The following is a 116,265-nucleotide window of genomic DNA, read 5'->3' as shown; positions in this document are numbered from 1 at the left end:
CAGATGTTTCACAAACACTATTCAACATTTTATTGACCTGCATTAGTGGAAGGGAGAAGGAGGGGGTGAGCATGTTCCTTGACTCACTTTAGCAGGCTATCTAAGAGGCAACATTTACAAGCAATTCCTTGACTGACAGGAAATTTATTAGGTCCGTAACACGGATCTGCTTTGGGAAATCCCAGCTAAAGGCTTGTCTCTTCATGATTAAAAGCTAGGGAAAGTCCTTGATGGACAAATTATTGCGTTCCTCTTTGGTTCAGCTGCCATGTCAACAATCAATTTGTGCCCAGTGCCACCTCCTCTCTCAGATCACCTGAAAACCTGAAAGTAGCAGTAGTAAGGACAATGATGTTTTTAAATGCTGAAAACTTCCCATTATAAAATTTCAGTCTTCTAGACAAGAAATTACTCCAGATGCTGTGGAATTCATGTCTAATAGTACAATAAAGTTCAACATGTCCATGTGAATGTGCAGGTAAGTAGACCAGGCTTTTCAAAAGTTAGAATAGAAGTTTAAAGGAGAATTCTGAAATTCAACTTGGATTGCTCAACAGAGGACTAGATACAAAGTGTTGTTTATTTTATTACCTTGACCACTTATTCTGCTGTCAAGCACCAAAAATGGCACACATCAAACACAAACTGAAGAGCCCAAATTACCAATATTTGTATCACGGGAAATGATGATATTTGTGCTGTGGAAAATGATTGGTTGGGAAGCGGTGAGATGAACATTTATGTCATGGAATAATCAATGGCTAGGACACTTGGGGGACAATATAGGAAAACCCATATTCTTATCAAAGAACTGCAGGTTTCTTCATTCCATCTGCAAGTGCTTCACTGCCTTCTCCCTCTGTGCTGAAGGGTCAGTCCCCTGCAAGTATCTACTTGCACAGAGTTCCCTTAGCTGGAAACTCTGAGTTCTCCTTTACTTATAATTTTACCCCACTTTAATAATCTGGTCTGAAATTTTCAATCTCCCCAAATCCATATTTTACACTGTAATCTTCAGAAATGTTCTGCCCTAAACCAGTTGAATGTATTAATGAGAACAAGGAAATAAGTGTTCATGTTAAAACATCAAGGGGCATTTTCTTTTAAAAATTTTGTCTAATGCCCCAATGCAGGAACTTGAAATTTTCTGGGTAATGTCTTTTCTTCTAGATTTGTGCCTTGTGCTCTTCCCTTGATAATTCACTCAAATTTGGACAAATGTCCAAATTCTGAATAACTGTATTTTGCATATCCATAGCAGAGGCTTTGTAGAACTTCACAGGCGAATCTTTGAAAGCTTCACTCCTACAGAATATGCTTCTGCCTGTGAGGGAATTAAACTTTGCTTTTAGCTGTAGTCCAGGACTGTTTTGAACTAGCATCTGTCAACACTCTGAGCATACAAGTGCACTGGCATTTTCTAAATGAAAGTACTAAAATATTAGGGTTAAGAAAGAAATTGCACTGCAAAATTTGTATTACTACACTACTTGTTAACATGATAACAATATTTGTCCTAAGCAATATTATAATTTTAAAGCTTTGAAGTGACCTAGCACATCATAAAGGTTATAAGATTTAGATAGTTCGATATAAAGATGGGCAATGGCAACACAGCTCTTGGTTCTGCAAACCTCAAAACCAGTGTGAGGGTGCAGAGCTGCCAGATGTCCCTGGAAGCCCCTCCTTGCAGAAGCAGGAGAGTGAGCAGGCACAGCATTTTGCCCACACGTCACATTTTAGGACAGATGCAATAATGCACACCTTGAGCAGTGTCTAATCTTTCCTAAATGTCATCCAATCCATCTACTTCAGACTACTTCTCCCAGAGCACTTTAAAAGAATTTGTACAGTGTCAGTAAAAAGACACACAGAAAATACCACAGATGAGGGCCCAACAGCGTGTAAATTAGATTTTGCTCTTTTGCCTTGTGGTAGAAGACAGTATAAAAAGGCTTCTCAAAAGGTATCCACAAAGGTATCATCTCTGTGTTTTCCTCTCAAGAAAGACTAAGCTGTATGGTTTCATCCAAAACTGTCAAGAGAAGGCAGCAAACTTTGGAAAGAAATACTGTAGGCATCAGCCAAAATTAGAAGTTTCAGAATCGAGTTTTATGCTTGAATTAAGTATAACGCCGTGTCCTCATTTCTGTAATCATACCTGTGTGTTGCCTGTGTGGAAGAGGACCACAATGTATGCCTTTAATTTGTAAGTACCATGAAAAATGCAAACAGATGGAGAGGCTACAATTCAGTCTACCACTGAGCCCCAGCACATACTGGGAGGTTCCTTGTCTTCCCACAGCAGCTGCAGGAATTTGGCTCAGAATTAGAAGCCAAATTTAGGGTTTCAATAGTAAGGCAGAATTGAAAACGTGAACTGGGAAGTCAGTGGGAATGCAGGGAAGAGTGAAAGTCCAAAGAAAGCTGCAAGTTAATGAAGGTTAAGAATGCGATATGCAGCCACAAATACATATGCTTTAAAAAGCATACCACAAATGCTTTATTTTAGGCCACAGTGAGTGGCCTAAATAAATAATCCTGAATCACAGAGCTGCAGCTGGCTCCTATATATGGCTGGCACTCTGGGTAGCACTGAGGATGTGGCTCCTTCTGTCTTGCTTACATCTCATGACTGGCATGACCAGAAAGCTGCCAAACGGAGCCAAACCAGGAGCCTGCATCAGAAATGACCTCACTCCCATCCACACTTGTGGTGCCAGTGTCCCAGGTTGGCTGGAACACTGAGCATTCCGTACAGCGTGGATAAGCCTGAGGAAGCAAGGACATCTCTGGGTGCAGAGCAGCAGGCACAGGGTGGCCACAGAGCCAGCAGCCATGAGGCGGTACAGGGGCTGGACTGAGCACAGATCTCTGCTCTGGATCTGAAACTACTTGAAGCACAATGGTAACCCTGCATCATGTGGGATCACCACATAAACATAGCCTGAGTGAGCTGTGCCAAACACACAGGTTTACAGGTTCTTATTCTGATTGTAGTGTGGTTGCTGTAGCAGTAATTTTCAGACTTACAGAAGTATTGAGAGTAGAGTAGAACTCGAGAGGTACTTAAGTACGTATGTACAATTTTAAGCAACCTGAAACAATAGGACATTGCACTTGGTCCCGTTTCCAAGTGATTTGTGTTTTACAGTTATGCTACTTGTTTATTCATCTTATATAGCATTGTGCAACACTCAGAAACAGACAATCAGAAACAACATTGCCAAGGATTGTTTAAAAAAGAATGGCTTGAATCACTCTACAGACGGTAAACAATTTGTACAAGCTCTATGCTGAAGCAATCCCAGGATAAAACATTGCTCAACTAATCTACCTTGGGATTTTGCAGAATAAAGAGAGAGGAGGAAAAGATCCATGCTCCCAGGTACGGGAAAGAGAGAAATCTAGTGTGGGAGAGCTCTCCATGGAAAGATGCGAAAGGAAGAGGTCAGAAAAGAAAACAGAGCAAGGTCAAGTCCATGAAAAATTCCAGCTGATGCTCCTGAGGATTTATGAGCAGCTTGCCAGTATTCAAAAGCAAAGGCAAGGGCTGCCATGGTTAGAAGTAAAATTAAGAATTGAGTCTTCAATGCCTGATTTAGGTAAGTAATTCTTAACATTTGTAAAAATCTCTTAGGGGTTAAGGAGTTTTGTTGGAAGAGGGAGGACTGTGGCAGACATAAAAACTCTCTCTCAAAGGGCAAATGAAGACTCTCTGTGCAATTCCTCCTCTTCCTTTATCAATTTTTTACCTCCACAACAAGGATGCTTGTCCACATACATAAGCAACTTTATTCAGACTCACAGAGGTACTGACATCCCCCACAAACCCTGCATCTGGCATTCCTATCAAATCAATCAAGATTTTAAGAGATTAGGCCTGAATTCCTCTCCCTTAATCCCAAACCCATTCACTTGTAGCCCTTCAGCTCCTTTTCTTTTCCATATATTGTATCAAGTAGGATTTTCTAGACCTCAGAAATGATTCATTTTATGTGGCATACATCTTCAGTGATTCAGTCTTCAGTGCCTAACAAAACTGACCAACTCAGGAATCTGGGACTTGTTGCAGTAGGATTTGCATCTCAATTAAGTCCCTAGAACTGGGCAAAAAAAGAACATACATTCTCTAAGAGCAATTCTGAACTCCTATGCTTCTACAAACAAAAGAGGTGAAAAGAATAAATACAGAGGTGGGCAGGAGGGCAATTTGTAGAATATAACAGAGACCAAGGGACTAACCAAGGTCACACAGAATCAGAGCATTAAAAATTGGGTGAATGTTCAGTGTACACAGTCAAAAGGATACTCAGGCTGTAATGAATGCAACAGGGAGCCAAAGGTGTAAATAGTACAGAGAGACCAGCTGATACCATCACCACAGAAGAAATTATCTAAAATAGATTTTATTTCTTTCCTAATAGTGGCAGAACTCCTGAAGACCAAAGACAAATGAAATAAGAAATAACTAATGTTTCCTTACAGAAAAAAAAAGTACCAGGATTTATAACTCCTAGGCTCCTGGCTTAAAGTTTGAGTTTGCAAGTCATGATAATGGAAATGTATTCTTTTTACTTCCCACAAGCAGCCAGGAGCAATCCAATTGCAATACAACTACTTTAGCTGCTAAACCAAAGAAAGGGTTTAGGGACTTACTAATGAGAGCTGGAATGCCTGGAGTTTAGGCAACTTTTTACCACAGTCACCAAGAAAAGGGCAAACTTATCTGCTGGCAATGAGAAATTCCCAAAGTATAATATAAATAGGTATATCCAACATATACCTATAATATATAACAGTTAACTGATCCAAGCTCGTCCTTACCACCCAGATCCAGTGCCTGGAACAGGTGTTCCCTTCAGTGGCAAAAGATCAGTATCACCCAGATTTTTTTCTGCAACTTCACCAGAAGATGCCCATGTTTCTTCTTTGACATAACACAGATGAAGGGGGAAGTGGTGACAATTTTCCATAGCTGAGTGGTTATAGCATGTGAAATTTGGGTTCACTCTTCTGATAGTGATGGAGATAGCAGAACACCCTTACCTTAGTCCCATAGGGATGCAGCTGTCTTTGTTCTTTTTTGAAGCTGGGGTATCTGTGCAGGATCCTTCCAGTTCACCCTAGAAGTGGGGCTGGGAAAGGGACGCTCATTTTTTCCAGCACTGCTCAGAAAAAGTGGTTTTGACACCTCTGTTACTTGGCAGTGACAGGAAGATGCTCCAAGCCAACAGACGATCCAAGGCTGATGCTAGTCTGAGCAAGAAGGAGCATCACTGTCTGGAAGGGCCTGGGACAGTGACAGCAAGCAGGATTACACTTTTTAGCAAAGACAGAAGCAGTAGCAGCCTGGCCAGGACCGGACTCACACCCTGAGCTGGGCTGACTCCCAGCATCTAATTTAGCCTAATCCCTAAATGCTACCAAAACATAGTATTTTCTTCTCATGACGTGACTGTAAAGAATCTGAAATAAATGTTGCATTTTCACATTTTTCTTGTTACTGCAAAAGTGACAAGCACAAAGCAAAGGCATTCTGTTTTCTTGGGGAACGATTTCCTCCGTATCTGGGAGTTCTGCAGTGCCGGTTCCCGCGGGGCGCCGGAAAGCCCGGGGGGGCTTGGAGAGCCGTACCCACACGCCTCTCGCCAGCTCTCCCAGTGCGGGCGGAGGCGCCAGATTTAAGAGGAAAAAGGCGCCGCAAGCGGGAGAGAAGCGAGCACAGGGCGGAGGCGAGGCCGGAGGGCACCGGAGCCGGCCGGGGTGCGAGCTGCCCGGCGCTTCCCAGCCTCATTCTCCCCGGAGCTGGTGTCAGGTATTGAGAGGAGGGGTAGGGGCCCGGGGAGGAGATGGCTGGAGGCTTTCCAGCCCCGGCTCACGCAATGCTAACTCCGCACGCAACGGGGAGGCGACAGGCGGAGGAGGGGAAGCTCTTCGGCTGCCTCAGCCCCTAAGATGCAGGCGAGACTTCGCCTCCCGACAGCGAAAGCTGCGAGCCCGCCCGCCACCCCGCTCCCCTCCCGGCACCTCCTCCGCTAAAACTTTTGGCCCCGGCCATAAAAGCATCCGCGGCTCAGCCGCTCCGCTTGGCGAGGGCCCAAGGGCAGCTGGCAAATAACTGCGACCCCTCAAGCCAGGGGACGGGCCAGGCAGCGGCGATTTGCCAGCGGGGCCGTCCGCGTCCCGCCCGCACCGCGCCGCGCACCGCGGACGCCGGCGGGTTTAAAGCCGGGAGTGGCAATGCCAGGCGCCCAGAGGTGGCGGCTCCGGTTCCGGCTGAGCCTGAGAGCAGCGGGCCGTCCCCTCCGCGCCCTCTGAGCCGCTCGCCTTGGGCTAGCCCCGTCCCGTCCTGCAGCCCTGCAGGAGGTGGGAGGGAGGGAGAGGGAAGGGGGGCAGCAGCCCGCTCGCTGGCGGTCCGCGGAGCTGCCCGGGGCAGGTGACTGCCTTGGGGCGAGCTCCGAAGGGTTAAAGAGCTGGAAAGGTGATAACTGCGCTGGGAACGAGCGCAACTGGCATTTGCCTGCGCATGACCTGCCAAGCTCCGGGTGACAGGTACCGGGGCTCCTAATGACTTTCCCAAAAGCTTGGATCTGAACGCTGCCGTCGCCGCTCTCCTCGGAGCCGCAGCTGTCCATTAGAGCTGCCGCCGGCCGCACAGCTCGTCTCCATCCTCCTCAAGGTCTCGGATGGAAGCAGCGCGCAACAGGTCAGTTCTGCCCGCCGCTTATTTCACCCCTTCATCCCCTCGCTGCTTCTGAAAGGCTGGAGCAAATGGTAGGAGCGGGCGGTCCCGGGCACGGGGATGGGAAGCGGGACCAGTCAGCACTCCGCGCAGTGCTCAGACATCCTCCGCAGCCCATCTCGGGGCGGCACACCGCCAGCCTGCCCTGCCGCGACGGGCCCGAAGGTGCGGGAAGGAGGGAAGGGCTCGGGACGGAGAGGGCTCCGTGGTCGCGTGCGGAGGCTTCTCCGGAGCAGCGGGAAATTCCGACACCGGGGCGGGTAACCCGTTTCTCGCAGGGGATTTTTCGCCGGGGGCAGGGATGTGCAGCGCCGGAATTAACCTGTCTCCGGCGCACGGCAATTGCCTGCATCTGCGGAGGCTCGTCAGGAGAGAGCATCCTCCTGCTTCGCTCTGTGACTCTTTCAGCTGTAACCTGTTGGATTTCTCGCTGAGAACTTTCCCTACCGGTGGAGAGAGAGCAGCAGCCCCCCCCGCCAAATACGACTTCGATCTCTTATTAGGAGCCTGCCACTTGATTATCGATTATCCCTTGTTTTTCGCACAGGATTCGGGGGGCTTTAGGCACACGAGGAGCGCACAGCAAGGACTTGCCCAGACTCCGAGCGCTGGGACTGCTGCCGGCGCTCCCCTCCGCCCCGCCAGCGCGCCCCGTCCGGGCTTCCCCCTGCCCGCGGGACCTGAAGGTCCCCCCATGCCGCGGGGACGCTGCCCGCTGACCTTTCCCTTTCCCTTTCAGCATGGCCCTCGAGAGGCTCGGGGAAGCGCTGCACGGCATCCCCCCGTTGCAAAGCTCGCTCCTGCTCATCCTCTGCCTGCTCGCCGCCATCCACCTGGGCAAGCTCCTCCTGCAGCATCAGCAGCGCCGGCGGCAGGGCCAGCGCCGGGCGCCGCCGGGCCCTTTCCCCTGGCCCCTGATCGGCAACGCGGCGCAGCTGGGCAGCGCCCCGCACCTCTCCTTCGCCCGGCTGGCCAGCACCTACGGCGCCGTGTTCCAGCTGCGCCTGGGGCGCTGGCCCGTGGTGGTGCTGAACGGGGAGCGCGCCATCCGCCAGGCCCTCGTCCGCCAGGGGGCCGCCTTCGCCGGCCGCCCGCCCTTCCCGTCCTTCCAGCTCGTGTCGGGCGGGCTGAGCCTGGCCTTCGGCGGATACTCGGAGCTCTGGAAGCTGCACCGGCGGGCGGCGCACGCCACGGTGCGCGCCTTCTCCACGGGCAGCCCCGCCACCCGCCGCCTGCTGGAGCGGCACCTGGTGGGCGAGGCGCGGGCGCTGGTGGCGCTGCTGGTGCGCGGCAGCGCCGGCGGCGCCTTCCTCGACCCCTCGCGCGTCCTGGTGGTGGCCGTGGCCAACGTGATGAGCGCCCTGTGCTTCGGCCGCCGCTACAGCCACGGCGACGGCGAGTTCCTGCGCATCGTGGGGCGCAACGAGCAGTTCGGGCGGGCGGTGGGCGCCGGCAGCCTGGTAGATGCGCTGCCCTGGCTCCAGCGCTTCCCCAGCCCCGTCCGCGCCGCCTACCGCGCCTTCCGCGACCTCAACCGCGACTTCTACGGCTTCGTCCGCGGCAAGTTTCTGCAGCACCAGCGCAGCCTGCGCCCCGGGGCCGCCCCCCGCGACATGATGGACGCCTTCATCCGCCTGCAGCGGGAGCAGCCGCGGCTGCAGCTCGAGCACGTGCCCGCCACCGTCACCGACATCTTCGGCGCCAGCCAGGACACGCTCTCCACCGCCCTGCAGTGGCTCCTCATCTTCCTCATCAGGTACGTGCCGGCGGGGGCGGCGGCACACCGGGGCGCCCCACCGGCCCGGGGTGGGGGGCACATAGGAGCCCGCCCCGGGTGCGAGCGCCCGCCAGCCCCGGGGGAGCCCCGTTTAAACTGCGCCGCACGGGCAAAGGCGCTGCTGGGAGGGCTCCGCGCCCGGAGCAGCCCGCCCGAGCCGGCGCATGGAGCTCCGGTCCTGGGGCAGCCGGGGGCGCGGCCCAGGCAGGGAGCAGCCGTCGGGTCGCGGGTCTGCGAGACCGGGCAGCGCCAGCCCGTGCAGCGCCGATTAACTATCACGGAAGCTGTGGGAAACCTGCCAGAAAGAGATAAGAAAGAATAAAAGAAAAGAAATCCCACCCTACTCAGGCGGTCGGGTTGCGGTGCATAAGGAGAGGCTGGCAGAAAGGCAGCCGAGTAAAACCTGAAAGTAACAGATTTTAGCAGGTCAAGATCAAGGAGATCATAGGAACAGGATAACAACTGCTTAAGCACGATAAAGAGTTCGTGCACCGGTTTACAAACCCGCTATTATGCTGAGCTGCCGGTGTGTGTGCCTTCCTCGCCATTGCGTGACTGGGCAAGGCAGACCCCTTGGGCAGCCGGCCGGAGCGCTGCCCTGGCACCGCCCGTCCGCCGGGAGACTCGGAGAGGGGAGGTGGCTTAAGAGAAGGTGCCAGTACACGGACTCTCTTGCCTATCCCGGCTTTTCCTTTCATCGCCTGCGTAATTTGTAGGCTCATGCAAACCTTAGCTACTCAGTCGCTTCTTGAAAAACAGGCAAATATTTAACACTCCAGCTCAGGGTGTGATGCCCAGGGTTCATGTAACTTCTGGGTTTCTCCTCAGTTCTCATGTTTGCCCTGCACCTGACGTGTGAGTCTGCTGCAGAAGGAAAAAGCAAGGATGCAGGAGCCAAACTTGAATACTTAAAACAAGGCTCCTGGGCAGAATGTGTGCTTTGGGACAAGCAAAAGATGTATTAACATTTTGATCTTCTTCGGTTACTGTGTAGCATTCCAAACTGGCCAGACTTCAAGACAGTCATCTTTAAATACATTATAGAGAAAACATAATTTGATATTCATTAGAAAATGTCTTCTCAAACTAAAAGTGGGATGTTCATAAAACCATTCTGACAATTTAGTAATTGGGATTTTTTTTTCTAGTTTAGAAACCTGCAGGCTTTTAAAGGTATGAAATACATCTAGTGATAACAAACTCCATGCTAACTTTTAAAAGTCACATACTTGAGCTGGAAAATCAAATTCTTGGTCCCATGGAAAATCCAATACTTAAAAGAGACAAGTAATTCTAGGTTTAGAATTAATTTTCAAAATTGGATCAGAATATTCAGTTTCAGCACACTTCAGGCTATTGTTATTTTTTATGTTGGGATTCAATTATGTGGGATAGTAAAGTAAAAACTGAGCAAATCTGAATTACACCAATGCATGGGAAGTTTGTTTTTATATCAAAGTTCTCAACTGAGGTCTACATGTTCCTGCAGTACATTTAAACTCTGCTCAAACTGCATCATTTAGGATAGCAGTGAGATTCTGTGAAAAATATTTACAGCAAGGATTGTTTGTAAGAAAGTCCTTTGAAAGTGTTATGTACGCACACACATCTTGCTTTAAATGACAGGTATCCGAAAGTGCAGGCTAAAATGCAAGAGGAAGTGGATAGGATTGTTGGAAGAGACCGTCTGCCATGTGTTGAAGATCAGCCTCACCTGCCCTACATCATGGCTTTCCTGTATGAATCCATGCGTTTCAGCAGCTTTGTGCCTGTGACTATCCCACATGCCACCACGACCAACACCTTCATCATGGGCTACCTCATTCCCAAGGACACCGTCATCTTTGTCAATCAGTGGTCAGTGAATCATGACCCAGCAAAATGGTCCAACCCCGAGGACTTTGATCCAACAAGATTCCTGGATGAGAATGGGTTCATCAATAAAGATCTTACTAGCAGCGTGATGATTTTCTCATTGGGGAAGCGTCGGTGTATTGGAGAGGAGTTATCCAAGGTGCAGCTCTTCCTCTTTACCTCCATACTGGTGCATCAGTGCAATTTTACTGCCAATCCAAACGAGGACCCTAAAATGGACTTCACCTACGGGCTGACCATTAAGCCTAAGCCGTTCACCTTGAATGTTACCCTTAGAGATACGATGGATTTGCTCGACCAGGCTGTCCAAAGACTGCAAGCAGAGAAAGCAGCCAGTGAAAGTCAGCTGTCAGCAAATGCCTAAGCAATAAGCCCTGTGTCTACAGATAACCTCCCTCTCTCTTTTTAGACTTATATAACTCATAGCTTGTTCTGGTGATATTTTTGGTACATAGCCAATATTACACGTTATAAAAGCAGGAAGCAAAGTTGCACAAGGTATAATTCAGGCATCTTTTTAATTCTAGAAGGAGAGCCAGGGGAACAATATATTAAATGATAAAACATATGCAATTTGAAAGTAAGCCTTTTCTTTTCTAGCTGGTTCACAGAAGTTGTCATTCTAAAGTGCTTTTTATCTACTGACTGGTTGGAGCATCTCCAGGAACTGTCTCTGTAATCCTTTCCATGTCTCCATGCACTATGCCTTAACTCTAAGTTTGCCTTCAGTGACTCCACATTCAGAAGTGAAGTCTCTTATTAAAAAAAGAACAAAAGCAGTTGCTCAGAACACTGCAGCCTGCTTCTGAATTTACTCTGCTGGAAACTGCCATAGGCTCATGGCAGCTCTGATGTTGTGGGATGTATGTGAATGCTTCAATAATAAGTGTTCATACGATTTTTGGTAAAATGGCAATGTAAAGTCTTGCCTTCAGCATTCCAAAATGTTTACATAAATGCCTAAAAAAATAAAAGACTTTCCTGTAAGCATGTTTGAAACTAAAATTTATGTTTTATATGAAAATCAACAGAATGTCCTAATATAGTAACTCTTCACAAAGTTTTGAAAGATCAGAATTTCTATGTCACTAGATGGCAAGGGTGATACAAATCTTATGCTAATCTGTTCATTAGCATGTTCACAAACAAAGCAAGTATTTGAATTAGATTTATAAAGGTATAGCTGAAGTTTGTTTCTTTAGGAAGGAGTTAATATTGTTGTCCCTAAGCATATGGGTAAGTCCAGTAAAATCCACATTGGCCAAGGTAGGTAGAAGTGAGATTGGGGGGATTTATATTAAAACATTAATGCCACAGGCCTCAAGTAAAGCATACAGCAAATAATACCCCTACTCACTCATTCTGTTAGGTTGAGTTAAATAGTACATCTAAAAATCAACTATGTACTTTTAGTAGAATTTGTTTGGAGCAAAGTCTCAGAAGGAAAAGTAGCATTACATGTCCTAAGTACCCATTAACTGAACAAAAAGTACTTTTACAATATTTGTGAGGCAAAGTTCATAAATTTTCTTCAAAAACCACGTATTATTTTAAAGTAAAACACGCATGAAACTTTATGGTGTTGAACCTCCAGCTAATGTTTGTTTCCCAAAGCTGCATATTTCTCTAGAAAGCAAACAGCCCTATGTAAAAGCCTGATATGAAAAGTGTTGGGCACTTCTTTGGAGCTGCAGGTCACCCTCAATTACTTATGAAATCCATCAGACATGAGAGTACCTCACATGACTTGCTGTGCTCAGCTGAGTACCAGATGAAGTATTAGCAGAGCTAGAAAAACAAGGTTACAGTGCCACGCAGTGAAGTAGCTCTGCAGAGACCTGAGTAAGGATTTGCACTGTGACTTCCAATAGGTGGCCAGCCTCAGGCACACTGGCAGCTGGGACACAGCTCCTGCTGACGCTGGGGAGAGCTGCGTTAACAACACTGTCCTGATCTTCAGTACAGGCTTTGCTACTGATTTTAAAAACCTGAATCAAGCCTACAAGCACTGCTCTATAACTCCACACAGTCATAATGTACCTGCTTAAGGTCTCTGACTTCATATGGCATCTATCATCTCTTTTTACAGCTTAAAAAAGCGTTCTGCTACGTACACATGGAGTAAGCTCAGGTGATTTTCTAATTATGTACAAGTTTGTGATATCCCAGAACTTAGCCTATACCTGTGAAAAGCTTTATAAGATACTCAGCATTCTCATATGGAGATCTACATTAGATCAAATGCTAGCAAAACAATTTTTCTTGTACCTTTTAAAGTACTGTTATTAAAAGAAATAAAGTATGTAACCTACATACTATCCTAATGCAAGGATCATCAACTCATATTGTAATAAAAAATGGCTTTTGCAATTTTGTACTCTTCCAAAAGCTTTAACTGTGCATTGGCTACTAGTGCAAAATCCATCCACACTGCTCTTGTCAGTCAGGGGATTACACACTATATAGCTGTTGGTCACATCATGCCTCATGTAACCTGTGAAGTTACTCAAGTTTAGTAGCACCTATTTAGAATGTATGCAGTCATTTAGCAAGCAAAATTCTATGGTAATTTTGAGATGTATCATTGTGTTACCAAAATACTAAATAAAATTATTCTTACACTACCATTGCTTAGTTTATATACAGATTTCTAACATCAAGATAAAGAAAATTATTATTTCTGATTTGGAAAGTATTATTAGTTTAGATATTTGTTCATATACTTTGCAGCTTCTTCCCATTCCTGGATTTTAAGGTTTTTCTTCCATGCTGCTCTTACAGCTTCTCAGGTCTGTGTGCCTTTCATACCTTCCCATCTGTGTTCAACTTCCTAATGCTCCTTGCTAAAAACATTCCCTGCTGCTCGCCTCAGCATTGATCTGAATTCTCCCATGTCTTTTGCTTTCTTCTAATACCAGTTAATCTTTCCTCAGCCTGCACAATCTCCTCTGCTATGTTCTTCCCTCTGGCATTTCATTTTACTTCCACTATTTTCAAGCCCATAGACTGGATTTCCTTTCTCTTTTTCCCTCCTATATATAGTGCTGGCATCTATATACTCCTGACACTGGGGACCAATTTGTGCTCTTTTGGCCTGGGTATATAGTCAGGAGTGCCAGGAATGGAAATCTCAGGGCCAAACAGGCCTTGACGTGTCCTTGCAGAGCAACCTCTCACAAAATGAAGGCAATCCTGTGGTGAAGGGTGGCTGTTACTGCAAATGTAAAACATTTCTTCATGATGAAGCATCTCCCCCATCCCTTGGTCTTCTTTTCCTCAGTCTGCTACACAAGCCTGTGTACTTCAGAGCTCTCTTAGAAATGATCACCTTTTCCCTAATCCCAAGGGAGTGGAACAAGAGCTGGGTGGGACAGGAGGCTGGGCAGACTGATAAGCAGTAGTTTCCTTCTGATTTGAGATACTTTCAGCTGGAGTTTCTCCCTAAACTAAGGGGGCAGGATCTAAGTTCAGGCTGAGTTGGTGAAATCAGGAGCAACTTACAAAGTCCTCCTATGAATAGCTAGGGGCCTGTGGAAAGGTGTAGTGTCCAGAGATGGCCCAGGCAGGGTGTCCATGGCAGGGGCTGGCCAGAGGGACAGCGCTGATGCAGAGCAGGTGTCCCTGGGTAAAAGCCAAGAGTACCTCCCTCACCAGCCTGTGACTGGGTCACCACAGCAATACTTTCTTCATGAAGAAATGCAGGAGGAATCTAGGCAGCTGTATTCAAGACAAGGGTTTGCCTTTAAAAGTCTTCTTGCTCAGGTTGTAATGAATTCAGTGGTTTGGGAAAGCCAAATGTCATCTCATGCGTGCTTTTTCTGTGTGTGGCACCCACACACTCAGCCCATCTCTCAGAATTTTACTAACGTCCTTTATTCAGGTTGAGTTAAGGTATTAAAAATCCAAAACAAACACCAGAAGAAGCAAAAAAGCCCACAGACCCCCAGAATAGGAAGCCTGGACTTAAGCCCACATTTCTTGGAGAGGCAGTAGCTGTCAGACCACCCTGCTACATAAAAGAGAAGGGGAGCGGGTAGGCTGAGCTAGCAGAGTTGATATGGGGTATGTCTACACCAGTCAAGTGCACCATCACGGCCCTTATGAAACCAGAGGAAACTTGCTGGCTTCAGCAGGAGTTGGTTCAGAGCTGCTGAAATCCATACCAAGAATACAGCAACAAGGAAAGGACTCATCAGAGCCTGACCAACAAGCAGTGCTGAAAAGGTGCCTGGGGGCTGTCCAAGATCTGTGCAACAGCTGTTGGTACCAGCACTGTCATGGCACAAGGCAACTAAATGCAACTCCAGTTAGTTTGGCATCAGGCACAGTGGGGTTTTGTGAATTTCAGGGACTGATGCACAGGTCTGTCTGTAGGAAATTGTTTCAGAATATCCAACTAGGGAATCAGAGATCAGGCAATTGGGAACTTACATTTTACCTGAGAAAAGTTGAGGAATTAGCCTTGGAAAGTAAACAGTTAACATTTGCCTTTGCTGCATCTTTAATTTGGTTAAATATTACTCAGATCTTTCATTTGCCCATATAACAAATTCAGCTTGGGATAACACTGAAGGTGGATCTGGCTTTCTTCATGAATTAAGAGAATGGCTGGGTTCTGAATGGTGCTGTTATTTTGGCATACAGTACAACACAGATACAGTGATTCGAGTTTCAACAACTTCTTTGCTGTTTACCACCCTGCATTTTTGCTGACTTTTTTCCATGTTTCAGTCACTTGTACTCAGACCAGGCCAACTCAACTGTCAGGTGAAAACCAGCTCAGGGTTAAGCACAGACAGTCTGGAACATTTAAGACAGCTTTGATTAGTTGATGCTTTGACAGCCTCCCTTTTGGGCTTTTTGCCAACTTTTCAGACAGCTCCATGAACCAAAAAAATTGTTGCTTGGTTAGTGTTGCCCTTCAATATTTAGTGCAGATCTTGCTCCAGCCTGAAAGCAGAGCTGGGGCTACCCAAATCAAAAAAAGAGCCTCTCAAGTTTCTATGCTCTGGGTCTTTGCTGACTGTCTGGGGACAACGATCCATCAGTATCGTTAACTCAGGAGAAACAGGAGGCTCAGGCACTTCAAGTGCACATGGGCAGAGGCAGGGAAGGGATTCACAGGGGACTCATTAACGGGGCATAAATCAACTGCTGAGCTATTTAAGAGTAGTTTGCTGGAGTGGCTGAGAGCTGGCAGAGGAAAAGATATGTCTGGATTGCAGCAAGATTTCAGCTGGGAAGGAAGCGTGCACAGGGTCTCTGATGTCCAGGAAAAGAGAGTTGGTGATTTTACACTGCTTGTAAATACACATACAGGAACAATATGCTAGGATTAGGGTCTTAAGAATCTATATGGTATTAAAGATATTCACATCAGCAGCAGGGAACATCAAACTGAGAGCATAAGGACCAAACCATACCAGGCTGAAGACAGGATGAGTGATTGTTTTTCTGAAAGCTTTGGAAAGAAAGGATGTCCAATAAGTAAGTCCTGACTGCCTGTTAAATAATAGATCTGGGAGGCAGCAAACACGGAGACGAGAGCTGAGGAACTAAACACGAGGAATCAATTGGCTGCAGGATTTGAGAACAAAACAAGTCTACAAGAAAAGGCCATGGATAGTCTGTCATCCTCCTTGCCTTGGCATCCCTGGTACCTGAGAGCAACAGGAGAAAGAGGCAGCCCAGCTGCAATGGTCTGAACACCTTTTGGGGGACTCTTCCTCTTGACCTTCAGACAGAGCAGTAGAAGAAGCCGGCGCTACACCAGAGAAATACTTCTGATCTAGAGGGTCTGTTCAGAGCAATTCAGTGTCATTTATTTGAGCAAGCTGAGCAGGAAGAGTTTGGTATCAGTTGGTTATTATCACGCTATAATTTTATCTTCAGCTGTATCTAGGCTTGCTCAATACCCCCTGAGGAAAGAATGGCATGGATACTGTGGCATGCTCCAGAACTGGGCTTAATCTCTGGTATTATTGCTATGTTTTCAGTGGTGGCTGAGACTAGGCTTTATTTTCAATCTCCCTTCTCCCAACCTGACCTCTGGTAAGAGCATATCATGCAGAAACAGGCTTCTAAACCTCTCATGATAACAAATGGGATTGCACATAATCACATTTTCTCTGCTAAAAATAACAGAACATTCTCCACTTATTTAGACTGTTCTGCTCATCATAATAGAAGTGGACATGTGGAGTGAGACACCTTGCTCCCAGTGCAAAAGCAAGATTGACCAAGCAAGACAAAGTTTGACTTCAAAAAGCAAGTATGGTTTGCAACTGTCTGCACAAGAGTATGCAACAATACCCCATGCTTCTTTTATGCTTTGTATTCTGTGAAGGATTTCCAAACTGCAGTTCAAAAATTTAATTCAACTGTATATCTTATTTTTAATTACACTTTTTCACTCTACAGAGGAAAAGTATAAATTGTGAGACTATTAATCTTGTGTGGTTCAAGAAATTTAGATAATTCAAGTTTCAAAAAGTGCCACCAGAAAGTAAACTTAAACTTCACAATAATTACCCTAATGAAGAAACGAGACTCCTAAATGAACCTTTGTCTTGTTGTAACAAAGCTCATTTTCCTCCCCTGCTGGAACACAGCACTGTGCTTCAACTTGTTCCCAGACGTAACTCTGTTCATCTCTCTGTTTCTGGCAGAAGAGAGGAAGAGCTGTACCTACACTCCAGAACAATATGCCCTGCAGGGAAGTTTTCTGAGCAACCCTCCCCCGTGGCACAGAAACAAAAGAGAGGTGTTTTCCACCAGTTTTCTCAGGATAAGAATTCCTTTTCTCATGTGCCCAACATCCTGCCCAGCCTGCATCTTTCCAGTACGTGAGGAGCACTAGTGCCAGTGAGCTGAGGGCAGATCAACCAGTGGGGCTTTGGTCAGAAACAACACAAAGAGTCTTCAAAAAATCAAACAAGGAAGAATTCCCACAAAGGAGGGAAAGAAAAAACAATCCAGAATAAGTAAATATTTAAATTGAGAAGGTTCTCCGCAGAATTACAAGGTAGATCCTCCAGTGACGCCTACCTGAAGTGAAACACTGTAAAAGAACCTTACTCCTGATGGCATTAAATCTGAGATATTTAGCACTGGTGTGTGCAGACTTACAGCACACTGACAATCTTGTTCGCTGCATTTGAAGGTTAAGGTACTGATTTCCTTGAAGTCATCGGCAGAGACAGAATACAAAACATTTGTCTCATAATGTATTCACCATAAAACACTGTTCAAATATCTTCACGCTTTACTTAAAGCCAGCAAGATTCCTTTCCTATCTCAAGGGATCTCACCCTAATACAATACTTTTCTGCTTGAGTAAATAGCTCTAGCCTGTTCCCAGAGTTAAGTGTATACAGTAGTTTTTATTGAGTATAAAGCCATAAAAGTGCTCAGCAGAACAGAAAGGGAAGTTCCTGGAATAAATAGATGCTCCATTGTCTGAATGACTAAAACAGTGAAAGCAGAAGAGATGCGTGAGGGTTGGATACCAAGATTAACTTTTGCTCTCAAGAGGACAGATCGCTTTTCCTAGGATTTATAAAGAGTCAGTTAATGAAGTGGCTGGACTCCTTTAGCTTTTTTATAGCCCCCAGACTGTGTTGCCGTCAGCCTATAACATTTTCCCTAGCAAAGATCCAGTTAGCACAGCTTCCTGCATCCTTACAGACAAGGTCTTTGTGTAATTACGAACAAGTTCCTCCCTGAGCATTTGTCATCCCTCTCTTTTCTTCAGAAACTTGCCTGAAATACACACATCTCTAGGTGGCAAAAGTCAATTATCTCACTTAACCCAAGCCAAAGATACTGATTTTTATTTTTCTGATAAAGTCACTCTGCCTTCTGGGGAAATCCAGCAACGCTTGATCATATGGTTATAGAAGCAGTTGTTCTTCAGGGTCAATAGCAAAGATTCTTTGTGTTCAGAGGAAAAAGTATTGGGAAAATTGGGACAGTTGAGAAGTGAGAAGGAGAACACACCAAAAGAACAGAAATAATGGGCCAAAGAGAATAGAAAGAAGTATTTTATCCTATAGAGGAGAACGAAAGTGAGGAAAGAGAACGTAAGCAGCTGCTAATGGCAATTTGCTCCATCCCCATGTACAACAGCTCCCCAGGGTACCCTAGGGACCACAGGCTGTGCCTGATATGTTCATGGCACACACACACCTGCAAAGGGCAATTCGTCCCATCTGCCCTTTTACCTCCCCAGGCAAGAGAGCACAGCCAGCCTGCTCATACCTAACACATTCATCTTATTGATGTGCCACGTCCTGCCCTTGACACTCCACACCAAATGCTGGAGAACTGCATTTTCTGTTCTATTCTATTCTGCCCTACTTAGAAACAGAAATGTTAAGCTATGGAACATCATTGGTGGTGCAGTTAGGTTAGAAAAGAAACAATACTCTTATGCCGGTGGGACACATCTCCTTAGGGATCGGGAAATAAGCCACAGTGTTTTAGCTAGGCCATGGTGCACAGTCTAACCCAACTGCCTGATGTCAGAGAATCACAGACTGCCAGAGATGAGAAGGAACCTCTGGAAGTCATCTGATCTGACACCCTGATGAAGCAGGGCCTCCTAGAGCTGGTCTAGTTGTTCTACCTTCATGTTAATAACAACTACCTACAGTGCTTTATTTTTACAGTAAACACATAGCAAGTATGTTCACCACTGGCTCACTTTCATTTCTTCTTAAAGTTAAACCCATATGGGCATCACCCTGGGAATGCGTTGCTGTCCCTATTCCATAGCATCCTTCCCCACTTTTGCTGGATGAGAAAATCCTTCCCTTCACTTTCTTTAGGAGGCATCGCCATCGGCAGGAAGAGGGCAAGGCCATGTAACACAGCACGAGCGCCCATCTCCTGCTGTTTGGAGCTGGATTTTATGTGCATTTGCTCCCTGCTTCAGCACATAATAGAGAGGATCTCCTTGTCTGGAATGAACTGTCAGAGACTCCTCCTGCTGACCTGAGCCAGTAAGTCATTCACGTCTTCCCCAGATGTTTCTGTTTTCTGAACTAACAGGAACCACATGTACTCCTGGCTCTCCCTGAAGATCTGGGCCAGCACAGAGGAGGGAGGAATTCCCCACTTGACTTCAGGAACCAGGCGCCTGCAGAAACAGGGCTGGTCCAGGATGCTTCCGGAGTGAAGGCTCTAACAAAGGACCGCTCCCAAACCACTGGGAAGTGGGCATACAGGTGTGAACAGCTGTTGAAAATGCCCCTCACTTTCAAAAGATTTTAATCCTTTTAAACTTCTAAACAGCACTTCAGTATCTTTGACCCTTGTAGTATCAGTTAAGCACTGAAGGCAGCAAACTTTGACAATAGGTGAAGCAGCCATGCAATTGAAGAAATGGATAATAAACAGTGCCCTGTTTGCTCACTGAGCTTTAGTATAGAAGTCTGTGTTTATTGTAATGGTCATCCTGTAATCAAAGAATGAAACCTTTCTCCTTAGTTTTTAAAAAAACAAATACCTTGTAAAATACTGTTATCTGTTCTCATGTTTCCAAATATCAGTACAACTATAGTCAATGCATAGCATGTCCTCAGTCAAACTTTGTGGTCAGGCTTTAAGAGAGGAAAACCTACAGATCAACACATTTGCAAACACCTAAGTCCCTAAACTGGCCATTACCTTTTACTGACCTTTTTTTTTTTTTTTTTTTTTTTTTTTTTTTTTTTTTTTTTTTTTTTAATTTACTGCATACTGAAAGTTAAATTTTAAAGATAGGAAACAAATTACAATTTATGCCAATGCAAATCTGGGCAGTGGAATTAAGGCCACTGAATACACTTCAAGAGTAACCAGAAATTAGAACTCTACTTTTTCCTTTCCAGTGTTTGATTTGTGGGTTGGAATTTTTTCCTTTGCTCTCTCATTCTTGCATAGATATTGGTCAAAATCTCTTGCAGAATGCATACTTTCCTAGGCTCCAAAACCATTCTATTCAGTTATCAAAAACAGGTATCAAAACTCTACTTCAAATTTTTGGAGTCTTTCTTTTATCCAACACACAAAAACATGTGTTTACAGATGTTCACCAAGCCCAGCATGATTAAACTGTGCCACAGAAGTGGTCTCAAAATTTATTAGGAGGTACATCATGTTTTCAGCTTAAATGCATGTGGTTTATTGCCTTTTAGTTGTGACTGCTAAGTAACAGCACCATTTGAAAAGACAGGCTTCAGGCTGACATATGACTCTAGGGTAAATGAATTTCAGTAGCAGCACATGCTTACACAGTAAGGCTGGAAAGTAGCCCAGTGTTTTTCTAGAATATTTCTTTTCCTTTGTCTAGCTTTGGCCAGACTATATATATTTTTTAATATTGCTTCTTTCAAGGTACTGGCCCTCAACCTGTGCTCGGTAACAGGCTTGGACTCCTGCAGAGGTTCTATGAATTCCTGCACTGAAACTTGAACTCCTAAGTGAGTTTGAGTCCCTTCTTCACAAAGGCACTCAGACATGAGTAAAGAACAAATTAGAGAGAATCACCACATCCCTATGCTGGTTTAAAAAAATAATAAAAAAAAAAAACCAAAAACACAAAAAACAAAACAAAACCAGACCACCCTAATTGTAATTCTCCACTTGTAGTTTTCAACTTTTGACATACAACCCAAGATCCTTTCATACACACTACCAGAGAACTTCTCTGCCAGTAGCCTGCAAGGCATGACAAAGCCACATATTTTGTCTAGGAATACACTAAAACATGGGGTTAAAGTTCATAATTAACTAAAGCTCCATTCAAATTCCTGTGATCTTAATAAATATCAGTAAATTTCAAAGACTGTCAGGTTACTTTCTTCTCCCTCCCAGATGAGCAAAACAGTTTCCTGGAGACAAAAAAGCTTGATTTCTGTCTCCATGCCTCCAAGAATTATTATCATTTTTAATGAAACACATTGAGGGTCCACATTGCTGTCAGCTGCCTGCAACTTGGTTTATTTTTAGCTGGTAATATGGTTAATAAAAACCAGGTACAAACCTCATCCTGCTTTAGAAGCACATCTTGGAAATCGGACAGCTCTGCTAAAGTCATTATAAAACAAGATTTTAAGATACATCTAAAAAGCCATAAACCAAACTGTTCTTAATATGTCATAAAAGAACTGTTTATCTGTGTGCATGCATTGAAACATCTGATGTTGCACTTTCCCATTTATAGGGAAGGGTGACCCTGTCAGAGAGACCACACACCATGTCACATTTAGTACCTGTTAGGAAAATTTCAGCATGATTTTAATTATTTCCAAGCTTGGTAAATCCCCCTCTGTCTCCTTGCTGGAAGGGTTTACATCAATTAAAATGCAGTATCCTGTAAACTGTTTAAATGCCTAGAAAACTTCAATTTGCATCCTAGTTAGCAAATCCTTCTCCTTCTAAGTGTCCAGCTATAGCCTTGGTCACGACAACATAAAATGCAGTTTCACAGGTAGCACAGTACCTAGAATCTATCCAGATGTTCCCGCACTGTTCTCAATACCTGTGATGAATTGTTTGTGCTATCCACAGAGCTATCCTGCACTGACAGAAAAACCAAGAGAGAGGATGGCCCACTTGGCTGCAGTGACACCAGACTCAGCTCCTTCAGCATTTGTGTCTAAAGGGTAAACTCTAGAAGGGCTGGACATGAACCTGGTGTTCTACATCTATGGCTGTGACTCTGTTCAGACATTTGCATATGCAAAACCAAACACATTCATGCATCTTAGGCCACCACCTTCAGGAGGCAGGGCTATCTGGGATCCTGCCCACCCAAACCCCACGGGAGAGCTCAAACAAGGGAAGGCAGGCACAGAGACTACAGAAGAGGGAGCAACACCTCTGCTGGAAATGCTATGGGCACATGGGCCAGGAAGAGAGGCTCATGCTCCACCTTTGGCTCCTAGTCTGGTGCACCTGGACATACAATGAGGTATCACACCCTTGATAATGCAGGACCAAGAAACTGAAACATCTCCCTCATGTTGGGCTACCCACGACATTAGAGCCTACAGGCTCTTTTTTACAGAGCAGAAATACACAGCCAGGTGCAAAGCAATAACCCTGCAGTCACACTGGGGCTTTCAGCTTCAAGAAGCTCAGCATTAGAGGTTCCCACACACACTTAACCCTTGCCGAGGGAAAAACTGTGTTGTGACCAGCAGAAGACATTCTGCTGTTAAAAGCAAAGCTGGGACTGGAGTTCACTGATCTGCCTCTCATATCTTGGTCTGCAAGGCACAGGGGACAGCAAAAGGTGATTACAGGAATATATAAGAAAAAGACTCCTGGTCCCCTTCAAAAGAGACCTCAGCATCTCCTAGCAAAGGGCAATCTTCACCTGCAGCCAGACATCTCCCTGCTCTTCAGTCTGGCCAGCAAGATGAAACCTGAGAGCTTAATCCATGGTAAATTAAAGAACCAGTATGTGTTTGAGTTATTAATAAGAACATTCCAAGGAGTAGCAGAGTTTGTCCATATAAGCTGTCTAGGAGAAAAACCTTAAACATTCTTGCATGTCCTAGTTCACAGCTGGGATGCTCCCCTCTTCTGACAGAACTTGTTCTGGTTGCACAAGCTTTGTTCTTATTTCTTAATTAAAAAAAATAAGAATAATGAGATCACCATACTCTTTTATACACTTTTCCCTTTGCAGAAATAAAAGGCTAGATTTATGCTTTGTTTCATACGTCACTCCTATTTGGAAAAAGACACACATGTCCTATTAAGCAGCCTGATGCTGCAGTAGGACTGGTGTGAACAGATCACACAGAGATTTTTGACACTACAGAGTTCGGTTATTTGAAGTTTCCTTGGTTCCTGATGTTGCAAGTAAGCCAGAGATTTCTGGGAGCAGAGGAAGGGTGTTTGTTACCAAGGAAATTCAACTGCTCCTTACAGTAACAGAAGATGGATTACATTAGCAGGACAAAACTTCTGGTTATGCGTAACCACAATAAATACCAGATGCTTCCAATACATTTCTGCCTCACCTCAGGGTGCAGTTCTCAAGTTTTCAAGACAGTATGCCCTAGAAGTCCTTTAGACACCTAACTCCCATGTAAAAGGAGGACAACAGCCTGCCCATAATCCTCCTGTGAAAGCTTTCATGTATGGAGATAACAATACCACAGCCGAGTTTCATATTGTTGCAGGAGGAAAACAATTTTTTTACATAGCCCTTGCAATAATTAATCACTGAATAAGGAGTTATCCCAGAAAAATGTTACATTGCCAAACATCTTCCATGCAGATGCACGTTAGAATTGTTTCTCCTTTGCATTTCAGGAATGAGTAAATAATGCTGGGGCCAATTCCCAAACACAAGGTGATTTTAGACCACCTCGTTTGGGACCAACCCAGAGTCACCGACAGTTAAATATAATCCCTTAAATTCTACTCCACTGGTAACATCTGACAAAATGCAGCATAGAACAAGCTCAGGGTAGCATTTATACACCGAAGGCAAGGGCAGTCATGGGATTTGGGGGCAGAAAAGTCTCTTCATTCCCAAGAGGCAGATACATCAGTTTCTCCAATGAGGGGCTTCACTGCCAGGTTTAGAGCATGGTCTGAGAACACATCACAGGGTGCAGACACACATGCTGTGTCAAGCCTTTGAACAGGGACGGCTGCAGACCCTGAGGGGAACAACATCATGCTGCACTGTGAGATGCCTTAATTCTTCCTGTTCCTTGCATGGCCTGGGATGCCAAGCAGGCTCATGAATTTCAGTGCACAATCTAGAAACAGAAGAGTGAATGGTAACACCAGCACATCAGTGCAGCCAAGCCCCTCACCAAACCTCTCTCTGGGGCTTCCTGCAACCACAAAATTTATGTGTGCATTTCAAGCCATAGCGCACAGAGCAAGCCCAGCCCTTCCCGGGGGAAAGGGATGGGTGTTAAGGAGGAGATCCTAGGGAAGTGCTTTGCTAATCACACTTTCAGCTCCAGGAAAGTGTTCATGTCCTCAGGCAATGTTTTCAACAAAATTGCATCTGAATGCCAAAAATTAAGGAAATGAAAAATGAGTAAAGAGCAAATTAAAACCCCATAGCATTTAATTGTGGAATCAACAAAACTCTGTGTTCCTGGAACAAGCACTGTGCCCCAGGCACCTCAGCAACTGCTGCCCAGCACTGAGAGAGGCTGAGTGTCCTCAGCACCCCACTGTCCCAGCTGAATGCCAGCTGGGAACACAGAGACTCAAAGCAAAAATCCTGGTACATGTCAGGGTTTCTCCTTCCTTTCCTTTTTAATGTTTGCAGCACTGCCTTGAATGTGACTAATGAGACCAACTGAAACAATGGCTTCTGCAAAGCAGCACGTTGACAGAGAGGAAATCACAGGGCTGGTGTCTCAGTGGCTGCCCACATCACTGTTTCCTCCACTGTGTCCTTGCAGGCTGATCTGCTTATTAGGATAAAACTACTGCCTGCCATGTGATCTCTGTTTCATGGAAGCATGGTCATGGTGCATTTATATGTTTCTTTAAAAATTTAATTGATGGACATGCAAATCAATTTCAAGGAAACATTAAAGCTACTTTCATGAGGGACAAAAATGGGTTAATTAATAAGAAAAAATATAACTCAGAGTTAACACATTCTTTTTGGTATTAATATAATTTTTCTTAAGTTCTTATATATCACTATGATAACATTGTGCTGAAAACTGTTTTCTTTCCTACACCAGAAGACCTGTTGGCTCCTCATATCCCTTAACAAGTTTAGAAACAGCAGCTTTTGCGATGTGAAAAATCTAACAGCAAACTCCATCTGTGCTGAAAGACCAGGAGTCTCCCTAAGGCTGCCCCAATGCCTGCAATATCAAGAATCACTCAACCTGTCTGAATATGAGATACATCCTTCTGAAATCTGTCAATAACAACTGGAAAATCTATATGTCATTGGGAAAAAAAAAGAAAATGTGGACTTGAGCAATTGGGTTGCTTTGTACCCAAGTTTCCACATCACCTGTATTTTATTTTAATTATGTTGAGCAACTAACTGCAATTTCCCACATCCCCGGTGCAAAAAACATACTTCTGTAGTTTTTATAAGATTCTGAAAAAACAGATGCTCCACTCAGTTGCAAAAGCTGATCCTAGAGATGAGAAGGGACCCTATCTGATAAAACAGGTAAGTAATTAAAAATATGATCAAGTAACTCAGTAAACACAGCATTACCTCCCCTCAGTTGTACATCCTGTATGCAGTAAGCATTAAATATTTTGGAGGCTGTACCCAGTAATGAAGATACCAGTGCAGAAACAAAACGCTGAACTAAGATTCCAAATTCCTCTGTTTCCGACTGCCAAGTATCAGAAAAATCAGAATAAAAATCAAAGCCAGCTCCAGAGAGGAGGAGTTATAGAAAATCAACATCATAAACCAGAATTTTTCAAAACCCATGGAAACTGAAGTCCTGGAGATGTACACAGCTCTGCTGCAGACTTAACTTTTATGGATGCTTTCCCTTCTGGCCACAGGGCCCCAACTGTCCCAGGTCAAACCTACTGACAGGCCTGTGGTTCCTGCTGAAAGTTCTGCCCATACGCTTGGCAGAAAAAGCACTTCACAGCCTCTGCAAAGCTGCCTCTAAAGCTCACTGGTTTAAGGTTACGTTTTGACTTCTCCTTACTTGGAATATGACTGAAAATACCACTCATTTTGGCAAGAAAACTGGGAGAGATTCAGTGTAATAAGGGTGAGCAAACCAGTTATTAGCGTCTCAGCAGGAGCCGCTCAGGGATGCACTTGAGTCTCCACATACTTAAGAGCTAAGACAGCTTCAGCCTTGCCTGAAATTTCTCTCCCCTCCCCACTCTCACAGGATTTACTTTACATTTTGGTGAACAAGTACTGAGTTCAGAAAAAAACCAAAGAAAGTCATACCACAGATGGGTATTAAACATTCCTCCTTGAGCATTTCTCTACAAACCATAATCCTTACTTACAAAAAAAAAGCCACCCTCAAAAGACAAAACCCCACCTCAACACATAAAGCTCTCCCCTGATCCTCATCCTCTCCTTCAGCCACAGACTGCCTGGAAGCAGATATGATGTTTTGGGAACCATCATCCAGACAACAGAGAAAGGGTTGATGGATTATGTGTTGATTCCTACTGACTCAGTAACCCCTTCACGGAGTTCTCAAGCTCACAGTTGGAGAAGACAAGGCAAAGGAAGCTAATATATTCATTTACAGCATCTTTTACCTTTTTCTTTACCATCTGCCTGCCCCAAATTCAACATGTAAGACACTCCCATCAGGAACTGACAGCTCTATATAAAGATGAGCCTGCAAGGTTATCATGAAGCATTTTTCCTGCCTTTCCTCTCAGAGGGAAGTCCAACTGTGTGCTGTGGCAATTCCCTTTCATGTTTTAACACTGCATTTAGAAGTTATGATATAAAAGGATGTGCAGGCAGTCTTTCTTAAATTTTCACTTCACACATGGATAGAAATTTCAGAAAGTTCACAAAGTAATCAGGTTGCTTATTGAAACTACAAAACACAGCAAGTTAGATCTACTTTAACTCCTCAAACTTATGGATACATCTATCCACACAAATATTTTTGTATGTATTTACACCCAAACACAAAAGCTGTGGTCTCCACAAAATTTCTGCTCATGCAATTACAATTTGTATTTCAAACCAGACAGGATCCATAGCAATCCTGCCAGAGTAAATCCAGTGCATCTCAGAAATCAGGAGGTTGCAATGCAGGTGAACCCAGTCATCCTGTTTGCCCTCAGGTACCACCATGCGCACACTAAACATTGGCTTCTGTTCTGCTGCTCACGGTTTGACATAAGAAAAGCTCCTTCATTAAAGTTCCTGCTCTAGCCTGAGTTTAAGGATTAAATAACCTCCCAAGCATCTGGGAAAGACACGGCACCCCTCTGCTTTCATTTAAGGCTGCCAGCTACCGAAGGGCGCTCGGCTGGTGGAAGCAGCGTGTGCTCCGCTCGCCGCGCCGCAGGCGAGCCCCGCCCCGGCAGCAGCCGCGCTCACGGCCGGGGCGGGCTGGGGGATCGTAACCCAGTCCTGTGAGCACTCCTGGGAGGGACGGGAGGAACTGCCCGCACTTCAAACGCGTCCCACCCCACAGAGCCGAGCTACGCAAATGGTTTCGCACCGGTGTCCTACCTGTATACGAGCGCACCTTTGGCTGTGACAAGCTTTTACCACAGGAAAGCAGCAGCTCACGGCAACGCATTTGAACTGTCTTTTCTGCCTCGTGTTTTTCCATATAAATTTAAGTTGATGAACATGAACAAACACGTCTTTTGAAGCACGGAAAGTGGAAAATGACCATTTTCACCTCGCTGCCACTTGCCACATGCAGCAGTGCCGCACAGTGAGAGGCAGTGGCAGAGCCCTGCAGCATCCCCGCAGGTCTCAGGGGAGGCCTGAGGGGAGTGAAGGCCCCTCACAGAAGAAGGTCTTGCACGCAGGTACTTAAGGCTCAAGACTTAACATGCCGTCCCACAAGAGTTACCAAATCCTGTCGACCTTCGGTTAGCTCGCCAAGGGACAGCTTCCAGATTCTCTCTTCTAACTCAATGCCGGCCTGTGCCACAGGCAGACACGCAGGCTTGTGGAACACCCACCACGCCAGTACCCACCACTGTATCCCGCACACTCCTGACACAGACACAGACACACAAACACACAGACACACAGACACAGACACACAAACACACAGACACACAGACACACAGACACACAGACACAGCAGGGTGAAGCTGGACACCCCGGAGCACGTACTCACCCCTCCTTCGCCTCCAGGCCAGCCGCCCCCACAGGCTCAGCCGCCATCCTGCAGCCTCCCGCAGCAGCGCAGCTCCCGATGCAGCAGAGCACATCCCGAGGGCGCTGAGCCGCGGATCGCACCCACGGGTGTGCCATTCCCCACTGCCAGCGCCCACCCGAGCCTCACCAGGCTCCTGGCCGCTGCTCAGCCGGGCGTGCTGCCTCTCCCGCCGGGCTGGTGCTGCTCACCAGCCGGGCCACTTGCTCACACACTTCAGTGCCTGCAGACAGAGCTGCACTGGCTTTCCACACGCTCCAAACCAGCCCGGAACCAGCATAAATGCTTCCCAAGGCTTCGTCTTCCCTGACAGCATTTTGAGGGCTGATCAAAAGAGTAAAAGAGGCCTAAAAAGTAAACGCTATTTTACCACTTATTTCTGTGTGTCATCCATGTGTTTTCTTGTGTGTTTTATTTCAAACCACCCTCAATCCTCAGGGATGAAAGAAGCCTTGTCAGCCCCACTTTTTCAGATGGGGAAATAAGCTGTGGGAGGGAGGAAAAATTCTGTGGAGTGCAGTAGGCTAGAGTAATCACAAAACTCCCCCTCTAGAGAAAATAAACTAATGACCTTTAGAGAAGTCATGTATGGTGGACAACTAATTAAAAGTATTGCTCAATGACCATACAGGTCCAGATCCACTAGTTGGGGTTTTTTTCCCCCTTGATCTATTGTTCTGAATTTCTCCCATGGCAGCAGAAAATCCTGCCTTCTCATTTCTGCATCAGCCTGTTCGGACATGTAGGACTGGCTGTAAAAGGCCACGAAAGCAGAGCACCGCTGAACAAGCTGGATCAAGTACTAGGATGTATAGAAGCAAACGTCACACAAGGTCATGCAGGTACGCTTAAAAATCTCATCCTGGCACAAAGCCTGGGACTCACTGATGTCCAGAGGCTGTTGCCATGCTCTCAATGGCACCAAAATGTCACAGGAAAAGTCAAGTGAAACTATTCTTCAGTCAGAAAAACACTTCTAAAACAAAGATGATGTCAAATGATCGAGGGATCACACACACAATTATGGTCTTTTGTGCCAGTCTGCACTGGTAATTCTTGCTCAGGATTCATGGTGAAGGCACCAGGAACACTGTTGTGCTTGAAACTGCCAATATCCCTACACTGGCGGTATCAAAACCAACACACATTCTAGCAGTGCTTTTGTACTAACCCCTTGCTGCACTTACAAGTGTTGCATTAGATGTATTTTGCTGTTCTAATCTGAAAAACATGTATTTTATTACTGTTTTAAGACTTCATATATGATTTTATTGAGCACTATGTAAGCTGGCCTAACATTCTGCAAAACAGTAATCCTTAACCCAGAGCCACAAGTCGGGAGCTTTACAAATGAATTTTCATTTCTTCATAAATTATTCTCTTCCAAGATTAGGAAAACACAAATAAATCGCTGAATCCACTTTGCTGCTTTGCCATGTTTTTCTGAACCCAAGAACATTTCTCTCTGGAGACTGAGATTTCAACAGCCATGTTGGTTACCTTTATCCATGAATCAGAAACCTGAACTTAGTTTGGAAAAAGCACATCCATATTCATGCCCATATCCTTAGCACATGTTTAGGTTACAATATTCCCTGTAAATATTGTGTGGCTCTATTTTTAGCTTATACACGTAGGCAATTCAAACCAGCTCATAATTAATCTTAATAAACAAAACATATGAAGAGTGGACAGACAGTGTTTGCGTGTATGTAACTTGGGTATGTAGCTAAGTAGCTTAACCCCACAGTCACATCATGGGTCAGCAGCACTACCAAGCACAGAGCTCAGATTGTTCATGTTCAAGTTTGCACTGGATCCCACAGATACTTCTAGAGTAACTGGTTGTTTATTTAAATGAGTAAAATATTTCCTAAAAAAAAAAATTATTAATGTTTCACATTCTTAGTTCCAGTGCCTCATTTCCCAGCATCACACATGCATGGGTTACACAAACATAGACAGGGCCAGAAAAGCTTACTTCTTTCTGTATTGTCAAGACAGTTTGATTTGTTTCTTCTCCAAGGAACTTGGAAGCCTGTAAGAAGGAAAAGTGCAGGAAAAAGAGAATCTAACCTTATGTGCAGAAGAAAAAATGAGCAAATAATAATGTTGGCCCTTCAGAGTCACTTCTTCTCGAGTTTGTGCTGGATGAATGGGCAATACAATTTTGTCATATTACCACAAGACTTTCTGATTTGGAGTAGGTGTAATGCAGTCCTGTGCCTGCTGAAAATACCACCACAAGATTAGCCTCCAGATGGTCCAGGAAAATTCCAGAAAACCCACCAATCTTGCTGGAATTCATAATGCCACCCTACAGTTTTAGGTACTTCAAGTAGAATGTGCTAAGTTAGTAATGGCTGAAGATAAGTAGATCCAAATAAGCTATGTTTGTGTTCAACATGACTGGATCTCCGGCAGCCATTTCTTCATTGCATTTCTTTTGTTGCTGCTTCAGTTTCAGTGTTGGTTTTTGCTTTTTGGGGTCTTGTTTGTTCATTTTTAGTTCAGGCTTTTACTACTACAATAACAGAGTTGTAGGCATGGATTTAGGTGAGGAGTTCTTTTTTAATTGGACATAGGACTTGTAACTTTCTTTTCTAGATCATCAGCTACTCACCACTGGTGGACAGCTTTCTACCTGATTGCAGAAGTCAGTGTATTGATATTACTACACAGAAATGTGTATCTCACCTTGACTCTGCAGAAGGAAAGACAGTGCTCTAAACAAAGTAGTATGAGAGCATATCTCTGCTACCATTTCCACACTGTGTCTCTGCCATTGCTACAAAAAATATATCACACGCTTTGTGTGTTGCAGAGGGACAACTGCAAAGGGATTAGAATTCGGTGACAGAAGCCTCAGCTTCACCACAAGAAATAAAACTTACCTCAATCACCACGGACAGCAGAACTAGTAGTTTTAACTTTAATGAAGCACATAAACCCTGGTACCAGGTCAAGGCCCCCTGAGCTCACTTTTTTTCAAGTATGTAATGAGACAAATTACCACAGAGGATTTACAGAGTATGTACTGGAGCAGAGACCAAACGAGAGATGCCACAGTAGAAGAACTGAAGGAGGCTGCAGCCCCAACTGCTCCATGTGGCTTCAAACCTGCAGGGGGTTAACACAATCACAGAATCTAGCTCCTCCACAGAGACAAAACTACGGAAGTGACTGTCTGCTTGTGGATATTTTAAACAAAAAAGAAAACATATGGCCCTCTGGAGCTAGGCTTGCTTTTTCTCCAGCTGGTATGACACAGAGAACAGATAGCCTGGGTCTACAGCTAAATGCAAAAGCTTTATTCCAAGGAGCAATTAGGGAACAAGCTAGGGAACGTGGTTCAATTTTAAAAATTCTCAGATTAGCAAATCAGAAACAAAAAAATTGAGAATGCTCATGTATACTAATTAGTAAAAACTTTTAAAAGCACAAAATATCTTCTCACCTGTGTGACTAATATTTCTGCAAACTACTAAAGACAATTTAGAATGAAATAATTAAGCCCAGCCTTTTCTTTCAAACATGTTAATTTGTAATTCTACACATACACTAGTAATGAGCAAACATTAAAACAGAATAATGGGCTTAATTCAGAAGGCTGAAAAGAAAGATTAGTAATTTCATTTATAAAATCATAAATTTCTTCAAAAAATGTAACCATGTGGATTAAAACCACAGTTATAATAAATAAATAGCCAACGGCAGTCATGATGCACATCTTTAAATTCAAGTCTTGAAAAACGCTGATAAATACTTGAGAGTACAAACTCATTTGGTAGTCTGGGCCCAAACGCTGAGCGAGTGTGTGCAGACACAGCCCACCGACTCTGAACCCCTGCAGGAGTGCCTGTGGCTCACAGGGAGCTGGAGTGTGCACTTCCCAGGGACAGCAAGGCCAGCAGGGATCTTAAGAAGTCATCCAGTCCAACCTCTGCCAGAGGATGAACTGTGCCTTAAACACTGCCAATGTATGAAATCTGATTTAACTTTTACACTAAAACTTAAGTAAGTGATTTTGTAATGTTCTCAGGAAATGTATTGCAGGGCTTTGCAAAGTTACCATCAGGATTATTGTCTCCCACTGCCTAATCCAAAGGTAGGCAATTACCTCTTGTTTTATGAATAGACAATTTGGAGAACAAGGTTTGGGGTTCTTTTTTTACGGTATTCTCTGCAAAAGCTTTTTACAAATGTGAATACTTCTTTAGTCCTTGCTCCTGCAGACTAAACACACCAAAACCTTTCATGTTTTACATGCAAAATAATGTTGTCTAGCACTCTCATCTTTCTTGTCTCTCTCTCCACTGGACTCCTTCCAGCTAGCCCCCAATCTCCCTCAAGTGTGGCGCCTGAAACCAGATACAGTATACCAGCTCAGACCTCATTAGAACTTATGAGGCCTAATTAGAGTTAAAGGTTATTTCATGTGAATTTAATGGGGAATGTTTATTTATTCAGTCTAGTATGAAATTTGCTTTTTCACAAAAACACAACATTATTGACCCATGATTAACTTGCCACTCACTGGAATCTGCATGTCCTTTTCCACAGAATCACAACTAGCCTAGTCTCCTCCAATCTCGTTCTCTTAATTACTTCAATTCAAGACTTTATATTTGCCCTTAATGGAGTAAATCCTACTTATTACTTATCATGTAATTTCAGTAAATAATTAATTAACTTCTTTTTCTAATCTATTCCTCCAATACACTTCAGCTTTTATCACCAATAATTACTTGTAAATGAAGTATCTGTTGCATAATCTAATTTATTTTATAAAGGATATCAATTAGCATAAAATTGTTTTCAGTAAAGGCCTCCTTATTACATCTTCCTAGGTGACAGGGAATTATTATCAACAACCCTAAGTACCAATCACTCTTGTAGATTCTTTTAAACTATGGTTCCTGCATTGGCTATGAAAACATCAAAAGCCGACTTTACCAACCCCTTACCAAAATCTCGATGTGTCGCCCTTCCAGCTTCTCCATTCACAAGTCAATTACTCTGCATGAATCACAACACTCTGTCACAGAAGGAAATGCTAGGATTAATCTTGCATGGTATTTTCCCTTTTCTCTGAAATTATGTATTAAAAAAAGAGCTCTTGAATTGAGAAAGACACATAGAAACTATTTTTCCACAGGATGAACATTAGAAAAAACAAAAATGCATATTTCAATTAGTGAAGATCTCCCTGTCTTTGCCATATAGTGGTCCAAATTGTCTTACACATCATATAGATTAAGGGAACATATAGTTGTCCTTACTCAATTCTTATATGCTCTTTAACAGAAATGTCTACTTCCAGATACACTCCCTGCATCTAGATGAAGATCCTGAATTAGAAGCCAATCACAACTGGCCTCTATTCAGCAGACTCTGGTGTATTCTCTGGATCGCTCCAGTGGTGAATGGAAATTCTTTCCCTATCTGCTACATTTTATTGAAAACACTGCTGAACAACACAGACAGAAGTAGTAGGTCTTTGGCAGTCCATTTTTATGCATAGGTTATGTTATATAGATGACATAAAAGGTTAGTGATGGACACATGCTGGACTAGGTTCTTCAAAGACACTCTGATGAAACCACATTAGGCAACTCCTCAAAGACAGAGAGCCAGACTTCACAAACTTGGTGGAAGTTCTAATACAAATCCATTAAACATTACAGCTGTAATAGATTAATCTAAACCACTTCATTTAATTGGTTTGATCTTTAATATTGTACTTGATGTTACAAACAAATTATAATATTTAATTTATAAAATTTTCACGTCTTTGTAAAACCAACAATAGGTTTAAAGTAAAAAGAGCTTTGTTGCGGCAACAGCTTTGTTTAACTTGAACAAGATTGTAATTTTTTTAAGAATAGAGAAATGTGTAAACATAAATATTCATGATTTTCTTCTGTACACATCTGTGTAAATTAGTTGATATAAATATAATTTACTATAGAAACATTTTTTTTGTTTGTTTATGCTACACACAGTTCTATGCTGGCATCATGTACTAGTTGATTAATCTTTCAAAGAGTGAGATTTATTCCTTTGCATTCTAACCCCCAGTATGTCCATTGCCAGCAGTGGACTTCATGTTCAGAGAATCAGACTCACAGTGTCAGAAATGTAAAATTAAACTTCAGTACAAGATTATAAATAATCAAAAATGAATGTATTATTTTAATACCATAATTGCCAGACACTTAAAGGCCATGATCCAAGCCAAACAAAATCAATGCCTGTTTTTCCATTGACTTAGCTGAAATTCACCCGCAGTTCCCAGTCACTGTAGATTCTCATTTTAGTTTTGCAATTTTATTACAGCATGAAGAGTTAAAAGTACGTAGTATCAGAGCTTCAGTGTAAGAAGTAAAGCCTCTAAGTCTTTCTGGGCCTCTTTATCCTGAAAGAAACAGACAACCATGCATCAACTTAGAGAAGATAAATCCCTTCATTTGCCTAATACGTGCCTATCCACATTTCTTTACTAACAACAGACATAACACACAACTGCAACAGCCACAAAATGTAAAGACTGCATAGTAAGTTAATTTATCAGCGAATACAAAAATAAAGTTTGAAGTGAAAACAAGAGCCAGATGGCAGCCCTCCCTTTACAGCTCTGTTAAAGCACTTAAAATGTTAGCCCACAAATAGCCTTCTCAGCAGACCAGTAAGCCCTTCAGCTTGGGATATAACTTTTATTGGTGTACTTTGCATAAAGCACTGCCTTGCCTTATACCTGACGTAACATTGCATCCTGACCACATGCAGTTTCTCTAAAGGTGTTCTCTGATGTTTGCTAATGATTTATTATGCAACTAAAAAGAAAACATTGGGAAATGTAGTTAATGACATAGGTCAGATTGTGCATACAGCCATACCTACCTGTAATAGGCACCATGGGCTGACTGCACCCTCAGCGTCTTCCGACCGGGCTCTGCCTGTGCTCCTGGGCTCACGGCAGAGTGGGGCCAGTGTGGGAGCAAGAGGCAAATCACCTGCTGTGCTCATGGCCAACACTACATTGTACTCCTAGGGCAGTTTCTTAGGCCAGTGTTTTAAGTGCACAGTTTGCATAGGGCTTTAAACCTAAGCTAGGCCTATGACGGTCACAGGTATCCAGTGACATATGTTTTGGCTATTCCATGAATAATCTGCTTGGAAAGGGCATGTGCATGTAACCACAGTACAAAACCTCCATTATTCTACTTATTTTTAAATGTCCCCTGGATAGAATCTGCTTCCTTTAGCTGCTGCTGCAAAACTTGTAGCTTGCAAAATGCACCTTGGTTTAAAATCACATTTCTAAAATGTCAGCGCCTCATGCCTGCAGGCTTTTAAGGGTCCGAACACCCAACACATGCACCCATGGATATTTAACAGTCCAAGTGAAAAGTGCCTGCACATTACACAGATTCTGTGTAAGTATTTCTAATGACAGGGACCAGTAATGATAATGCCACAGTATATTCCAAAAGAAAATACTGTAGACAGTCAGTGAAGTAATCACTAAATTTCAGGATCCCTTCATTTCCCAATCAACCAAAGAGCTGGAACAAAATACAGAGCATTTTAGAATATATTTTATGGGTGAAGAAATTCCTGCTTCTCTTTATTTTGGTTAGTTGTCTATAATGTCATGGAGGAACAGAGAAGAATATTGAGATGATAGAAACCATATGCCAGACATGTCAAACTACATCATATTATTGGTCTGGATTAAGGCATTAATACATTAGCTGGACACTTCTCTTGGAGTTACTGCCTTACTCCTACTGGCAACAATAGGCTAAACTATCTGCCTAATCATTTATCAGAGGCCTTAAAAGGCACACACTGCAAAGCCAGTAATACTCTTGCCAAAATACTCTAACAGAAGGAAATGTCATATGGCATTAAGCACCCCTTAAACTCCACGTCACTACAGGCTGTCCGGAGCACCACGCCGCTGCTTTCAGCAAAAATTGAAAAACTCAAAATTTTCCCTTAATTCAGGAAAAATACGCTCTTTTCTGTACTGACTGTGGTCAACTTGTGAAAATGACTCTCAACTCCATTTAATGAAAAAAGTAAAAAGCCAGATATTGTCCCATGCTAATAAGAAATGGAAAAGTTTCATTGTATCTGGTTGTACTCTTATGACACTTTCCTAAGCTGAAAAATATTAAAGTGCAGTTTTTCTCATATCTGAATAGCGTTCAACATTTCATGAGTTGATGGGATTCTTTGCTCATTTTGTAGGATACAGCATTTAAAAAATATATCTCTAAACAACTTTAGATAATTGTGTCTCTCTTTAGAAGTAAAGGATTATATTGGGCAATGAGCTTTACAAGTTGCAAAGGTCCAGAAAACATTGGGCAATCTTCCCTGAATCTTCCTCTGGGCTTAGGAAAAAGAACGGAACAAACCCATGATTGTTCTAAGAACTGTCTGGAGAAGAAACTGCAAACGTGCAAAGCGTTCTACCTCTGGCTTGCCAGTTCTAAACAGGACGACATCAGTTAAAGCAGGAATTATTGTTGCAAACTGCTTAACAGGTTGCATTAATTGAGCCAGCAGCTTCCAGTCAATAAGAACTCGTATGGCAAAAGCACTGAAAAAACTCAGTAATGGCATTTAAAACAAAGCTGAGAATGGTCAGTGAAGGGAACTATTATGTCACCTTTGGAGAGAGTCCTTCCGTACCAAGAGATTTGTCATGCTAAAAGGAGAGAGAAGTCACAACTCTGTTCAATGTACTAGTTTCTGATTTTAAGGGTGAAAATTTCATTATTGTCCAAAGCTTGACTGCTAATGCAAAGAAAAAAACATAAATCCTGTCTTGGGCCAGCTCTCTTCCTTGTTGATTTCTGGGTCTGTGGCTTTCTGAAAATGAACAATAAGGTCAGCTTTTTTTTTTCCTCCAGACAGCAGACTCTCTCTTTTGAGGGTGGCAAGCAGAAGAAGAGGTGCAAGTTGTAGGAGGAATGCAATATACTTGCGTCAGTCCCATTTGTTCACCCTGAGGCTTAGTTCAGCACTGGCTGAACACACAGCCATTTTCAACCTTGTCTTTCTACTGTCAAGGCTTACATTTATTAAACACTACTTATATCATTTTCAGAGTTGAATATGAGTTCAAAACGTTCTGCAAACTGCTACACAAAAGGTATTCAAATTACAGGGTCAGGGACTGTATTTCGCCTTATCCCTATTTTGTTGCTTTATTTTTACGTTTCATCATTCACAGCGGATATGCACAGGAAAAAAAGACCTGGGAGGCCAGGGACTGAACAAGGGGTGAAAGGGAGTTGAAAACAAGAGCAAGAAGGAAGAGAGAGCTGGTGGGAAAAAGGGAATGTTGGCTTAACTGGAAGTAGTCTACATTTTGACAGTTCATTTTTGCTGAAAAAAATTTACTGATACATATACATGGGGAGTTACACATATAACTATGCATGTAAAAATTAATTGGTAATTAAAGCCAAGACAGAAAGATAATGATTTTACCGTCCATCTCTGCTAATTATTTCCTTATGCGCTAACACACTCAACCCAGGCACTGCACATGTGTGCACTTGTTGACAAAGTCCCAACTGTCAACAGAGAACGATTCACCCCCATGACCACAACCAAAATGGTTACACCAGCCAATGAAAACAAAATTGTGTGCAACTACTGCCAAATCCCAAGCTGACATGCATCCTGTAGGGTTTCACTGAAGTCAGCAGGGCAGCATGGTATATTAAATAAGCAGGGCTGCAAGGGTGGTCCAAAGCTGTATTCTGATACGCAGTAACAGCAATGAGGTGCTGAGAGACGCTCCTGCTTTTGGGTACAGCTGTATCATTCCCTCCCAGCTCCAGGAGAAATCCTGGACTGTAGCAGGAGAGACTCCCAAACATGCACAAGGGTTGTTAGAGAGCAATAGCTCTTGGGGACAGTATCAATCATACAAAGCCAAATGCTATCCGATCCCTTCTCGGTTTCCTGACAGCCTCTCACAGATGGTGTGACTGCAGTGTGCACTAGCAATTGTATAATTATACAATTATATTGGTTTTCTCCTTCGATATTGCAATACACCAATGCAATCATCCACGTGCCACCTCCTACGTGACTGCTGTATGTCACAAGCTGGGGCATTCTAGTTCTTTCATATTATCACTATCTTCTCTGGGGATTAACCATAACTTCTCAAGGCTTTTAGGATCAAGGCACAGCTTTAAAATATGCAGCTGTCAATAATTACAGATTTTTGGATATTACTTCAAGTAGAGGGAAAAATACCCTTTCACACCCAGAAGAATATGAATAAACAGTTCAGCTCATTCAAGGACTACTGTTGAAAAATTACAAAACAGCAGAATACAATTCAGAATAGTCAGTACTGATGTAAATTTTTAATTGGCTAGTTCTCTTCTGACCTGAAAGACTATATTTCACCTATGATCTGGTTTTCTTTTCCTGTTGTATACAATGTGGAGCTTTTTGTGTTCAAGACATTCTCCCCTTTCTGTCCTGCTGCTGCCTCTCCCATGATGGGACCTACAGCTTTTCTCTCTGCACAGCCCTTGCTGAAACAGCCTGAGCACACTCACACCCATTTACAGCCCCCTCAAAAAGGTGCCTGTCAAGGCTTTCCTTCACCCTGTATATTGCCTCCAAGACAATATACTTCAAAATCCCAGCAGTTTGACTCACCCCAGCTACTCTACAAAATGCAAAATGGGTTTTTGCCAATCTATTTTGTAATCCTGGAGTGTACCACCACCTCCGTGAATACTTTCACTCTGCCCCTGCATCATGAGAATGCCAGTGGAGGAGACACACTGCATACTTTGGGGAACTGGCTGCTCACCAGTCTTGCTGGACTAAAGAACGATGCTGAAGCTGTGTTAGCTTTGACAGGATGTTGAATGAATACTGTGTGATAGTCAGTTTAATAAATATAATAAGCTTGGTATTTATCAGGATAAATTTCATGCTTATGTAGGAAACCGTGACACCAAAAAAATATGTTCATCACTTTTCAGAATCATTTTCAGAGGGAGAGAAGAAATAAGTACACAATGCAAACAAACCTTTTTTTTAAGGACTTCAGAAACATGCAGATAGAAAACTGATCTGATCACTAAGATAGGGAGACATAGACTATTCTTTGAAGTGCAAAATAATGTAAAATATGGGCAGTCTCAAATTATTTTAGCAGCTCTTTAACAAATGTCTCATTTCCCCCTCAAATTTTAGTTTGAAATTTGATTTCTTTATAATAAGTTTTTAAAAAGTGTATTCCCTGAGCTTGAAGCGGTCACATTAATTGTATACAAAGCCACTAATTAAGAAATAGTTTTTTTAGGCACACTCAAAAATATTTTAGCTTTGAGTTGATGGCAGCTATTAGGAATTTCTTGTTCAACTCCACAAACAGTACTACTAGCAGGAAAACAATAGCCTAAAATTCAAAATGAACACAAATCCGAACACTTCCATTATTTTTCAGTTGAAAAACCATTGACTTTTGCTGGCCACTTGGAGGACAGATGCGCAAAAAATCTAAAGCAACAAATATTCTCTGAAAAGAATTACATATTTTAGCTGAAGAGGTGAAAACAAAATATTCTGGTTGATGAGAAAACAATAACACTTTTATAAGATTAGCCCAAATTACACCGTTTCAATTGGTAGGTTTTTTCAAAAACAAGCCATAATTGTAACCTTCACTTTAAAGGCAAGAGTAAATTACATTTTCTCCTCAAAATCTTGCTTAAAAGGACAGATAGAAGCTTCAAACAAGGTTTTTTGGAAAAAGCACAACAAGGTCTGCTCATATGACCAATCCACAGTGGCTGGAGTGGGTATTTCTCAGAAAATCTTGAAAATCCAGATACACAAATGGTCTGTTGGAACAGAAGAGCTGATGGGTGCTGAAGTTTATACTCTGACCTCTCTTCCAACCCTCTGTTACTCCCACTTTTTCACTTAAAGACAATATTAAAAATGAATTTAATAGCCAGGGAGATCAATTATGGCGTAAAAAAAAGTGTACAGAAATTGTATGAGCATGACTTCTCCTCAGCAGCTGCATTCTTGTGTAAACATTCAGCCATTGTTGCTGCCTATTATTACATTTATCACCTCCTCCACATGAGTTGCAGATGTCACCTCATCTTTAAAAAGCCTCTGCTTCCTGCCATTCTACACCTGAAAGAAGTGAATGCCATAATTATGAATCTCTGTAATATCTAAATCTCTGTCCCTTGTTAATATCAATTCTGAATTGCCATCATTTCTAATTACTGGGAAGGATGGAGTGCACAAAATCACCAGAGATTCTTTAAAACATTTTAGCTTTAGGGAAGTTTTTATCTACATTTTACATAAGACTTTCAGTAACTCAGTGCAAATAGATTTCCTTTGCATTTTTCCTGCTTTCCTGTCTTCATCTCTTCTAAGACTACACTTTTTGTAATGCAACTGCTGCTTTACAGATTCATTTTTTAAAAAAATATAATAGAGACTAGAATCTTGAAATTTTAATCTCTTTCTCTGCTAGGCTGTTAACTCCTTTGTGGTGAGCTTACTGGTCCTACAATCACAGAATTCATTGTCATGCTCGTGCTCATCTTCAGACACAAGAAAAAATAATTCTGTGACTATTTTACTTTATAATCCTACATTGAGACTTAAAATTCTATGCGTTCCAGTCTTGAAAACTTTCAACAATATTTATTATAAACAAGAAATTAGGATCTTATTCCCCTTACAAGCAAAGGACCTCGTGTTTAACTATACACACACACACACAAACACACACACACCTGCTCTGTCTTTCTGTATGCAAGACAGACACTCATGATTTCAAAATTAAATTACATTTTTGTTTTCGAATTAAAAAAGCAATTTTCTTCCACCACAATAGTCCACCACATCTGGTTTCAACAGCCCCTCACGTAGTCACACTCAGCAAGGCTTTGAGCACACTACAAAGTACTGAGTCTCAGTAAGGGTAATGCAACATCCACTAGATGAGCAGAGCAGCTGTTAAGCACTTAAAAATAACTCACAGCAGCCCTGAACACTGGGATCTCTTTTACTGAAGGGGCAAAAGTTTCCCAGGACCCTGAGGTTATCCACCTGGGTAGCAACCAGAATAAAACTGGACAATTTAATGTCCCATGCACCTCCAGCAGTGAAGCACCACTCTACACTATTTATGGCCAAGGAAGGACTGTGTGATTCATTGGAGGTTTTTTGTTTACAGAGGATAGAAAAGGGTCTTTTAAGTTGTACTGTAATATCAGCTTTGTTTTTTCAGATGTTATTTGAACCAAATCTCACATATTTCCTTTTAAAATAAAAAAAAAAAAAACCACAGACTGGTAAGTTAGAAATGTGCCAGACTATTTTTAAAAACTCTTATTTTTAAAAATCCTCCTGTAACTCTTAATTTACAGGACTCACTCAATCAGAACTTGCTTCTTTTTTTTTATAATTTCTGTGTATCTTTTTTAAGATTCAGAATAGGTTTGAAACAGGCCATCTGATTTTTTTCCTTTAACAAGAATTAGCTATGTTTGGAAGCCCCTTTACCCCTTGAATTAAAACAAATTCTGTAAATGGTAGAACAGATGTACAGAAGGGATATTTGGATGTGACATAACATTCAAGACAAAAATAATATCGTTCAACTTGAAATATTACATGAAATGAATCCTAGAAAAAGTGTCAAAGAAGTGTCCTGAGTTACAGCAGCTGAGAATTTGACCTCAGGATTAAAATGAGCTATGGGCTACTTTACTGATGCCAAGCACCTCTGGTTCCCAGAAGTCACTGGAAACTGGGGATGCTCAGAAGCAATAAAAAGTAAACCATTGTCTATGATTATTTTTGTGCAGGATGATTTGTATCATGAAATACTATACATTTCCTCAATGTGGCACCTTTCCAACAACTTTGTCTCTCAGTCTGCTCCTGATTTTATGCCTTTATACAAATACATGTTTCTCAATAGAAGCCAACATTTAAAAACAATAAAGGAATTCCCCTGCTTGAAGAAAGAGAAAACTCATATGAGAAACTTGGGAACGATGGGTTTCACATGACTGTGACAAAATACCACATTGCTGACAACCTTGAGATCCTGAGCTGTGACAAACAGAAAGAAATCCTCAGACTGCTAATGACCTGTGTGCCTTTTTCAGAGCATGAACCCCATCTTCTACAGGGCTGCACTCAATTCAGGCACTTTATTAGCATCTGTTTATTACTCTCTCCCCAATGCCTCTTCAGTCTTATTACAGTCTCCTTCCCCTCTTAAACTAATCTCACTAAATATTATTCCTAAATACAGCTCCAAGCCCTGAACCACTTCACTTCCAACACGTTTTCCCAAAAATCAGTAACAGTCTTTCTGTAACACAATAACCAAAACAACATGTAATATTCGAATTCAGATGGGATTTGAGGTAACAGTCAGCAACAGCAGAGTTCATGTTCCAGATCTCCATTTCACAGTAATTTCTTTCAGCGTGCACTTGGATTTTTTTTATCCTGTGCTGAGTGCTTGGTTGGTTTTCATAAAATTGAATTACATACTACTGCCCTAATGCCATATTCTTCTGGACTCTTTTTTTTTTTTACAAATTTAACTCAAAACACATCACAAGTAAACAGGACAAAGGAGACATATCTGTGATATCCACAGAATCAGTCAAAACAAGAGAGGTCAAATCATCTTGTCCTCTTCAGATGGACAAAAAGATTTTTGGGGCCCATTTGATGCTTGCTCTTCTGTTCACAAATCAGTGTAATTCTAATTCTCACCACCACCCTGCTTGCCAGAATACATACACCTATCCCTCAGACTCCTCTTGAATTCCTGCTCTCACCTCAAGGTTCCTTCTCCTTCTGAGGTCTGCTCATACTTCAGAAATGTGATGGGATATTAAACAGAAAATTTATAGCAGCCTTTCCTATTCTGTAACAGGCAAGCTGAAGGCATATTTTAATAGTAAGTAAAGAAAAAAGAGAATGAAATCATTGTTAATGTCATATCAGTATCAATACATATTTAAAGAAACACTGAACTTGAGCAATGATTACTTAATTTATGATTGGTACATAATATAACTGGGGCCAAAACTTAGGCCACCCAGGAGCAGCGGCTGGTGAGGCATGCAGGGGTCTTTCTTCCCAGCAGGAACACTTGACATAAACATGTTAGTGCTCCACACACAGCATTTATTGTCAATCAAGTTACAGAGTTATTTAATGGTCTTTTTCCTTAACTTCAAAGAATTAAGTGGGATGGGGCCAATTCCTCTCAGGAGTCACCTCTCTTTCCCCATACCACATCTGTTGTGCTCAGGGGCGGTCCCTTAGGCTGAAAAAGCTCAGGTTTGAACTTGTCATGCTCTAGGATGGTAAGATGTTTCCAGTCACAGGTCAGTCATGGAACTTGCTTCTACACGGGATCAGACAGAGTGATCCCTCTTGCCATGACTTGGTTTATATTTGAGAAATTAAACAACTTAAAATATCTCGAATATTTGTAGAAATTTTGTGTCCACATACCAAAGATACTCTAGTGGGCCTAAAATACTCTAATGGGCCTCAAGAGGAATCTAGTAATCTCTTAAAACAAACTGTATGCCAGCAGATGTGACTTGAAGAACTGTGCCGCCTTAACTGCCCTGTGGTTGAAGAAAAAGCCAATCTTGAATAACCCATCTGCCTCTGCTGTAGTTAACATACTGCCCTTGTCAAGAATCACAAACCAGAGGCTTTCAGGAGCAGAGACAGAGACTGTAGTACAAAAATCCAGAGTGCTTGCAACTGAGAAAAATATAGGTCTGGGGCAAAATTTCAGCACAGCGAGACTGACACCCTCAACTGCTTATGCTCAAGATGACCTAATGAAGTGGGTTGAATTACAAAGAGCACAATTCAATTTCTGATACAGACAAGTCCCTGACAGTTCCCCAAACAAAGATTTTTTTAAAGCTGTTGATACAGACAACTGTAATGAGCCAACTGAGAGTGGAGGGAAAAGGAATGTTCTGTGTCCAGAGGAAAAACTGAAACATTATGTTGTTACCGGCAGTGCAATAATGGATGCCAAAGACAAGAGAGCAGTCACAAGGGAACAAGTTATCACTCTCAATACCCACCTCATTAGTAACTGAGAGAATTGACAGTGCAGAATCACAGTACTTCAGTGCATTGTTTTTCTGGCCAAGATCTTTATAGCACTGAGAAGAAAAAACATTTTGTTTCCAGTCAGACCACTGTAAGAACACCAGAGTCTACAAATCATTATTTTTAAAAGAACTCGTTACCTTCGCCAAATACACATAATTGCATTTGGAATATCCTGGATGCATTTCTTCTGCCTAAATAATAAAAAACAGGAAAGAAAATAGACATAAAACTTGCATGATGAGATTGATGTGGTCTGTGTAACATTTTTAGTAATGCACTACATTTCCTCAAACATCAGACAGAATCATCCCTGCTCTGTGTAACACAATCTGTTTCGTAGCATTTCAAAAAAACATCAAGAAAACCAGAAAATGCAAAACTCAAACTCTAAACCAGGCACATGAGATGCTGATAGTGAACACATAAAAATGTTCTCTACTGCTTGCTCTCCTCTTTCCCTAAGTGCTCTGTAAAGATCTAGGGTCATTCTGCACAAGATCTATTGGATTCATCCACTTACAGGGTAGGTTTAAAGATACTACTGTCTCTAGATTATTAATATTTATTTCCTCATCAAAGAAATACGAAAGCAACCAACCATTCACACTTTGTGTAATGAGTAAAGAACAGTGTTCATCAATTTTACAATTATTTCTCTTCCACAGCCTCTTATCTTCTAGCTCTGGGTTCACCTTTCTTTTCAAATATTCATCTTCTGAAAAGTTCAGGTAATTAAAAAAGTTCAATAATGTCTTGTTTTTAAAAAACATATCAAGGATATAGAAACTTGTGAGATGATTAAAACCCTTACTAATTATCTACTAATGAAGAAGCATTTTTTAATCAAAAAATAGCTTTGGGGAAGGAAAAATTACATCAGTGAAATTTATAGTAGCTGTAATCCTTGGACCAAAACAATGCTGCTTTCACCACAATTGTGTATAATCAAACAACTGAAAAAGAAACCCAAACTGTTGTCTTTTAGACAGTAATTTGATTTTTGTTGCTGAAGATGACTTAAAACCACAGTCACACTGCAGCCAACCACAAAATGCCCTGAAGCTAAAACAAATGTTTCCAATTATTTCTACCACTTTTGGAATTTGACCTTCAAGATAAAAATCTCTTAAACTGGGAAGATGGTAATGTATTGCACTGTCCGAAATTCAGGAGATCATTCAATCTTTAAATAGACTAAGAACACAGAAAAGAAGCACTTTTGGTAGTGAAGAAAATATGCCTGTCCAATTTCTGTGAAAAACCTTTTCAGAAAGTAATTGTAATGATAGAAGTTTATGCTTCGAATCCAGTCATGTGAAAAACTTGTATGCTTTTGAGCTCCAGAAGCAGAAATGATTCATATGGAAAGCAGTAAAAGATAGATTTTTTATTCATGTGGTGTTTTCTTGTAACTGTGTTCAAATAGAATGCCCAGGAACACGGACCTATATGACAGAGCTTGCCTCTTTATTTCACTACAAAAGCTACTTCATCTCCACAAACAGGAAATGCTTCTACCAAAATTCAATGGAAAAAAATTCCAGATCAGAAAAAAGAGAAGCATCACAATGTCAAAGTTTTCCTTGCCTATGTCAACCCTCTTGCAGAAACAGGCAAATCAGGAACTATCACCATGGTTCATTTGCTTCAACAGCATATGTAACTAATCTATATCGACATCACGTTCAATTCTATAACTATTAACCCTGGCAATTAATTGGAGAATTTCCTGAAACTAAATAAAGAAAAGAAAGGTGCTAACCACTCATGTCCAAACTAATTTTAAAACTGAAAAGAAAAAATATATTTTAATAGAAAGCTCAGCGGTGTTTAGAAGAGCCTTGAATTTATGGCTACTGAACAGTCTGTTGAACAGACATCTTGACAATACTCATATATAACAGCTGGTAAACAGCAACACAGGAAAACCCTTGGCTAGGACTTACCTTAAGGAAATTTTGCAATGCTTCTTCTACTGTTGAAGTTGGTGGAGTCCCAAAGAGAGCAGCAGCAACTTTCTTTTCAAGCCAAGACAACTGAGCTACCTAGAATTAAAAAAAAAAAAAAAAGTCGGATTTCTTTAGAGTTGCTTCTCAGTTTTGCAGTAAATGCTGTCTTTTGTATTGTACTATCTACACAACATGTTTTGGAAAAGCACCTGTAAAGGAATGCTTTATAGTGTCAACTTGACCAGCCCAAAGCAGTCTTTTGGATTTTAGAGTCATATGGCCCAACACCAACATCCTCAGTCTATGATTACTCCCATGTTAATAGCTTAAAGTACATTTTAGATTTCATAGCATCTTGCCTTTTTGTAGAAACAGTGCTTGAAGCCTGTTAAGGTTTTCATGAGATAGACAGCTTTGCATGATAATCTAAGCACTTGACTACTTTCCTACATTATGAAAAGCTGTCGCTGGAGTAAAATTGTGAGGGTTTTTGGAGCTTGTATAACAAGTTCATTTGTTACAGAGAAGCTGGTGACAACCACTGCTAAGAAATAGGTTTCATTTTTAGTTCTTCCAATCTGACAAATACCACTTGCCACTGACCTCTTCTCATTTCAGGAAGATGAGCTGCTATACAAGAAATTTAGGGACCTGTCATCTTGCCACACAAGGCATATGATTTCTTCCCTTACATACACTGACACCTGACAGAAACTGCTTTGGCTACTGCCATAAGGCATTTGGTTACATCACCCAACCCTCATATCTCTAAGAAAGGATGGAGTTGCTAAGAAATGCAATGTGAAAGAAGAGCCTGTTTAAATGGAGGAGTGAAGACACTTTCCTTTGGACACTTCTACCACATCTGTGAAGAAAAATCAGGACTTTTTTCCTTCACATCAGTATTTCAACCACAGCTCTGCTGGTTCCTGTCACAGAGCAGATGAGTCAAAAAATGGTAAAAAACAAGGTTCTGTATCTTTTGGCCTGATCTATGCAGAGGCAACACAGAGAAGAGGCACACAGGCAAAGAAAGGGAGCCTCTCATCAGAGACTTGGAGATGGAAATATGAATCACATAGGGACATCTATTTTTCAGAAGGAGCTGCAATTCAAATAACAGTGTTCAGCCTTGAAGTCGAGTCTCTCCTGCTGCTATAAAAATCCAAAATGGTTTTGCTTGGTTTTAGATTACTCTTGCCTCATCCCCTGGCTTGTCAATATCTGCAGGGCTGTTGCTGCTCCCCCTACCAGCTCCACCTATATCCAGCAATTATCCAGCAGATGTCAGTTAATAATTGTCAAATAAGAGAAGCCACTCTCTCATGACTATCCACAGCTACCAACCAGAATGCTTCTCCTCTGAACAGACATCAAGCTCTATCTACTTCTTGTTGCAAACTGCCCTAAAAATACCATTGCAAGGACTCGAAATACAGGTAAGCACGCAACAGGAAAACACACAGGATCGTGTTTTCTCATCTGGCCCCAATGTCTCCAGCTACACAAGAGCAGCATTGCTTGCAGACAGAAGGCATCCTGGTCAAGTCTTGCCAGCTGCTCAGCAGCATCCCAGTGCCTTATTTGTTACATGTTGTCAGTAAGCACCTCACACAAAAGCACCAAAAATTGTAACCCAGAGAGAAACAATATTACAAAAAGAAAGCTTTTGTTTTCATTCTCTTTCACATACCTCACTCTTGAAGCTTCTTCTAAGAATGTAAAATGTTTTTTACAAAACCTCTCCATCAATCATGGAGTTCTTACCCATTGAAGCAACAAGATGTTGTTGTCCCTGCAGTGCTTTCCCTCTGTGTTACGAACTGCAGCACGCTGCTTAAAACTTCTAATTGTATGTATGTATATAATTTCCTTCCCCATTTCATTTCTCTCACTGTTGTATAATTTCTGAGACATATCCTGCAGGAGTTATTAAAAGAATTTTTGCCAAAGTGCTGTTTTCCTCACATCAATCTACTGTTATCTTGTTCTCTCTTCTTTTGGAAGAGGAAGGGGGTTTCTATATATCCAGGTCCATCATGTCAACAGGGAGGAAAAGAGAAGGTAAAAAAAAAGGGAATGTATTACACTGTTCTCTGCAAGAACGCACAATTCCCTGGAGATACACATTGCACAGATACAATTACCACACTCATGTCTGCTGTTATGCAATAGTGAGGAAACAAAATTGCAGTTTTTCCATGAGGAGTTATAATTAACTATTGAAAACACAAGTTCTTCCTGGCAGTTACTTTATTTTCTTATGAGATTTAATCAGAACTGATTTACTGAGGTTTTAGTCTTTATTTTCTCTGGCTTGGGTGCTGCTTTGTACTACTCAAACTTTTAAAAAGCCCAGACCTAAATGCAGTTGGCCATTTTTATTTTACAAATCCCATCAAGCTAAAACAATGTTTAAAAGTGAAATGCATGTAAGCACATTCACACAAAACCACCCACACTGAAAGGAGGTTGTAAGAGGTTGTTTAATTTCTCTTCTCCCAGGTAACAAGTGATGGGACCAGAGGAAATGGCACCAAGGGGTGGTTCGGATTGGATCTTAGGAAAATTTCCTTTACTGAAGGGTGGTTCAGCACTGGAATAGGCTGTCCATGGAAGTGATACAATCACCTCCCTGAAAGCATTCAAAGACACTGTGGCACTTGGTGTGGCACTTGGTGTGGCACTTGGGGACACGGGTTAGTGGTGAACAGGGCAGTGCTGGGTTAACAGCTGGACTTGATTTTAAGAGGTCTTTTCCAACCTTAATGATTCTATGATTCTATGGCAGTAGTGTGTTTTTTTTCAATATGAACCCTATCCAGCATTATACTTTTTGACTATTCCAGAAGCAGTCTGAGAGTTCTGTGAGTTCTGTGAGTTCTGTGAGAGTTCTGAAAGTTTCAGCAGTCAGACTTACACGCCACTGGCTGCTTTGTTGCAGCAACTCTAGCCCTCCATATATGAAGTGCCTAGTTCACATAAGTTGTCCAGGTTCCTTGCATGGTCAATACAGAGAGGCACTTCCATTAGGCAGATTCTCTTCCCCTACATTAGCCTGGGATGAACACTCCTATCTTTCTTTTCTTTCTTTCCTTCAACTACAAAAGGGGCACAGACCCTGGGGATAGCTAAAGGCAGCTGAGGTGAATCCCATCACAACAGCTTAACTGTGCCCCAGCTGAGTCTGTCTGCACCCCTCTACGACTGAAGTGGGACAAACGTAAAGACCTTATATGTTATTTATGTATTGCATATTGTTATATGCAATACACAAAACTGTGTCCCAGAGCAATAATGATGAACAGGAAATTAGGCCCTTCCCCTAAACACACATAAGCAAAGTCTTTAATTTGAAATAACTTTATTTGAGTAACTCTTACACCATGGTCAGTGAAATGGAAACCTCATTCCTACTATACCAAGTTATTGATCAGTCTGTCTGTGAGCAAGCACAGGGAACAGAACCCCGGGTGCAGCATGCTCTAGTGTGGTGCAGAATTGACTGCTACAGTCAAGGTTACTCCATAGTGCAAACTGTATCTGGACATCCATACAAAATCAAGTATAAAGAGAGGGTAATTGTCATCAGCTACAGCAGAACCGTGATTTCACTTAGTGAGTGTTCCAAGCGTGGTGGAGTGCAGCAGGTCATAAGGCAAACAGCTACTGTTGCAAGTGATAGCTACAACTACAACAAAATTAAGGAATGAAGCTTGGTATTCCCCTACAGATGATTTCCAAATGTTAAGTGAGTTTTGGTTTCTTAGGTCTCCCAAACCCTGATGTCAGTCCTGCCAGAAGCCTGAAAATTCAGAGAAGCGCTGCAAGGAACACTGTTTCCACAGAATATCGGATTTTAGTGTACTGGGTCACTCAAGGAACATCACTCCCCAGCTGCCACACATAAGGGAGAGTGAGTCCCACCCACTCAAGAGCAACAAAGGCCCGAGGAACCATCAGTGAACTCCTGATCTCACCTAGAGCTGAAGGGTAGTGGGTCATGCTGACAGCCTGGCCTTTGCCGAGGAGAGGAGGCCACTCTACAGTATCCCAAAGCAAATAGAGATGCTTGTCTCAACCAACCTCTCCTACAGATCTGTCAACAAACTGTCATCCATTTATTCTCCCAAAATCTCTACTATATCCAGAGAGGGAAGGAAGGCACTCCCAGAGTTAAACTGCAGCTGAACTTTAAGTTCATATTCAGCACTCTTCCATCAGGCCTCTTGTATCTCTGAGGGCCAAGGCAAAAAATTGTGGTTCTCCCCTAAATACTGGGAAAATGAATTTAAAAATAAGCCTTTCTCTTCCTTAGCCTAGGATCAACAAAAATCATATACATATATACTGAAACAGAAACACTGGCTGGATTTTTGTCTTCTGTTTGTTTTTTATGAGAAGCAAACCCTGCCCACTGACAGCTCCTTTCAAATTCCAGGATGTTGGTAAAAAGAAAACTAACCTGCCTGAACTGAAAAACCATCCAGGGATGGCTTTCAGCCCTAAAGGACATCCTCTTCCAATGCTTCTTGGCTAACAGCTCACTGAAGACACATCACACAACCGTCTTCCATAAAGGCACATCACACCATTGATCCCGCTTCAGTAAAATATTAACGGCACCTAATTAAATATCCCTGGAGAGTTTCTTCTTTTTTTTTTCATTACAATGTATTAATGTAAAATTGTATTAAATCATTTTGCAATGTTTTGACTTCTGGAAGAGATTAAGTAACTGGACACCAATTTTGAAATATTTGCTTCCAACAAAAATATTCTCTTTCTTGCCAGCTGAGGAACCCAGACAAGCTGCACAGGAATTTAGGTATTTATCCAACTTGAACTGGGCTTTTTACTTTCCAGTAAGGGAAGCCCACTTAGCACACAAAGGAACTGGATCAATTTGTTCCCTGATGTAACCCAAACAGATGCTGGGATACACCAGAGGCAAATCCAACACGGCATGTAACGTGCAGAAAGAAAATCCCAGGAGATCCAATTTTTAACACATTTTTTTAAAAATTTTTACTAGCATTTACCAGGGACTCTGATCCAGTCCAGTTTCCCAGATACTGGATGCTAGCTGTTCTGTGCCTGTCCTGTAATGGCAAGTAGACTTAAGTCTTAACTGTATCGTTTTATAAGCTACATTAAAACATTTAACACCACCCACCCAACCCCCCCCCCAAAAATACAATTATCAAGAATTATGAGATAATTGTGCCCAAAACATTAAGGAAATAATTCTTATATACCATGCACCATAGATCCATTCACTTCTTGTATATGCAGCAGGTCTCACAGGCAAAATTTTGCCCACCATGACATCTATGAAATGACTGGTGAAAATCTTGCCCACCTGACTGTGATACCAGAAGTAATTTTCTAACAGAGCTGATAGGATTCCATGATCCTCCTCTTTTGTACAGCTCTACTGACTTTATAATGGTAGGAGAAATAAGAAACAGCAAAAGATGATTTTTAGACAGGGTAGTGTACAACCATCACTGGCTCTGCATCACAGACAAACCCCAGCTGCTGTGAGGCAGTGAAAACCCAGCTCATCCTTTCTGCTGGAAGGTGCTATGACACCTTGCATCAGCTTCACTTCTGGCCCAGCAAGAATAACTGCTGAGTAAGAAACTGGGCAGTGCTGTACCACTGCTCCTTGCAAAGGACTCACTACACTGAGGAAGGTGGGAAATGGCAGGCAGGCCAGATTAAACTCCACAAATTAAATAGCTTTTACTAGTACAGCAGCATGTAGATTTCAGCCTTCAATAAATCTTCTGTATTTGCCTCCACTGGTTTAGGGGTGACAGGATTGACAGTTGGACATGATGATCTGAAGGTCTCTTCTAACACTGATAGTTCTATGATTCTATACTTTCTACCTCCAAGTCTTTTCAATGGATTTTCATTTGTGAAAATGAACTGTAACCCCAAGTTACACTTGAAGCATCCCCATTTACAGTACCTTATGCAATTCCTGTTTGTCATCCAAAAAAAAGGGTATGCTAGACAATAGAAATCAGATTCCCTAACATTAAATTTGGAGTGAATGGGAAATATCTGACTATACTAGGAAGACTTAAGTACATTAGATTTCACAAAACTGCTATCAAAGCCTAAAAAAAAATCAAAAACTTGTTATCTTTTTTAACTACACTGCTTCAGTAAAAGAATATGTGACAAAAATTAGACAAAAATACCCTTGGAAGCAATACCTATGAAAGAGCAAATATTGTGGCCAATCCTAACTTGATCCCAAAGTCGGCTAGGCTAAATGTAAAAAACTAACCCTCTTGCCTGGATCATCCCTTTTCTGCCTGAATTCTCTCACACTGGACAACACCTTCCCAGCCTCAATAACAGTGAGACTGAACAATAAAACAGAGCATCTAAGAGGAGCATTATCACTCTATTTACAGATACCAGTATAGATAAGTGACAAAGGACTTTTTCAACACTCAATCATAATCTCTACCCTGACAAAGTATTTGGAATCAATGCCACAGCCAACAGTCTTCTTCTGGGATAATTAGCACAGCATGAAACGTAACAGTCTGCAGAACGAGCAAGGAATTTGGCATATCTTCCACAAGCTCCTGTGACTACCTATATGACACGCACGGCCAAAACCTGGGTTAGTGGATCAGCACAGAAGCCAACTCACTCTGCTAAAATGAGCAAGGATATTATCAATCTCACTGGGCTAGGGTTGAAAACTAGTAATGCCTCAAAACTAATGTTTTAAAATGACCTCATCTTGCTACTGAAAGTGTGCAAAGACAGTTTTTAAGAGCTGACAGCCCCACAAGTTGAACAAGATGTTATTTAGTCCTATACATGCATTTACTTGGAGTATGAAAATCTGTTCTGTGTGTTTCAGGTTACGATTTTGTCATGGCAGTCGCAGAACACAAGACTTAAAAAAAAAATAATAACAACAGAACTCTGAAATCAATCCTTACATATTTCAGTGGCTACATCTGTTTAGGTGGATTGTTTCACTTAAATAAATGCAGGTCAGGTCATAACCTAAAGCAAATGCTAATCTGTGGTTTCAGTGTTTGGTAAGGAAGCCCTGCATAGATGCTACAAGTATGGGATAAGAATTTGTAATGATACGGTACAACAAACCACACGCATTACTCAGTCAGGAAGTGGTGATTATCACAAAAATGAAACAAGAGTAAAAAAAAAAAAGCACAATAAGAACAAAGTGAGGTATACTGAGATGGTGTGTTTCCAAATAGCAGCAGCTCACATAAGAAATAAGCCGTGAAAAACATCTGGGAGTATTTGGCATAACAGGAAGCTGCAGTTAGCTGTTGGGCACAGCACAGTATAAAAGTGCTTAAGGAATCACTGGTGAGAGACGTGCTTCTCAGAGGACAGCAGGCATACTATAGGGCCATCTTCAGCAACTTATTTTTGCATAGCTAATGCTGATATTCAAGAATACACTGTGACAAAAAGCAAAATGTCAAGTTCTTTGAAAAAGCTGGTGTCATTCCTTACTCAAATCAACAGAGAAAAAACTGGTTGCTGAAAGCTCTTTGAAAGTTAAATATATGAAATGAAAAACTGCTGAAAGATTACTTTGTATTAAGTCTTGTTGCAGATAAAGATGAAGTCTGCAATGTGTCACAGCAAATGCTTCTTTCCAGTTTGCAGGCACTTTGTAGTGACTCGCATTGGACGGATCCAAAAGAGAAAAGCTTGGCTGGAACTCACCATGCGCTAGCAGTCATTATTCTGAGAAGACTCACAACGATTTTTTACAGCATAGACAATGCAAGAAAGTTTTCTTCCAACAAAAGATTCCTCAAAGCACTAGAGATGAACCAGTATGGACAGCCATTTGAGTCCTCAAAGATGTGGATTACCAAAAAGAGAACTCTCTTATTAAAGCACGAGCACAATTTCTCTAAAGAAATTATTAACAGTCAATTTTGTAAACCAATTATTTTATTTTTTCATATATGAGTACCTATCATACAGAATCTACAACAATCTAATATAATCTTTATAAAATATAAATAAAAATATATAACTAAAACTATCTTTAAAAGTACCTGCTGTAGTGGTATGACACAAATTGCATCTCTTGCAAAACTCATTGGTGAATTACAGATTTTTATGCATGAATATTTTTTGACATTCCCTTGGAATTTACCACACCAGTATGGTAGACTTCCTGCCACAGACATAATCTTGCAGCATGCAAGTGCCTTTAACTTATGGATGGGAAATAAAGTTACCACAAGGCTATGTTACCAGCCCAGAAAGCTTATGGCAGAAAAAAGAAGTCAACTCAAGAGGTCATCCTTCCTCCCTTCCAAATATCAGTTACTTTTCGTTCATTCCGATAAAAAGCCTGAGCACAACAATGAGGGTCATACAAGCACAGCGTACCTAATTACATTGCAGGAATGTAACATCAGCTGTGAGCATCATGCGTCTGGTAGTGAACTCAGAAAATGTAAATGTGTGCTTCACCTAGCTCAAAACATCTACTTAAATAAACATTTACTTTGTCTTAAGTCCCAATATTTAATTATCTTTTTTTAGTATACTTAATCCATGTGTTAGATAAATAAAACACAACTTACTGAATAGCACCATCTTCCGTTTAGGTAATATAAAAAGGGATCTTGAGGCTTAAGTTCAATTGCCTTGTCTAGATGCTCCTATAGGAAAGAAAATGAGTATCACTTTAGACATTTGTTTGGCAAGTGCGTTTACATTCTAAGTAGTTTGCTGCAAGTCAGAAACAAATTCAGAAATTCTCTTCTGCTGTAATTGTCTTCTAACAACCTAAAAATATTTTAAGTAGCAAATCCCTTTCTCATGGAGGGAAATCACAAATTTATTCAGCAACATTGCACACAATGCAAGAAGGCATGCTGTATTTAGAACATGACTAATAATTCAAGAACTTTTGTCTCAAAAAGGCAACAACTTCAATTAAATTAATTTCATTTACAGTTAGTATTAGGAAACTGTCACAGATTAAATCAGTGAGGAAGCAACTGCTCTTGAATAGCTCTTGCATGCACCCATTACTGAAGCATAGTTCCTTCCACCTTGGAATGTGAGCACCCCAATGAAATGGTACATGACACAACCAACTGTTTTTATAATGTGAAATTCAGAAAATAAAATGGTTCTGTTTATAGTGAAACTACAAAACCTACAAAGTATCTAATGAGGTCCTTCTTCCAAAACCATTTTCATTTCAGGTCATGAATACCTTTATTTCTGTCTTTAATTTACTAAAAAAAAAAAACAACCAAAAACCACTCTCTTATTGCTCAACTTGAGTGGCAACAAAAAATAAATATTTCAGCCCTACCCTTTGCCTCCCAAAATAAATTTCATTCAAACATTTCTTCCCCCCCCCACCCCATATCTGTCTTTCTAATTAGGCCAGATACAAAAGTATTTGACTTACACATATATAAGAGACTATTATACTATCATATCCATAAACTATTCAGATAGGAGCTATGTTTTCTAAAAATACTACTATTTTCCCAAATCAACAGATTTCAGGATTTACTTGTGAGGAGGAAACCTCTCTGAAATGGCTACTGCCCACACTGCGTACGCTTTTAAAACTCCATCCTTGACCAGCTGCAGCACTTGTGTTATTTGTGATTTTCCCGTTGCTCCCAGCTTGTCCCAGTGCTCGGCGCGTAGCTCGCTTGGCACGGCTCAGAAGTAATTAATGCAGGAAAGCTCTGCCACACTCCAAGTCCTGACACGGACGTGATGTGAGAGGAGCCCATCCCAGGCATTCCCCAGGGACTGGAACATGTCTGTTGCCTTTCACTGTCACCCAGAAGGGGGGACGCTGGCTTGGAGGGCAAGGGATGGATGGAAAGTGTCTAAGCAATGCTGAGACAAGGAGGGGAGAGTAGCACATATAACACAAACAGCTAACTCTAAAAAACACAATTACCTTTGTATGGACAGTGTTAAAACAAACACTACTTAAGGGCGACATGGAGGATGACTGCAGAACTGTGTTAGTTCATCACTTACTATTTCATATGTTTTGATTTTCTAAGCAGAATCGTTATTGCCTTTCCTCCCCTTTTGATTACAAAGGAAATCAGAAATCTTAATGCTCTTCCCAGAATCCTACCTCAATTCTTATATTTTGCAAGCATTTAATTTATTTGCATACATAATAACAACCTTTTTGATTTAACTTCAGCACCAAAATAGAGCTGTGAGGCTGAATTACTGGGTTGCAAAAACCTGTCTTTGACACTATATAAGGAAATAACTTAAAGGAATAGGTTAAAAAAACAACCCCAAATCCTACAAAAACATACCTTAAAGAGATAACCATTCCTGATTTTGTTTTGTACACTTTCAAACTGAGACATATAGCCACACATAATTGCAAACCTGAGAGAGGAAAAGAAAAACACACACACATACTTTTTGTGATTTAAATAGATCTTTGAATCAAATTACAAAATATTTCAATACCTAATGCACACATTTACACCCGGGTTTTTTTCCATCTGCATGGCTGTATGGAAGTTTGGCATGAGCTATACATATTCAGAACAGACAAAAACACAAACCAAAACAAAACAATGGAAACAAGGAGAAGTTTAAATGACACTGTTTGGGTTGTCAGTTAAGTGAAAAAACCGATTTCTCCTCCAAAATTTCAGCCATTTAGTTCAGAGTGTGATACTTCCAGACTGGCTCTACCGTTGACAGCAGTTTACCTTGACACTTTGTGCTCTGCACTGGGAACGTGAGAACCACCAGCTGCACAACCTCACCCACGAAGGCAAATGCTTGGGGCGTGCCCAGTGGGAAGCTGTACACACCTCAGAAACACTCACAGTCCCCTTCTACCCTTCTTAAGTACCCCAGTGCATTGCTGCACTTCTGACATCCTTCCAGTACCTTTAAAATTTGAAAATACACACACACATTCTGCTCTAACATGATCACTACTGCTATTACTAGATATCTATTCCTAAGATCATTATTATTTCTATTATTATTACTATGATTATCATAATTTGGGGACACTGAGTGGTAAAAGAAATGTGAGATAATTTCTATAAAATATTTGTATTCTTAAGCAGGTATAAGTGAAAATATTTTCAGCGGTAAACCTATAAAAATGCAGATCTACTAAGCAACATTAGTATCTTATCGACACTCTACCTAAATTTCTATTGCTTTCTTCTTATTTCTTCAACAGTTTAGAACCTCTATGCATAAGGAATCTCTTATACAGATATCAGCTGTAGTTTCTTTGCACCTATTTTCATTGGTATTAAGACAATTTTGCACCTCTGTATAAAACTAACAGAACCACCAAAGAAAGTTAAAGCAGCAAAAGTTAAAGCAGCAAAGTTAAGCAGCAAAACCTCATGTAGATTATTTTTCTATTCTTTTTCAGCATTTGGCTTTTTAATCAAATATTTTACAATGCAACACCAAATGAAAATAAGAAATAATCCTAAAAGAGGGAAATCAAGTTGAAGTCCAGAGGAAAACATGAGTTATGCAAGAAGCTTATTGAGTTATGGTAACACAACCAAAATCTGTACAGCACACACAGTTTTTAAGCACTATTAAACATCAGCTTTCTTGAATTTCTTTATATAATGTAATTATTCAAGCTCCAGTGAACCCTCATTATAATGTCATTGCCAACACAACCCAAGAAATTATTTTATTTCTTACAGTTATACCTAATGGTTTTAAGTCAGAAATGCTCATGCTACAGGCTGTTGCATTTTTTGGTCAGTGAGTGTCCCCAGGTAAGGCACGGAGTCAGCAGAGCAGCAGTGGAGTTTGTAAGAGCTCCAGACAGACTGTCAAACACTGTCGAGCAGGGTGTTTGTTGTGACCAATGTGCACTGGACAGAATCCAGCTAATGGCAGCAGCGCTGCTGACTGAGCTGCAGCCAGAGCGTTTCCTATGGGAATGAGCTGCAGTTGAGGGAAAAGGCAAGGGGTGGGGGTCAGGAAAGTTCAGGTATTTAGAAAGAGGGGGAGGTAGTGAAAACTTTATTAGGGTTAAGTAACTCAGGCAACATTGCCCCTATTCCCTTCACTCATTAAGTGCTAATCAGATAAACTCAGCATACCATAGCTAAACGGATTGCTGCTACAAAAGAAAACAATGAAAAGCGAACAAGTTAATCCAGCATCTTGCAGTATTTCCCTGTCTGTGCGTGACAAGAAAGAGGGCCTTAGTTTAAACTAATTCAAAGAAAAACTTCTACTTACAGCTAAAATCTCTTGTGAGGGAAATCCCAATGAAATTTTCCCCAAATTAAAAGTAAGCTAACCTACTAATTTTAAATACCCATTATTTTTCCAAGAAAAAAATTAAAATGTCTTTCATGTCTTTATTTTTTTTTTAATTTGTTTGGGGTTTGGTTTGGTTGGGTTTTTTTTAATTTTATACTTTTGAAATTAGCTAGGGAACCAATTGATTAAAAATAATAATTTCATTTTTGAAATTCTATGGCATTTTGGATATTATCTTCATTTCTAAAAAATCCCCCAAACAAAACAAAACAAAACCGGTTTTTCTTTCTTGAAAAGAATTTTTACACATTTTAAATAATTTTTAAAGAGTTTAAAACACAAGGGAAACTTTTATTTTCAGTGGTGCAAAGGGTAATGTCAATCATCGAATGGTCTATGTTGGAAGGGACCTTAAAGATGGAGTTTCAACCCCCCTGCCATGGGCAGGGACACCTCCCGCTAGACCAGACTGCTCCAAGCCCCATCTAGCCCGGCCTTGAACACCTCCAAGGATGCCCATTCTCTGGGCAATCTGTGCCAGTGCCTCGCCGCTCTCATGGTGAAGAAAATGAGCACAGAAAACGAGGCAGGGAGTATCTCGAAACGCTTCCATCTGGTTGTGTCGTTCTCTCCGCGGCCCCAGCGCTCCTTGGTCACCTGCCCCATCTCGTGGTGACAGCGGGAATATTAAAAAGATGGTCACACAACAGCACGCAGCTATCTAATGACATGGTTTTGTAAAAAGCACATGCCTGTTAAAAGTGCAAGCGACACTGGTTCTCTGCACAGCCATTACCTCCCTCACACCCTTTGAATATCAGAGTATTGCTTTTACAGAGCTTTCACAGAGAAAATAAAGAGGGAATCGTATCAGCAAAGAGCTGCCAGGAATGACCAATATGCTGCGCTGATGTTACTCCCGGGTAATGTAAAAAAAACCAGCCCCAGACTCCTTCATCTAGATAAACACAACAATAATTACCTCATTAAGACAGACACAGTACTTAGGTTGGTGTAAAAAATGTTACTCCCAGATGGAAGAAAAATTACTGAACACAGTGTAGAAGCATATGATTAATCACCACAATTAACAAAACTTTATTAAGCATAAGCACAATCAAACAAACTCAATATAACAGGTCAGCGTCATGTTCCTGTGTTACAAATGTTGTTCTGAAACTCAGACTTGCAAGAAACTCTAGCTGACAGAGATGGATGCCAAGTACCTATGTAGCCCTCACACAGAAGGTCCTGATCAAAGTAAATTAACATTTTCCCTTCTGGTGCTACAGAATTTCTATTTTGTATTCAGGCCAGGCAAAACTGTAAGGAGCATATCTTACCTATTGCAAAAACAAAGAGAGAAGCAGGTTGATCCAATAGTTTTATCAAGCCAATCTGAATTTTAATATCAAAAATGATACCAACACTTCAGACTCAGTCAACCACAGCTTATTTTACTTGAGACAGATTTACAGAAAAGATTTTGAAGTCTCAAATGAAGATTAAGCCACATTAGGGCATTTAAATACAATATTATTTATCTTTTCCCTGATAAATTTCACATGGCCAAAATCAGAAATAACATCCACCTTCCCAGACTTGTTCATTCCTCTTCTATATACCCTTTTATAGATCCCAAATTTAAAAAAACCTTTTATGTCATGTAGACTTCGGAAATGTGTGGGTACAGGGCTTACATTTAGGAATCTAGATCTCCACTTTAGCATCCCAGTATCAATAGGAAAGAAAAGCATCAATTTTTCTTAATTGTATCTGACAAGACTTTGCAAATGGGAGGAGAGTTTGTGATATTTACCACCACCAAAGTTTAATTCATGTGTTTCATAACTGTTTTTCACTCCCTCCTCATCTGAGAAATATTTAACATGTAAAGTACTGTGAGCAAAGGCTAATGTGTGGGCAGCACACAAGAGGCCCAGTGAAAAGAAAGTTCATTTCCATTCCCATTCTAAATGTGTTCTTGCATCTTCCCATCTCTGCATGGCTCAGTTCTGGGCATGCCATCTTATTTTTTAGCCCCCAACTCCCTCACTTACCAGTTTTACCCACTTATATATTCTGACAATCTCTGCAATGCAGTGAGACCCACAGGATTTCTTCTTGACAAGATTTCAATGAGATACCAACTTCTATGTAGGCAGATTTTGCAACTTAAATTACTGATCATGATCCCGTTGCATTGCCCTTCCTGAGATCCCAGTTTTACATACCTCATATTGTATCACTTTGCTACCAAGATATTTAATCTACAAAAAATGCATCTGACACAAAGTTTCCATGGAGAGATAAAGTATTGCTTTGATATAATCATTCTCATGGGGATATGGAAGCAGTGGCTGAGAATGTCTAAGATTGCCAACACACCAAGTAAGATGTGCCGAGGTGCAAAGTGAAGTGTTTAGGTGATTTTTTGTTTGCAGAGATTTTTTGTTAATGGAGATTTCATTTCCCTTTCCCTCTTCTTGGAATATAACTGAGTCTACACTGTAGAAATTGGCAGAAATACACTTTTCATATTAAAAATTCACCAGAGCATTGAAGCTGAGCTCCAGGGAAACATCAGATGTAGCACATACTTGTGTAGGTAACACTTGCAAAAACATGAGAAACAAACCCCTACTTTGGTTTAAAAAACCTCAAAGGTAAGGACATTAAGAATTCTGCCCTAATTTATTGCAACACATGCAGCATACCAAATCAAGGGAAATGCTGCTGTTAATGTATATTCACAGAAGCTGACTAGTAAAACATGTGGCTGCCATGTTCTACATTCCTTAAGCTGTGAAACCCACATTAACTGTGTTAAATTCCTATTTCCAGAAATTTAACTTTTCTTTTTATAACAGACAGTTGTTACAAATGGAAATACAGTCTTGAAGAAATCAGCAGGATAGTCTTCACAAGTGTAGAAACAGAGAGAGACAATAGCTTTCAGAGACAGTAACACAACAATTCTCCTTGACAGAAATGTAATAGGGATCATTAGGTTGTCAGAATTATTTCCTTGCGACCATTCTGGCAAAAAGCTTGCAGTAAACAAATCTTTTCACATGTCAAACCTTCCTCCTTTGCTCTTGCATGAGTATGCTGCAGTGTGTCACTGGTCCACTTCAGGACAACTTACAGCTTTTGAGAAATGGCTTCTGAATTTGAAACTTTAAATGATTTTTTAAAAAACAATTACATAATTCAAAGATTACTGACTAAGATCATACATAACTAAGAGCAAAGATTGCTGTAAAATTTCTTTGGTCCCTTCCATGAATCAAATACAGGGCAAAAAAATGCTAGCTGGAAACCCTGTATTTCTGCACAAACTACCAATGCCTGAAAAATCCAACTGCATGATAGAAACAGATGCTTTTTGCTTGCAGGTTATCTGATTCATCTAAGTCTAAATATGGGATAACTAACGGCAGCAGGTAATAAGCTGTTAGTTGAAACAGGCAAGGATTTAATTTTAAAGTTCTTGGTAGTATGACCATATCCTACAACAATTCCAAAATTTTGAAGAGTTTTGTTTCACTGGAGAATTATTTTTATGCCATTACACCTTACAAACCTGAAAAACTATCCATTAGAATTCTATTACTGAGATGGAATGTTCACTTTTTTGTGGGAAATTTCTGTAAAATCACCAAAATACCCAAATGACAATGATTATTCATGTCCTTGATGGAACCAACCTGTACTACTCTTCTGTAGTGTTGCCTGTCAGTGAGAGACTAACCCTAAGCTCTGGAATTTACTTCCATGGAAAACCCAGGGCTTGTGAAATTATCTGTGCTTCTGAATAACACTCACACACACGATAGAGAAAATTTCTGGTGTGTTCACCAAGAGATGGTGTGTTCAGGAGGTGCCTTCCCTAAAAGCTACTGGGTTTTCACCTGCTAACTTCACCTGCACCTAAATGAGGTGAGCTGTATGACTCCCACCAACACATGAGCTCTAGAGACTAACACAAACTTGAGAGCAGCACCAAGTTTGTTTGTGGCAAACAAACCAAAACTCAGTGCAAAGAATGACCTTTTCATGTAAATGTCCTGAAATTTTGCCATAACAATAACCTTTCTGTTCTTTGCAAAGCTTCTAACAAGTTCTCCTCAACATAAAAGGAAGTGTGGGCATCTGCACAACAGCAGAGAAACCTTCCACACCTCTTCCTCAAACTCCTAAAGAAAAACCAGCAACAAACCTCCCACAAAAAAAAATGCACTGGTTTTGCAAAAGAATTTAAAAGTGATTGTTTGGTTTTAAATACAAGCACTGTTCATATGCATCTACATTTTGTTTTCTGTAACTGTAAAGTTGTAAAGCAGCACAACTATAAAGCAACTGTAGCACCAAATTGTTCACATAGCACTTCTAATTAAAATCTGAGCAATAAAGATGCTCCATGATCCAAGATGAGCTGCAAGGATTCACACCTGTCACTGGGAATCACTGACCCACAAAATGAATTCGTTTGAGGCTTGGAAAAAACAAGAGGACCTGCAATGGCTGATGATAACTTTTGCATGCGAGTTTCTCCACAACCTGAAAAACTGACACTAGCTGAACAAAGCCACAAATCACTTAAAATATTTACTCTGTCTTTCTTTAGAGTGTTCACGCCATGTTTTTCCTTTCCAGAGTTGCTATTTACTTCAGTTATTTAGATATCAACATTCAAAAGGTCTGAAGGTTTTTGATCTCATTGGCAACTATGAGATTAAGTATGATCACATGTTTTCAAAAATCTGGAGTGAGATATGAAAATTGTTTGCAGCTGCAATTCATTACCAAAACCAACTGACTACTTCAAGGTATTTTGCTTTCTTTGTTCTGCACATGTTTCCTCAAATTTAATTTGAGGAGGAATACTGGTTATTTGTTAGTATTCTAATCAGTAAGTTGAAGAGTTGGAGTGTTGATCTATTTCATCATCCAATTTTACAGAAAAATATAGGTGATACACTAAGAAGATACGTGGTATCTTTTTGTTCTTACATGAAGTAAATATCAAAAGTAACACAAGATAGCAGAACTCTAAGCCTGCATCAGTTAGTTTGCTCATGGAACCATTCCATTAAATTCCACTGGTGGACACAAAAAATGTGTTCTGTCTCACAGATACCTTAGAGTAGTTCCACAAAACAGAAAAATACCTGCTCTAGAAAAGGGATGGTTTTGCTTGTATAACTCTGTCTACACTAGGACAATTATGTGGGTCAAGGTGCCACAAGAACTTGCTTATTTGATAAATGGAGCTTTCAAGCAGCAAGGATAAGCTCCCCAAAGAAACTTCCAAATGGGTCCATAGAGCTAACCACTGCATGACAGGCACAGTGTATGTTTTTAATGGAAAAAATGAAATCATTAAGAAATGCCATGTTAGAAAAAAATCTATAGAAGATTTAGTAAGAGACAGTATTCAACAGCACAGCTGCAAATGACCCTTTAGTCATAGCAGGGAATATTTTTAAAGATCAATTCAGCCCCAGTGAGGAATTCTCAATTAACTTAAAACCCAAAATAAATTTACTCTAAAAACGAAAACAAGAGTACACATCTAAGCTATTGGTACAATAGCAAAGCTTTTGGTAAGGGTTATTGGTCAGACAATAAGAAGAGGTTCTATAAATACACCAGAAGGGAAAAAAAAAACAAAACAAACCAGTGCAGAACATTTAACAATGAGGAAATAACAGCAAAAGATTAAACCAATGAGGCTGAATTCAATTTCTTCCTCACTTATATCCCCCCTGCTCCACAAGGGTTAACTGTAAGTAGAGAACAAGGTACAGGACCAGGAAAAGAACAGGCTATCATTTAATCCTCACTCATTTAGTAAGCCATAATATATTAAACAGTTTAAGAGAACACTAGAAATAATGTATGAATGGACAACATAGATAGCAGCTAAACCAAACATGAGTGAAAACCTCAGTTGTGCTGATTGGAAATATCAAAACCCCTCAGAAATTAGTAAGAAATTAACAAAAACTTTCTTCAGTCAAGGTCAGAAAAACAGCTTGGTCACCAATAGCTGATAAAGACTGATACAGCCTTACATGCAACAAACAGATGGGCTCATCTATCAGAGGCTAAGATTATTTACCTTGTACTGCTTTAGAAAATTTTCTGTTGGCAGTGAGATGAAAAGGAAGGATTTTGGTCTGAGACAGCATTGCTTCCACACTCAGCTTGCACTCATGCTGAGCTTCTCCTTTGTGTATCTAATCTCTTACAGCCAGCAGAGACCCTGTTCAATTCACAGGATCCCTACTGCCACTGGAGATGCCCTAGCGTTTCTCACAGTTCTGGATGACAGCCTGGAAGTGTAGAGACCCCAAAGGTCCTGTGTGGTGTCTGTCACGCCCTGCAAATATCCTGGCACATCACATGGCTCATGCTGCCTTGCAACTCTCCATCCCCCCTAGGTGCAGGATCAGGCCCTGGCTCACATGCAGGCACCTGTGACAGAGCCAACATCCAGGTGTCCATCTGGAGCTGGGTGCTGCCCTTCTGATCTTGACCACCCACAGTGATCCTAACATCTTTTTGTATAAATATTTGCTCTACTTGTTTCTTTTCAGTTGTTTTCTCTCTTAAAAATATTCTTATTAACTATAGATTTCATATTATTTTCACATACTATTTATTAATGATTTAATTGTATTGCACTGTTATCTGTTTATACATGGTCTTATCTATTTATAACCTCAGGTAAAATTCTGTGTGTGTACAACTTTGAGAGCACAGTTTTTACAGGGAAGATTCCCTGAAGTCTTGTATCCTGTTCATGGGGATTAACATGTGAAACAATGTTTAGATAAACTGGAAAAATTCGCATTTGGCCAGACTCAAACAATATAGAACTGACACACAGGTGACTACAGAAGTCTTGTGGGTAATGCAGAAAGCCCCAACAGCAAGCAAAAAGGCAAACAGAGCTGCTATCAGGGACAAGGAGAAGAAGTACAGACAAACCAGCCTAACCTGAAGAATAAGCATACAAAGCAGTTAACGTAAGATTTTTTTAACAAACAGTATAAAAAATATTTCTGGCAAGAGAAAAAAAGCCTGGAGTATAAGAGGAATGCAAGAAATAGATATACCTTGTTTATGTGGCCTTTGAATTTGTCCTACCTGATGTTCCTCTAAAATCTAACCATGGAAATATTGTTTAGATTAAATCACCTGTAGAGATGGTTGTAGAACCAGGTCACCAAAGTTTAGTGTTGGGTCCATTATATTCCAGTAATTGCACTAATTAAGTCAATGATTTTAAAACACCCAAACAATAAAAACCACTTTTGAAATAAAATGTTAATCCTTGAGGGAATACATTTACAAACCTAAGTGGCCTCAATGAGCAATGGCTGGAAATAAACACGAAATCAATTAAATGTGTGTAAAATACTTTAGAAATAATAAAATAGAATAAAACAGGTTAAAAAAGAAGTTACAAAACAAGTGCAATAGGTTAACAGCAGCACAGCAGAAAAATATCTGCAGGGACCACAGACTGAACAGCTATTTTTATGCTAAACAAAAATATACCAATGTCCCTCTGGGGCATGGAAGTCCATTCTGCCCAGTATTTAGAACCTCAGTAAGATTGGCACAACTATTACACTTACATCACACTTTAAAAATCATGCTGCAAGTCAGAAATATGTCAGAAAATAAAGACAAGCAGACAACATATCCAGAAAAAAAACCTAATAGCGAACTATTTTAATCTCTAGTGTCCATCTGTACCTCTAGAAAGATATCACTTGAGCAATAAGTGATAAAAACCTCATGTTCACTTGCAACCCAGATACATGAAGGATGAAAACTGCAAACCATACAGAAATCCATTGCCTGTTACAAGAAGCAGTAGCTTTAAAATGTAAGATTTTCTTCTTAAACCTCTCAATTCAGCTTTCTGAGCTAACCTCTGGAACACATCTCCTTACACTCAAAATTCTTCCCCTGCTAGATGTGCCTGCCAGGACAGGATCTCACATGTGAAGTCCAGCAGACCACCTACAGCTCCCTGAACAATATGCAAGGGTTTATCAGCATAGTTTCTGCCAGTGAAGCTGCATTTATACTGGGATATTTTGTCAATCTTGTGGGCTGAGGAAGAAGGGAAGGGCAGGATTCATACTTGAATATGATTTTGTGGTTGTTTATACACACAGTTCCAGCTGAGAGGGGTACACCAGCCTTACCCTGAGGATGTGTCCATGACTGTGGTCAAGCAAAGAGCAGAAATGGCTGTAAATTGCTTTCAGAAAGAGAGAAAGCAAGACAGAGAATTACCTAATTAAATGACAATGTCTGTGTCTAATCAAGTATCTAAACCTGAGATAGCTGACATGTACTCCCTTTGTTAGCAATGGAGATGTTGTCAACTGAGCCCCAGCAGAAATTCATCTCACCCTCATGCAAGACTAAATGGGCAAAACTGACTCCAGTGAACTGCACTCCAAAAGTGGCTGCTTCTTTTTAGTCTGTGCAAGGAGCCTGGGGTAAAAGTATTTATTTTAGATATGCAGAAGTTCAGTGAAATCGCATCCCACAAGTGCAAAGAAAAAAATTAACGAAGATTGTAGGAACCACAATGAAAAGCAAAAGCTAGTAACATTAGAAAAGAAATAAGGAGCTCAGTAAAACTGACTAATAAAATACTAAGGTGAGGAACTATCAGCTAGAATTCCGCAGAATTATCTTTTACCTGATAATGTTGATTTGATAAAAAAATATTTACATTTGCAGAGTTTGTTAGTTCTGGCACGGTTTGCAAAACTAAACTAAGCGTCATGCTTGGAGAAAAATATGATAAAACAAAAATTGAGAAGTTAATTCACCTTTCCATAGTCCTCTATGTCTATTTTTAATTACTACAATTTAGGCTATTAAACAAAAAGAAAAAGACAAAATTCAAGGTCAAATGACATCATTTTGTGAATTGTTGAAAGGGAAGGTAAATGGAAAACTATGGCTTCTCTGAGCAATAAAATAGGCTTAAGCAAATACTCTTATCTACATTTCTTGGTACTTATTGAAGTATGGTTATTGAATCGATTCACATGCTATAGTAAAGGTTTCACAGAAAATTTCAATGTATTCTAGCAGGAACTGGTGATAATTGAGTTTCATAAAACTGTGAAAAAGTATTAATGACTAAGTCATGAAACTGGTGTCAGACTGGGGATTTTTTTCTTGAACTTAATAAATGCACACAAGGTTGTAGAAACTTTCTCAGACTTACCACTGGTGACTCTCAGCACTCCCAGCATCCAGCTGAACAGCCTTTTCAGCTTTAATCTTTCCTGTAAATGGAGTACAATATATGAAAGGATTTATTGTACTCTTCAGCATTTTAGGTGACTCCCAAGAACAAAGCAATCTGATTCACTGTAGCAGCAAAGAAATTGCTTCCTGTTCTTAGAAACATTTAGATGAACAATGTAACATCCTGGCCTTACTTCATTTACATAGTCATACACTTACATGTAAGTATATATAACCTATATATGCAATTTTAGTATTTTCCTTTAAAATCCAATTCAGATGCAGTTAGATCAGGGAAGGATTGGACTGGACTGCCAAAGGAGGCCGACAAGTCTGTAAGACTGAAGAGCCTTAAAAGCAGGTCAGACAAGCACCTGTCAGAAGAACCAGCAAAGCTGTTTCCTGCCTCGTGTACAGGAATAAACTAGCTGAAGTTCCTATACAGCACCAAGTCTTCCTTTAAGCTCCACTCTTAACTGAATAAAGATGACAGTAGGTGATTTGATGAAACCCACGCTCCCAGTAAGAAGTTCAGATGAGATGCTGCTTGCAGAGGCTCAGCTGCAACCAATTAAGCTGCACTGACATTTCTGTGTTGTAAGTTAACTTCATAAAAACAAAGAACAGCATACACAGGCCTCCAAGCCAGTGGAATGAAAAATAACCGTGAAACTATCGCCAGCTCTCCTGCAGCCTCAAGCCCTCTGCAGCACTTCCAAAAACTGAGATGAAAAAGGCTGCCGCCACCCCCACTTCATGAGAATGAGCCAAACTAGGCTGGTTACTCAACACCTAAGACCCACTTTCATTCCATCATTCTTTATCTCTCCCTGTCTTTTGCTGTGCCACTATCGTTCATCAGCTGAGGTTACTTGCAGTCACAGAATCACAGAATATGCTCAGTTGGACAGGACCTATAACGATCATTGAATCCAACTCCTGACCTGTACAGGACCACCCCAGAGTCACACCATGTGCCTGACAGCATTGACTGAATGCTTCTTGAACTCTCTCAGGCTGGTGCTGTGACCACGTCCCTGGGGAGCCCAGTGCCCAGCCACCCTCTTCGTGAAGAATCTTTTCCTAATATCCAACCTAAACCTGCCCTGGCACAACATCTAGCCATTCCCTTTGGCCCTGTCACTGGGCACCACTGAGATCAGCACCTGCTCCTCCTCTTCCTCTCATGAGGAAGGTGTAACTGTAGTGAGGTCTCCCCTCAGTCTCATCCAGGCTGAACAGACCAAGTGCCCTCAGCTGCTCCTCATATGGCTGCTCCTCAAGGCTCTTCACCATCTTCCTAACTCTCCTTTGGAAGCTCCCCAACAGCTTAACATCTTTTTTACATTGTGGCACCCAAACCTGCCCCAGCACTGGAGGTGAGGCTGCCCCAGCTCAGAGCAGAGCAGGACAATCCCCTCCCTTGCCTGGCTGGCCGTGCTGTGCCTGATGCCCCCAGGACAGGGCTGGCTCTCCTGGCTGCCAGGGCACTGCTGGCTCATGTTCAACTTGCCAGTGACCAGGATCCAGGGTGCTGCTTCCCAGTATCTCATTCCCCAGCCTGTCTGTACATCCAGGGCTGTGCCACCCCAGGTACAGAATCCAACACTTTCCCTTGTTGAACTTCATACAGTTCACCAACTGATTGCCCAGCTCTCTGATTTGTCGAGATCTCTCTGCAGGTTCTCTCTGTCCTCAAAGATCTCAACAGCTCCTCCCAGTTTCATATCCCCTGTGAACTTGCTCTGTTCCCCTTCCAGTCCTGTGTCCAGGTCATTTATGATGATGATGCAGAGCACAGGGCCGAGAATGGAGCCCTGTGGAACCCCACCAGTGACAGGTCCCCAGTCTGATGTCACCCCATTCACTGTAACCCTTTGTGCCTGACCTGTGAGCCAGCTGCTCACCCATCCCATGACGTGTTTATCCAGCCATGTGCTGGACATTTTGTCCAGAAAGATCCCGTGACAGCAACCAAAGCTTCACAGATATCCAAAAATATTACATTAACTGGTTTCCCTTGATCAGCTGGGCAGGGTACCTTGTCTCTCTAAGAGGAAACCAGGTTTGATCAGCAGGACTTTCCTCTGATGAAAGATGTTGGCTGGCTGTGACCAATGACTGCATTGTACTCCAGATGTTTTTCTATACCTCCCAGAATAATCTTCTCTGTAACTTCACCAGGCACTGAAGGAAGACTGACAGATCTGTAGTTGCCAGAGTCCTCCTTCTTGCTCTTTTCAAAAATCAGGACAATGTCAGCCATCTTCCAGTCAGCTGGACCTCTCCAGATTCCCAAGACTGCTCAAAAATCATCAGGAGAGGTTTTGAGATGACACCAACTAGTTCTTTGAGTTGGATGAATCCCGTTAGGCCCCACAGATTTTTAGAAATCCAGCTGGAGCAGAAGATACTACACAATTTCCAGGTTGACTGGGAATTGATCATTCTTGCAGCCATGGTCCTCCAGCTCAGGGCACTGATAAGCCCTTGCTCCATGTTGAGCACAGAGGCAAAAGACAGAGGCAAAGAATACATTAAACATCTCTGCCTTGTCCATGTCCCCGTTTGTAAGGTGACCACACTCATCCTGTAACAGGCTCATGTTATTTTTACACTGCCTATTGCCATTGATACATTAAAAGTAATTATTTTTATTGTTCCCCACAGTCCTGGCCAGCTTCCAGTCCAGTTACTGGTAAAAGCAAAGGATCCAACAACAGAATTTATTTACTTTGTGTCATAATCCTCACTGCACTGTAGGATCTATGTACAAAGTCAAGTTGCTACTAAAGCAAAGAGTATCAATGAAGTTGCTAAGACAGTGCAAGTTTTCAGGAGTATTTAGATGACAAAAGGATTGGAAAAAGGAAAGACCTTAAACAAACAGGTTGTCTGTGGAATATGTTAAAACAGCAAGAAGGCACGAACGACACTGCCTTTTAAGGATGACAAGAGACAGCTGAAATTGCTTTGTCAGTTACATTGTCACTGCCAACAGAACAAGAAGTCAATGAGAGGTGTCACAAAAGACAAAATAACCCAAACTTGGGTTACACTTACAAAATATGATTTGGTGCAACAAAAAAGGAAGGGGCAATAGAGAGACAAAAGAAAGAGAGAAGTACTCCGAGATAAAGGCAAAAAGGATTATTTTAAGAACGGTGCCTTGACTGGAGGAGAGTGACACAGAGTAGAGAAAATGTAGGTTTTAATGTAATAAAAAGAAGGCCCAAAATAAAAAGGGAAACAAGCTGTTCGTCTAGCCAATATCCATCCAGACATTGAAAGAAAGGGCAGCGTTTTTAAAGGCAACCAAAAAAAAAAGTGCTATGATGAGGAAAATTAAAATTTTGTGGAGATTAAATTGTCAAACAGGACACATGGGGAGAGAGGTCTGGAAGCATCAATTGTCACAAACAAGTTCTGTTTCTGGTCAACAGCTCGTCCAGATTGAAAGTTCCATCCTACCATGACCACAAAAGAGGCTGCTGATATGCAGGAGTGCTCCCTGACCACAGGAGAGCAGAAAAACAAACCTTGACCCAGCCTCAGCATTTATTTATTCCTCTTGCTCTTCCAAAGATGTAATTAAGAAACTGTGCTGACAGCATCTGGGAGTTTTCACATTCTGTATCCATCTGTTTCTCAACAAAATACAGGATTTTAGGGCAATCTGCAGAGACAACAGCCTCCAATTATGACCCGTAATACTTCTCTGCCACTGATTTTGGATCTCTCATTTAGGAAAGAATGAACTGAAGTTGTAAACTGTGGTGGTTTACTGCACAAAACATTATCATTACAGTACAAATGCTCCTGTTTATTGGATTGCAAATTCCTTATATTGGAAAACTTAACCAAAGTTTAAAGCATGTTTCACTACATTCATATGGCACTCTTCATAAACGTTTTTCCTCTTACCATCAGTTACATATTTCCTCTTCTCCTCAGCATCAGTAGTCATCTCAAACAGATCTCCATAAGCACGTGCAAACCTCCAAAGAAAGTCCGCACAGTTTTCATACTGAAAGTAGAGGACAGCTACATAATTAAACTGATCAGAATGTGATTTAAACAGATTACTTTCACAATGCTTAAAACAATTAACATGCTTAAAGCAAGTGATCAGAAGATGGCATAATTTTTTGTTAATTTTCCATCCTTCTACATACTACTTTTAGTTCATGTGAGAACCAATTGAACAATTTTCCATGAACAAAAGAGAATACAGCTTTCAGAAACACCCTAGGTTTTATTTTATAAACCAGTTTAAACTTCTTTTAATATGAACATTTACAAGGTAATCCAGTAAAGCACAACAAATCCCTGAACAAAGTGATGGTTATTTTCTTTAGAGAAGCCATCAGCACCACACTCCCTCCCATTATCTCATTTATCTTCCTTGGCATTCCAATATTCAGGTGAAAATACAATCAGAACTAATGCTTGCCAAACCAGAATAAATAGTACATTGAATTGAGCACTGCACATCAAACCACCTTTAAATTTTATCTGGAGTTACATATGGGTGCAGTAAAGTCAAAGGAAAAATTCAGATGAAGGATATTAGAAAGGTATGAGCAGACTAGACGCTCATAGTTTGAGAACAGTAGGTCTGGTATAGGATTCTTAATTCTACAGGATTTCATCACACAGATTATTCCAAAACCAGCAGAAGTAATATAATTTGCTTCAAAGAAAGCCCATGATTTTTCTTTCTTTTATGCAAAATTCCTATGTCAAACAAAGCCTCAAAGTTATTAAATTGGAATGGGATACAAAACAGCAGAGCTCCTATGCCCACACAACATGAATATTGGCATAATTTTGAAATACTGCTTTTTGACTGTATTTTAAAAATATGTTTGAAATTCATCAAACATTTCTATGTGCATTTTAAAGCTTGTATTTAGTTCTCAAAAGCAGTATAAAGTATAAGTTAATAGCAACATAATATTAAATTTACCCATAATACCTTGTCATCTTTCTCAAGCAGCAGTCTGAATCCCTCCTTTTTATCATCCTCTGATCCCTTGTGTAAATTGTCCACCTGCTGTAAAAAATTAAATAAGTCTTCATCTTCTTCTGATTTCACAATGGCATCAGGTGCTTTCATACATCTCTTTTCTTCCTCAGAGTCTCCTTCAGAATCAGTATGAGCAGTAAGGTAACTAAAATCACAGAAAATAATAACCATTTTTTTCTCTTTAAAAAAAAAAGGCTCTGTTAAATTAAAAAGCAAAAAATTCAGAGCACAATTTATCACAGTTGTCCAACTTTAAAGGATTTTTTATTAATGATATCAAGCTTATTGTTATGATTACAAAACCTTTATCTTCAAAGGGACAGCAGTCATATTCCAAACATAAGGTAAGTAATTATACTGTCCTGCTGCCTAATACTCCATTAAAAATGCAGATACCTATTAGAAACACATGTAGCCTTGTGTTTCAAATGCAGAACACTTGAAATCATTAATGTGTTATATGACATGCTCTGTAACCCTGAACAGGCCTCTTCAACTCTTTACCTCAATTTCCCTATTTTTTGAAAAAGGAATGAGCTTACTAATCAAAATATAAGTGCTATAACAATCATTTATACAATATTTTCTTAAACACTTTCAAGATCCAAATACAAGCCAATAAAAATAACACCACTGTTATAAATTCCTTATTTCTTCTGAGCATTCTGAAGTTCAGAGTACCTGAAACTGGAAAAGAGCTTATATTAATTCATAATGCTTAGTGCACAAGTACTGAGCATAAGATGGTCAAGGGCAAAGAAATATTTGCAAAAGCATAAATATCACACAAAGATAAGCAGGTGGCCTTACTGTCCAAAGTGATGAGAATACATTCGGGTACTCTGATTTCAAAGAGGAGCAGCTGATGGCATTGTTTGTAAAAAGTAGCTTTTTGTTATGTACTAAAAATGGACATAGAAGCCTCATCTTCTTCATTCCCACTTTTGAAAATACTGTTGTGGGAGAAGTAGTAATGTGAATCTATCAGCTGCCAGGTTCAGAGATTTTCTAAATGGTTACTCTGAGTACAAAATGCATGGAATGTACTATACACTTTAAGTAACTGAATAAGCAAAGTAGGCCATGACAGTCAGAATACATAAAATCTTTCTTTTTATCAGAAATATAACCAGGAAAGAATGCTAGCAGTCAAAATGAAGGTATTAAGCATGGCTTTCAAATACTCTGTTTTCAATATGTTGCTTTCAGAACAGATCAGTGTATCAGATCAGATACACTTACAGCCTGTAAACAAACAAGTACAACTGCTTATGAAGATACAGAAGTGGCATGACAGTTTTGCTGCAAAATTAACCCAGTGACACAGGAAAGAGGAGTCAAAAATACATTTGGATAAAACAATATATACACAGACCATGTGTACATGTTCCAGCTGAAAAAATATCATGGACTAGAACAGAGATGGGAAACTTCATATGTTTCTACAGATTTGTTTTACATAATCTTGATGATGCTGAAGTTGATGACACATCCTATGCTGTAACTTGCAGAGACTATATTCAGTCACTGAACACTTATTTTCATTTTCTGAAGCATGTTTAAAAACCCAGCATATTGTTCTTCCACAATTATTTTGAAGTGGACACAGAAATATATCATGGCTGCATTTTTAAGAGCCCCAACTTAATCAAATGTACAGGAGAGTTCCTGGCGAGTGGGACAATCTTTTAGCTCTAATACAAAACTCTATGATGTAAAGTTTGTTTGGAAAGTATCTTTCCTCACATGGTTTAGATGCTCCATTCCCCCTAATTAAAAGATAAGCACACTGAGGATTTGGGCAATTCCCAACCTAAAAAAAGGGCACTAGATATTATAAAAGAGCAACAACTAAGCAGTAAAGACAATATCCTTAGTTACAGGAATTTGTGCACTGCATCAAATGCTACCTAATTAGGTAGATATGAACGTGAGGAATCAGTGTTTGGAAGTCAGTGTTGATGTTGTATTCTTTACCTTAGCTGCATAAACATCTGCTGAAATTGATATGATCACTACTGTTCCAGTGTTTGATAACAGATAAAAATGATTACTAGAAAATGCTATTCTCCCAGCAAAAATATAATGGCTGGATAACAAATACAAGATTGGGTTCACACCCCAGCCCATTGGGCTGTCAGTCCAAACAAGCCCAGCAGAGATTTTCAGCAGCACTATATCAAAAGTCATGACGAAACATCAAATTGAGGCCAAACATCGAATTCACTTGACATCAGGTGAGTAATATACTTATTGGGAGACTCATAGAAAAAGTGTGAAGTAGGTCACTAACAGATCATGTGAACCCATAAGGAGCTAATCACAAAACAGCAGAGACTGGAGGGCCATTTCTTACCCATTCCCTCTCATCTCCACTGTCCTGGCAAATTCTCTCCTACTTCCTCTACTTAACTGCTTTATGAACCCTCAAAGAATTTAAATGTGGAACAGACCCTCTTAAACCTTGATTAGAACATCATAAAGTTCAATTTCCTTGTTGAGCAATATCTACCTTCAGCAAAGCAGCTAACAGTCTCATACATCTATATTTTCTAAAGCACTAAAATCAGTACCGACACGAACAGAAGTGGAGATTTTTCTTAACCCAGTTTAAAAACTCCAGGACTTGAAGGACTGATAACACTATTCAAAAAAAAAAAAAAATAAATAAACAGAAAACAAGAATCAGTCATTATGGTTTGTTTTACAAATATTCTATACAATAGAAATCTGCAGTTTTACCTGGTATTTTCCTGCAAGAGGTTTTATCAGAAGATAAACAGAAAAGTGAGTATTTACAAGTGATAAACACATTGATCAATACTTGAGAAAATGGAAGAACGTTTAAAAAATGGTCTAGAGTCAGTGCCAACTTGTTTTCACCTTTATTACCAATAGATTTTAAATCAAAGAGAAATACAGTGATAAGAATGTGAGGAGCAACGATCAGCCAACAGGACTCAGTTGTATCACGATGGACTGTTCAAAGTTCAAAGAACAAACAGAAACTGTGCTGGACTCACCCCACTGTGGCTAAGCAGTGCAGGAAATCCCAGCACCTGGTACCAGGTTAAAGCAAACCCTGAGCTACATGGTATAAAACACCCCTGTGGCATAAACACACTTGGGTGGTTCAAAAACTATGTTGGGGTGTCTGTAAATGGGCAGACACTGGGCCTAACCAGGTATCATTTGTTCACAACACTTCACTTTTAGACAGATCAAATATCATCTGTCGTCTCCCTGCCAACTTAGGAAAAAAACCACAAGCTGACACAAACACCCTCTCATCTGCTCTGGCTAATTCCACAGAAAGGTGATTATATGTCACAGATGGATCTGGATCCAATCTGCACTGTATGATCCAGCAAAGTGCATATCCATCAGTAACGATAAGTGGCCTTCAAGGAAAAGTTTGGCAAACTGGATTCTTAAGCCAACTGAGGGTTGCATTTAAAAGAAGGGAACAGCAAAATAAATTAGAAAATGCTAAGGGAAGTGATAGCAGAAGCAGGCAAGAGATTTTTTCCTGTTGACTAAACTATTTCAAGGAAAAATTATAAATAGAACATCTGTTAGAAAAGAATTTACTGCAGTGAATCTTTCTGGTGCCTGATGTCAAATGCAATTTGAAGAGCTTGGATGCTGGGCCAGCTGAAGACCGGTGCCAAACATGACACTGATGTCCAGCATTTGTCACTGCCATATCAGGGAGGAAATGGCTTAAAAATCACAAAGAGGAGAATTTGGTGACATGCTCCATTCCAGGTGGATCATCTAGACATAATTTATTGTATTTGTAAATGAACGAGTGCTTGTTACACATTCTCAAATGTTAAACATTGAAATTTTCACCAGGACATTACCAGAACTGAAACAAACTAGAAAAAAAAATTTTTATATATATATATATATATATATATATAGTATACAGAAAAGCACAGACTAGAAACCACAGACTCTTCACTATTTAATGTCTCATCCATTCAGTGCACCTTCTGTTCAGACTGTCATTATGTAAAAATATAGCTCATTTATTAAAACACATGTGATATTTCTCCACTTACAAAATACATAATTTTTGAATGGCAAAACAGAAAGTTTCTCTTCCCAGGGTACTGAATACCAACAGTGACATTGAGAATATGCCCAAAGCAGATCAAAGCAGTGAGGGCCTTATCAGAGACTGTCAGCTTCCAATATTTAATGAGAAAGCTAGGTAGGATGAAAAGCTTTTCTGGAAGAAGTTTACAAACCTGAAACCAATGTAGTCATCCAGCACAAATCCATAAAACCCGTCAGATTAGTTTATCTGTCAGTTCCCAGCATCTACCCATTTGTCAATTAAAACCAGAAGTTTTTTTGCTTAACTCAAGCAAAATCCTATCTTCTAGATCATGAAATTACTGCTGAGGCAGTAAAACACACTGCATGCACTTTAGATGGGAGTACAGAAAGGTGAAAAAATGCTTTATCAGTAACAAAGAGTAACTTTTTTTTCTCTAGTGCACAAACAAGGACCTGAATGCACCATTGTGTGTGGAATTCACACAGAAGATTCTAAAACAATGCACATGGTGTAATGCCTACAGCATAGGAAGAGGTGATGTACAGTAACTGGAAAAAACCTAAGTGTTGCTATTGACCCTCCTGGCCATGCACCACAGTCATTAAAGATACAGAAGACCTCGGAAAAAGCTATATATATTGCAACTGTACATGTGAGGATTATTTTTTAAATAATTTATTTACTTAAATGAAATCAAATTATCTCAAATTTAGAGAAGATATGAAAAACAAGCACATCAAGTACAAGGTGTTAATAGGAAAAAAGGCCACCTCTTTTCAAAAGGGATTGAAAAACATTAGCATTGGGAAAGAACATAGCCAAATGACTAATGCTAACTATAACCTTGAATTATCTTCCTTGCTTCTGACTGTACACAAATACTTGTCAGAGAAGGCCTCTCTTAAGGACACACTCAATGCTCTTGCACACTATAATCACTTGTATTGGCTCACCGCATCAGCTGCTTCGTCACATACAAGAACCTGAACACACAAGTTTCCTTGGCTTGTTCTCGAAGAGCAACACATCATTCCTGATCAGAAAACAGGATTTTCTCTAACCCCTGTGTTCCATCTGTGGACCTGGTAATCTGTAAACTGGTCCCTTTGCCTTATCTGCATCTCTCAATATTTATTCGTAACATTAAGTCCTCTGCAAACCAATCAACGGATGAAATAATCTAAGAAACTAAGAGAACCGAGATGTTTCCACAGATGAAGGAGGGATGTCGCATACTTATGCCAATCTTGAATACCTAAAATAAAGAACTAGTTCATAATAGAACTGACAGGTCTTAAATATGGTATCAAAATATAAGACTTGTGAACCATGTGGGCTGGGATGTAACACAAAAAGAAATTCTGCTCAGAGGAACTGAAAATGAGTGTAGAGAAAGTCTTAAATATAGAATCCCATTAATATACAGCATGTTAGCTACCTTCAGAATATTACAGTTAGTTAAAATATTTTTAAAGAGAAAAGGTGACATAGGATAGGCAATTTACAGACATAATGCTGCCCACACAGACATGTAAGACATGCTGAGAAGTGTCTCAAAAAACTCAGTGGCTATAAAGATAGTATTAGTAAAACGCATGTAAGTATCTAATCTGATTATACCAAAACAAAGTTGTAATTACAGGAGATTAACGTCAAGACAAAGACATAGTCCCTCTCCTGGACTCCTGGTACACGGCGTGCTCCTCAACCCATGAAAATAAAAGATCCCATTAACTATAACATGACTACAAGATGTGGTCAAAACTAGGAACTTTCTATCTTACTAAGAACCCTAAATTCCTTATGGTCACTTTTTGAGCCATCAGAAAGTGTATACAACAGCACATATACATAAACATTGCCACTCGTACAGAGGTTCTGCACAGACGTAGCTTCCACAGTATGCAATGTCTCTAGGCAGAACACTTATACCTCACCTGTGAGGCTGATAAAAAACAATTATCAGGAAAAGCACATTAGCATTCGTACAGTTTGAACAAACTCTGTCAAAGACACACTTTGCACTAGAAGCACTTTTAAAATTACACTATTGTTCTGAACTTTGCCTCTCATTGCATAGCTATGTAGCAATACTGCATCACTGTTACCAAACACACCCTTAAAAAAAAAAAAATCTGTGTTATGCTTGGCATTAAGCCAGCTTCAGCTATAGTGCAGATTCGGAGATGGTCACCAAGAGTCTTCTCTGATCCAAAAACTGCCAATCTGAACGTTTGTGATTTTTTTCAGGAGGAATAAAATCTATATAAAACTTTTAAAGGGCTCCTGTTTACAGTTTCATGTAGGTAATGATGCAACTTGCACTACATGTGTACAGTAGAATGTACAAATTATTATTAACTCACCCTCCTTCACTTTCTGCCTCCTCAGAGCTGGTAGTTTCTCTCGCACCAGAAGCTGTCTCTGCTTTTCTCCGCCTTGTTGCTCTGTGTGATGGGCTAACTCTCTGAACATCACCCTTCCCTTGCAGCTCATTTCGAACAAGCTCTTCGAGTTTTGGAATAGCTTCTTTCAGAAATTCCACCTCTCTCTTCAGTTCGTCCACGCTTAGTAGCAGGCCATTCAATTTTTCTAGTATCTGCAGTTGCCTTCCATGTAAAACCATTACTGCTCCTTGCTCATTAGGAGCCTCATTTTGCAAGCCCGCAGAATTAATTTTGTTACCTATATCCTGGAATGCACGTATTCGCACAGCTGCACCGGGCTTTCGGATCTTGCGGTACCAAATCATCACCAGGCTTAATCCAGCAGTCCCTGCCATTATGCCCAGTATTAGTCCTTTATTTTCGAAGGGAGACATTTCTGCACGCTCCTAGAATTGTGAGACAACAATAACAGTTTAAGATGTTTTCCCCTGCTCTATGCAAGCGACTCACTCTGTTCCGAAATAACGAAAGTGTAAGGCAGGAAGAACCGCAGACACAAAGTTACACTTTCTGAAGGTTCTGCAGTGTAAGACAGCAAAAACAAGACACAAGTGGGTTTGGGGGTGTGAGGGGCGCTGGCACGTGGGCAGGACCGCAGCCTTCGCTCTGAACCGTCCCGGCATCCCGGGATCGGTTTGTTTTAACGCGAGAAACTCGTATAATCGGATTTTCCGCCACTGCAGAGAGGCGGAAACCCAGCTAGCTGTCAGGCCGGAGCGCCGCCCGGAGGGGCGTCACGCCGGACCCCAGCCCCGCGGCGCCGAGGGGCTGCCGGAGCCCCGCGCCCACCGCCCGCCCGCCCCAGCCGCGGCCGCCCCAGCCCCGAGCCCGGCGCCGCCCCCGGTACGTACGTACGGCCGGGCCGGGCCGGGCCGGGAGCAGGGGCGCGTCCGGCCCAGGAGCCCGCAGCTCTCCCGCCGCGGCACAAGGGGCGGCGATACCCGGATCGAGGGGGCCGGGCCTCGGCCGCACCGCCGGCCCGGCCGCGCCGGTGACGCGCGCTGCCCGCCGGAGGAGGAATTCCCGCGGCGCTGGGAACCCCGCCCGGCCCCGCTGCTGCGGGACGGCGGCTGCACCTGCCACGGACGTGGCTGGAAATGCTACAGGAAGTGTACCTGTTCATGTGTCTGTCCTCAGCCTGGCGGCCGCTCGATTTCACCAACCTAACCTTTTGCTACTTCTAGGCCATAGAGAAATTGTGTTTCCACTACATTGGTGGAGACCTGAAGTTGCAAAATCCCGGAGAAACCCCGCCCATTTGCCAGGAAGACGGGCAGTCCCGACACAAAAGCTTCATTGCAATTTAAGCCATCTAAGGGCCCAAAGCTGATTTCACCGAAGTCCATTATAGATTGCCCAGAGTCTGGAGGAACTTACCATAGAACCATAGAAGGGTTTGGGGTGGAAGGGAACCCTAAAGGCCACCTAGTTCCAGTTCCCCTGCCGTGGGCAGGGACACCTTCCACTAGAACAGATTGCTCAAAGACCCATCCAACTTGGCCATAAACAATTCGAGGGTCGGGCACCCACAGCTTCCCTGGGCAATCTGTCCCAGTGCCTCACCACCCTCACAGTAAAGAATTTTTTACTAGTGTCTAACCTAAATCTATTCTCTTGAATCTGAACCCATTTCCCCTTGTCCTGTCCCTCCATGCTTTTGTAAATGGTATTGCCCCATCTTTCCTCTAAGTTCCCTTCAGGTATTGGAAAGCCACAATCAGGTCACAACAAATCCGCCTCTTTTCCAGGCTGAACAATCCCAGTTCTCTCAGCATTTTTCATAGGAGAGGTGCTCCATCCCCCTGATAAACTTGGTGTTCCTTGTTTGCACTCATTCCAACAATTCAATGTCCTGTGTTGCGGATCCCAGAGCTGGATGCTGCACTGCAGGTGTAGTCTTACGAGGGGAGAGTAGAGGGGCAGAACTTGGATTTATCAGAGTGTGGGAGGTATTGCTCCTGTGCCCCATCTGAGATCACTTTTATTGGTGACTCTCACAAGACTCTCCTTTGCCCTTTAGGACAAAAGGATCTGGCTCCTGTCTCTGGCCTTGAATGGAAGAAGGATCATTACAGGCAAGCTGCTCTGACCATTCGTCTTCCTGAAAGCTTGTGGAGGGCCTGTGCACAACATCCTGCCGGCACTTACAAGTATAAAACTCATGTTTTTTCTGTGTGAGGGCTTAAGGAAATCATCATGCAAACCACTGTGTCTGTGCAATGGAAGAAGCTCTTCAACAGCTGAAATTGTCCTCAGCCATATCAGTCAGAAACAAAGGAACGCAATTCTTTAAAAACATACTAATTGCCTTTAAAAAGTCAACAGAGTGCTGTTCAAAACAAAAAAGTACCTAAAATAGGTACCAAGAACTCATGAATTTTCAGTCTTGGTACAAATTTGCAATTGTAAATCAGTGTAATGTCTATTTATCTCCAAAGAATTTAGTTTAAAACAATTATAGTGCTAAACTAATCCTTCATTAAGAACCTGAGGATGAAATTACCCTTATGAGACCAAACTGCAATCTGAGACAAAGGTAGAAATTCGTTAGAATGAAAAAATGAATACTGTTTCAGTATTTTACAGGTTTCCCTGTTACAATACAACAACAACAAAATGTATAATCTGTTCTTATATTTGTATTTTGAAATTTTTAAACCAAGGATGGAAATCTCCTCAATTTTATGGAAACTTCACTAAGCTCAGATTATTTTAACAAATTTTACTATAAGTAATAGTATATTAACATAGTAATATAAGTACTATAAGTAATAACTATACAAGTAATAAGTATTGAGTATATAAGTAGTATAAATAACAGTACATTAAGATACACAATCCCTCAGTGTTTTAAAATGGAACAAGAAAACAAAAATCTCCATATGCTGATAGTGTTCCTAGTATTCAGGAATGGTAATATAAATATGTTGGAAAACCTTTAATTTTTGCTTTCTTTTTTTCAGTATAGTCTGCCAAAATCTTTCTATAAGCCAATTAAAACAGGAAAGGTTTTTTAAAAGAGAATTCATCGGAGGGCAGACATAGCACAGAGCTGAAACAAAATACTATGGATGCAAAAAGCTAAGTGAGTATTTTCAAAGATTTTCCAAAGCAACTATGTCAGGCTGCAGGCCTTAGACAAGGAGAACTGTTTTCAAAAATAATGGCTTAGGAGAACGACCATCTATAGCTGCCTGGATATGTAGCAACTGTGAAAATCAGGTCACCTGCCTGGTCCCAAACTCCTTGTTTGCTTTTTACCTGTGGCCATTTTACCCAAGCAGAGCAGCATGGAATCATCGAAGTTATTGCATATATGCAGAAAACTGCTGGAACAGAGCAGCTTTCCAAGCTAGTCAAATAAACATCAATTTACCTAGATCTGACATAATACAATTGGCCTAAATATGACATATGTTCTAAAAAACTGAAATAAATGTTTTTGGAAAAGTAGTGTTCTTCTGCATATGAATTTTTCGTAGTTCAAAAGAAACTTTGTACCTGAAGTCCTAACAATCAAGTCCAGACAAGCATCTGTTATAAAATGGTTAGCCCCACATACTTTTAGTGTATTTTCAGCCTTATTTCCTAACACAAAGTTTATGCCCCTAAGTTGTCCGTATGTTGTCCTTCTGGCAAGCCATACCATGACACTTTCTCCAGCCAGTTGCTCCTGAACATGGAGCTTAATTTCAGCCAATTGTGACAGAAGAAATATGTCAAGATCATAGAATTGTAGAATCACGGAGTGGTTTGGGTTGGAAGGCACCAAATTCCATGATCACGATCATCAAATTCCAACTGTCCTATGATAGGCAGGGACACTTTTCACTAGAATAGGTTGTTCAGGCTGCATCCAACATGGCCTTGAACACTTCCAGGGATGGGGCGTCCACAGCTTCTCTGGACACCCTGTTCCAGTGCCTCACCACTCTCTGAGGAAGGAATTGCTTCCTAACATCTAATTTAAATCTCTCCTCTTTAAATCTAAACCTTTAAATCTAAACCTTGTCCTATCAGTGTTTGCCCAAGTAAAAAGTCACTTTCTGTCATTTTTTTAGACTCTTTGAAGTATTGGAAGGCCACTCCAGGTAGTTTCAAGAAGGCCAGCAGCTTTGGAGTGGCAAGACCTTGTGAACATCCTGACACTCTCCACCCCAAGCCCCAGGGAGATGCACAGGAATGAGCTTAGCACACCACTGCTGCAACACTGACACACCTGCACAGGGCACCAGCCTTCTTACAGCACTATTTTTGTAAAACTAGGACAGGCAGTCTACTGGTCTTTTGGGAAATTTTGAACTTGGACAGCATTTTTGTGTCATATTAGAAAAGTTAACACATTATTGACTGATTGTGTTCAATGGATCAGAGAGCCATTACAGAGTAAGTAACTGATGCATGCTGTTTCCAGACAAGATGTTGCATAATCTGCTGGTGGTTTCATTTCTGTATGGAAGGCATTTGTATTTTACAATTTTCATAATTTTCTTTAGAGGTATTCTTCTGTCTATTTTCTTTTGTGATATGCTGTTCTTTCTGAAATGCCTCTCCCTCCCCCACCCCTGAGAGATGAATCTACTGCTTGTAACAGATACAGAAACCTTTAATGAGCTAGTAGCAGCTCATACTTACTACTTCAGCAGTTGTCTTGTAGGCGTAAAGTCAAATATTGTTAATGTGTCACCAAACATTGTGAAAGCTTAAATACCTTTGACCAGACTTGCAACCAGCCTGCCAGAAATCCCATCTGGATGTCAGAACAGTCAGAACTCACGGTTCTGTCAAGTTCTGTTGAATTCTTCTGAATTTTTGATATAAAAATAAAGAAAATTAGATCTTACCTCAAAGGGAAGCACTCACTGTCAGACTTGTCAGTATTCTCTGCTGCTTTTGGCCTGAACAATTATCCAGTGCCCCTAATGAAAAATTAATCAGTTGAAGTTAAAAGGAGATGGGTAATAGCGCACTGATCTTTTCTGTTTTCTTGAAATAAAAATATACTGCTTAGCACAGTTCCCTGGGGAGATGAGGCTGCCTCTGCCTTTATGTTTCTGTGTATGCAAATGTAACTGTACCTCTCCCTCCTCCCCAGTGTTTTTGAATCTTTGGCCAATCTCAGTTAAATTCAACAGAGAAAGTCAAACAAATTTCCTTGAGTTAGTTGATGTTTTAAAGAAGAAATCCCTGAATTAGAATCACTGCCACGGGGAAGATTGCTTATCCCTTGGTGCACAACTGAAAATCCACACAGGAGAAAAGCATTTTGCAAGGCAGGAAAAGCTAAACCAGAGCTCACATTTTATCAGATGTGAATGAACAGAACTACAAGTTATAACCTGATAGGAAACCTGACTTCGTTAGTTCATCTGCAGTCACAATCATCTGTTTATTTATTTATTGCGTTGATAGGACCCAGTGCTGCAATTTCAGCTAAGTACAAATGGTCACTGATGGCATGGCATTTCAAAGAGCGAAAGCAAAAAAAAGTACATACTCTTCCTGCTTCTTTGTGTCTTCAGGAATCTCAAGGACATTATCAAAATATATTTATACAAGATCTGTTAATTTTTTTAGGCCAAGGTACATGATTCAGTTTCCTTGATGTAAGAGATGAGAGTTGGCAGCCCAAAAGAGTTTGCATACCTTGTGTTGACAACAGTAGGAAAAAATAAGCAAGGCCACATCTGATGTAATTCCACAGCACTGCCTGATTCCTTCACAAAGAGAAATTGTCCTTGGAGTGCCTGGGTAAAAACAGGAAAAACATATGAACAGTCATAAAAAGAAAAAGAATATGTGACTATAAATGTATATTTTTTATGTATACGTATATGTTCCTTAGGAGTTGAAACTGAAGAAGAATCAAACTCTTTATAAAGATGTGTGTGTGAACACACTGTGTTCCACATCACCCACTGTATTTTCTTTTTCTGAATGAAAAGTGTCCTTTTTTTCAGCTTCTCTTATAAATATGCTATTTCAGAGCATACTGAAGTATTTTAAAGAGCTTTACTGTTTCCACCTGCAAATGGCAGCATGCCCCTTCATGATCTCCAGTAAATATTGCCTAATGGCCCTAGGATGTCTGCAATTTCACATTAAAAAAATCATCATCCAGGTGATGTGGTCTGTTCTTCCATCATTTCTGTCCCTCTTCTCTGCTACTACTTGTGAGCTTACAAAAAATTTTCCTTTCTGATTTCAAGTTTCCATCCAGGCCACTAAGGCTTTGTGTACATTAGCAAGCAGTGGGGACTGACAGAGAGGGTGTCTGGGCCAACCAGCTGGTGCTGATGCCGTGAGATCCGTGCTGTGCCCCGGGTTAGCTTTTGCCAGCTCCAGCCTGATCACAGGGGCTGTGCCCATTTGTGGCTGCAGTGCCTTGGCTCTGCTTCTGCAATGGATATTCCCAAAGTGTAACCATGTGTTCCATGCCTGGTATGGTGAAGCAAAGCTTTCCAAGCTGGGCCAATTGGGAGATTTGCCTCCGAGATGCACACCTGACCCAACCCAAATCATTACATACGAACATATTTACACCAGGAGAGTTGGATGTGGGATCATTCAGGACAGAGAGAATACAGGGGGGAGTTCACCTCCCCTTGGTAATTGCTGAGTGCTGGCAAAAGGTTTCCTCCTTCATTGTGGGATCACTTTTGAACAAAGACAATCAATAAGTGCCTGATCTTTTCCTCATCTAAAAGCATGAGGAAAAGTGGTAAAACCAGGTGAGTTAAGGGGAAGCCTAAACAAGCACCAAACCACTTAAAAGACTTCTGCTCTATACAATAACAAGATGATGATTACTGTATGCAGTGCACCCACACATATACACTCACACAAATATATTTATGCACACAGCATTTTAGTTTTGCAGATGGTTTCAAGACACCTGATGTGCTTTTTCATAAGGAGATGGGTCTGTTAAAGTAAAATGTAAATATAGATTTTATTCTTTTAATTGGTGTTTGCATCCCATCCTGGTGTTTAAGAAACTTTCCCTGTGATTCTGAGCTGCAGATTCCTAAAGAGTAAATAAACCCAGTGGTTTTTCTGAATTTTGGTGAGATGGGCTCACAAGTCCTTCCCTCATTCATAGTTACAGTGCTGCTATCTTGTGGGAAAAAAAGGCAGCAGCAACTGCAACACTTGCAAAAGTTGATATTGAGTCATTGTCAAGAATTGTAATGATGAACTTTTAAATGTTTGCATGTTCCTTTCTAATTTAGAAAAACTGTGTTAGTGTGATTAATCCATTATACATGGGGAACCATTATTCAGCGTGGTCCAGATTGCAATTTGGGCTCTCTTCAGTGTGGTCCAGAATTTCATACTGCATTTTAGCAGAAGTAACAAAACCCCTCCCAGGACATTCTGGAGTATAAGCAGTACTGCTACCCCTGGAAGCAGGGGAACTGTTTCTTCTGTATTTTCACTGTTTAAAGCTACTGCATGGCTGTGCAATATGCAATTTCAAAAATCCATATCTAATGAAAAGATAGGAAAGCATCTCAGGGAACATCACAGTATTTCTATGAAACAGAATATTGGCACATTTTTGGCCAGAGTAGTTGTTTTAGAAGCATTTTCATTGGCACATGCTTTGATAGTCAGAATGAAATACCAGGGGTTTTTTTCTGAGAACAAGAGTAAGATTCCAGAGCTAGGAAGAAATTGTATGAACAACTGAAAGGTGTTTTTATTGGGTTTGTTTGTTTGTTTTCCAGTTTTCAAAAGCACATGGAAATACAGATTTGTACATCAACAGACACTCAGAATATTTGACAGACTTGTATTGCATACTGTTATAATCCACTTTACCAAGTTACTAAGCAGCTTTTCAAGTTTATCTGTTTTCATAAAAGAAATATTTTATATTTTACTCAATACTCTTGGATTGTGAAAGCAGGACTTAAGCAACCAAAACACCTAGAAGAGTGAAATACAGCCCTGCCCTTCCAAAGGGCAAGAAAATAATTTCCAAAAGTACTGTGATATATTTGATATATACTAAAATAGGGTTTCTCTTCCAGTTGTGAAACAATCCTTTTCTCACATTCCTATTTTTTAAAAAATATTTTTTAATTTAAAACACTCTTAAAGGAGTCTATAGATCTGTATTCCTCACACAACTACAAGTCCCTGAGCAAGATGTTTGAAATATGCATAAAATTTAGCACTACACCCTGAACAAGTCTGATACTCATCAAGAGCTATTCTGAAGAGCCAACAGCATGTGAGGCATCAAATGATGTAGATAAGGTATCCATTGCACTGTTTTGCATCAGAACCTGATTCCAAAATACAGAAAGAATGCTTAAAAATGTGTTTATTTTTTAACTTACGACAGCGTTTTCCCAAATGAGGGTGCAAACAGAATTTGTAAATGTGCAGAATAGGAAATCTGTCTACTCATTTGTGTGTGGCTGCAAACTAATGTTGAGCAATAATATTTAAAAATTCTTCTGATATTTTCACTAAAAGCAATATCATGCCAGTGTCACGATGCAAGTACTCCTCTGGGCCATGATGTTTGGAATTGCTTTTGCGGGCTTGCAAGTGGGAGTTTGGCGGGCAAGGTGGGGCCGAACACATCGAGCAACACCAGGATAGGAAGGTCAGGGCACAGGCCAGGTATTGCTGCCTCCACGGCAACGCATGGATCAAGTGACTCCCTGTAACCCGCCTGGCTCCCTCCCAGCAGCAGAGCTTTTGCAGGGCTGGCTTGAGGCACAAGCAGCCCACAGGATTTCCCCGAGGCCACGCACCGTCCTGGGGACAACACTTGCCTCACGGCCACACCGCCCCGTCATTTGCCACCGCCTCCTCCCCCCGAAGCGGCAACAGCCGCCTCCGCCGGGGCCCGGGCGGGGCTGCCGGGGTCACACGCGGCCGGGAAGGGGGGTCAAGGGGCGCCCGTGCCAGAGCACACACCTGGCACTAGGGCAATTCGGTCCGTGCTAGCCACGGGCAGGCACAGCCTGCAGGCTGCAGCTGTCCGAGGGGCCGGCTTACACAACAGCCTGGCAACGGAGCGTGAGAAGCAGCGGCGCTGCCTGGTTTCAGAGGGGCCGTGAGGGGACAGCAGGGGACAGGGGCCACACCGTGCACTGCGCCACACGTGGCGTGCGTGCTTCTGGGGCAGGAGGGGCGCGGAGCCCACCATGTACCCGAGTATCTCCCCACACACCACAGGGTCTCGCTGCCACACGGGTCACCGTCCCTCAGGGATTGCCACCCCGCCCTCCGCCTCTCCCGGGCGCCCGCAGCCGCGGCCGCGCCCAGCGGCACCACTGGGCGGCGCCCGAGCGCCGCCGGGCCGGGTCTGTGTGTGCCCCTCGCTCCCGCCTCTCTCCGGAGCCCGGCGGCGCCTCCGCGTACGGGCCCGGAGGAAACGTCCTCAGGCACGCCCGTCCCGCTGTTCCTCACTCGTCCGGGTGCACTGGGAGAGATCAGGTGGCAGCGGCGTGCCACGGGTCCCTGCTGCCATGCAAAGCGGTACTTTTACATCCTGCCTTGCGCCGAATCCAGCGTTCATTAGATAGCTCAGCTCGCTGCCTTGGCTGAGAAAACCGCGGTTTTGTTGTCACTGTTCTGCCGGGGTGCTGGATTGAATCAGCTCAAGACAAAGCCCTTTGTGAGAAAAAAAGGCAGGAGTGTGTGGCCAGGAGCTGAGGCAGAAAAGTGTCTAATTTGGCTCACCTTATGGAGGTGCATCTCTAATTGCAATTCTTGTAGGAGAAAGGGTATAAGAGATACAAATTGAGAAAGGAAAGACAACACCTTGTATCCTGTACCTGTGCCAGAGGCAGACTATCAGATATCTCAGGACTAGTCAAGAGAGCAGCGTGTATTTGTGGTATATGCTCTTGTTTCTAGTGTACATCTGAATGACAGTGCATTACCGTGGTGTGGCTCTGTGTAAGCTGTTCCTTAATAAGAAAAAATCTGCTCAGAGTGTTGTGTCCTTTGAGTTAAAAAAAAAAAACAAAACCAAAACAAAACCCGAGGAGAAATGGAAGCAGTAGAACAGATGCTCAGAAGTAGAATAGCCACAAATGAAAATTAAAGGTAGAAGCAAAGAAGGTGGAGAAGGTCTTGGTAAAATTTTAAATGCCGAGAGAGCTTGTCTCTGCAACAAAGGTGGTCATGACCTGGATTCCTACGTCCTGAATTTACATGTGTCACCAGGGGGCATAGCTATAGGTTTTCTGTAAATTCTCTGGGGAGAAAGGCCCCTTGAAAAGGGAACAACTCTTCAAGTTCAGTGTCAGGAGTTGTCCAAGTGCTTCAGGCTGTAGACTTCAGTCTTGCTCTTTATGTGCCTAGGGTACACTGACCTCTGCCACTTGCAAGACATCCTTGTCATGGAAATTATTTGAGGCACGTATTGGATTGCATTCTATGGGAGGCCAGCCCATGTGATCCTCATTATCTCTTTGGTAGTGAAAAGGGTGACTTTATTTACAACCTTTGGCAAAATGTCCTGCAATCTATTTTGATCTGAAACAGGAGGATGAGCAGAATATCACGAAGCTGTGGTGACTTCCCTGCTTATCTTGGCTGCCTTCTCCTCAAGAGTTGTACTGAACAGCAGTCTGGTGCAGCAAACAAGCTTGGCCAGTATTTATAAACAAACATGGGTTTCTCAGTGCATTTTTTCTTATCTGCATCTTTCTTTCCTTTTTTTTTTTTTTTTTTTTAATACTATAATTGCTCTGAGGCAATGCCTATCTTTATCTGTAATGGTTCTAAGACCTCAATCAATGTTTAACAATAATGATTAATAAAAATTAGTTCAAACTGAGCTAGAAAACAGCATCATTATGGGCACTTTAGTTAACCAGTTGAGTTACTGCTTAGCTCTTACTTCATTTACTTTCTACTTCTAAATACCATGAGAAGGTAAAAAACTTAGTGCACTAAGCAGATATTTTTGTCACGTTTCATCATAATTTTCACCATGTTTCACTTTCTAATATATGGAAAAGGGTAGTACATGGAGAGTTATCATTTGAGAACATAACATGATAATTGATTTGTTTTGGAAGCTGAGCCAGCCAGTCATAGTAACACTTTTACAATATTACTCATTACTTTTACAATATTACCACGGTCCTGATTCATTTGAAGAGCCCAGCTTCAGTGGTAATAGTTTTGGACACAGTAATTTTGGTAGTCCTGTATACTTCAGATAGACACCTTTGTCCAGCTTGGCTATTTCAGACAGGCAGGGTGAAAAATGCAAGTTATTAACCAGTTTAATTTTTTTAAAAGCATATCCTTCTTTATGCCAAAAAACAATCAGAAGAATTCACTTTCCTCCTAAATTCAAAGAATATTGACCAGGACTAGGACTCTAGTCTAATAAGAAGCAGAACTTTTTATCAGAGGACTACAGAGTCGTACAAAAGCCTTTGAAGTCCCTGGCAAGGCACAGGCGCTGTTTTGGTGGTCACGCTAGAGTGAATAAGCGCACGTAATTCTGGAGGGAACATCTGACATTTCGGAAGTGCAGTCGTGGTTGGGTTGTGGCAGCCAGGACTGCAGACCTGCTGTCATGCCAGGGCTCCCAAGGCCCTGCACCTTCCCCGTGTGAGGCTCTCTGGGCCATTTTGGCTTTCTCATTTGGAGCAGCAGTAGTAGCACAGAGCAGAGCTGGCTGGAAATTTCTGACAGCAAATTTCTCCACTGGGAAAAAGAATAACCCAAACTGTAATTGACAGGTTTCTGAGTAGCACATTGGCTGTGAGAGAAGCCAGGCAGGATCCCAAGCTGCCTGCTTCCCCTGCAGGCTTACTTGGCTTTCTCTATTGGCAGTTCCCATGCTTTCTGGGCTTCTTGACAGCTTGACAGGGAAGGTGAGGGAACCTGTGAACCTGCCATGTGGGAGTATTTTCAAGGTCATCTTTCCAATTTGCATGGGTAGTCGTTTCTAGAAATGTGGGAGACAAATTCCAATTCTCCAAGGAAGCAAAGAGCAGTTGGTCTCCGTTTCCAGAGCACGTCAGGCAATACCAACAGCAAAAAGAGCATCCATCCTTCTCCAGCACAGAAGAAGCAGCAGGGATTAGGTGCTATAAGGAAAAAGAAGCATCTTCTCCTCCTTTTCTGAGATGCACTGGCAGAAGCGACTCATTGACCCTTAATCATTCCATCAGCTACATGGGACTACTACTGCTGAGCTTTTCCACTCCTGGCACATAACATTTTCCATGGGGATACAGTTAACAGGCATTTCACCTCCACGAGAGAGCGAGGGGAAGCAACACAGAGCATGATTCACAGTTCCAAATTACTGTTCTCAGGCTGAGAAAGGCATTAGTGCATTCTGGCTGCCAGCTCAGTGATGCTTGCATCCTCTTTGAAACTCTTCTTTAAAACTGCTAGGCATCTACAGGTTATTTCAGCAAGTGAAATATGGCTCATTTATTTCCTTTACCATAAATGCAACACAACAGATCAGCCAGACAACACAGGGTGATTCTGCTTCTCTTCAGCGTAGGTTAGAAACTGCTCTTCAGAGAATTTAACTTAAGCACAGGAACACCCAGTCTCACGTAGCCTTCAGAACAGCTCAAACCCCAAAGTCTTTATTCAGGCCCCGATTAAACAAACTGAACAAGCATAAATCAAACTAACATCATGGCTTTGCTGAATTCATATCCCAAGTCTTACTCAAGTAAACTATTCAAAGCAGTTAAAACTGGGCTTCAACTTTTGATTTGCTGTTTTAAATTAGATTCCTTACACCTGTGACTGAAGCATATGATCATTTTTTCTTCTCATAACTTTAAGTTGTCTTCATATTTTCACAGCCATCTGTATTTTATTTTCCCAGACAGAGGTATTTGTAGGAAAAAATAGAGCAGTACAGTCTTGTAAGACATCTGATCAAGAAGCGGAAATAAATTTGTCACAACTAAGCAATTTGACATAAAATAGTGAAAACCACATTAAATCTTTCAAATGGTTCCATTTTATTTTGTGAGAAGAGAGGTGAATGGTTTTTAAAAATATGTCTCCAACATATTGGAGCAACCTTTTGTCTCGGCAACAAAAGGTTACACTTGTATTTTCTTCTTTATAAGCAAGTCCAAGCTTCTGGCTAAAGTCCAGGACACATTTTTCATTGTCCATTAAGGCAATCTCCTACACAGTTTACCAGGGGAGGATGAAATTCCTCAAGCTGTGTTATAAACATTCATCAATGAAACCATGCTCCTAGTAACAAGAACAGTAGACAAAATTTAAGATAGCGCTACACTGAGTGTGCCTTATGGATGGAGACTATAGAATCAGGAGTGAAACAGCAAAGCCAAAGACCGAGTAAGCCACTGTGAAAAGATTAAACAAGACGGTTTTCCATCACAGAGAGTTTTGAGGTTCAGTGAAAGTAGGAAAACCTCCACTTCCAAATATAAGTCACTCCAAATATAAGACAAGGGATTATTTAGATGCCAAAGGAAATAGTCCGAGAAAGAATCTTTTTTTGCTCTTTTGAAAAGCCTTGATCCTTCCCTGTAGCAGCACTTTACAGAGACAACCTACAAGTAATTCAAAGCCGCACAGCCTGTATTTTCTTCTGGATGAACTTTTGGAGAATTCTGTGGAATGTCCCCATTGTTCCTCTGTCTTTATATTGCTCAAGTTCATTCCTATTGAATAAAGTCTCTAGAGATGACAGCTGAAATGAGGGTCCTGTTGAGACCATGACACGCAATGGGCAGCATTGATTTTAACCTGGTAGTTCAGCACGGGACAGAAAACAGACAGTGTTGACAGCAATGCCAGCAAGCTGCTGGTCAGGGAGACTTTTTATCAGTTCACCTTCCTGTCCTCCTTTTCAGCTGAAATTTACCCCCTCCTCTACCAGTCTTCCTAATTAGTGCAGAGGATTTGTTTGGGTATAGCCCTAATAAATCGTAATCACCTTCAATATAGTGCTTCCCCAGGCTCTGACCTTTTGCTCTCTGGCCATGTCCATGCCAAGTACTGGGTGGGAGGATTGGGCAAGGATTTCCTATGTACTGCCATCACCAGCAGCAGGGAACCCAGACTTCCCTTCCTCTTTTAGGCCTATGCTAAAGGCTAACACCATTAATGAATTATTTCCTTTATGAAAGCATTTCACAAAATTAGATAAGGATAAAGCCAGAAAGGAATCTAAACAAATTACTGCAGAACTTCTAAAGTATTTAAAAAAAAAATGAAAACTTCTCAGGGTCTTGTATATTGTGACAAAACCTATCCAACTCCATGAAAGGCACATTGTTCCAGAAAAATAATAATTTATAGGAGACTCTGGAAAGGTTTCTTAAATTGATGATGGCAAGAGGCTAATGAGGTGGGATTTTCTGGACATACAGTGAGAATATCGATACCAGCCTCTCTACTGGTTTGCATCTGGTTTTCAAAGAGTTACATTTTTTGCAGCATTGCTTGCAGGTTTCTGGTGTGTGACTCTAGTGAATCTGGGAGCCCCATCGGGCTGTATCTTATGCAGAAGGCTGCACTGAGTCCTGGCAAGCACAGGCCTCTGGAATTTAGCAGTGCAGGAGAAGGAAATATGCCAAACCATCTACCTGAACTGCTATTCCCTCAACACATTCCTCTGTGGTGTTTCTTGGCTGGCTGCTTAATCCCTCAGCTCTAGAACTGAAAAAACCCTGGTGCTTGAAGTTATATTTCTCACAGTCCTTTACATAGCATATGTAGCAAAAATACCCTAGAATACTATGGAAGTTCCATTTTCCAAAACAAACAAAAAATCCCTGAGAAATAATTGTCTTTTCCTAATATCATTATTTATTTTGAGTTAATAAGGAAGCGTAGCAGATGTGTGCTCATGAATTAAGATTCATATATGTGAAAATCAGAAGCGTGTCTTTAGATATTTAGGTTTCCAATTTTGTTTTGAGTAAGAGATTGCAAAATGAAAATTTTGAATAGGTTTACTTTTAAAACATTCATAATTAGAGAAAGTTTTTTTTAAACACTACAAATCTAAACCCACAAATTTATCCTGTTCTGTCATAACCACACACAATTCTTTCTTCACTGTGGATGATTTGGTCAAAATCTCATCAACTGCATCCTCTCCTCCTCCTCTTCAGAGGATATCTATTTATATGGCTGTTTAGAGCAGAAGGACAACTGGAGTGAAATTGTGGTCCTACAGAAACAGAGAAGCTTAGCATGGGAAAAGATCCAACATAAAGTATAAAGTATTATAGAGTACTATTATTATATTATTTATAATATTAGATTAATTATTAGAGTATTACTTGATTTGTGTTTCCATAGTTTACATACATAGATGACTACAATCCTTGTTACAGAGAGCAGAGAGGTTTCTGTGTTTGTCACTAGAAAGCAGTGTGGGTTAGATGGAAATGCAAGTCATTCATGTGTCAGCCAGTGCGAAAAAGCGGGGCAGATTTCCTGGAAATGATGGAACTAATAGTCTTGTAAGTTGTGGAATATTTCAGATCCAAAGTGTATAGAATTGTTTCACATTTGTAATTCTTTTGGTGATTGCCACAAACATGGAAGGTCCTTTCCAACAGGAGTAATGTTCAGCATGAATATTTCTTAGCTGTATGGTAGCTTCATAGTGAACAGCACATTTCAACAGGGCAGCAGTCAGCACTGTGGTTGTGCGCACAACATGCTGCTGTGCCTATTCCACACGCCATACAAGCATCCACTCAGCAAGGAGAGACAGGAATTTGGCAGTAGTTTTGCCTTGTATATTTGTGGGCTCTTTCTGTTTGTGTTGATGAGACAAACTAAAGCAAGGGTTCCTTTTACTGTTCAAGCAACAATTGCCACAGGTAACTTCTGCTACACCACAGATTTATGTCAAGATAGTCTCATATATATAAAAGTGAAGGTTTTTGTTGTTCATTTCCAAAAAGTAGACAGTCCTTCCAAATGTCCTGTGTCCAAATGATCATAATATGTCATAGCATTTGAGTCACAGTTCCCTATATTTCATGGTGCTATTGGATGTTGCAGTCCTTAGATTCATGTCGAATTGAAAAGAGTCCTTTCAGTGCCTTCAGCAAGCCTTGGATCTGACCTTGGGTTGCTTAGCACATTGTTTTGGGAAGTCATTTACTCCCCTAGACTTCACCCTCTCTTCATTCTGGAAAGCTTATTCATTTATAGGTCTTTAGGATCTCAGCTATTGTCTTAGTTAGATTTTGGAGTTTTTGTTTGTTTGTTTGTTTTAGATCTTGGCATTGGAATATGAGTTGTTCGTAGACTAAGATGACCCTCATATTTATAGGCCTCTGGAGAAAATGAAATCACAAGTCTTCAATAAAATCTAATCAGCATTTTAAATAACTCACAGATATGAGAGTTTAACTAAACACAGAAAATACCCTGGTGTTCCACCCCACAGGGTCTTATCGTGGTCAGTTTGGCTTCTGTACTACAAAAACATCCTCGGTTCTTCAACTATGCCAATAAACTTCCCCTGAGAGGCAGACTTCAGCAAATAAAGCCCTCCCCTCATCCTACATAACCAACATTCACTTGATAGACTTCAGATGAAAGCATCGGAAATTTCTCCACTGACCTAACAAGCTGCCAGAGGAGCTTAAACTGTTTGTAAGTGTGAGAAAGCAGAGCAGTTCAGACCAGAAAGATAGGATTTGGGACAAGGTGATGTCACAGCCCAGCATCCAACAGGAAAACATCAAACTCTGGAATCCTTCTAGCAGCCAAGCAGTTCTGCACTAACACAGATGTCACAGGGGAGTTTTTTAGTAGACTTGCTATGCTGAGCCAAATGGAGGTCTTCAGAGAGTTACGGGAGACGTGGAATATGCACATCTGGGAACCAAACCACACCAGCTCTGATATTTTAATTGCACAAGGCTTTCACTTGCTATCACCTATAAAGGAGCTTGTACAGTGTTTTAATTATTTTTAAAAGTACACATTGATTCTCCAGACAATTGAATTATATATGGATATATACAGAAAAAAAGTCTTCATTGATGGATATCAGATGATAACATCAATAGCCAGAACAACAACAAAAAAATATTGTTCCCTATAGTAACATATTCTTTTTCTTTGAATAAAAGTAAGCTAGAGAAAGTAGTGTTACTAGTCCCTCTTTCTGAGTTGGTAAAAAGAGTATTGAATACATCCAGAGTGTAATGATGTTCAGATGGGGTACTGGGAAATAGAACTGGTCAGGAATGAGCAATTAGTTTGAAGGAAGGAAACATAAAAATGAGGTTAGAAACACTGAGAACATTTTTTCAACTGCATTTGTTTTCCCTTTAAAATAATCTTGCAAAAAAAAAGATTTTCTTTTTAGAGTCAATTTATTTGGAATTGTCTAATAAAGCAATAGTTCAGTCTAAGAACAGCAGAGATTAAATTTCCAACAAAGGTATAATAGCAAACACGTGACTGCTATTAGATGCCAAGAATATAAATACTTTACAATAACAACAAACTAGTTAATGCTTTAGGGCAAGGAGAGCTCTGAGGACCCTCTCAAGACTCAGAGAATTTCTGAGGAAGAGCTGTGCTGTGCCCAGCAATCTCTTCTTTTCCCTCATATGCTGGCCATGACACAAATGCCATTCTGACATCATTTCTTGTTCATAAATCATCAAAAAAAATTTGAAACTAGCATCAATTCCTCCTTTGGTTTAAAACTGCAGAAATGTTTAGAACTGCAGATATGTTTGCCACTTATCTCCCAAGAGGATGATTTGGGGAATTAGTGAGCATATGGCCTGTGGCACTTGGCTTTGAAATGTCAGTCCTTTTACTCAGTCCTTGAATGTCCTAATCAACCTAAGTCTTTATCTAATTCTATGAAAATTTCTAATTCTAAATAAAATCCAAGGGATGTCTGTACAACTTATCAATGGTCATTACATTTACAAAGAGGTTGAATTATGGAAGACCTCAGGATTTGTGTTACTCTGCATTTGTACTCTGTATCCCTGGACTTGCTGAATCTCTGTGTACCCAAAGGAAAGCACTGCACCATCGTGTGGTCTCCTACTTCAGCTAGGGCTGACTTAGTACTCAGGCTGGACCACAGCCCAGGCAGGCAGCACTTGCCTGGAAACCCGGACTGTGTCAGTTCCAGCCAGCAGGCAACATTGTGCAAAAATGCTCAGTTAGCAGAATTTAGTGGTAGCTTATTTAGGTGGCAACTTCTAGCAGAAGTCTTTCTAACTTGCTACTTCTCATGGGGGGTCTGGTGCTGAGAGATGGAAAATCATCCAACAAATTCAGAACAAGAAAATATAATGGACAGTTTCTTCTGGTGCTGGCTTTTACAAACCAGAGCCAAAGACTGCCGCAGTGATGAGAAGTATGGGTCAGAAAAATACATCTGAAGTCAGATATTTGAGGGCTAGCTGGAGTCTGAATGTGCTCCATGTTACTGTGTGAGCAGTGGGAGAGCTCACACTCAATGGAGGGCAGTGGCAGAGCTCCATAAATCTGTCTCTAAAGGTTGTGCTGGGATACAGCTGCCTGGGCTTGTGGCAAGGTCTTCCTTGCAGAAATCACAAAGACTTGTAGCTCAGTGGGTTTTTTTACTTAACAGCGCAATTTCTCTTTCAGTCATGCAGAAAAATTCCAGTTTCCTACTCTATATTTAGCAAAGTGTGGGAGGATCGGGCTCCAGAGGGGCTGAGGCACCCACCTGCCACTTCAGCTACCTGAATTCAGCCCTCAAATCTCCAAGCAGCTTTTCCGACACACCTGCCTGGGGAGGCAATGGAGCTGCCTGCCTGCCTAAATTACTGCCTCTCAGCATGTCATAACTACAGAAGTGTGGATATGTCCATGCTGTTACCTGTTTAAGCCCTTCTTAAACAAGCTATTAGCAGATCTACATTGCCTGCAGGTCTGCTTCTCTAGGCATTTTCTGTTCATGCTGTCACAGGGTCTGACACACAGTGTTCCTGGCAAAGGTGTTTCCTCATGATTCATCTAACAAGTGAAATCTGTGGAAAACATGAGAATTTGCTCCCCACCTTTTCCAAAAGGGACTTTCAGTTTATGTAGAAGAAATAATAACACTACCCTTTTCTCATGAAAATGGACTGACTTGGTTTTAGGACCTCTGCTGAGGAACAGGCACATGCTGATGAATACTGAGAGGTAAATGCATGCAGCCAACAGAGTTAGGTCTCACCTGTCTCCCAGTCTTGCTCTGTCTCCCAGCACGTTCCACTGGCTTTACAATCAGCATCGCAGCTTCTAGCAGACCCAGGGACACCATACACAGGTATCCAGGTACTAAATGGGAGTAGTGGATCCCCTTTGCTGTTAGTGCAGGACATGAGAGAAAATGTGGCCAGGGAGAGCCGTGGGCACACAGAGCACCCCTGACAGCCTGAGTAAGAAATCTGAAATGCATGCTTTTCAAGAGACTGGTTTCCTTCCTGAAACATTGGAATAAAGACCTCCTTAGCAAAGGATTGCGTTTAATGTAGGTATGTTGCTAAGGCTGTGGTGCATACACCATAAGGTAATGCAGCCTTTTGTGTGTACATGTGTGTGACAGTTCCCTCTGCACAGTGGCCAAGCCTTAAAAAAGGCCCATAGCAATTCCTTTAACCCAGGTGAAATTATAAAAGTGTTAATAGAAAATTTCCCTGCAGTTTTGTTTTTTCCCAGGCAGCAACAGACAGCAGTAGCATATCACAAATTTTCTATCTTGAAAGAAAATATTCCTTCTTTTCCAAATCAAAATCAGTAATTTCTTTCCCTCTCTTTTATCTTCTTTAGGAACAGGCTTATGCAAAGAAGCTTGTGAAATTTTGGAGCCTGGTTCAAGCCCATTATGGGGCATCCTGAGAGGAGTTTCTCTTAAGCATCTCATAAAAATCTTGTCAAGTTTTTGGTATGTGGGTGAGTTTCCTCTCTCAGCTGAGTTCTTCTCTTTCCTCTTCTCCATTCTGGGTTTCTATTACCTAAAAAGATGCTGTTTGCTTTACTTTTTTTATATTCTGCATCAATGTGTGACATGAATGTGCACAGCACTCAGGACTAAACTGCAAATAGTTGCCCTCAGGTTTGTGCAAATACTGAGGGTATTCACACCTGGAGAATATTTTTCACACCGAAGACAGACACATGTTTCTGGAAAGATTGGCCATTTATCTTTTCCAAACTATTGATAATCGTTTAACCTACGTTTACTGAGTCACTGTCCCACAAACTACTTGTAAGTAGTATATGTATATGGATACTTGAAGGTATATGTACTGTCCATATAATCTTGGGGCTTTCTGGATGGAAGGAGCCCTGGCCTTGCCCATGGGTGTTATGACTTGAAGTGTTGGTGATATTAGGTTAACCTTCAAAGAAACTGGACTAAAATCTTGGAACTGTTTTCATTACAGCCTTCACCTGGACTGACATCACAGTCACACGTAATAAGTAAGAGCCTCATCCACTAAATCCTTTCAGGCTTTTTGTTTTAATGAAGTTTTGAGTTTATGAACTAGTTTTGGTAAAAATCTACTTTGAAAAAATTACACCCTAAGTGCCTTTAGGTTTGTGGGTTTCCCCTTTCCTTGATCGTATTTTATTTTGTTCTGTTTTCTTTACTAATTTTGCCAAAACTAACTTTCGCAGACTTTAGTTTGCTTTACTCCCAGGTTTCTACTTCTAACATGTGATTTTTAAAGGTTTTAAAATTTGGACTCAAGAATAAATATCTGAAGTTTTCAGAGCCAGAGTAATTTGCTTTAGTTAGATGGTGTATTGCACCTGTGTCAGCTTAGTGGCACAAAACATCTGTCAGGAATTTTTCATTAGAGTTTTTAAATTTTATTTTCATTCAGACAGCAGAATGAAAGCCTAGCCAAGAACTTAAAAGACCAATTAAGCTTTAAATAGTTTTACTAATAATACTGAGAAAAATGGACTACATAAAGGATTTGCTTGCTGTGCACTTGGCCAGTGTGAGTGCTCAACCATTATTACCCAAATCCCTCATACTTGTGATCAAGAAAAAAAGTGAGTGTTAGAAGTTTTATCTGAATCAGGTATGGGTTCAAACTATGACCTGAAGAAAAATATGGCACTTTATTAAAGCTGTAGATCTGGCTCATATGTCTGAGAATCATAATTTGTCAGCATTTTAAATCACAGACATATTGGGTGATGCATGCTGATATCCTTATGAGCTCTGAAGATGAACCTTGGGCAGCATTTTGGGTGCTCAGAGTCAGAGATGTCCTGCTCGCCACACTTGGTATTTCTGTTCATGACGTAAGCACAGTTTCATGTGGGCAAAACTTGTGGTTTCTCCTGTTGCTGTCATTTTAACAGGGATGAGTCCCTTTAATACACAAATTTTATTTGCCCAATCTGACTGACCTCTTTGCCTAATGAAATGGTTTGACATGTAAGTAGGGCTGTCCATTCTGAACCTCTTATTTCTTCCCACATGCTGCTCTGCCAAAGCTTTTACTTGTATTGGGAAGGCAAAACCAGACAACAGAGACTGCAATGGTGAGAGAAACTAATGAACAGGGTCTGCATTTGACAGCTTAAATGAGCTGACAGCAGTGAATACCTGAAGTTACCTTCTGATGCCAGTTAAAGGCATGTCTGTTGACTGAAGCTGGGGCATTTGTAGGCAAGATGCAGATCTATAAAATCTGCTCACAGCCTGTCAGTCAGGCTTCTGGCACAGCAGTGAAGCACTTCCTTCATCCTGACCATGAGCAAAGCAAGCACATGTCTCCCTGATGGATTAATATAGCTACAGGCACAGCCTGCTGCTAAAGCTGCAAATACCTTGGTCTCTGACGGGGCTATCTCATCCTTTCTTTCAGCTACCACATGGGAAGGTCAGGAATGTTGTGTGTGTCAGCCATGGCTAGTGTCTTTCTCCAGGCCTCCAAGGTGCTATTATCTGGCACAAGGACCCAAAAGAGACCAGGGAAATGGATAATGCTTCAGCCTATCCTTCTGCCATCCTTATGCTGGGTAGTCCTTTCCAAGGAGCTGCTTGAGGAGTATCTAAGTAATTGGTAGGAACTGGATAATCGGCTGAAGCCAATTGGGAGGAAAAGTGAGAGAAGCAGGTGATGACCAGAGCTGAATGAGAACTCATTCGTGCTGGACCCATGCCTATTCCCAAGCAGTTTAGCATCCATTTGGGCAGGACACAACCCTGTATTCATTCAGGAGAGGTAAGAGGACTGAGGTACACAGTTGGAGCCAGCCATATCTCCACACCTACTGTGGCAGCATGTAAACCCTCTCCAAACAGCCTGCTGAGACTCCACCTGCACTTCTTTTCTCTCATTCCAGAACCCATAATTTTGCTCACCCACTGCCTCCTGGTTCAGCCATCTGTAGTGTCTGGTGGAGGAAGTCTCAGCCTGCTCCTTCAACTGCTTAGCCCCTTCTTATGTCAGCTGTCCCATCACCTGTACCTCCTGAGCACTGTTCAGCAGTATCCCCTTGCTTCTTGGGTACCTTTGGAAGTGAGGCAGCCAGAGGTGCTCTGCAAAATGTTCCCCTTCTTGTCCTTCACTGTGAATTGAGAATCATTTATCTTCAACCTGCCATTATTTTGGTGGGCTTTTATTTAATTTTACACCATCACAAAGCAGTTAACACTGCGAGGGACCTCTCATGATCATCAAGGCCAAACCCCCCTCTTTTCCCTGCCCTTGCTCAAAGCAGGGTCAGCTAAATTAAGGTTTCTCAGTCAGCTTTTGAATACCACCACAGATGGAGACTCCACAACCATTCTGAGAAACCTGTGTCAATTTATGATCACCCCTACAGCAATATTTTTTTCTTATGTTTAAATGGAATTTCTTGTATTTTAGTGTCTGCCCATTGCCTCTGTCTTTTCAATGGGTATCATCCCAGTGCCTGTTTGTGGCCTAAGTACTTTAGGATCCCCATTTCCTTGTTTTTGAATTTCCTGAATTTCTTGTTGTCTCATTTCTTCAGCATGTCAAAGTCTCCCAGAATGACACCAAAACCATCTGGTGCATCTGCCGCTTCTGCTGGTATTGTGGAAACTTGCTGATGGTGCAGTCTGCCTCGTTATCTAGATCATTAATGGAGAACAGTCACGTGTTTCAAATGCTGATAGCTTTTATCCACTGGAAGCTCATTTGCTCCTTTGAGCATTTTATTTACGAATATGCTATTTGCAGAAAGTATATCCAAATGATTCTTCGTTATTCACCTCTGTGTTTTAGGTGGAATATAAAGCCATGGCATTATTAAATGAATCCCATACCAATCAAATTTGTAACAGACTATTTCCAAGAAAGTAGTTTTGTTTTCAGGATGAACCTCATGGAAAAACATCCAGAGGAACACTTGGACTTTTTTTTTTTTGACTAAAGTTTTTCCACAGAAACAGTCTGTTTTCTAAAGAGGTTTTTGTGGCTAAAACACAGAACAAACATATGAAAAAAGAACAGAGACTACTCCCTAGCCCTGAAGTAAAACCTAGAAATGCTGGAAATAGGATGTTCCTGCACAAAGAAATGCACGTCTGTGTGTATATATATGTGAAGATATATATATATGTGTGTGTGTATATATATATACAGATACATACATATATATATAATGTATATATACACAGTGAAAAAAATGATATTTTTGCTTTCCATCCAGCAGAAACACAGCCTAACTCTGGTGACTGCTGAGTATTGAACATATTTTCATGCTAAATAGCTTCATTCTGTTGATGCAAATTTGTGCAAAAGACAAGAGACAGATCTGAGGTGTGGTAGTTACAGTTTCATAGGTAGACACAGACACACTTCTAAAACTTCCAGTGTAAGAGGTAGAACAGCAGCTAGAGTTTGCACCAAGAGCTCTCATCCTCTTTACTAGCAGGAAACAAGGCCCAAAAATGTCTCTGAGAATGTTGGTTTTCATTTCTGTCCTGCCACAAGTGCGTCTTTTTTGTCCCGTGTTTTGTCGTACTTGTTACCATTCTCAATCCTGAGTGAGAATTGGGCAAAACATAACTCTTGTTTGTTCCTTTTTCGTGTTCCCAGGCTGTGTTCCTGTTTGATTAGTGGTGTTTCCTTTTTCCTGTCCTTTGTTTATTACTATAACACATTTCCTGTTTATTGATTTATAGTAACCAGACAAAAATAATGTTGTTTAGAACTCTGTCTTGGAAGTGCAGGAGGTGCAACGACACATAGCATTTGAGTCTTACATGCATTCCCAATATCTCAGCTTCCTCCTCTTCTCTGTTTCTCCCCACACTTCCCAGTTCTATTCCCTTTTCCATCACACATCCCATCTTCGCTTTTCACTCACCCCATAACCCTTCACTCACCCCATCTTCTTATTTCGGGCAGGAGAAACCTAAGTATTTGGCAAGAAGGAGGGAAAGAACCACAAAAATGAGCCATGGTGCAGCCAGTGTAAACATAAGCTCACAGTGGCAAACCCTCTTGCTCCAGCAGCACTGGTAAGAGAAGCAAAGTTGGACACTGTGTTCCAGTGGCAGAACATGTGCAGGGAAAGCCAAACAACTTAGTGAAACTGAGACCATTGCTGGGCATCCACCAAAAGTTGGATTAAAAATTCTAGTTCTAAGTAAACCAGAAGAATTGCCTTTGCTTCCTCATGGTTTGAGGTCATTTGTGGCTTGCAATTTCAAACTTCTTGTTATCATTATGAAGACTTGTTTTTAAATTATTATTTTCTTTTTTAACAAAAGCTCGCATTCACAGGTATCAACCTAAAAGCTTTAATCTAAAAACTAAACCTAAAAGCTAAAATCTGGAGCTTTAAAAAAGCAGGACAATACAGATGTTGCCCCAAATACCAGAAGACCCTACAAGCAGAGTGCCCACCTTGCTTTTAGCACAGTGGGATGCCACTGTTGATTCTGTGCCTGCAGTTGCCACAGATTTGCTAAAAGTTTGGAAGCAAGTCTTGTTTTCTTGAAATATCAGGTTCTTCATTTGCCAGTCCCACTAGCACCCCCCAAATGTACACAGGCAGAGGAACTGGAGATCTTTAGGCCTGCCAGAGACATTTCTTATAAATATTCAGGTCACAGTTGCCTTAATAATTCATGTAAATATACAGATTGCACTTCTTTACCTAGCCCTGTCTGGATAGTACATTATACAAAAATAAATTAGAATCTTCAGGCCCAACATAAAAGTTATTGATCCATCCACAGACCATCACACTGTGGACTGCAAAGCCAGAGACCAGTAAGTTGTGTCCTTTTGTCATTAGGAGCCTTTTGGTGAGCACTGGCAAGTGCTGATTGCTACTGCTCTTATGGCCTTGGACACCACAGGCAGCTTCCCACTGCTGCAGAGCCCTAGAGGGCTGCACTATACCCTGCTGCTCCTCTTTCACTGCAGGCTTCAACCTGACAGCAGAGTCCTGTCTGATCTGGAGATTGCAATGGGGGATTTTGTAGCCTGAAGGTTAGAACTGGAGAGTAACATAATGTCTAGCAATGAACCTGACATTTCACTGCAAGAAATGAGACCTCATAACCTGAAGGTTTAGTTTGTAAAGTGATGTCAGCAGCATGATTTTCATTTTTAATGGCTGTAAAAATAGTTTTCCTTCTTGCTAACCCCTTACAGTTTGTATAAACAAACCTATTAGCAGTTTAGACCATGTAGAAAGAATTATATCTGTCCAAAAGGTGAAGAAGATGCCCTAAAGACAGAATTTAGATCAGATCAGACAAGGAAGGACTGTACCAAGAAAAAGACTAACCCTTCTCTGAGAGACTTTGTTATTCAAACATTCAAGGAAACACTTCAAAGGGCTTGGGGAAGCTAACTGCTTGGAACTAAACCATGCTGCAGTTCCTTTTGGGGTGTAAGTCACACCAGAGTGCCAAGAAATTTTTCTTAATTAATAACCTGACTCCAGCATATGGAGTTTTACAGTGACAAAAACCAGCTGTAGCATGCAATGTCATGTAACTATTCCTCCCACTAAAGTAACTGAAAATGCCAGAAGGCTCCCGACACCATTGTCAAGCTTTTGTACTTGCAAGTCATCTAAATTAGCAACCTCAGTTAACTTTTTTAAAGAAGCTTTCTGTGTGCTTAATTGATAAGATAATGATGCTATTTAGGTGCCTAATAGCAAATAAGGTGTCTAACCTGAGGTGTAAAATGTTGTACTAAGTTCCTTGACAGAGCTTACAGTCAAGCACTGAAAGAAGGGTGACTGCAATCCAGAGCAATGCATTCCTATCACTTGGCTGGATATTTGAGAATACAATAAAAAAATAAAATGGTAAGGTAATAAATTCTTGCCTTGAGTGTTTTCATTTTCGTAAGCATTCTTGTCTTGAGTGTTTTCACAGGCATTGATTTCCCTCAGGTAAAAATATATGCACCAGAGTCACATTTACATTTTTGTTGAAGTGTTGCCACCCTCTGTTTTCCAATAAGTTTTTATGCCGTTATTTAATGATATGTAATTTGTAGCAAGTTTTATGCTTCAAAGGAAAAACATAAAATTCTGTTTATTATCCCGTTCTTTATTTGTCACTGAGTTCAGCTTGTCCCACCATGGCACTGAATAGCCATTTGCTAACAGCTCAAAAGATAATCACCAGTTTCATCTCCAAGACCTAAAATAGTTTAGGGTGGTGCTTGTGAGTTTTCGCATGCACATGCATACCCTTCCCCTGCCCCCAAACAAGCCACAGTTAACCACAGACAAATCTCCACATATCTAAATACTATTTGTCCTTGCACAACAGTGGGAATATGCCCTGAGTCACCCCAGCATGCTCTTTTTCTTTTTTCCTGGAACCATACAATTAGCATCTGTTTTTAGTACTTAGCGTTTGGACTGAAGGGAGCACAGAGAAGTCCCTGTTGTTAGCTGTTGCTATGCACTGGTTGGTAGTAGTGTGTAAAACTGCAGAAAGAGCTACAGGGCTCACTCTTCCAGATACAACCCCACATTTTTTACCTATTAGCCCCTTCTTCCCTGGACAGAAATAAAGCCTTTTGGAGACAGAGTTAGGAGCCCCAGAAGGGGGCCAAGCAGTGCTCTGTTTATAAGCCGTGGATGACAGGAGAACAGAGAAGGTGTAGGAAGACACAATATTTGTATGTTTTATCCCCTCACAGTTGGATACTGTAAATTCAGGGCTTGGATCCACCAAAGGAGAAAGGAACCCATCACCTGCACCCCCACACAGAGGGAACACACTTCACAGAAATATTTGGGTTTATTTCTTGGAAGTGTCCTCTCCATTCCCACTCGTAATGCACCTGAGCATCACTGCAGGCAGGGTGCCACAAGCACTCTGAGCTGATAATATTTTGCTATAGTTTACAGGGCTGCACAAAAGACATGAATGAGGAGGAGGAGATAAGTATCATCTTAGGAAATGGACATATATCAACCCATTTTAAAGTCAATAATTTCATGTTATCTGCAAGGGACTCAAAAGTAAGATACAGCTCTCACATTGCATCAAATTATCCCCTAAAAGTCAAGTCTTTTCACATTAGTTATGAATTGCAAAATTCAGATTAAAAACTCCTACCACCATTTGCTGGTTTCTGGCAAGGTTCTTTGAACAAGCATGACTCAGGTGGTTGAGACATTTGTGCACCTCATTTCTTTACCAAATCAAGCATGTTATGCAAAAGTTTCAGTGTGGGGACACAGTCACAAACATCCTGCAGTACAATGAGCCCCAGCTCAATGAGAGGTTCTTCCTGAGAGAGGTGGGCACTAAATCATGCCCAGAAGTAATATGTGCATAGAGTGTGGCTGTGAAAGGGAAGAAACAGCAGCAGAGTGGGGAGCATGGAGCCAGACACTGTGTTTGACATGGTTCCTCGGTGCTGCAGGCAGCCACAGAGACATTAGCATTGCTGCCTTGGAACTGACAGGTCCTGGAGAACAAGCTGGATCTATGAATTGGTGAAGACCTGGCTGAAATATGCAGGCCAGTTTGCATACTTAAAACAGGACATAATCTTATGGTTCTGCAATGTGTGCTAAGGAACAGGAAGGATTATTCTTGACAGTACCACATCTTTCCCTTCATTACATCCAATGCAATGCTTTTCAACTGTGCAACCACTACGACCTTAACTATGAACCAGTGTCAGAGGGGTTTACATTTTTTCATTCTTCCAGTTGGATATAGGAGGAAGTGTTTGTGTATTTGACTACATATCCTTTTTGAGAGGATGAGCTATTTGCTGTCAAACTACATTAGCAGTTAGATAAGATGGCATGTCCATGGTTCTCCAAACATTTGACCACAGAAATTGTGAAATATTCATTAAGTCTATGACTTTGGCCCAACTGGGCTTGTCTCAAACATATGTGCAAATTCACGTGGACTAATGTCCTGCATGTCTTGTGACAGGAGAGACATAATCACAGACCCTGAACTTCTCATTCCTATTGCTGTGTGAAAATAGGAGAAATCAAGGTCATTTTCCATTCCTTCAGTGGACTCCATACATATTGCTATGACTTTCATTGAAAAGGTGTAAATTGTAGATTTATACCATGTCAACAAGAAAGATGTTGCCTGTAAATTTTATGACTCACAATTAAATTGCAGGTGTAACTTGTTCCAGTTTGCTGCTGAATTCCAAAGTGGAATTGGAAACTGCATGCTGGAGACTAGTCAGACCCCAATCTGCAATATACTGTGTATCCAGGATTTCACACTTCCCATGTGCTTTGCTGCTCTGCTTTAGGATTTGACTGTTCTGGATTTGATATCAGCCTCAGGGTCTGATACTACGTTCTGTCATGGGGTCCAATCACGTGGATATTAGTAGGACTCTGCAGTTTAGCCAATGCATTTGATGAAAATTTTTCCAACCAGAAGTGCAAAATGGAAATGCAGCTTAACAGGAGTGTTTCTGCAGTCTTAGTGTCTGCAATGTGATGAATTTATGTTGCAAATGGGACCTAGCACAGCAGGTGAATATTCATGCCAAGCAGTGATTCCAATCTCAATAGCAATTACCTGCAATTTCTGTATGATTGGAACACATTTCAAACAAGATTTCAAAGGATTCAGGATTGGTTACCAATAAAATGTATCCTCTATCTACAGAGCAAATGTGACCTAACTTCAAAACTGTTTATATTAAGGTAATTTTGCTCTCCCATTTATCTGAAAAAGTCCTTCCCAGAGAAGCCTAGCATAGCAAAGCTACAAGCAACTATCTATTATTTGGGCGGTTCAGAAGATCATTGTTACCAAGAAAAAGCTTAGTGTTGACCCTGCTAATTAATAGCCGTCTTTCTAAAGATCAAAGAATGGAACCTGATCAGGAACAGCTGCTGTTATGTATGGTTATTTACATTTTCCTGTCTGATGTCCTAACATGCTTTTAATGATTTATCTTCCTTTTGCAGAGGGTAATTCCATTGTTTTATGAAAGAAAATCAGTGTCTGTTCCTGGCAGATGACTGCATACCTAAGATTGCGTGGCCATTGATCTGGACATGGAATTTTCCCCAGTGTGAATAGGAATTTCATACAAAGTGTATGACTGCAATCCAAGAAAGGAAAAATCCTGCTGTCCTAAGGGATCTGTTCCTGGGAGTGATGGGACAGCAGTGCTATTGCACTGGGCAAAAGGGCTAAAGGACTCAGGCATAAAGACTTGAGAGCATTTGTAGGAGGTTTCCATGTTTTGGCTCCTGCAAGTTAAGTTGGAGACATTTGTGTTGCATGTCCCGACTCTCCAAATTTGTGTGTCTGCAGAAACATCTGATATTCCAGGTGCTTCAGGACAGTAGGTGCTGTTGGTAAGTCAGACTGGATAGATGAGATGCCCAAGCAGTAAGAACCTCTTATCACTCTGTTTATGCCAGTAATCCAAGTTCAGACAACCAGCTCCATTAAGGAAAAGTAAATACTTAAATGGAATGGCATGGAAATGGTACTTAAATGGAAACTGGACAAAGAATCTGTGTTGGTGAGATCTAAGCTCAGTTTCTACTTGGGGAAACTGAAAATAATGTCCACAAATTTAGTTTTTAAAAATACAGTAGTTGATATAGCTCAGTGAGAAGTCAGAAAGATGACAGAAATTATGGCAAGGGACTAGGTGGGAGAGAACACATGGGGAGAGGAAAACTCTCTTACTCTAAGCTAGATTTTGTGTGCATGCATATCCTGTGTATAGGCCACCCACCCAAGACGCATGGATTTTGGAAGGGTGTTATTCTACCCCTTATACATAGAACTGGCTTTTCCTGTAACTAGGAAAACATTTATTTTAAAAATTGAATCAACCCTGAGTAAAACATGGGTTTCGGTTACAGGAAGAATAGGTTCATGAACTCCAGCTAGATTTCTGAACCCTACCATCTTAAAAAAAATAAAAATCGCCTGTCTGCTAAACTCTTAGGCTCCAGGAAACTTATCTCTCTCTGGATCACCATACAAGCTACCCAGTAAGGTGTTTCAAACTGCACATGAGGCAAAATAGCTACTAATACTAACTATTAATCAAAACAAAATAAATAAAATTTAAAAAAGGAAAATGGTTACTGTGACAGACCAAGGTAATAGAGTTACAGCATTCTCCTACACGAAGGCAGAAGTAGTTCTAAGCATGGCATCCAAAAATGTTGGTATTCCAGAGAACTATTAATGCTAACTTGGGACATGTTCAAGTCTTGCAAAGAGGAATTAAGAAAGCTCTTCCATTTTCTTTGTTCCTTTGAAATCTCTTATAGTCAAGATTTGTAGTCCCAAGGTAGTTACCTTTCCCTCATTCCCCATAAATGCTTATGGTTATGCCAACCAATGCAACCTGTTGGCCACTGCTGAACTTCTGCAGCAGCTGGAGCATGGTGTGAACTCATGGCATGCTTGGGGAAGACTTCAGCATCTTCAAGAGCAATTGGTGGTCCCTCCTTGGCAGGGCAAACAATGTTAACAAAATAATCTCCAGATAAGCAAGAGGGCAAGATGCCATCCTCATGGGTGTCTGATGTGCACAGTATTCCTTTCCATACTGGTGTTTGCAGGTGCCGCTTATGTTTTCCTTATTGAGTGAGGCAATTTCTGTGGCATGCTCTTGCTCCTGTATGTCTGCATGGACTGGGGTAGTCACTGATTCATAAAGGTTTAGTTCATAGATGTATTTTACTTTGCTGAAGGTTTTGCAGCTTTCTGAAGACCCATGTGTACATTCCCAACTGCTATTAAACATTGTATAGGTTAAGTTTCATTATAAACCAAAAATAAACATAATTTTAATCTCCTATGACTTTTAAATTATTGCAGCCTCACAAATTCAAAGCCTTGAATGACTTGAACTCTTGCTTCAAGTCTACATAGTGTTAGTAACTCCTACTTTCATTCAATTAATTTGGATTGCACCTGAGAATAAGAAAAAAGAAGTCTTGTCCATTACATATGGAACTTTCATTTATTGTAAAGGGTTGTGGTTTTTTTGCTTTCCCGCAAACCCTGAGATATGACTTTTGACAAATTCACTTCTTCCACCTCTTACCTGCCCAGACAGTCAGGGCACACATAGCTTGACAATACATTAGTTTGACTTGGGCATGAGCAAGCAATTGTTCAGCTGGTCATATCCAAGAATGTCTGGCACTTTCAGTATAATTTGTGCCTATGAATTCAAACTGCAGCTGCAAATTCAGCAGCTGTGGCTTCCCTGCATAGTGAGACCCATCTCCTGTGTATATAGAGAGACCTCAGGAGGTCTGCCACGTTCAAGAACAAGGCTCTTCTGTTTGTTGTGGATGTTTACATGACTAGATATACTCTGCTGAAATGTGCTTGAAAAATATCCATGGCATGTGCTTCATCCCAACCACTCATTCCCTTTCCTTGACCTGCCCTTTGTGGAGAGCATGGAATGTGAAACATTTCTTGTTGGTCTGCCCAGCCTCTGCTTTATTTACACTTACTCTCCCATTCCCTTATGCTGGGGCACCTTTTAGGATATTTTCTTTCCTACTCCATGTAATGGAGTGCCAGTAGGGCCAGATTCTTCAGCAGTAAGGAAGTGGATCTTGGCCACTAAGGCTGGAGCCTGTACCCACTGAAGCTGCATGCAGAGCCAGAAGTAAGAAATAGTAAAGAAAAGTAAGGACCAAATAATGATTTGTGGATTGCTGAGCAACCCATCCTTTTTTCTGCTGCTCTGAGAAGTCATATTTTTAAAATAGTAAGTAAAAATCACTCCTGATAAAATATTTCTTCTCAGTGTAAACAAATTTTGAAATTGCTTCTGAAACCCACTGCTTCAGTAGTTGCAGAGCCATCTCTGCTGCATTTGATGGAGATTACACAGCAAAGAACAATCCTTACAGCAGAACAGCCAAGAGCCTATACTTTCAGTCAAACTAGTTTGCAGATTTTATTTTTTACTATTACAGCTAATCTAAACTACCTGGAAACTTACATAAAAGTCAGCCAGGTTTATTCCAGTTTCAGCAAGACCACTGAGAAGCTATCTTAAAATAAAAGAAAGCAAAATAAAACTCTGGGCCATTTTTTTCTTATCAAATTTCTCTCTAGATAATCTTGTAGATATGTGAGACAGGTGAAGAATCAGGTGGAAGCTTTAGGACAGGAAACAGGACAATGTCCATCACCGAGAAATTTCCAGTTAAATAAGAATTTGAGTCTTCCACAGACTTCAGCTATTGCCTCAGAATTCAGCTACTTTCAAAGCTGTGTCACCTTATGTTACCTCTTTGAGAGGTGACATTCATACTTGTCATTCATATTTGTAATGCCAGAGCTTATGATATGTTGTTTATCTCCAGTTTCAAATGCTATGTATTTTAAAAGCAGATACTGTTGTTCCTTCTTCTGAGTTATCCTCGTATTAAGAGAAAAGGAAAGAGGAAAGCTGTTTTCAGTAATGAGGTTCCAATAGAGCAGAAATTTTAAAGAGGAGTCCATAGAAAGGTGTGGAGAAGCTTACAAAACTTTTTAAAAGCACTTTTCTCAATTGAAGTCATGTTAGATGTGAGCTCCAGTAAGCCCAGCATGATGGTCTCTCATATAGAATGTACAAGATGAAAAACGTTGATGCTGTGGGAATTGTAGTCACATCTGAATTGCATTTGAAAATTCATACTCAAGCTAGAAAGCTGTTAGACTGCTAGTAGTGGATAAGGTTGTTATCCATATTTATTTTTAATAGAGACAACTTGCAGATCAAAGCTTTCCTGTTGGAAGTAAACAGAGAACTGACATCAGAGCAGAGGTAGAAATGGCCCTGTGTTGAAATTAAGTACTTTATAGATTAAGAAGTCTCCAGCCCCTTCTCTGTATTAAATGTTCTGTGTGCCATTGACTTTACAGCAGATCAAAAATTACTTTTTCAAAGTAATATCCTGGCCCTAATTTTGAAAAGTGTGTAGTAAGTACAAATGCCTCTGAATTACCTGATTTACTGAACATGTTGGAAATACTAACATTCAACCTTCCAGCCACAACCAGGAGACTAATTCAGCGCTTCTGCAAGTGGAGTGTTAGGCTGTGGAATTCAAGATCCAGTTCAAGACCTAAGACTTGCAATTGTGTTTACTAGCTTGGTCTAATGGATCAAAAAGCGGCACACATGCCAGTGTCACAGTAGCTTAGTATGTTCAGATCTGAACTACTGCCTGTCTTCCTTGAGTGGTCATGAGGGTTATATCCAGCTGGCAACAGCCTGCCGAGCTCTGACCTGAGACTGAGCACAGCAAGACTGTACCTAAAATCCTAACCAAGCCTTGGTGTGTTTCTTGGTGATAACAGAGACATATGCCTGCAGTGAGAGATGCAAAGCAGATCCATAGATTCTTCATCCTTTCATCTACAAAGCAGGATAAGAAGGATCTTGGCAGTGGCAAAGGGCTGCACAGTTCATTCATTCATGTGTGCCAGAGGAAAGTCTGAAGGGAAGGAAAAAAATGTTGGAAAGATCTGGCCAAAAAATATGTGCCATCATATTTTTTATTGCTGCTGAACAGGCAATTAACAACATTTTTCACTGATAAAGCTATCAGTCAAGATCTCAGCAATCTGAATAAAATATTCTTTGGGGACATCTGAAAATAACTTTGATTCCAAGTGTTTATCAGGAGAGATGGTAGGAATTCCATGCAAAGCCTATGTTCAAAGCTCTCAGATTCTTTGTGGTTTCTCATCTTCCTGGAGGTAGGTTCATAAGAGAAAAAATGCGTGCCAACTTCTGTGTTGTTGCACAAGCATACTGTAAGATGATCAGAGAGGTTTACTTGCTAAATGCCGAGAAGTTTATTTAAGGTAAGGCTCTGCCCTGCACAGGGGTACGTGAGGCAATGGTGAGGCTGCAGGGCACAGCACCCACTATGTGAGTAAGGCACAAGAGCAGCCCCAGCACCACTTCCCTTCCAGTGCTAATGTGAACACAGGAGAGGAGAAATAACCAAGTACTTTATGGAAGTTTATCCTATGATGTGGGAACTGTGGGCTTAAGCCCCCACTGTGCTTCCATGGTGACCTGGGATGAATCATTCAGCCATTTTGTATATTGGTTCCAAACTGACCCCAAGTGCCCAGCATTTACAGTGTGTCCAAACTTCGGGAGAATTGTGGTGTCTGGATGAATGCTGGGCACTCATCAAGGCCAGTGCTGGAAGTGAAGATAATTCCATCTCTACGCTCAAAGGTGTGCGCAAATGAGTTAGGAGTGCAGAGGCAGACCCAACAGGGGGAGCAGGAGAACAGAGTTGAATGGCAACACAGAAAGCAATGCTGAATGGAAAAAAGCAAAGTCGTTCACTGTCCACCTCAGGAATGAGGAGGTGTCCCTCATGGCAGGGTGACTCTGGTCACTGTCCTCAGACAAGGGCTGGGGCCTTTTATGGGGCAGGTTCATGCAGCAAGACAATGTATTTTGAACAAACAAGCCAAGAGGGAAAGAGCAGCTTCAAGACAGATATGGTGATGATACAGGATAGAGACTTAATTGGCATTATCATGTGTTATGACTCTCACACCTCCTGCTGTCCATGCAGAGAGCCTGGAAGAAGACTGTTTTCGATTGCACAGTTGATGAAAGAAACTAAAATAAGAACTGGAAGGTGAAGGAGAAAAATCCAGACAGACCCATTTCTCCTCACTCCTGTATAAATCAGGAAACAGATGTAGGCTTGTATGAAAGGGGGAACCCTGCTGTTTATAACCCTGCTGTCTCTCTCATTATTTGCACACTGAAGTTTTTGGGAGCCAGTGATTAGGGAGCCTCCGTGACAAGAATGAACCAGCCACCTTAGCTGGAAGCAAGTATAGCTTTTGCAGCTGATTTAATAGCAAGCCTTGGAAAAGAACCCTGAATGACAAATATGAATGACAAAGTATCCATACAATCAACATGAAAGCCACATTATAAATAGAGCATAAAAAAAAAAAAAAAAAAAAAAAAAAAAAAAAAAAAAAAAAAAAAAGATATCAAGCAAAACAAACCTATAGCCCTGATTTTATATTTGTTTGATAAACAGTTCTTGAAGTGCAACCTGTCTCTTCATTGCTAACAGAGATTGTATTTTAACTGAAAGGCCACACCTGAAGCAGTCACTGTGAAATCCGAGATATGCCACTTTGTTTACAGAACAATACAATTCTGATAAGCCACTTCCGTGTCACCACATGCCTTTGAGCTAATAGTTTTTCAATATTTTTCTTAATAACTACCTTCAGAAATGGATTCAATCAGTACTGTGTACTGTTATTATTTTTTTCTCCCAATAACAACAAACTGTATGAACATACCAATTTTTAGTTCAACACTTACCCCTTAGAGCCCACAAATTTTTCTCCAGACCTTTTATGGCTAAGTTTATCTGCTGGTGTAGGCTTCTGAGATATTTCCTTCCACTTTGTTTACTTGTACTGCTGCATTTGCACAAGCAGCCTGTCATTCTGTATTATATAAACCTAAGCTTCACAGCAAAAATAGCAATACCTGTTCTTTGTCTTTGCAGATCTGGCATTTTCCCTAGAACATTTGCAAAGACATTAATCCAAATTTGAATGTACAAAGGAGGAGGTAAGGAGAGAACACATAAATCTAGTCCTTCCTTTAGGACTGATAGGGGATTGGCCTCAAGACAAAAGCTTATCTGGGCTACAGCTATCCATACCAGGGAAGAATCAAAAGTAAAACCCTGTTTTACTTTTAACTGGTTTTGCTTAAAAACTCCTATTAATTTGCAGCTAAAATAAAGCAACTCTTATATTTCACTTAAAAAGAAAGAGATTTGCAAGCTATTCAAAACTAGGAACAATATCAAAACTTCTGTAATTAAATGGAGTGTAAATCAAGCCACTGTGGAGTGATAATAGAAACATTCTTGTCATTGTCATTTTGAGGTGAACTAGAGCAAGGGATGTAAAATTCTGATCCCTTTGGAACACTTGAAATTCAAAGACCAGTGACTGCTCTACAGCTGTTTCACATGAATTCATTTCATTTTGTGATGAGTCATTTCACAATTTCTTGTATGTGTTTTTAAATAATCAGACACCAGATAGATGTGAACAGTCTAGTGAGGTAATTCCTTTGCAGTTCTATACACAGAATGAACAGAGTCATATATGTCTTGCTGAGCTTCCTGAAATTAAAATACAAAAGGAAACAAGAATATTTTTTCAAATAAAAATTTAGGAAGAAAAGATGAAGCAATTAGATTTTTAATTTTAGAGT

At 41.1% G+C, this 116,265-nt stretch overlaps 2 protein-coding genes across 4 annotated transcripts; one reads left to right on the top strand and one right to left on the bottom strand.

Annotated features, from left to right (window-relative positions):
* The first annotated feature begins 3,191 nt into the window (after positions 1-3,191).
* Positions 3,192-13,021, top strand: LOC134547115 (cytochrome P450 1B1). Of its 2 annotated transcripts, XM_063390698.1 has the most exons (5): positions 3,192-3,605; positions 5,211-5,818; positions 6,587-6,709; positions 7,485-8,501; positions 10,149-13,021. In XM_063390698.1, the coding sequence occupies exons 3-5, from the start codon at positions 6,690-6,692 to the stop codon at positions 10,759-10,761; spliced, it is 1,650 nt and encodes a 549-aa protein (XP_063246768.1). In that variant the 5' UTR covers positions 3,192-3,605; positions 5,211-5,818; positions 6,587-6,689; the 3' UTR covers positions 10,762-13,021. The 2 variants fall into 2 exon arrangements, with proteins under 2 accessions (XP_063246768.1, XP_063246767.1); XM_063390697.1 differs by lacking the exons at positions 3,192-3,605; positions 5,211-5,818 and having other exon boundaries at positions 6,379-6,709.
* A 21,387-nt stretch (positions 13,022-34,408) lies between these two features.
* RMDN2 (regulator of microtubule dynamics 2) lies at positions 34,409-80,801 on the bottom strand. 2 transcript variants are annotated; one of them, XM_063390695.1, is made up of 11 exons: positions 80,662-80,801; positions 79,466-79,932; positions 72,980-73,175; positions 71,926-72,028; positions 67,979-68,039; positions 56,748-56,823; positions 55,017-55,094; positions 46,393-46,491; positions 44,584-44,637; positions 44,416-44,496; positions 34,409-34,661 (listed from the first exon to the last, which is right to left on the bottom strand). In XM_063390695.1, the coding sequence occupies exons 2-11, from the start codon at positions 79,918-79,920 to the stop codon at positions 34,608-34,610; spliced, it is 1,257 nt and encodes a 418-aa protein (XP_063246765.1). In that variant the 5' UTR covers positions 79,921-79,932; positions 80,662-80,801; the 3' UTR covers positions 34,409-34,607. The 2 variants fall into 2 exon arrangements, with proteins under 2 accessions (XP_063246765.1, XP_063246766.1); XM_063390696.1 differs by lacking the exon at positions 80,662-80,801 and adding an exon at positions 80,398-80,553.
* Positions 80,802-116,265: the final 35,464 nt, after the last annotated feature.

The sequence above is a fragment of the Prinia subflava genome, chromosome 2 (assembly GCF_021018805.1).
Source record: "Prinia subflava isolate CZ2003 ecotype Zambia chromosome 2, Cam_Psub_1.2, whole genome shotgun sequence".
Taxonomy (NCBI): domain Eukaryota; kingdom Metazoa; phylum Chordata; class Aves; order Passeriformes; family Cisticolidae; genus Prinia; species Prinia subflava.
This window is presented reverse-complemented; position numbering and strand designations above follow the sequence as displayed.

Excerpts from the sequence above, each read along its gene's own strand:
- LOC134547115 (XM_063390698.1), top strand. The coding sequence starts at position 6,690 with ATGGAAGCAGCGCGCAACAG. Across the intron at positions 6,710-7,484 it reads ATGGAAGCAGCGCGCAACAG|CATGGCCCTCGAGAGGCTCG; the intron begins GTCAGTTCTGCC and ends TTTCCCTTTCAG. Across the intron at positions 8,502-10,148 it reads CTCCTCATCTTCCTCATCAG|GTATCCGAAAGTGCAGGCTA; the intron begins GTACGTGCCGGC and ends TTTAAATGACAG.
- RMDN2 (XM_063390695.1), bottom strand. The coding sequence starts at position 79,920 with ATGTCTCCCTTCGAAAATAAAGGACTAATACTGGGCATAATGGCAGGG. Across the intron at positions 56,824-67,978 it reads AGTGCTGAGAGTCACCAGTG|GTTTGCAATTATGTGTGGCT; the intron begins GTAAGTCTGAGA and ends TTCCTCTCTCAG. Across the intron at positions 34,662-44,415 it reads TTCTCTCAGTTACTAATGAG|GATAAAGAGGCCCAGAAAGA; the intron begins GTGGGTATTGAG and ends TGTTTCTTTCAG.